The sequence below is a fragment of the Fomitopsis serialis genome (genome assembly GCF_022376445.1).
Source record: "Fomitopsis serialis strain Sig1Antser10 chromosome Unknown B0H18scaffold_141, whole genome shotgun sequence".
NCBI lineage: Eukaryota > Fungi > Basidiomycota > Agaricomycetes > Polyporales > Fomitopsidaceae > Fomitopsis > Fomitopsis serialis.
This window is the reverse complement of record NW_025955101.1, coordinates 1-110,072: the sequence shown is the minus strand read 5'-3', so window position 1 is coordinate 110,072 and position 110,072 is coordinate 1. Positions and strand designations below refer to the sequence as shown.

At 55.6% G+C, this 110,072-nt stretch overlaps 6 protein-coding genes across 6 annotated transcripts; 1 reads left to right on the top strand and 5 right to left on the bottom strand.

Annotated features, from left to right (window-relative positions):
* Positions 1-10,706: 10,706 nt before the first annotated feature.
* On the bottom strand, positions 10,707-12,098 carry B0H18DRAFT_1042493 (uncharacterized protein). Its single transcript, XM_048030624.1, has 3 exons — positions 11,728-12,098; positions 11,303-11,681; positions 10,707-11,225 (listed from the first exon to the last, which is right to left on the bottom strand). The coding sequence occupies exons 1-3, from the start codon at positions 11,970-11,972 to the stop codon at positions 11,082-11,084; spliced, it is 768 nt and encodes a 255-aa protein (XP_047886994.1). The 5' UTR covers positions 11,973-12,098; the 3' UTR covers positions 10,707-11,081.
* A 6,514-nt stretch (positions 12,099-18,612) lies between these two features.
* On the bottom strand, positions 18,613-20,920 carry B0H18DRAFT_1042454 (uncharacterized protein). Its single transcript, XM_048030623.1, has 4 exons — positions 19,899-20,920; positions 19,528-19,861; positions 19,366-19,465; positions 18,613-19,317 (listed from the first exon to the last, which is right to left on the bottom strand). The coding sequence occupies exons 1-4, from the start codon at positions 20,902-20,904 to the stop codon at positions 18,676-18,678; spliced, it is 2,082 nt and encodes a 693-aa protein (XP_047886993.1). The 5' UTR covers positions 20,905-20,920; the 3' UTR covers positions 18,613-18,675.
* Positions 20,921-22,758: 1,838 nt separating this feature from the next.
* B0H18DRAFT_886158 (P-loop containing nucleoside triphosphate hydrolase protein) lies at positions 22,759-25,082 on the top strand (the record flags this gene model as incomplete). The annotated part of the gene is made up of 5 exons (XM_048041113.1): positions 22,759-22,965; positions 23,023-23,109; positions 23,159-23,860; positions 23,923-24,385; positions 24,460-25,082. The coding sequence occupies 5 exons, from the start codon at positions 22,759-22,761 to the stop codon at positions 25,080-25,082; spliced, it is 2,082 nt and encodes a 693-aa protein (XP_047886992.1).
* A 31,928-nt stretch (positions 25,083-57,010) lies between these two features.
* On the bottom strand, positions 57,011-58,134 carry B0H18DRAFT_1142467 (uncharacterized protein; the record flags this gene model as incomplete). The annotated part of the gene is made up of 1 exon (XM_048035654.1): positions 57,011-58,134. The coding sequence occupies exon 1, from the start codon at positions 57,887-57,889 to the stop codon at positions 57,011-57,013; it is 879 nt and encodes a 292-aa protein (XP_047886991.1). The 5' UTR covers positions 57,890-58,134.
* Positions 58,135-59,062: 928 nt separating this feature from the next.
* B0H18DRAFT_1125047 (uncharacterized protein) lies at positions 59,063-60,405 on the bottom strand (the record flags this gene model as incomplete). Its single annotated transcript, XM_048034955.1, has 4 exons — positions 59,063-59,086; positions 59,160-59,709; positions 59,769-60,028; positions 60,097-60,405. The coding sequence occupies 4 exons, from the start codon at positions 60,403-60,405 to the stop codon at positions 59,063-59,065; spliced, it is 1,143 nt and encodes a 380-aa protein (XP_047886990.1).
* A 143-nt stretch (positions 60,406-60,548) lies between these two features.
* Positions 60,549-61,571, bottom strand: B0H18DRAFT_1142463 (uncharacterized protein; the record flags this gene model as incomplete). Its single annotated transcript, XM_048035653.1, has 1 exon — positions 60,549-61,571. The coding sequence occupies one exon, from the start codon at positions 61,569-61,571 to the stop codon at positions 60,690-60,692; it is 882 nt and encodes a 293-aa protein (XP_047886989.1). The 3' UTR covers positions 60,549-60,689.
* Positions 61,572-110,072: the final 48,501 nt, after the last annotated feature.

The following is a 110,072-nucleotide window of genomic DNA, read 5'->3' as shown; positions in this document are numbered from 1 at the left end:
TCGATACCCTGCTCCCAGTATGCCTCCCCCGCAGGCTAGTCCCGCAGACGTAGTGTTCCTCTGCGACGTGGCAGGACGACAGGGTCAACTGTGTATTATCAGTACGGTTGGGTACCGGGACTGGGTATGCTTGGTTCCAGGTGCCCTACTCTTCCCCGTCGCAGGCGTCTCTTGCGTCCGCTCGTTCGAATGGCACAGCAGGACCCTCGCGAAACGTCGCCGCAACACCCGCTATGTCTGGTGCGAACGCTAGGGGACGCTCGATCTACGAACAACCAATCATAGAAGATAACTCACGGGCAGAAGCTGGTCCATCCAGCCCTCGCGCGAATCGCGATCGCACACCATCTGGACGATCTGCACGCAGACAGGCTTCATCGACGGTGGTCGAATCAGAGCAGCCTGAACCGGCCCCCGCACCACATTCCCAGTCTAGCACCCTGTCCAACGCGAGCCTCCGCGGTATGGCGCTGCTGAACGTGCCGCCGCTTTCTTCAGGCACCGTTTCGAGTGCTGCAGATCGTCAAGATATCATGAACATTCTAGGTGTGAACACGCCGCAAGTGAACCACACGCAAGCCTCGCCTGCCACGACGTGGGGGACCGTCCACTCGTCGCAGGTCCCGTCGCGTTCGTCCAACAACCCGTCGCATAACCCGAGCATCAGCGACCTTGGCCTGTTAGGGCTGCCAGAGCCAACCGCCCTGCTTGGGTCGTCCGATGAGGACTCGCAGTCGGATAGCTCCGTGGGAGGCGACTCCGACTCCATCGATCATGACGACTTCATGACCCCGAGGAGCAGACCCTTATCGTATGGTCGCTCGGTAGCTTCGTCGGAGCATACCCAGCCAGCCCATACCACACAAGGCATGGGCATATTCTCGAAGCAGGCACCAGACAGCCCGTGCGCCAGACCATTCGAGGGCCGCAGGAGCTGGAGGTGGTGACGGAGTCGCTTATGCGACTGGTTGACGATGGTCAAGGCTCGCGGGGCCACCACCGTTCCGAGAGACACGCATCCACGCCCAATCCCCGAGACCCGCCCGAGGCAATTCTGGGTGCGAGGACAGGTGTCCCGCTGTACAGCTCTCGCCCCCAGTCAATCCGACCTGAGGTGGCTACTGGCTCGTCTCCACGGTCCCACAGCGGGTCGGCTCATCGTCTCGATCGGGAGTACATGAGTGACTCTGAGCATGCGCACAACCGTGCTACTCATGGCCAATACCATTCCCAGTCGCGCCACAGAACAAGCCGGCGACAATCTTCGTTGTCCGGTGAGGCAGTCATCCCCCCTCCACCAGCGACTGCGCCGAGCATCTACCAGCGCCAGCCGTCTGCTCCCTCTCGCGTCTCCGAGCGCGAGCCCCGGTCTGCTCATTTCGAGTCGCCTGTGTACGCGCCCCGCGAGCACCGGACCCACTCCTCGGCCCCTGCATCCGCGGTAGACGCGAATCCTTCCCTGTCGTCACTCCATGGATCTCAGGGAGGGCTTCTGCTGTCCTTCTCACCCATCGCTGGGGGCAGCTCGTCTGCCGTCAGCGTCACAGGCCAGGATTCCGCCATTCGCGCGCCTGCACCTCGACCGATCGGCAGGTCACAGAATGGTCTGCTGGGCGGACTCTGGAGCGCCAGGAGCGGCAGGTAACGAATGCTCGCAATGAATTTCTCATCTGTAATTGTATCTGACTCGCTCTGCTATGCATCTAATGATCTGCTCTCCTCTAGCTTGTTGTCTTTCGTATACGGATCCGGAAAGGAAAGAATTACCCTGGATACCGTTATGACTATACCTGTGCCCACGGTTCGATCTGTAGCCCTAAGTATCGCCTGCCCCATCTAGTTACGAACCTCCGAAGAATACACATTCCAAATGCATCCATTACAGTACTTCCGCAGTGACCCATGACCACCGTCCTACATAGAACCCATAGAATCTTATCTCTTTGATACATCAACCAACTGAGATGCGAACAGATGGGAAAGAGCGGAAGGATCATGCATCACGGTCCATGACGAGCGCAGAACTCAGAAGCAGGCCCCGAGCTGCCTCAGCCGGTGGAGAGCCGCTGCGGGAGAGTTCGAATCCAAACCGGTTGGATCTCGCGACGTGGACGATACGACATCGTCAAGTGAGGCGACGTGTGTCTCGAGATCAGCAAGGGCATCTGAGAGGGCATATGACGCCTCTCTGTGGGCTTCGAGGAGCGGCCGGATGAACGTCCATGATGGAGGCACGCGAGTTGGACGGGTCTTCTTCGAAGCCAGGAGGACAGGCGTTGGAGCTGCCTGAGCAGGACGACGCTTGATGAAAGGGTTGAGAGGTGGTTCCGGGGGCGATCCGTAGAGCTCCAGTTGCTCGAGGGTCAGATCAGAAGAGGGGGCCGAGCAGATGCCGCGGGCGAGCTTGAACGCAGTAGCGAGACGCTGAGTTCTGGGGTAGGTTGAGTAGGATGCAAGTGACAGGGAGCAACGAAACTCACTGTCTGAGGTTTGCTGCATAGGATGTGATTCAGAAAACTGCTCTGGCAATTGCGCTGGTACGCACCTCCAACAAGCGCGTTATGCCACCTCGACAGCACCTTCGCTGTCACATATACCGACCCAACCAACACCAAACCATCCCTCACTACACCCCCATGCCGTGCAAGCCAAACCCCTACACGCTGGACCACCTCCAACACCGCCTTAACACCACCATCCGAGCGACTAATTGCCCTGCTCACGGCCTCCAAGATGGGTAACCGCCCCACCATCCGCGCAAGTAGATACCCCAACACGCCATACACCCCACCCGCCCCAACCATCCCGAAGATGGCCTTGTACTGCGCGTGGGTCTCCTCATTTCGCGGACTAGCCAGCGCGCGCTCTGCTATGCCCGCGAGCGCGTATGCGGGCAAGTGCAGCAGGAAGGTAGGGACGAAGAGCAGAAGGCGCGGGTGGAGTGCGGTGGTGAAACATTGCCTGACCAAGAGCGAGATGGTGCGCGGGCATGTGGGCAGGGAAGCGTGGTGGGGGCTGGGGAGGAGTGCGGAGAGATGTGCGTGGGAGATGTTGCTGTAGTGGAGGAGGGAGTAGTAGTTCAGAAGAGACCGGCGGGCTCGAGGGAGCGAGGGTGGAGGATTCAGTGTTGAGAAGAGGTCGATCAATCTACGGCCGGTGGTTAATTATGGGTAGAATTGGAAATCGTCAGAGGAGACCGACGCACGCCTGAGAGACGTCCGTGAATTGTGACACGGCTATGTTTCGTTCGTCGTCCCATAACATGTCCCTCGCCATTCTCGCGACGTACAGTGTGTCCCTGCAATAGAATTGAGCAGCTTCCCGTACTGATTTAGCGGGCCACCGACCAGTCTGGCGCGTTGACCGTTAGCTCAACCATGCGCCGTTCAATCTCTTCGGTCAGCTTCCTGGCTGCGACACGCATGTCTTCGTCTGTCTGTACGTCTTGATCTCGCGCAAAGTCCGCCACGTCTATGGGGAGTCCCCATCTTTTACTGCATCAGCAAGCGCAAGCTATGCGATACCTCCGAGGACCTACCTAACCGCCATCTAATACGCGGACGACCGTACAAGTGTAACGTCAGTCAAATCCCTCGTCACACGACCCTGAGTGCACTCACCCGACTCTGGTATCTCGTCTTCGACGTATGCACGATCCCCACAGGTACGACCAACACCCTCCCGCCCACCTCCGACTCGCCTCCCCGCTGCCGCCAACGCAGGTACTCCAGCGCCGCCCACGCCGCGCCTTCCTTAACTTGTACGATCCCCGGCTGCGTGTAACTCGTACCCTCCGGGAAGACACCGACCGTGCCGCCTCTTCCTTCGTCCAGCGCACGGAATGTCTCCCGAAAGAGCGCCTGACGCGCCTCGCTCTCACTCTCTGTTGCACGGCGGTCGGCATTTGTAGGGTCCGCGGTGCTATTGGGATTGCGCCTGACTGGGATGCTCCCAGAGCTGAGGAGGATCGCGCGGGTAAGCGGGTTCCTGAACAGCGATGACTTCGCCCAGAAACAGAGTGGCCTCCTGTGCGGGATCGTTACCGCTGTGAAGCAACAGAGAGTCAGAGGAGTTGGCAAGATGTAGTACGCAAAAACCAACCGAGGGTGGCTATATCGAGTATCTCATTGTGGTGGCACGAGACCCTGGTGAAGGCGTACGCCGCGTATTAGGTCGCACTGGCGTAGACTCATACACGGACCTACACAATAAGTGGTCCATCTGCAGGTACGTTGTGTGCCCCTTCAACGTGTACTTCAGAGTAGAAATCAAGAGCCGAGTCTGAAAGCGCCCGAAGTATTCGATACACGAGTTTCAGTTCCATGGGTTATCCAAGCCAGCACAGTGGATGATGGCACGAAAACAGAGGTGCATAGCTGACAGCCACGTCAGCCTCGTCGACACCACAACCGTCAGTCCATATTCGGAGATCAAGACGGCTGCGAACGAGCAACATCAAGGCGTGATGCGCTCAATCGGGAATCTCATCAGCCATTCACTCACACTACGACTCACGACCGAATCTCATCAACCACACCTACACCAGTGAATGGATACCAGCATTGGGAGTATAGTCATATTGCAGTGGCGGATAGTCACATCACATAGGCACACATAGACAGGGAACGATGATGCATCGACCACGGGGCAGGCGAACCTGATGCGTGTCGAGCGGCGACCATTGATCATTGACAGTATGCAGTATACATGACGAACGACCAGAGAGCTTTTGCGATCTTTGCAGATCAGAGACGGCGACCACGGCGACCACCCTGGATGACACAGAATATTGCATGAGCAATGATTACGAAAAGAGAGAAGCTAGACAAACGTACCTTGCGCCTGGTCGAGTCGGTGGGGATGGGGGTCACGTCCTCAATGCGGCCAATGCCCATGCCCGCACGGGCGAGGGCACGGAGCGCGCTCTGCGCACCGGGGCCGGGGGTCTTGGTGCCCGTACCACCAGTCGCACGGAGCTTGACGTGCAGAGCGGTGATGCCGACCTCCTTGCAACGAGTAGCGACGTCCTGGGCGGCCAACATGGCGGCGTAAGGCGATGACTCGTCACGGTCTGCCTTTACCTTCATGCCACCTATAAGTCGACTACTCAGATTGCCATTTTCCCGGTAGAACTTCAGTAGACGTACCGGTGACACGGGAGATGGTCTCCTTGCCGGAGAGATCGGTGACATGGACGAACGTGTCGTTGAACGAGGCATAGATGTGAGCAACGCCGAACACAAGCTCGCCCTCAGCGACCTGGGGGCCGAGAGACACCTGGTTCTCTTCCTTGGGCGCCTTCGTCTTCTTGGGGGGCTGGAGACCGCATCCGCTCGTCAGCCATACCATCCATCGGGAACGACAACCGTCGCGTGCGCAGTTCGTGGTCGAATGCGAGGACTGCTGTCATGGAAGGCGTACTCACCATCTTGATGGGGCTTGGAGGTGTCTTGAGGGATGTAAAGGACGAGACGAACGGCGATCAACAGACTGAGACGTCGTGCAGAACGTTTTGGTGGGCGACGTGACTTGTCACAGGGTGACAAAACGTGACATGTCGCGTCGCGTGACTCACGCGAGGGCACGCGTTTTTCCACAGAGTCGTCGCGTCCTTCAAACCTTTGTCTTCTCCGACTTCTGCTTGTGTTACACCAGTGCGGTGGACCGCTTTCTTGCAATTCGTCGTCTACCGATGTCCACGTATACTGCATGAAAAACTCTGTGGTCAGCATGATCAAGATACTTGTGACGCCATTATAAGTCATTGCTCGGGAGTCGACGAGAAAACAAGATGTTTACTTCCGTACTATGCTGCAGCAGATATCTATGAGCGCGTTGCAATTCTTCGAGTTGCGTGACTGAAGTCGCTGGGTGATCACACTGGTAGTGTCTTCTGCTGGGTGTATCTGACGGACCTATCCTTGGCGTGCAAGGTCCTCTCGGCGGCGAATTCCTGTGCGCGAAGTCCGTGCCGCTGCCAGCATGGTACCGTCCTTGGATCCCGCATAGCAATCTCGACCTTTGCAACATCCGCATGAAGTACCTCCTCCTGTAACTAGCCGCGCGCTTACCCACTCATTGCTGTACCCCTACACTCCCGATGTAGGTTCCCCTGCTGTCGAGGCTCTGCTCAGTCTTGCTTCTCTGTCTGACCGCACCCTTGATGCACAGCACTTCACCCACATCCAGCATCTGTGGTACCCGGATATAAGTAGCCTTCCTCCAACAGTGCAGCAGCAGACGATAAGCGATGTTATCCAGGATCGGGTACCGGTCATCTGATTGACGGAAAGGCCCCCTCCCTTCAGACTCCAGCGTGGCTCTTATCCGGATTCCGCCCAGGCATCCGTATAAAGGTCCTCCCGGCGGACAAGCACGCCAGTTGCGCTCTCCCCGCATCCACCAACTGCATTTCCACCTCTCTTCTCATCTACACTACCGCCATGGCCCCGAACCCACAGTGCGCTGCCCTCGCCGCCGCGAAGGACAAGAAGGGTTCGTGTTCCCCACCGTTGCTTCTGCTCTCCGGGCGAGGAGTATTCGGGCACCATTGACGTCGACGTTAACCGCCCTTATGTTCTGTGCAGGCTTGTCCTACTCTCAGATCGCCCAGCAGATCGGCGTCTCGGAGCAGCGTGTCATCGACAGTACGTCTCCATCTCCATCTCTTACGACGATGAGCTGACGGCGCGCATTGTCACTGCTTTCCTCATGCACCATCAGTCTGCACGGGTGCGGCGGTCCCCACCACCGGCGAGTTCAACTCCCTCGCGGGCGCGCTCGACATCAAGTCCGCCGTGAGTATCTACCGCTTGTCTACATCTCTTCCTTGATCCCTGCACCTTCGATTTATGCCCTTTTCTACTGAGCGACCGGTCACTGACGGACGGTCATTGACAGCCCCCGGCCGACGCTGCGCACACTCGGGTCTAAGCGCGGAGATCGATGTCGATTGCACGAGTCTTGTACAATATCGCTGTATCCGGGTTCTGAGTGTATCAGTATGGTCGCAATCCGCATCAATGCATAACACAAACGCAATGTATCACGCTATTTGGATGTCATGCGTGGCATGTCGACTCACTTGAAGGCGAATTCGGTACTGACTTCGGATTGCTTGAGTGGCCACTGAGGTATCGGAGTGTTCTCATTGGACCTCGCGGTGCCCTGGTCCACTCGAGCAGGTTAAAAGTTACAGCATCTGCATCAGGGTCTGCCGCAAGTCTGCCGGGTGCCCTGTGGCGATCACCGAGGCACAGGCTCGAGGTGGACGATGAGAAACGTGCGGTGCACACGTCTGAGTCAGCTAAGTATAATACTTGCCCTGGGTCGAAGTCTTTCTGGTCGTAGCTTATGTTCATGTGCTTATGAACTCATTCGGTCATACAGCAGAACAGATTTATGAGTGGGAAGAGCGTCAAAAGTCCATTGGCATGTATAGGCATGTATCCTTTATCGAGAGTCGTAGCATATCCTCCATTTCCTCGCCTCAGACGTTCCACTTCCACTGCCTTCGTAGGTTACTCGTACAACACACGAAACCCACTCCTAGCGCAGGCCGCCCGCATGCCGAATGCGTTCACCACCTGCCTCCGAAGCCTCCGCCGAACGAAGAGTCCTGGACCGTCGTCTGGTCGGTCGTCTGCACATTCTGCTCGTCGAAGGTGCCGCCGCACGGCGTGCTCTCGAACGTGTTCGACGTGTCCGTCGTCTGCGTGTTCTGGTACGAGTCGTCGACGAACCCGCCGCCGAACCCGCCGCCCTCCACCACGTTGTCTGTGCATCAGAACAGTCAGCCTCGGGGGAGTAAGATGCAAGGAGGAAGACCTACCGGAGCTGTAGGTGGTGTCCTGGTAGCTGTTGTTGTCGAAGAAAGGCATGTCGTAGATGTTGTGAGAGGGTTGGGTGGGTAAGAGTGTCTCTGGGAAGTGTAGCTGTGCGTTGCTGAGCCCTTCCCCTCACCGAGCACCGGTTTTATACACCTCCAGCCCACCGATCCTCGCCGCCCGGAACAGCATGCAGGCGTCATCCACGGCCGCGCTCGAAGATGCGCGCGCACATGGGTGCGCAGAGCTCTTCGCAAGGCGTCATTATGACTTACAGTTCAATTCCCCATCTTCCTCCGTGCACTGCGGCAGGCCACTGTCGCTATATCCGTCCGGGCGGTGTATGCAATGCGGGCGTCAAAGGCTTCGTGAGGCGTAGAACCACCGCACCTGGACAGGAATAGCCTTCGGATTTGACCAGGCGGTACTGCGTGTACCATGAATCCTCGCAGTATACCTGGAATAGCGCAGGAGATCTCGCGTCGAGACTCTCGCATGACGCGTAGAAGTAGGAGGCGGGTTATTTCCATCGTAAGACCGGGGCCGGCACCCGTGCGCACTGCGAATTGGACGTGCCAAAGTATACTTTCTGTGCCAAAACGACAGTGCGATGCTATCCGAGTCGCTGCACATTTGGTTCTGAATAACGCAGCCGTATGATCAAATTCGCGACGGAGGGGCCGCGGACGCTGGCCTCCGAGACTCAAGTCAAAGGCATGCCCTCTCGTCGTCCTCATGCATGCGAACCCCATCATCATCGCCTCCGATGCGGCCGTAGCGGGGCGAATGTAGAGAATGCAGTGAACAGTGGCTCATGGCAAAAGGCTCCACACTGGGGTGGGCCACGTACGAGGCCGAGCCCCGCCCACCGTCCTTGCGCCGAATTATCTGGACGTTCACATTCACCCCCGAAAACTCACCTTAGTTCTGATAGCATCTTCAAGATCCAAGTCTTGCAGGCTGATGGATCCATCCAGCGCGCAAATCATGTCCACGCGCACTGTGAGTAGACGCAGCAGTGAAGTACTTCACCGATGTCCTCTATTATTCCACGTACCTCACATTTCTATGTCATACATCACTTCCAAAGCTGTCCTCTTCACTGTCAACGTCATCGCTGGCTTCTTCCTCGTGATCTTCAATGCTGTTCGCATCTACTTCACTGTCATCGAGATCGAGATTGCTCTCTTCGTCGTCAACATCGGGTTCGCTCTCTTCGTCATCCACATCTGGTTCGCTCTCCCTGTCGGTGACATCGGGATCACTCTCGTCGTCGTCGACATCGGGTTCGCTCTCCTCGGCGTCGACATCAGGTTCGCTCTCCTCGTCATCGATCTCAGGTTCGCTCTCCTCCTCGTCGACATCCAAATCACTCTCTTCGTCGTCGACATCAGGATCGCTCTCTTCGTCGCCGAAATCCAAGTCGCTCTCTTCAAGTATGCCGTCCTCTACGTCATCCTCCTCGGAACTGCTTTCCTCGTCATCCTCTTCGGAACTACTTGGCCCGTAATCCTCACCATCACTTCCACTTTCAGCATCCAATGCCTCCTGCGAAGCGGGAGCAAACGTCCAGACCACCTCGCGTAGGGAGGGCGGATGCGGCTCGGCTTTGTTTCTAGCTTCCCACTCTGGCGTGAAGTCCTCATCGGTGAGGAAAAGTGCAGTGCAGTCTCCGCACTCGCCTCGCCATGGCGTGCTCAGTTCCTGCAGGCAAACTTCCCCGTCAAGAGTATATGCCGCGCTCAGGCGTACTGTGCGCAGATGAGGTAGGGATGCCAAGTGGCGGTTGTACAGTTTCTAAGGGATGAGCATGAGCGGTCCTGAAGCGAATTCAAGAAACGCACAGAAACGCACCGGGAGTCCGTCGCCGTTGTTGTATGTCACGGATGATGGTGGAACTTGATCGAGATGCAATATATTACACGTGTCGCAAAGGCTACACCATGCCCGTTCTTGATGAAGGTCGAGTACTTGGAGATTAGGGAACACGTTTGGCATGTGAACGAGCTGGTCCGGACTCGGCCGCAAGTGATAGCGCAACTCGAATTCAAGCACCGTCGGAAGTACTGTCCCCAGCCTGAGCGTCCGGGTTGCGACATATGCATCCTCGTAGGGATGCGCGTCGAATTGTACTTTGCGGAGATGAGTAAACATGGTGAGATCCATCTCCGAATTAAAGAAGCCGTTCGCCACTCCGCCGATCATTTGGTAGGGAACGATACAATGCAGAATCCTGCATAGGTCAGTGGCGTAGGACGCAGACAGGAGGATCGTAGGTACCTTGTCCAAGATACCACGCCAGGGATGGTAGACAACCACTCTTCACTCAAGTGGAGTTTGGGGATATCCATTACGTAGGTCTGAAACCAAGCCTCCAAGACAATTTCGCGGAAGACCTTGGACACCAAAGTGAGAGGTTGGACTTCATGCCACTCTGGTTTTATTGCTACAACGGGGCGCCAAGGGTACCCATTATCGCGAGCCAGGCTGCTCGTTCTGCCTGGCGTGCGGCTGTTGACGAAGTAGAAGATGATGACATAAAGCAGCTCAACAGGGAGCATATCTGACATCACGGACACGTTCAGCAAAGACACTCGGTGGGGGTACTACATAGATATGGTTTCTGACCTGTGAATGGGCACGATATAGTGGAAGTCGCAAGTGAGGCTGTCAGAGAAGTGGCAGGATTTAAGACGCGCACCGCAGGATGGATATGCGCGCAACGTGATTCATGCACTGACTGTATGCGTGGGAAATCTCAGCCACACAGTCACACTAGACGCGGCAACCCTTAGCTTAGTGCCATATTGGCCATTTGGGGCGAGGCTCCTAAAACCAGCCGTCCACAGTTTCTCGTTCGTACATGTCGCTGGGGGATTTCGTGTTTCAAGTATCGGAATTTCATGCTTCATCCGAAAATAAGTTCTGGACGCTCACATGTATCTACTTACTATGTATGGAACCCCTAGCTGACTAAGAGCCCCGCGCGACGGACGGGCCGCCTTCAGTCGGGCGCTGGCCTCCGGCATTGACAGTGACTGTCAATGACACTCAGTCAAAGACTCGCCACCTCGGGGTCCTCATTCATTATGCCAGCCTCCTCGTTCCCCCCTTCTTCGCGGCTGTCAGAACCAGGGTGAGTGTTCGGGGATGAACGTCCAGATAACCTCGCGCAAGGAGGGCGGGCGAGGCTCGGTCTCGTACCTGGCCTCCCTCTCCGATGCGAAGCCTTCCACCACTGGCATGAGCCACTGTTCACTGCATTCTCCACATTCGCCCCGCCACGGCGTCTTCAAGCTTCAAGTCTTGCAGGCTGATGTTTCCGTCCAGTGTGCATTTCACCTCCATGCGCACTGTGCGTAGATGCAGCATTGAAGACAAAACACGGTTGTACGGTACCTGTCGGAATATACAATGAGTAATGAGCGCTGAGCATGGGCCCGGGGCTCCGAATAACTTGAAGTGGTAGGACTCACGGGGAGCCCGTCTCCACGAGCGAACGTGATGGAAGGTGGCGGTCTCGTATACAAATGTAGGACGTCGCTTGTCTCGCAGAGACTGCACCACCCTGTTGCTCGTCGCAGCTCGAGGACCTGTAGGTAAGGGAAGGTGTGCGCCATCGGAGCGAGATGCTTTGGAGATGGCCAAGTGTAGTAACACATCTCGAGCTCAAGGACAGTGGGCGGCACGTTTGTGAACGATTCGACAACGACAGTGGAGATGTCTTCCATGCACAAGTCGAATCGCAGTTTGCGCATCCGTGCGAAGTGCGTGAAGTCCCACGGAATGACATTGTGAATTCGCCAATTCCACCATGCATCCCAGAGGTCGGTAGGATTGATACAGTGTACTACTCTACGCGGATGAGTAACGCGTTGCGATTAAGTCCGATCCAGCTCACCTAGTCCACGACGGTACTTCAGGGAAGGTCCTCAGATCTTCAAGCTCTGAAGGATTATGCACCACGAATGTCTCGAACCAGGCTTCCAACGTCAACCTGCGCACAACACTGCATACTAAGGTGAGTGGGCACACCGTGTGCCATAGCGGCTTCGATCGATTGTTGGCCTCTGCATCGCAAACGGCAACTTTGTCCCTGATTGACCTCCTCCTATCCCACTGGATCCTCCTACGCCGCCTAAGCATGCAGATGCGGCGATGTAGCAGGAGATGATTTCACGCAGTAACTCGTTTGGAAGCATTGGATTCGATCAAGCTGCCGGCGTAAGTTAGATGGACGGGTTGTAGAGACTTGAGTAAGTTATCAATAAGCTGAGGCTCAGGTATGCAATAAGTAGTACTTGAGCGCTGTCATCGTCAAAGACGCCGGTGGGCGCTGTGACATACCGCGGACGCGGCTGATATGGACCTCGTCACCGTCGTTGTGAGTAAGTTCTGATAAGTACATACAGTGAACTTTGAGTGCATGGTTTCCCATCGTAGACCCTCAACACGACCTGAGTTGCTATTGACCCATACTTGCGAGAAATTCGTCATTGATATGCAGATGCACCGGATACAGTACGCGATAAATGACAGCGACTAGACAATACCTTGTCCTCCCGCATTTCATGCTTCATCTCGTGAGTCCCACATCGCTTCACCGCCGTCTCCTTGTACGATGCTTCCAGAGCCGGCCTCCCCTTCGCGGCCCTAATCGCTGTCCTCGTCCGTGTAGCCGTAGTCACTTTCCTCATCTGCTTCACTATTGCTTCCACTCTCAATGTCAAAATCCATCTCCGAGGGAGTGTACGCGAATGTCCAGACCACTTCACGCAAAGAGGGTGGATTTGGCTCAGCTTTGTTCTTGGCCTCCCACTCCGGCACGTATTCTTCATCGGCAAGAAAGAGCGCGCAACAATCTCCACATTCTCCCCGCCATCGCGTCTTCAAGCTCTGTAGGCTGATGTCCCCGGTCAGAGTGTACGCCACGCTCAGACGCACTGTGTGTAGATGGGGAAGGGGTGCCAAAAGACGTCTGTATAGTCTCTGCGGAAGTGACATGGACGACAGCGTCTTGACAGGATAGCGCGAAGTTGAGACGTACCGGAAGACCCTCGCCGTTGGTATAGGTTATAGACAGAGGCGGTGATTCCCTGAGATGCAGCACATCACATGTATTGCAGAGGCTACACCATGACACCTCTTGATGCATCTCAAAGGTTTGGAGATTGGGGAAAGTACGCGCCACCGGAACGAGCTGCTGCGGACTTGGCCAGGCGTGGTAGCGCATCTCGAGCTCAAGTATCGTAGGTGGCATCTCCCCGAGTAGCTCAAGCAAGACATACGTAGTGTCATTGGGATATGCATCGATGCGTAACTTGCGGAGACGAGTGAACAACGTGAAACCCCGTTGGGAAGGATGGCGGAGGGGCACCGCCAACTCAATGGTGCGCGGACTGATCAAGTGAACTGTCCTACACGCCAAGTGAGCAGCACGAAAAAGTACACAGGAGATTCACCGATACCTCGTCCAAGATGTAGTCTCGGGAATGACAGACGTCGACAAGCTCTCCAAGTCGGCGCGATAACGTATCACGAAGGTTCGAAACCAGGCTTCCAAGGTGACCTCGCGGAGGACCTTTGATACCACCACAAGCGGCTGGACAGCATGCCACTCCGGTTTCGAGGCATTGGCGCAGTACCAGAGGAAGGTATCCTCACGAGCTAGGCTGCTCGGCCTGCCAGGTGTGCAACTATCGATATAGCGAAAGATGATGTCGCGAATGAGCTCAACGGGGAGTGTACGTGACATCGCAGACACGTTCAACAACGGACTCTCGGCGAGGGTTTAAGATGTGATTTTTGACCCTTGGGTGGACACGGGAGCTCTGAGTGAGGCGGTCAAGAACTTACAGGAACGCGCATGACAGAAACAAGTTGTGCTGATCTTGTGTGATGACTGAAAGCGTGGGAATACTTTGGTCACAATCATGCAAGTCACAGCAGACGCAGCGACGTGGTGACTCGGACACACTGGTTTATTAGTTTGCAGACCTCATTCATTTCGAATGCATGGCACGACTCTACTGGGTTCTCAGGTGCTACCAACTCGCTCATGTATAGCCATCGCTGAGCGCTGAACCTTCGGTGTCGACACAATGGCGGAAATGCGTGCGCGATGTCTGCACTGACGTCGACTCGGCGGACGCCGAGCGTTGACTCTGGAGTCCAACTCACAAACAATCTGTCCAACTACGTGGTTTTCTGTAAGTGGTGAGTAACCGGGATGTGCGGCGTGCATGCTGATATATTAGATATGGCCGCAGAGACACTCAGTGGAACACATAGTGCTATTCATAGTAGCGCCGTATCCGCGCGCTCGGTGGCTCAGTTGAGGGCACCGCATTTGCTACGTCTGGCGCTTCAGTTCCGTGTTGACAGCGATCACCGTGAGTTGAGCTAGTCGGTGTACTTGCTTTGCCTCTGGGTGCCATATGAGCCCATCCCATCTACTATGAGTGGTTGCATCTGTCTCGCAAGCCAGATACAGTATCTGGTAGGTGGCCTAGGTCCGCACAGCTATGTTTGACAGCTATGCACAGACCCTCGATGCTGCTTGCATCCTATGTCGAGCCCCTTACATATCAGTCTAGGTCTTGCAGGCTCGCTCTGCCATCGCCCCACGTCCTGCCGAATGGGCACTCTCCCAGTCACCTCCAGTTCTCTGGCCGCTACGGTCGGCGCGTGCTATGTAGGCAAGTACTTATTCACGCTGGACGATGACTATACTCTTGACATATGGTTCATTTAGGCACTATTCTCGCTTCGATGTGAGTGGACTTCAGCAGGCCCCGGCAGCGGACACCGAGACTCAAAGCAGCCAGACTGTACGGGATAACGTCGATACAGACCCTCACGTTCTTCCGCTTTTACCCTGATGATCCACGATGGCTGAGAATTACGGTGCGTACGCTGAAATTTCCGGCGTCGATTCAATGTTGACGTTGTCACACAGGTTGGCTTTTTATGGTATGGCTCAGTTATCCAGAGTTTGGGTGTGCCTCAAAGTGCATCTTCAGGGTCCTGGACACGCTTCACCTCGCTTTCATCGGACACGCTGTCTATACATACGTCATTACCGACTTTGGTAACATGCAGGCCATTGACCAGCCTCTCTGGTAGGTTCATTTCGCGACCTGCACCCATCGCTCCCGTGCATTCAACTGAGTTGACACCTCTACTAGGAGCATGACGGCGAGTATGTCTGTATCATATGTTGTTTGGTTTGACTCAACCTGGAGCAGGCACATGTTCTGCTCTCCGTAAGTCGCAGCCTAGACAGATAAATGAAAACTGAGTTGTAGCCTTCGATCCAGAACCTCAGCGACTTCTTAGTGAGAGGGTATGTAGTCGCATCAGCTCGTCGGTAGTAGATGCTGATGTCGGTCGTTATCGAACAGCATCTTCTCGTACCGCATCTGGAAAGGTGAGCACGTATGTTATGCGAGTCGAAGGGGCAGCGCTCACCGTATCAGTGAGCGAACATTACCGGGTGTGGAGGGTAGCTACCATCGTAAGCTCCATCCGCAGTCGCATGATATCTCGGGCTCATGAACGCGTAGGCAGCGACCTCGCTTGTGGTCTTCGGTAAGCGATTCAGACTGCCTCGATTTGTATGAAATTGTAACATTGCACCCTCAGGGAGCGCTTGCGGTATGTCTCATTATGCTGAAGTCATCGATGTAGCACTGAGGAGCACTTGTGTGAAGCGTTCTCGGCTTGGGGGTAAGATGGCACTCCTCTATGCGATATATCCGTGCTCAACTCGGCCGTAGCTTAACGTCCTCGAAGTATGTGTTCGAGCAGCGAGAACTCTCCGTAAGCTGTTCCCGGCGTGAAACTCGGCTCAGTGGCGATAATCCATTAGCAGGTCTTCATATATACCAATCTGGCATCAAGTGTGCTCGCAGACGTACTCATTGCCGTCTTGCTTTGCTGGATCCTGCAACAACTCCGTACAGGCATGCCGACGTGGGTTTTCTAGCCTTGCACCATCGGCTTCGACTGACGGTCACAGTGGTTTCAGTACTGAGTATATCATAGATTCTTTGATGATCTATAGCATCAGCATAGGTCTCCTAACAAGGTAAATGCATTTGCTGTGTTGTCTCCGTCATGCTGCTGATTACGCTATAGCCTCTGCACGTTACTGTGTCTTCTCCTGGTATGTTTGGTTGGCTTCGTTCTTCGCAGACTCCTCCGCTTACGGTTCAATCGCTCCAGTACGCTCTGCTTCCCGTCCCGATGAAATTCGCCTTCGTCGCGATATACTTCATTCTCCCCAAACGTGAGTCACCTTGTTTCTGCGAAGCACGCATGTCCTAATTTGACACTATCGCAATCGCCTACGACAGTACTTCTGAACTCTCTGCTCGCTACGCTGAACGTCCGCAAGTGCACTTCGGCGACCGCACGGAGCGAGTGCGCTGCAACCACCACGACCCGTCGGGAACCACGCGCCGCCGATTCTCCGTTTACCGCGGGGCTTGGATGTCTGCACCGTCGTAGAAAGAGAGCAGGTTTCTCTGATGCCGTGAGTCGGTCGGAACGTGTCATTTGTATCACTGTCGAGAAACATGTGCAAGAGGACGGCGATTACCCTCTGCGGGACTTAGTACGTACGACTCGACGTTATGAGACTCGCACTCATTTGTCACCAGGAACAAACTGGCGAGCCAGGCACGTCAACGAGGACGAGCCTGGATGCGACACCGAAGATTCTCAAAGACACAGACCTGTGTTGAATCTTGGTTTGTGCGTGTCGGCACTGTTTCGTCTATGCGTTCTCTCGTCAATTGAGGTGGATTGGGTAATCATCATCATGGCACGGCCGGTAGTCTTCCGCAATATATAACATTGTTTCTTCATCCACAGTACATCGTGGGAGATGTGTACCATATACTATTTCCGATAGTCCGATCTTGTTTGATTTCTTTCTACTTTCAGGACTTTCTCATTGGCAAGGTCGAATTCGAGTCTTCGAGCATTGCGCCCTGCTTGTACAAGGAATCGGATCGCGCGCTTTGTATAAGTAAACAGCTAGACCTCATCGATATCGGAATCCGGCTGAGTAGGGGTGAGCTTGCGTCGACGCCTCGATCACCAGCTCACCCTTGACAGGCAGTCAACTTCGAAGACTCAATAAAGGTCTCCGAGCAAGATTTTGACGTACGTCACCTTCCTGATACTGCAGGGCACCTTCCTGATTTGTCGTTGGCTTTCGCTCCTCACCATTGTAACTCCGCCACGGCTTCTGAAGCGCTCCACTACTGACGACCGTATAAAATCTAGCGTACGCCTCTAGCTCTGATGCCTGCAAGAAAATCGTCTCCTCTTCTCAGATCTCAAGATCTCATCGCTGGCGCGAACGATGCGGCCAAAGGACGAGCGATGTGGGAATCGCACGTTCACCACAAGGTCCAAAAACTGGAGGCATGTCATACGGAAGGAGACACGTGGTGCGTGATGCATCTAGTCAATGAGCCTAAACGCCTGATTTCAACACACACAGAGCCACGATTTAGTGGTACGCCGGCTCGAAATCCCACTAGCTAGCTACCGGCCCTAGACATGGTATTTTGGGGTTTGTTCCCCGATGTCGCGATTTTTTTCTCTGTACAACTGCGCACTGTATGCGGTGTGACGTTGTGGCTCGAGTAGCGGTGAGTCCGTGTTTGACCTGCGTACATCGACGGCTCATAGAGAGACGGTCTCAAGTTGAAACGATTCATTACAGGACAGAGAATGTGTGCTGCAGCCTTGACATTCAACTTACCCGGGCGGACCTTGTCCTATGGGTGATAGGGCTGCTCGCCAGTTTTCTCGTCTCAGGTTCTCTCAGGCCCGTGCGAGAAATGACACAGCGATGCGCTCATCGGCAGGGTGTGACGACGGGCGCAATTGACTGGAAACTGCGTCTCGGTTCGATGCCACCGTGCCATCTTCCTGGCGGTGCGCTCCGCCCGACACGGAAGATCCGGCCAGGACAGATCATGCATGACGGGACAGAAGGATGGAGCGAGAAGTCGCCCGGGATGGTACGGGCCAAGTCTATTTTCCAATTCTGCACAGCTGACCTCGGATCTTGGAGCGGTGTGGACGAATTGGGCGAGAATTCCATCGCAGCTTCAGCCGGCTGGTTGGGTACACTATGTACACGACAGCTGAGCTGCGTCATTCACACATGACTTGTATGCGGGGACGAGGCCGAAGGACATCTTGTCCTTGTCTTGCCCACTGGCAGCTGGAATCTCAGGTGCGTCTTCGTAGTACATTGAGGCAGTACCACGGATAAGTCTCAGTCTGATTGCCAAAATGTCGTTGCGGGCTCTCCAGTCAATTCATTTTGCAAAGACATTGGATCACAGATTCTACATCGAAGTCGTCATGGTGCCGTCGCGTCAGGGCCAAGGGCACGTAAGGCGGATTCTACGGTCACTACAGGTCCTCATCCGCATGGGTGATGTACTGACCATTTCTAAAGCCTGTCAACCCTTTGCCCAAGCGCCTCAATGTAGTGGTGACACGGGCAGCGGGTGTGGCGCATACAGTAAAACGGCGACTCGAGTCTCACCAATCTAGGTCGCATCAGCCATCAATCACTGACACCGACACCTGTAGGCTAGGCTCGTACCCAGCCGTTCTGGCGTTAAGAAATTCAAAGTCCGTCGTGGCACTTGTCCTGTTCGCCAGAACGGCTGGGCGAATTGGCCGCCCTTTACCTTGGTCGATCCGTGGGAAATAGGACTTAGAGGAATCGCGCGATGGCTGCCTTCGCTGGTGCGTGGTCTGAGCCTCTCGAAGGACAATATCTCCATGGAACTCTGTCTCTGTACTGTATTACACGTTAGAAATCGAATACCAAGTCCTCTTGAATGTCCATGTCGAGTGCTACATCGCCCGCCGTCTCGAGAGACATGAAAGCTTGGGGCTCCAGGTCTTCAAGTTCATCTTCGTCTTCATTCGCGAAGTCTTCGTCGTCCGAGCCGGAATCGCCAGGGTCCGGTGCGTCGTCGGCAGGAGCGACCACTTTGCCAGTGATCCCGAGCGATGGCGGCGACTTATGAGGATCGACTGTCTCACGGCTCTCCGACTCGGAGTCGCCGCCGCCGAAGTTGGAATACCTCGCACCAAGCAAGGGGGCAGCCTTGCAGCGAGACTGAAGCTTGGCGAACGTCTTGTTGAATTCGTCCAGGGGCTCCGAGAGGCGCTGTAGTCCCCGAGTTAAGGAATCAGCCACTTGACCTGAGTTATCCGTGCCATCGTCGATTTCGCGGCCTGGCTGGAGCTCGTAGACGTTGAACCGGCGCAGCGAAGCCACAAGTTGACTTATGTCCTTGTCAAGACTCGGGCTCGTGTGACTCGTGCCCTGCTTCGCTCCGAGGAGCGTATGCATCTGGCTTGCGAGACGGCGGAGGATGTCAATACACGGGGCTATCATAGCCAACCAGTCCCAAGACGCGTTGCTGCCGTGAGCTTTGTAGATAGTCTGCATCACTGAGCATGGTAGAGTCACGAGGATATGAAAGTAACATACCTTGATCCAAAAATTGAAGTGCTCTTGAAGGAGATCTACTTCGACCCACGCGTTCGCCTTTCCAGTCGGATTCACGAGCCAATTGCTCATAATGATCTTCCTGCAGTGTCACGTGTGAGATCAGTGTGATTTGCGAAGGCACGAAGATAGGATTAAACGTACCTGAGTGGTTCGGGCCAGACGTGTTTGAGGTTGTGAACGAGGAATAGGACCTCCAAGGCATACTTGTTACGCCCACACCCTCGGTAGTACAGCGCTAGGACCTTGAGCACGAGCACGAGACGTCCAGAGTCTCCGCATTTGACAGCATCAGTGAGGAGCCTCATAATGAGGGCGTCACGCAGGAACAGAATTGCGTTCTCGAGGACCATGTCTCCTTGGGTTGGTTGGGGTGGGTGGGGCTCTTCATTGTCGGGACGATCTGCATCCGTAATCATAGACGCCGCAGACGTGTTCGCCGTGGCTGGTGTCGTGGCGAATGATGATGATGTGTGGCCTTTGAAAATCAGTTCGTGATACAACAGCTCAAGTACAAACATCCGGCTCACCATTAGGCTCGATATTGCTAGACTGACCCTCTGCCGCCAATGGCGTCCTCCCTACGTGTTCTCTCATCTCCGCAGTCCGGGCAGTGCGCAACTGATCGACGTACTTGCCGTCCGTGAAGCGGCGCACGATCTCGGCACAGTGGTCCCGGAGCTGCTCCAGGGTCGTGTTTTGGGCATACTCGTCAAGATCCTCGGAGCCACTGACGAGCTCGAGACAGCGCAAGACACGCGCATAGAGTGAGACGAAGATTAAGTCGCGGGATTCTCGGAATGAGGGAAGGGAAGTGAGGACAATGGGTTTGCGATCAAGGAGGTTGTTGTGGAATGCGAGAGAGCCAGGGTTGCCGGGGCTGGTGTTGCGGCCATAATGGAGCTCCATGAATCCGTGAGTCGCAGCCATCTTGTAATGAAAGATCCCGGGCATGACAACCGCCCAGAGGTAAGAGTTTGCGAAGCTATCATGACCAGCACGGTTCCTAGTGAGCGAGCGGATGCGTGCGATCGAGAGCTGATCACCCGCAATGAGCTTCACCGTGCGGGTGAACGAATCTGAGGCCATATCGAGTCCAACAGCGGAGAACATTGACCTGGTCACCTCTGCATTGCCTACAATGGTCGACTCATCGATCTCCATAGTCGGGAGAGGGAAGACCTCGGTTGTATGGACTGGTATCTTGGAGTCGACGGCGGTCTTCACAGCAGAGGAGTCGGCAGCACTTTTGAAACGTGCGAAAGCAGGGCCACCATAGTTGAGAACGATGGAGAGGACGGTATGTTGCATGAGCTCGGTGAACGCCGTATTCTCGGTCGGCGTGAGGAGGATGTCGCGAAGCGTGAGAGGTGAAGCGTGGGCAAAGGAAGAGATGTAGTCTGAGGTGAGCATGTCCTCTGGGTCCGCATCGTACAGAGCAAACGCAGTCGCACAGGTGCCGTTCTGCTGGGCGTCCTTGCCAGTGGATCCCATTCGAGCCTCTGCGATCCGGAAGAGCATGTTGATGTTGTCGTACACAAAGGCAAGGACACGGGTAGACGCGTTCGCACGTGCAGCGCGTTTACACGCGTCCGACAGGCGTTTGAGAAGCCCGATCACAACACGCCCTTTCGTCCGTGCATCGCCTTCAGCTGCGTCGTCTCTCTCGTGTTCCTCGACCACTGTACGCAGCTCTGTCAGCGTGTCGACCAACCGCGCAGACAGCGATCTGTCTTGATCGGTTCGTCCAGCATCGTCTTCGGCTTGCGACGCCACAGCCGCCTCAAACGATTCCCATAGGTCGTCTGAAGATCGTGCTTGCTCTGCTCGAGGCGGTGTATGGGGTTCTTCGGGTTCAGGGGATGGCAGGGTTTGTCCGATGGGCGGTGAGTCGCATACATTCTCATGCTCATTCTCGGTTGAGTCTGAGTCTGAGTCTGACTCAGAGTCCGAGCTCTTGCCATCGAGAACAGTGGTAGCACGGGCATGGCCTGGAGCGGTGAAGGTCTTGTCGCCTACATCTTCTGGTGGGTCGTTGGTGTGACCATTGTGGTCATCGTCATGAATAACCTCAGGTCTGGTCAGATCCGGCTCGCTGTCCTTGATATTTCCGGTGATGGTGCTGTAGCTGCTGCACACCCCGATATGCGACAAGAATTCGATCATCTGCCGCTGGGCTCCCGAGGCGTAGGCAAACAGCCCAAATACATGGCGGGTGTAGTTGTTTTTTTGGCTACGTGAGCTCAGCGCAATCAATGTACTGGCTGTAAGATACTGCATTCAGATATTCGAGTCACGAATCAGTTCAGCAGTGATGGATCAGAGGCAGAAGCTCACATTACAACGGCGAGCCTCCCATTGAGGAGTATGCTTCCGACGCTGTTTTGCTGTACAGCTGAATGAGTCTAGGATCCTCAGCATCGATGGACAGAGCTCTAGAAGCTGTTCATGTGTTGCGACCATGCTGAAGCCGAGCGCAAATTGCTCGTCGATGGCCCGTTTCTGCGTTTGGAGAAATTGATCCTTGGTGGCGGTACGTGCCTCTCGAGCGACGAGTCGACTGACATGCTCTATCGCCCAGTCTCGCACAGCTTCGCGCCCAGTTGTGCTGTTCTCTGAAGAGACCCAGAAATTTAGGATTCTTCGAACTCGGGCGGTGTCCACGAAGAGACCCCAGTATCTCTCTCGTCCTTGTTGGTAGGCTGGATCTGAAACAAACTCGAGAAGGTCGCCAAAAGGTACGTCGTTTTCACTGAGAATTGACATCACCAGCTGACATATCTCTTTTCGTTTTTCTGCCTTTGCTTGCCTTTCAGCCTCCTCGGCTGCCTCGCGTTCGCGTTCCCGGGCGACTCTAGCCTTCCGTCGGCGATCTGCCACGGTTCGAATTGGTGAAGTCCGTGGAATGGACCTCTCGGAGGGTATTGCATTGTCGCCTTGTGCGAGCGGATCATCGCTATTGGGCGTGATTTGATACAGACCCGCGGTGTCGAGAAGAGAGGGCAGTGGCAGGAGATCGTGAATGGACTGCCCGTTAGATGATAAACTTGTCAGAGAAGAAGGCTCCGACACGACAGGCGAAGACGGAGGGAGAGGACTGGACGGCATTAAAGCACACTTCAGAACCAAATGACAGAGGATGAGGTGAGGACGAGCTCTGTCGATCAAAGCTCACTGTCGTTCAAGTTGTCAGCGCTTCCACGTCTCACCGATCGTCAGCCACCCTTCTCTCGTACACTCACTGACAGCTGTCAGACAATGCGTGGCCCCGCAAAACATGCCTGGAAGCTTCGCCAGTCGAAGCAGAAGCCTTTGGCGGCTCCGGCTTGCCGGCCTGTGCTCACGGCGGCTCAGGTGGATGAGCTCTCCCTACTCATGAAGAACGCTTTCAAGTGGAGCGAGGGGCCACGTCAGTTCCAGCTCGAAGGTGTGAGGGCCCAGCTTGAAGGCACGGACACCATCATTCAAGCACCCACCGGCTCTGGGAAGACAGCGATTGCGGCAGGTCCGTATGTGTGGCCAGGAAATGCCGAGAAGACCACGATTATGGTCAGCCCGCTGTTGGCACTGGAGGAGGAGATGGTCAGTCCTAACAGTGTTTGTCTACGGTTCTGTTCTCTTAAGATGATAGCACTGTAGGTCGGTACATTCCAGACCGAGTTCGGGCTACCTGCAGTCGCAGTCAATAGTCAAAGTGATCCCCAAAAATTGCGAGAGATCATAAAAGTGCGTTCACTCGCTTTTTGTCTGTTTCTCGTTTTCTAACCCATTGTAGGGCATTTTGCAAGCCCAATACCGAATTATCCTCATCTCGCCTGAGATGCTACAATCCCGCATGTTCAAGGATCGCGTTCTCCGTAACCAGAAATTCACATCGCGGGTGCTGAGCATCGTGCTTGACGAAGCACACTGCCTCTCGCACTGGGGAGCAAACTTCCGGAAGCACTACAATAGCCTGGGCACAGTACGCGCCTTCCTCCCCCCTGGTACCCCCATCATCGCTGTCACAGCCACACTCACCGCACGCGTCCGGCGCGACCTGCACTCCAAGCTTCACTTCCCGAAGCTTGGCAGCAAGTTCATTAACATTGGTAATGATCGACCCAATGTCTCGATCGTAGTACGGGCATGCGAACATCCACAGAACACCTTCGCCGACCTCGACTTCGTCCTGCCCACTTCCATCAGTTCCCCACAGGACATCCCGAAGACGTACGTCTATGTCGAGAACATCGAGACCGGCAATGACATCATCGACCACCTCGAGGCGCTCCTCCAGACACGCAATCCATCGCTCGCCAACTCCGGCCTTATACGCCCCTTCAATGCGACGATGTCGCCGGAGTATCGGAACGCGGCCATGGCCGCATTTCGCGACAACTCCAACTTCAGTTCTAATAGTGACGAGGACATCGGACGCGAGCATCATCAAAACCAGCCAATACGCATTCTCGTGTGTACAGATGCGGCAGGAATGGTGTGTTTCCCTCGCCTACCACGACCCACGAACTTGAATACTCACTCACCATGTCATTTTAGGGCTGCAATGTCCCTGATATCGATCTTGTAGTTCAATGGAAGCTCCCCGCGAAACTCTCCAACTTCATACAACGAGCTGGCAGAGCAGCACGAGGCCGAGGGCGAACAGGGCTGGCGATCCTCCTCGTTGAACGCTCTGCATATTCGACTGATATACAGTCTTCAATTGACAGCCCACTGGAGGAGCCTCAGGCTCGGCAGAAGCCCGTCAGCCGTGTCGCCAAAAGCCGTGGGACACGAGGCCGGAACGTTAAGTCGACAAGCAAGAAGGCTGCCAAAGGGTACGCGGAGCTACATGGAGTGAATCGCGGGAATAGCACCGGCAATGCCGACGGACCGCTGAATCCTCGCGATCAGCCGCATCTTGATCGTGAGGGAGAAGACGAGGGCCTCTTAGCATTTGTACAGAGCACCCGATGCCGCCGAGGAGTATGGAGGGACATGTACGAGTGCCCGCCTCAGGGTATGTTCACTTAAACCCGATTTATGGCTGGTAGTAGCTCGGTGGTGTTTACTAATCTCGATACATTTATACAGTGCCCGTTTGCGATTCGACAACGCCCGGCTCGCAACGTACTGTGCCCTGCTGTGATCTCTGCGACCCCACGCTGTTTGCTCGTACTCGACCACCACGCCTCACACGACCTGCCAAAGCCGTGTCACAAACATACGGCTTATCTCACCCAAAGGCGCAGAGTGCACTCGAGCAGTGGCGCAGTACGACACTCGCACGAGATTATCCACAGGCCATCTTCGGGGCCAGCGCACTGCTTGACGATGCGATCATCGAAAAGCTGACTTCAGTGGGACCAGTAACACCCACACAAGCCAAAGAGATGCTCAAGGGGTGGCTCTGGCGAGATGACTACGAAGGCGAGCTCTCTGATCTTCTCTGTTCGTTGAATATCCCCTTCTACCCGAAGCCTAAACCACCCAAGAAACCTCGGGCTACACAAAAATCAGCCACTATGAAACCAGCAACAAAGCGGGCAGCTCCGGAAGTGAACACTGCCGTCGTCACGGGTGAATCCCCGCAGGCAGATTCGGACGCAAGACCGTTGAAGCGACAGCGTCCGGTTGCCAATGTAAGCCGTCACGAGTCTATCACTGGTGAACACACTGACCGTGATTCACATTTAGATTCCTGTAACCGAACGTGAGCCTCAAAGCAGCACGGGTCACGACGCCGCAACGGCCATGTATGCCGGCGATGCTCGACCACCGACAGTGACAGCGTCTCATGCTGATCTCGCCGCGGTAGCGGGGCCGAGTCCAGCTGTTGCGAATATCCCAGTGACTCCTACACGCCCGGTCATGCTAGCGACGCCTTACATGCACGCTTCTGCGTCCTCCCACACCCCTCTTCAAGTTCCGAATCCTGGTCCGCACCGCCTTGACATGACACCTGCACCACCTACCTCGACTCATTGGCAAGCGGCTGCTCGGCCATTTCACGCAGGACCAATCCAATATTATCACTATCCGGGTCACTCATACACCCATTCGCTGTCCCCACAAACCATTGCCACTCCGTTTGTTGCCTGGCCTCCGGCCCCTCCTCCACCTACAGCTGCACCTGGGCCAGGCATGTTCAGCCCGGCTCATGTGGCTACACCCTCACGGCAACCCATCTTTCGCACACAATTGACAGCGGATGATTTCATGGCCTCGACGTCGGGCTCTTCCAGAGGCGGACAGGCCGCAACGCGTGTTGGACGGGGACGAGGACGAGGGCGAGGACGAGGACGGGGCGGATGAGGACAATCCCGTTGTGTTTATGCATTCATTATTGTATGTTCTGGCTCTATTCTATGTCTCGATCGTATTTCTACTGGTGGAATTACTGCGGTGGGATTGCAATGGCATCCGGGACACTCGCGCGCGATCTTCCCTTGAGGAGACGCAACGCGATTTCTCTAAGTCTCGTTTCCCACGGGGCGACCAAGGTAAATGGGGGCCAATTCGCCCAGTCGTTAGAGGCGCTTCTCTTCTTTTCGCACTCCGGTTACCTTTCCTGGCTTCAAAAGTTACCAAACAGAGGAGTGTACAAAAGGAGAGAAGCGCCTCAACGACTGGCTTGCGAGTCTACCTGTAGGCCACTATCGTGCGTGTCGCATACTCTAGGTTCAATTTCTGATCGCACGCTCGCGGACTTGATCGTTACTAGATGCAAATGAGATGTCGTCGTACCACGCGACGTCCTCGAGCTCACGTTCGAAAGACCGGGCTCTAATGCTGAACGAAGCATTTGCAGTAAGCGGTACTTCGGGGGGCTTTGGCGAGCGCATGGAGGAGGTATGTGCGTCGGCTAGCATTCCAACGATGCAACACGCGTAGGTAAGTTACCGGACCACTGCGGCACGGGGGCAGGCTGTGGACTGACACAACCTTAGGCTACGGGCGTTCCGATCCCGATCGAGGCAGCCTGCCAGTCTGACAGACTGATGCGCCTCCTGTGATCCGCGTGTCGATCGCGAGAGCAGCGGATCAGCATGCGAGGCTGGAGTCGTAAGCGATGTCGTTATGCGTCTCGTACAGGAATTGACCAGGACTGACCCATGGAAGACACTACCTTCGCAGAATGTAAGGGCACACACGACTTATGCATCACCTCTCGCTGCTGGCGTACAGAAACGGGGAGTCCATGCACTAGTGCTGATAATGGTAAATGAAGCATGCTGTCTGGCAGAGGGCCCTACTGAAAGGTGAGATCAGACGTCAGCCGCCTGCATAGGAAGAATGCCATTTACTCAACAACGAATCTACACAGCCTACGCAGTCCAAAGATAATGCGCCTGCAGACTTACACGTGTACCTTATCACAGACCCTCACACCATATGCATCGCATGACGCGCAGTGCTCTCTCAGCCAGTCACGCTCGACATTGCAAAGCAAGCTGCGGCAGAGCTTGCACTCGGACGAGTCTGTGCGGGATCCAGACCGGGCTAGGGACGGATTATCGCCATCGCCATCGCCATACTCGCCTCACGTCGGCGAATAGGCCCGGGACGTTCGGCTCGACATCGCGTCGCTGCAGGCTAGAGTTGGCTATGTAGGATTGGACGTGCAGTTTCCAGTCGACGGAACGGGAACGGTCGACTGGGTTCGTGCCCCCGGGGTCTCGGACTGCGTCTCGGAGGGAGCCAACCGGCGCACTTCGCCGACGCGCGCGACCCGCTGCGTCGCGTCGCGTCGCATCTCGCCGCTCGTGCACGCGTCCGGTCCGCACAAGCTCGCGCTCGACGCATAGCTTATCGACTCCGCATCTCGCAAGCTGAGATGACACTCGATCGAGGGGTGCCTGAGATCCGGTGAGGCGGTCACGAGGATGGACTGAGTTCAGTAGTATTGAGCTGGGGTGTGGGGGGAGGGGGGTTGTGAAGTGATGGGTTCGAGGGTGAGTGATTCAATTGCGTCGCATCGTGTCCACGTCTGTTCCGGAGCATCGGCTTTGGATTGTGCCACCCGATCGTAGCATAGTTACTGCACTCGGACTGTGGCACGGGACAGTGGGTCCGCGCAATGGAAGATACTTACCGACGTGCTGAATAGGATTGGCCGGGGGCTTTCATGCCCACTTGGGATGATCATCGGTGCACAATGTATGTTCACCCGCGTCTGTCCAGGCTTCTGAGTCGTTGGCGCGAACGTGCTTCGTCCTTCAGATCCAGATCCGTGGTTGGGCGTTGGCCTCCGAACGTTCCTCAAGCCAACGTATGAAACTGCGTCATGGCAAGGCAGGGAGGGTAGGGGATCCGAGGCGATAACAGGATTAGGAACGGGTGTGCGAGAGCTAAAGTCTCGTTCGATTGTGAAGGTGCGTGAACGAGGGGAGACGTACACATAGGCTCTTGTCCGGACACTAGGAGCATCCGGGAGAAGACAGAAGAACGATGGGGTGTCAACAATGCATCGGCAGCTCACCTGCTTCGCCAGAGGCGATGTTCGAACCGAGACGTCAGATGTCCAGAAGGTGCCACCTATCGAGGATAATCCGGGTCATCCGTGGCAAGGCTGCGTTGTCCGGGCTGCGGCACGTTTCACAGCACATGAAGGCCACTCGGATGCCAGGAGGAGGGAATTGCGCCGTATTAGAGAAGTGAGTGAGAGTTGAATCGGCCGTTGGTCAACCGGCCGAGCGCTGTCAGAAAGGCTTTCATTTGCCGCCGCCCGCAAGTGAACCTCGATCGATTATGAAAGACACCGCGCTGTAGACGTCGATGTGAGATGAGAGGATCGATGTCGGCGAGGTGAAGGAGGGGCGGCCAAAGGTAAGCGGATCGGGCGATGCATATGGATCCCATCTTGAACTGTACGTCAGAACTTGCCGAAGATGTAAGGAACGCGTTCATGGAATCCTGATGGCACCACCGACCTGGTAATTGAGCGGGTCAGGAGGCTGCCATTAAACGTACGTGCGCTGTTGCCAACAGAAGTTCTTTTTTGCTGAACTTTTATATAAGAGGATGGGGAGACGAAGAGCGACCCACACTCGTCTCCCGCCACCTTCGCACGCTGCCAGACGCTGCCCTGATCGGTCAACCTCGGAGATCGGACGACGGAACGAAAGCGGAAGAGAAAGCTTACCTGACAAATCTCGGATCACCAATTTCTGTCGGATAAGCTAAGCGATCACCGAAATTACCAAGAACTGTACAGCTACGGATTGCCGGGCTGGAAAATTTGTGACTCGGCCACCTTCCTCCTTCATCTCACATTCCACCGCACACACTCCCTGTTACGCTCGGACCCTCTTGCTCTCTCATCCTCGGTTCAGGTGAGTAATCCGTGTGGCTGTGAAGGCACTGTCTGCGCTGCACTGGATCCGGAGCTGATTATTTTCACGCAGGAAATTTTATGCAGTTTAGCGCCAAGCTGCACCTGAGCGTGTCGAGCACAAAAAGAGAGGGTTACCGCAGCGCGACGGGGGCGGCGAGAGCGCGGATTTGCGTCTGAGTGGAGGCGTAGAATACAGTCCAGGTGAGTTTTCCGCCGTGCAACCGGGGCCTGGGACTCCGGGGAGCAGGGAGCGCGAGAAATGAACGCCGCATGTTTTTCGCCCGGGCAGAGGGCACGCCAGGAACCCGCACGCGGCGTCGTGATGTCTTGCCTATCTGGGCTGCCCAGGCTCTCGCGGCTACTTATAGTCCTGACTCACCTTTTTGATTCCGCTCATCTCAATGTTTGCCCTTTCCCTGCCCAGGTTTTGTCGCTGTAGAGAGGGTCGCCGCCATGATTTCCCTTAATCCCGGCTCTCTCTGTGATGTTTGCGCAGAGGAGTATGGCTCGCACAACTATCCTCACTCTATTCCGTGTGGTGAGTTCCCTTTCAACTTCCTCCGCCGAAAATTTCCTGACCACCGTCGCCATCGTCGTACAGGCCACATACTATGTCTGAACTGCTGCAACAACATACTGGAAAAGACATCGCCGCGACAGACTCCTTCCTGTCCTTTCTGTCGCGTGCCCTTCACTAGCGACACCATTCGTTTGATCCGCGTCGACTTCGGTGGCCACGGGAGCGGCTGGTCGACACCGCGGGCCACCGACACGCCCGACAACCACATCCTAGGTGGTGATGACGACGTGCTCTTGTTCACAGGCGACAAGGACCGGGACAAGACCCGCGTGCAGCTCGAGTCAAGGGTCGCGCGTGTCGCCGGCAAAAAGTGTTCCGTGGAGGAGGTCAAGCACCTGCACCAAGAGCTCCGGAAGTGGCTCTCCACGGATAGGAAGCGTGATGAGCAGGTAAGTGTCCTTCTCGTGTCCGAGGTCCTTCCCCGACTCCCCGTCGATATAAGCACCCGGCGTTCTTGCCTATTGTGAGTGAGGGTGTGTGACGCCCATGATGATGTGCGTGCGACTTCGACGATCGCTTCGATTGAGCATGACGACATGTGTGTTCGGTCTTCGTCCCGCCCGACTTGAGTTCTTACTCCGTCCATTGCTCATGCTGTCCGCTGCATGCTCATCTTTGTGCATTTGATTCACCGCCATGTCACTCACTTGCCACGGACGATCGGGAGTGGGGGAGGGATGCTCCCATCCCTGCATCATGTTATTGATGACATACGCAGACGGCTGCTCTTGAACTGAGCTCTGCGTTGCTGCATGCGATCCTTGTCAATCACGTAGCGCACAGGCACGCGGGCGACATGGCGAAGCAAGTCGAAAACAACCTCCGGGACAAGTTGGCAGAGGTACATGCGGAGAAAGAGGAGCTTGAGCAGGAGCTGCACAGGTGCGTCACTTGTTTCCTGTGATCGACGATCCTCACGCTGACGTCGATGTGTCTAGAATGGTTTGTCACTCGTCGCATCCTCGGATGAACCACGATTACTTACCGATTCTGTTACAGCGCACACAGGCCGCAGCCAAGTCTGCTGAGATTCAAACCCTCCGCGCGGAGCTGAGCCGCCACAAAATCAAGATGGCAGCGCCGGCGCTCGGCGTTCCGACTACGCCTCCTGCTGCGTCGCTCGCATCCGCGCAGAGTGGGCTCACCTCACCGCCGCGCCCGCACTCGACGACCGCTTTCACGACTCCACGATCCAGGGCTACGTCGCCGACGTCGCCCACGCCCTCCCCAGCTCGCGCCGCGTACGCGCCTGCGACTGCCTCGCCGCTCACACGCATCAGCTCTGCGTCTGCGGCGACGCACGGGCACACGCGTTCGGCCTCTGCGATCCCCATGCACCGTTCCATGACCCCCGCCGTGCGCCCCGCCTCTGCGATACCCTCCGCACACCCGATACCCCACCCCTCCGCGAAGCTGCGGCTCTCGAGCCCGCCGCCCGCACCCAAAATGAGTCGCTCGACGAGCTCTAGCTCGGACGAGAAGGAAAAAGAGAAGCAGCGCCACGCCCAGCGCGTGCAGCTCATGGAGCGCTGGATCCCGTCCATGGACGCCGCATCAACGAGCCCACCGACGGGCCCGCCCACCAAGTGGCCGCACTTCCCGGCGACCCAGGGCCATGCGCCGCATGCTTCGCTCGTGCCCCCGCCCCGGTACAAGACCCCGTTCTCGGTGCACTCGTCCTAGATGCGGCGCCCCGGTATATTATCGATTTGGATCACTTATTCTTCTTTCCCCTCGTCTCGTCTCGACTCGCATCGGCCGGAATCACCCTATCATACTAAACCGCTAGTCTCTCCGCCCTCCTGCCTCGTCTCTTCTCTCGCGCTCTCGACCGTCCTCTCGTCTCGCGCGTCTCCTGCCGCCTTCGGATTGAATTCGTCGCGCGCGGATGGGGCTCCACGTTTCTGCTCGTCTTTCGAAGGTGCATACTTACGCGCACTTTATTCGGTGTTCATGTTGGGTCCGGTTGCTTATTCCCTTCAGCTTCTACCTGCAGCTCGCTCGCGTGCGTGCGGCCGCGTATATCCCATTCGTTATTACCTACGTTTGCGCTATCTATGTGGAGCTCCCATCCTCTCATCTCTACCCTCTCCTAGTCCCCTAATCTCTCCGTCTCGTCTCTCGTACTCGATAGTCTTCCCTCGTCTCTCCTCTCGTCTCTCGTCTCATTTTCTTTTGTCCTCAGGAATTGTTCCTCGCTGAACTACCTACCCTGTAGCAAATTGCTCTCTCCTCTTCTCTCTTCCCGCTCCTGTCTCGCGCTCGTGCGCGTGCTCTCGGTTATGACTCTCACGGATCTATAGAACGTTACGATACCAGTACGATACCTCACGAACCATTAGGACTTTGTTACGACGATATATACAGGTGTCTTTGGCACATTTACCTTGGTGTGCGTCTGTCGGTACGCTCTCCACTCGTGCGAGTTCCCTGGGGAAGTGACAACAGTGTCCTAGCGGCGATTTGCATAACGGTGAGCAGAGTAGCTTGGTTGTTGTATCTCTATCGCCTGACGTTAGCTGTCTAGGTGTGATTCCATGCTCCAACTCACTCCCTCTGATGCACGCAGGACACGTCTCCCGGTGGACAACGCTCAGATTCTGACTTGAACTTGCGTCAAGGCTCGGAGGGCTACGTGTGCGAGGTTTCGAAGATTCAACGTTTCAACCATGGCCCTCAGCACCAACGGCCGTCGTTTCGCAGTAAGTGATTGTCCCAAATTGGCTTCATCCATGACTCGCTGACTGGTGGGACCTGCAGGCTTGGACAGCGCAATGCCCAACGATAGTCGATGTACTCTCTTGGTCTAGGATGACTTATTTCGACAAGGTGGCGTCGGGATATCCGGTTGATGTTCACTGCACAATGCGCCGCAGACCGGGTGAGCCTTGTATGACTCTGCTCGATCCTAGATATGACACGCACGACTCCGATGATGAAGCTTCCGATAGCCTTGTCCACTAACTTCACCTTAGCGACTTCCAGCTCTCGTAACTCACAAGACCCTGCTATGCGCGCCGTACCCTTCACACCGTCGTCTCACCGGGTCGGAGCTGGGCCCGCAGCACCTAATCCTGCTATCGGGTCTCATCCCCTGCCCTCTGTTCCTGCTTTGGCTCGCCATGACGCACCTGTGTACGTTACCCCGAAGAACGTTCGAACGTCTTTCCTTGTGCACCCTGGGCCGCCGTAGGCACGTTCGCGCCAACTTCAGCTCAGCTCATCGGGGAACGAAGACTGGACGCCTTGACCACCCGTGATCGTCCCGCGCCCGAGTTGGTGACATGAAGCCGACCAATGCTCTGGAGCGCGCGTACACGGCTGTTGTAGACTCCCTTCCCGGATTCTCATCCCACATATTCGCGGTAGGATGGTCCCAGCAAACGTGGTGGTGTCCTATGGTGTCCATGGTCCGAGGACATGGATCATTCTGACGTTGGGTGTACACTGGGCGTAGACGGCCCTCGGTGCCACTGACCTCAGAAGGCTCGTGACCGCGTCCATTCAACGGATCTCAGGTGCTATTCAATAGCGTGTGTGATGAATCTGCAAAGTATGGACTAGAGAAGGCTACCGTGCAAACACGGACGTAGACCGCAAGCAAACAATTGTAGCAAACGCGCGTGCCTCGGGCGTGTCGCGACGCGTCGGCCTGGTGAAGGCGCGGCCGTGACTGTGACGGATGGTGACGCGACGCGTTGCAGCCAGGCGGCTCGCGCGACCTCTGCTCTCCGCCTTCCACTCACCCACTTCGTTCCTTCTCTTATCCCACTCCCCTCTGCCCCTGCCTCATGGCTCTGTATTTCCCGAGACATACGTGCATTGACACCGATACACAGGAACATCGATATGTGGCCGAGGTCTCGACGTCGCTGTACCTGCCTGCGTGGATAATCTGCTGTAAGTCTCAGCCTACGCCTTGAGGAGAAACGAGGGCAGGCGACGCAAAAGCCCACTGATAAGGTACACGTGTATGACTGCAGGTTTATTGTGCCGTCTCAACAGGCTGGACCGACAATTGGAGGCCGTTGAATGATTATCGTCCATCTTGCGCGGGTGGATGACGTCTGACGCACTCGACCTGCACTCGACACCTCATATTGCATGGTCTTTGACATAGTGATGTGTCCCATACGACAGTATCTCTGGCCGTCGCCGTCCGCTTCGACAATCGACTCGAAGGACACAACACAAAGAAGGCACTCTACGTACCCTAGTTGCGAAGGTGCCCACGACGTCGGTGAGTCTCGTTGAGTCTTTCATCCAATAGCGCGAATGGCGGGCAGCGTATAACGGCATCGTATGTGGCTTCCATGGATGCCATTCCGCTCCTCGCGCGATCGCTGGCAGGACACGCGGATCAGAGGAGGCATCCGCCTATCGGGCACTCGACGAGTACCTTGCCAGAACCAATGATCGATGCTCGGAACCGCGACGGGTTGCGCCGTGCTCCCGCACGCACACTAATGGTGGCGCTGGCTCAATTACGTTACCGCACTGGTCGCTGGTATGAGCGACCAGTATGCTGGCCCGGGAGATGGGAAGGTAGTACCTGTCCATGGCTGGTCCGTAGCATATGCCCTTGAACCCATAGCGATGCTCAGATTATCTTCGGGCACTACGGGGCGCGATGATAGCACCCTAATAGCATGTATGTACCAGCGAGCAGCTTCCCTGTGTCCGTCTTGATGTTCGGAAGACCATTATCACCGATGATCACAGATCCGGAAGACCACGGTCTATGAAGTGCTCTATCGAGTCGACGTACTATGCTGTACGTTGCAGCTGGACCCTATTCCTACCACTGGAGCCGCGGTCTGGCCTGACCTGCCCTGCTCCGTATTGCATTCAACATAGACACCAATTCAGAACTTGTCAAGCCATGCATAAAGAAATAGGAATGTGCTACAGACCGGCGGAACTGTCCCAGTTCCGACGCTTGGCGCGACGTGCATATGTTCCGCGGCAATAGGTCAATGTACGCTGGCCTTCGACGCTGCACCTCGCTCGAGCGTCCCTGAGTTAACCCCACTTGGCCCACAGTAAGGTCGCTGGTTGTGAGCGGTCGACTACGAAGCAGTCGATCACATCTGAGGAGATACCACAAGTACGGTACCCTTGTGTGGTCAGCATCCACAGAGATTCGCACCCGCTGCAGGTCCGAGTCAGTACACACATGAGTGTTGTAAGGATCCGTCTCGAGACTTGCAGTGCCACTTTGGATCGCAGAGTGTTGAGTATAGATCGCCGTGTTCGCATTCAATATATCAGTGAGTTATCGCACTGCAATTCTGTTCGCGAGCTTACCTTTGAACACGATCTAGGTCTCGGTCGCAGCCTGCAGTTGGCAGGGGACAGGGCCCTATGTGGTCCTCGTATCAGAAGCTCTGCGTGTATGTTGCACGCTCGCAGGGCTGCGTATAGATACGAGAACGCAAGCAGCAGCAGTGATGCAGCTCGATATGGCATTGTGTATCAATTGTGCATCTCAACTCAGGCCTGCCAGTGACAAAAGGGCATCGGCCTCCGAGTCGACGGCGAACCCGGCCCTGCGTAACATCTTCTCGCCGACAGTCGGTCCTTCTCACTCCATATAAGCTCCGACGTTCTCGTCGGCTCTTCCGCTGCTAGTACTATCAGTGGCCCTGCAATGCAATCGCGACAGTAATGCAATTACTCAACTCCCATTTCATCCGTCCCGTTAAATATTCTGGGATTTTTGTACAATGTTCTTTACTTCGTACTCAATGTTTATGTGCACTTTGATGAATTGAATGTGTAGCGCATTTGAGGAGAAGAAATCGATGAATGCCTTCCGCGCCTCAATAATCGCACTGGTACAGTCTCGGCTGACCGCATCCCTTGGGCGCTTCGTCTGTGGGTCTCAAAAGTGCATTGAACTACCATATAATATGTTCCTCATATTTTTCCGAAGCCTTTCGTCTCTTGTTGCGACTTCTGAGCAGGAAAGACGTCTGAGCGGTGGTCAGAGCGTGACGGAAAGCCACCCAAGATCAGCAATCTCAACTCCGCTCCTTATCAGTTACCATATGCGGTTACGATCGCAGCAGTTGCACTACTGTTGCTCGCCCGCTGGACAAGGCATTGCACGCATTACTGGCCATGCCACCCTCCATTTGACACGCGGGGGAGCTACTAACTACTGGAGAAAGATAGAACTCGTGAAATGAGGGAGGACCGGTGTATAGTATCTCCTGAGTCGAAGTAGTCGACTCGTTATGGCTTTCAACATTATGACTTACTATACTGTAAGGGACTCGTGCCGGTCCTCTGAGTATCATTACAATAATATAGATACATCCACAGCCTCTCCAGCAACTGAAAAAGGTGTTTGGGATAGCACAAGGTGGCATGAACATGTTGGTTGCATTGCTGTATCGCCGTGCAGCCACAATAGCCACAGTCGGCAACACTCGGCAACACTCGGCAGTGTGACAGGAACTGTGACGAGCCTCGGAGAAGAGTTGCATTACTGTTCCAATCCTTGCTCCCTCTCGGCATCCCTCTCATACTCCCTGGACAAGGCCTGTAAAATCATACACCATATATTCAGACCTCAGGAATCCGTCAGTGCAAACTCCGAGAGCTTCCGGTGAGCGGTTCGTCCTGCAGAGAGGAAAAAGCGCGAAAATTGCACTTCTGGTACAGTGATAGTACCAGAAGTGCAATTTTCGCGCTTTTTCCTCTCTGCAGGACGAACCGCTCACCGGAAGCTCTCGGAGTTTGCACTGACGGATTCCTGAGGTCTGAATATATGGTGTATGATTTTACAGGCCTTGTCCAGGGAGTATGAGAGGGATGCCGAGAGGGAGCAAGGATTGGAACAGTAATGCAACTCTTCTCCGAGGCTCGTCACAGTTCCTGTCACACTGCCGAGTGTTGCCGAGTGTTGCCGACTGTGGCTATTGTGGCTGCACGGCGATACAGCAATGCAACCAACATGTTCATGCCACCTTGTGCTATCCCAAACACCTTTTTCAGTTGCTGGAGAGGCTGTGGATGTATCTATATTATTGTAATGATACTCAGAGGACCGGCACGAGTCCCTTACAGTATAGTAAGTCATAATGTTGAAAGCCATAACGAGTCGACTACTTCGACTCAGGAGATACTATACACCGGTCCTCCCTCATTTCACGAGTTCTATCTTTCTCCAGTAGTTAGTAGCTCCCCCGCGTGTCAAATGGAGGGTGGCATGGCCAGTAATGCGTGCAATGCCTTGTCCAGCGGGCGAGCAACAGTAGTGCAACTGCTGCGATCGTAACCGCATATGGTAACTGATAAGGAGCGGAGTTGAGATTGCTGATCTTGGGTGGCTTTCCGTCACGCTCTGACCACCGCTCAGACGTCTTTCCTGCTCAGAAGTCGCAACAAGAGACGAAAGGCTTCGGAAAAATATGAGGAACATATTATATGGTAGTTCAATGCACTTTTGAGACCCACAGACGAAGCGCCCAAGGGATGCGGTCAGCCGAGACTGTACCAGTGCGATTATTGAGGCGCGGAAGGCATTCATCGATTTCTTCTCCTCAAATGCGCTACACATTCAATTCATCAAAGTGCACATAAACATTGAGTACGAAGTAAAGAACATTGTACAAAAATCCCAGAATATTTAACGGGACGGATGAAATGGGAGTTGAGTAATTGCATTACTGTCGCGATTGCATTGCAGGGCCACTGATAGTACAGTGATAGTAACACTGGGAGGGTGTAAGGATGTCGAGGGTTAGGGTTCCCAAGGCAGATAGCTCGGACTTCGTAGCTTACATAAGACTAGTCGTTTTTCTTGTACCGTCACTACGCTGCGTCGTTTACCGCTATGGAACGGGATCTAACGCACTTGTGACGACCGACGACTCACCACCACCTCCAGCAACCTTACAGAGGGCGTTCGTCGTGCTGTGCCGCTGAATGGAAGCTCAGATGTAGTAACTCATTGGGCAGGTAAATAAGCTTGCATAGCTGATTGGCCCCCCGCCCGGGAACAGAGGGGCACGTAGCATGGGAAGACGGGCGAATGTATGGGAGCTACCACTTAGTGTCAGGCGAGAGCAACCCACACTGGCCAAGTGTGGGTGAAGAAGCTCCGGCCATGGTCTCGGCCAACGGAATCTGTTGACTTGGAAGATTGTCTATCTCGGAGACCAGTGAGTCGAGTACACAACACAATTGTCTGACCTACTGTATTCGCCAAGGCTTGCGTGATCTATCGCCCGTCTAAACTTGCCCTCTGGCCATGGGTATAATAATCGAATCTGTAGACACAGGCCGATTCGTCCGAGTCGGAGAACAGTGGAGGCCAGCCGCCAGCGTACAGTTAACCCTGCAGAGCTGCGACTGATTCGACTTGACGCGGAGCATTTTAGCAGTGCCATTAAACACAAGGCTTCATCGCATGCCTAAGTTCGTGTGCTCGCTGACGGTTCATCACCTCACTTGGTCAGTGGTCAGTACCGGTCAGTGGTCCAGATGTGTGAACCTACCGCCCTATTTCAATCCTTAATACAACCAGTTGCGGGTGATGTAGTCCATGGCCATGACATGCCCAATACCTTCTCGCCGGTTACATCAATAACTTACTACTCGAGATCACAACCGCGGGGAAACCGCACCCTCATATGTTCCCTGTGGTCAAGGTGGAGAGCCGGTAGGTAGTAGCTCCGCCGTCGTCTGACCGAACTGACTCAACAACAGTGTTTTTCGCTCGCAACGACTCTCTAGCGTTCAACGCGAATAACACAGAGCCGAGAATGACTAGTAAACATACGAGTCAGCATTGGCATGAGGGCTCATGACATATGGTGTGAAATGCGACTCACGGTAGGGGAGTGTCCAGAACACTGCCATGTACACAAGCGCATTAGGGAGCGTGGCGTACTACCGGACACAGAACATCAGACTGTCAGCCTACGGAATTGGTGGAAATGATCAACGCTTACGAGGAGCAATCCGATCAAAGATCCCACGCTAATTCATGTGCACTGAGGGCAAGTGTTTCGTACGGATAGAGAATGCGTACCTAGTCACTAAAGACGTCTCCGCGCTGTATAAGACAACCTTGCGCAACACCCGGTTAACGCTGCACGACAGCATCAATTTTATCCCACTCGGCGTTGTCAAAATGCAAGGAGAACGTACCTCGGGAACACTGAACGATGCTTCCAGATCACCACTCCAAGGATGACCGACATGAAAATATCGGAGGCAGCCAGCGCGCCCAGTGTCCCGTACGTGCACACCTGCATAGTCCTACGCGTAAGAGCCACTACACGCGGCGGAAATGATCGAACGTACCGGGTCTGGATGAGAATAGGGGGAAATGATCCTGACACATATAGGATATGAATTAGAACGACATTTGAGTTCGGACGGTACGTACAACCTGATCATCGTGACTGACACGCAGTGGCCATTAGTGTTAGAGGTTATACAGTCAACGCTGAGCTTGACTTACAAACCCCGAACGCTGAGTTAGGCGAGCGTGAGCATCGTCCAAGGGGCGAGTTCAAAGACAAGAGCTCATACCGAATGTCACAAGTGCGCCGGCCATCTTTCACGAAGGAAAGGAAAAATCATAATGAGCTTCCCCTTGCTTATGGCGTTCTCGAAGATATATATGCTCACAATGAGGACACCCAGATACCATTGTCGACTTACTACATGCGCGATGCATGAGTGCGTGGACAGTTATCGAGATGAGAGCACTAACACTTCCATACGCGGTATGAAAATATGCTATCACAATGCGGAATGAGATTGGATTTCTACTGGCACCTACGAAGGCAACACTGCAACTCACCCTTTTACTCCGAGATCGCCAATGACCTGTCGTGGTGTTTGAGACCGCTTTTTGGTCGCCTAAGCATTGCGTACTCACATTTCCTAGAATTATCACCTGGATATCATGATCAGCCAAGCACTTCTCCGAGTTTCACGATAACCGACCGATGCCATCCTGCATGGATTGAAGATGTAGTCAGCTTACAAGCTTCAGCCTTGCGGCGCGTTGTGCCACACACCAGGGTAGTTTGTCCAATGCCAATGGGTCACTGCGGCCACGCACGGTATATGTGTACACAGTATCAGTAACCAGGAAGGTGTGGAGGGCGTTCAATAGCCTATTACGCGGATTATAAGCAATGAACGCATAAGCTCAAGAGCATATCTCACCAGACGAGAAAAACCTGAAAATGAAGACAGTCAAGTATGCTATCAGGGATCCGTAATGCAATGCTTACGAGTGACTTCACAATGACTGGGTCCGACTGGCTTCTCACATAGTAGACGATTGTCTGGCAACTGGTGACCCCCTGGAGACTGGAATAATCATTGTGTTCAGGGGATAGAGGCCTTTACACATCGAGCGACTTACATGCCACCGACGATCGCACCTTCGAGGATCTAATGTCAGAGACTTCGCTGTAATTACGATAGAGGAAGTGCGTGCTTACTCAATAACAACGCTCCAATGGTCTCATTCAGTACGTGATTAGGTAGACTGAGCGTCGGCGTAACCATTGTTGGGGGCGGGTATCATCGAGGTGGACGTGCTGCCGCGACAGGCTGAAGTACACCACTGAATATATGCCAAATCGTTGGTGGCGCTGCTGCCGGCTTTAATGCGCACAGATTCTTGATGCGACCGGAGGTAGACACATATTGATGGACAGTGTCGTGTTTCGGATGGCCCGTATAAACCAATGAAGCTCCAAGCATACTTAGCATAGGGAGGACGAGTACTTGTATGACACCTTGTGGCTATCTTTGAACCTAGACGCATGTGCGTCGCAGTCGCGTTGGTATGATCTGGACTGCTTACGATGCGATCTGTACGCATGTCTTGAGGCAGCATTAGTCGACACTTTCCATAACAGTCGCAGGATCGACTGAAGGGGATGCACGGACGTATCAATCATAGGCGTGGATCGAAGGGCGATATTTACTCACGATCTGTTGTGCAGCGCACTACAACCCGTGTTGATCGCGCAAAGGGCTACAGGCCGGTACATGTGGTGCCCCATGCATCAGGAAACTAATAGGTGGTAGGCAACAGCAACGCCTCATACTTAGCCAAAAACAAGTCTAGGAAGTCGAAAGAGGAATCGATTGGGCAACCTGTACACCGCTCTCCATACGCAAGGAGGGACGTCGTATTTGAATGCGTACATCCCGGTAACTGGGGAGACGTCAAATTTTCGACTACAGCAGACGGCGTTAACACTGACATACCTGCAGTCTGACAGTCGTATCAGCTTCAATCTCTAGCGAAACTATTCCATTGGTACAGCATGCCGCTACGCTTGAATCTTGGCTAGTTCCTCAAACCAATGATTAGCTGGCGATATCAAGCACAGCTTGCTGAAGTGCGCTGTAGACATGCCGATGTGAGCGTATTGCTCCCTGACGGGGCATACTCCATCCATAGATGGAAACACCACTGGGGAAGACAATATCGACCTCCCAAACTACATGCCAGCGACACCCTAGCAGCCATCCAGTGCATGCGCAGTTCATCATCTTCTGATTGGATGGATTGTCGGTTTCTAGATTCTACACAAAGGGGACGGGAAAGAGACGGGCCAAGTAGTGATACAACACCCTGCGACACGGACATACGGGACAATATGATTGAGAATTGAGGTCATACCGGCTCATGAGCTTGACTCCTGTGTTTGTGCAGAATCGGAGCCTTGACATCTCGTTCGTTGAAGCGGAGACAACATGAAGGTGTTCCTTTATCTGAGCGTGTGTCTCGCATTCAGAGCAACGAGCAACGAGCTCAAGATGACTACGGCGCAGTAAAATGAGCCCCATTGAGTAGCTTGCACACGGGGACATGTACTCACGCTTGGGAAGAATCCAGAGTATCGCCATGAAGACCTGCGTGTTGGGCAGCACTGCGAACTGTTCCGACGCCAATGTTATCTGTCGTACAAGAGTGCGTGTTGATATGAACTGCTTACTGTCACAACGCCCGCTGTAGCTCCCAAACTGGTGAAACGTGAGCAATCGCGTGCACAAAGTACGTACGCATGGGAAACAATCGTTACCTGGTTACTAGTGACGTTTCCAGGCTGTATAGAATCACCATCCGCAGGACGCGGTTGACACTGTCGATGTCGTTCAGTGACATTACACTCAGATCCTAACGCAGGCCAAACGCACGTCGGGAATACAGAACGACGCTTCCAGAACACCATCGCCAGGATGACCGACATGATGATGTCGGAAATCGCGAGCGTGATGAGCGCACCAAACGTACCGACCTGCTAGACAGTAAGCGGGTCAGCCATCTGTGGAAGAGACATGCACCCACGGCATTGGGCATTACACTGGGTGACAGGATCCTGCACCAGGGTCAGTGTGGTCGCCGTACTTCGACACGAAGCGATGTAACGTACATTGTGATCGTCAGAACTGGAGTCAGCATTCGGATGTTCGTAAGCTCGTCACGGCCGTCTTGACAGTGAACATGGGACTTACAGAGACTGAATGCTGGTGAAGAGAGAGTATCAGCGATGTTTTAAGAGTTCAGCGGGCTGACTGTACAGAACGTGACGAGAGCGCCGGTCATCTTTGACATTCGTTAGCATTCAGGGCAATGCCTACGCAGAGAGCACTCACGATGGCGACACTCAGATACCACTGGCGGCTCACTGGCGCAAGTCAGAGCTTGAACAGGGGATGGCTATGTGAAACGAAAATACTGACGTCTCCACACACGATACGAAAATATGCTGTAGCGATGCGAGGATACGATTAAGCGGACAGTACGAGGCAGCGCGACCGTTACACACCTTTTGACTGCAAGGTCACCGATATCCTACGAATAGCATTTGAGCGTCGTGTATGACCTGAAAGAGGAACGCCACGCACGCTCACAAGAACGATAGCCTGTGAAATGTCAGCCCATTGTTGCGGAAAAGACGATGTACTCCTTACGATGTCACTCCTAGATATGACGGACGCCGTTAGATCACCTTTTGCTTGCCCGAAGTGAGACTTACCAGGCCAATTTCGAAACTGAAGAGGGGTCGCCGTGGCCGTTGACCGTGTATATGAATATCGCGTCGACAACCAAGAAATAATGCAGTATGTTCAGGAGCCTAAACGCGCATTAACGGACTGAAGGCCCGCAGTATGGAAACCAGTACCAGACGAATAACACCTGCCATGCTTGTGTTAGTCGTTGCACTTTATTGCTCTCCGTAAAGCTGGTGGCGTACCAGACACTTCATCACCAGAGGATCCGCCTTGTTGTGCTTGAAATAGTAGATAGCCTGGCCGCCGGTGACCCCTTGCAGCCTACAATTGATCAGCAGCGGGGAAAGGAGCAGTCGACGGGCAGTCGAGTCTCATTCACTCACGCTCCGCCAATGATCGCACCTTGAGAGAAGTCAGGACATAAACATCCGGTCCACCAAGCGTAACCGTGGACACTCACTCACAAACAGCGGACCTATGGTCTCGCTTAGCACGCGGCTGAAGCTTTCGAATGGCGGCGAATCCATGGAGCAAGAGCGACACCGTGTTCGAAGATTGTGCACGACATGACAGGGCGAAGCCGTCTATATAGGGGGGCAGGAGGCCGCAAGGATAGCTCCGGCTTCTGCACGCAATGCCTGACGAATGGTAACCGACTATGAAGCAGGAAGCAGATGGTCATCGGAAAGCGCAAGGTTCAATCGTGATGAGTGGTAATGGGAAGCGGCCTATAAGGAGAAGTAGAGCAGGAAACAGGTCATATTTTCACGACATCATGTCAATGAACACGGCCAGATGGAGATAGCGCCGGGAGTTCGTGATACCATGGTGTGGCCTTCGCCATCGCTTGATCGATGCAACGAGACGCTCTCACCATAGCTGTGACGGAACTGTCATACCCTGGATGAGCATTAGAGTCGGAAAACCGACACGTATAAATATGACTCACCTAATATCGCGTCGTCATCTGGCTAGGGTCGAGACGTACGAGCTGGAGGACAAGGCTGAGAGAACTCGTGCCTATCAATGGACGCCTTCGGGCATAGGCGCCCCTATGCTTCGAGCAGTAGAACTTGGAATGACCCGAACCACACGCACACGAAGAGAACACCAGAGTGCATAGCCAACAAAGAATGGGCACAGGCCCACTCCCATGTTAGGTGAACTTATGCCTGTACTACAACAAGCCCGGTACACGCTTCCACGGCTCAATTGACATAATGTGGTTTGCATGGGAACACATTCGTAGTCATCCACATAGAAATGGTCAGCAGGTGACTGGGAAGTGGACGCATATTAATACGACCTGGCTGTAGACTCGCAGCCGGTTCTCTAGATCAGCGGACACACGTTACGGCCTGCCACTTAGTAGAAGCCAACACAGAATTGCGATTTGAACTCACCTTGGCAGACTTGCATCTGGTGAGCATACACAGCAGTCTTCTTCAGAAGGCGAAGTGTACTAGAATATGATGTATCAGCGGGAGTTGTAGAGAGGAAGGCACCGTGGGTAGGCGGTGCATTGCTGCCATACGAGCACTCAACGAGCACTGCGAGGCAATACAGTCGGTTCCGAACTTTGTGTGTACGCTTGGGTTATCCTCCTGAATACACCACGACGTTGGCGTAGAAGGCAAGGCCGCGTCAATGAGTATATCGCTATGGTAGACAGGATGGATCCAGAGGCCGGGGCGATCAGCAGGAGGCTTCACCGAACAAGGCGTACGAGACTCCGAAGCTCACGGCAACGCATGCGAATGTTGAAAGACCAACTACTGGCCTGACATACAACACGATGAGCTGGGTCCTCCTCCAATGCAAACCCAATTATGCACAATACGGAGGTAAGGGCGACTTACCTACACGAGGACGTCGCGGGTGCACATACATCGTGAATATCACGATTGACAAAATGCATGCCTATGCTCCCTGTATGCGCTGAAGGCGTGGTATGATATGGTCCCAGTTCGGTGCGCACCGAATTCTCAGTTTTCACCGATGTATACCGCGGGTAGACTCCCGCAGCGAATAGCGTGTCGAAACCGACGCCACCTCGACGTCGCTCCCGGTTATGCGAAACTGTTTGTATGACTCGTCTCGCCAGACGTTGTCAAAATATGTTGGAACAGACCAGGGTTCAGCATGGTTAGAGTCGACTTGTGTACGCGGGTCAGGTACCAAACGGGTCCGTGCTGCCAGTCCGGGGTTGTTTGGTCGTGTTTGGCTGGTGGCACCGTGGCAGGACCCGGCTTGCCGTCAGCCGCGCCTCGCCGTTCGCGACGACCACCAACGACCGACGACGCAGTGCGACGCTCTAAACACCCTTGACATCGTTTGATACGGTGAGCACTCCTCTTGAGTCAAGGTGAACTGGATGCTCATTTGTACATGTCCGGTATCACAGATCCCCCCTTTAAAGCCATGTCAGTATCTCAACCTAGCATGACACGCGCATCCTCTAACCGCGCCTCCTCGCTCACTCACCGTGTCTTCGACGCGATGCGCATACAGGTCTGAACCATATGACCCCTACCTTCCCCGTGGCGGCTCTTCTTCGAACCCGTCCGGCGCGGGCGCAGGCAACGCCAAGACGGCTGCTATCCAGCAGCAGATTGACGACACCGTTGGTATCATGCGCGATAACATTACCAAGGTAGCGGAGCGGGGCGAGCGGTTGGACCAGCTACAGGACAAAACAGGTGCGTACTTGTCGTCGTCGTGGCCGCCGTGCGTCGGGTAGTCGGACCCGCGCGCTGCGGATGCGGGCTGTGCTGACCCGTGCACCATCACAGACAACCTCGCCGTGTCCGCACAAGGCTTCCGCAGGGGGGCCAACCGTGTTCGCAAGGTCCGTGTCCGTGTGATCTTACACTGAACGCCACGTTCACCTACTTTGATCCTCAGAATATGTGGTGGAAGGACATGAAGATGCGCATCATCATCGGCGTCGCCATTGCCATCATCATCATTATCATCGTCGTCTCCGTCGTGAAAGCGACGAAACACTGAGCGCCGGCCCTTCTCGTATCTTGCCCTCCTGGACACCGTTCTGTCACCTCCCGACTCGATGCTCCGTCTGTCTTGTTGTATACATGGTACTTATCTATGCACGTACTACTGTAATCCTGTTTCTTCTGGGTACGGCTGATGCGGACTACTTTTCTCCTTCTCGTTATCCGAGTGCCGATACACTTCAAGCGTCATGAGATGGCCGGCTACACCGGCATGGAACACCAGCGAGAGGGCGGTGACGTTGCATCCGCAGAGTCAACAAACCTATGTCGGCCGAGATCCGCCCAGACGCCATGTTATGTATGTAGTGCGGAGAGCGCACAAGCGCATGCATTGATGACCATAGCAAACATGATACGAGAGCCTATGCAGCAGTCGATAAACTGCCAAAAAGAAAGTCCCAGCCCACTAGTGGTAGTCTAGGCGCAGGCATGCATTCGGGGTAATACTCGACAACAAGAGGGGTATAGAAGCGAACGAAAGGGTACCGTACAGTATTGATTGTGAGATGTGGAAGTAGCTGCAATGCAGACCGCAGTGAGACAGAAGCAGCTGTCCGTCGACCGCGGCTAGGATGAGAATCCGACCCATAACTTACTGAGCATAACATCCATAACAATAGAGTCCTCGATCGACCGACGACCGGAAGCCGGAGGCCAGCGTCCTTACTCCTCTTCGCCCTCGTCATCCTCTTGAATCGTCGCGGGACCCGAGCGGCTTGCAGGCAACTGTCTCCGACCGCTGCGCTGCTGCTCCGCCTGCTCAAACGATGAGTCGGGCACGGGTGACGTGCGCCCCATCGGCGACCTCCCCGCCTTGCTCCGCGTCCGCGCGCTCGTACTCGGTATTGCAATCGCTACACCCCCGCGCTTCCCGCTCGCGCGCCCCGCATGGCCCCTCGGCGCTGGAGACAGCATCGGCACCTCAGGTGCACGGGGTGCGAACGGCGGCGCATACGCAGTCTGCGCACTCGCGCTCGTGCCCACGTTCGTGGGGATGGGCATCTGCCCCAGCCCGCCCGCGAAGCCTAGCCCGTCCTCGTCCTCATCGACCCAGTCGCTCTCGTCGCCGAGGGTCAGCGACGCGCGCCCGGAGAACACGTCCCGGATGCCTTGTGCGACCTCGACAGGCGGCGAGATCGCCAGCACCTCGATCGCGGAGTAGGACGCGCGGGTCTGCCAGCCCGGCGGCTCGTGCCCCCAGCTCTTCTTCCAGCTTGAGCGGCCGAGCGAGGAGAGGTACCCACCGCCGCTGCCACTGCTGCCGTTCGGGTGCCCAAAGGGTGTCTCACGCTTGCGCGCGACGAACGCGGTTTGCGCATGCGACCGACGCGGGGTCTGATTCTCCTCAAGCGAGCGCCGGCCGAGCGGGCGGTGCGGCGAGCTGTTCCGCCGGCTCTCGTTCTCACTGAACTCGTAGATCGAGCCCGGCCGAGAGGATGTCAGCGAGTGCGCTGAGGACGCGGAGTTCGAACGGAGGTGCCCTATGTGTGGGGGCGCGTGTACCTGTCTGACGACACGGGTCGATGAGCCTGAGCCTCCTCTCCGATGATACTTCGGCAATGGTGAAGCTGTACGTCCGGGATACATCGAACCTGCTGAGCTCGCGGACGGTGACTTCCGATGCCGGTGACCCATAAAGCTCTGCACAGACGACGGCCGCGAGACGTAGTCCTCCCGCTCCGAGTTCGGCGTATGGCTACCGAACGAACGTCGACTTGCGTCACTTCTCCGCCTGGAGACATTGGTGTACCCGGGCGAGTCAAATGACGGGAACTGTGCAGACTGAACAGAGGAGCGCTTCGAGTTGGCGCTGCTCGACCGCCGCGAGGACGCTGATATTCGTTTCGCGCGATTGTTCGCACTCCTCCCAGCAGAGAACTTGCCTCGGTTCCCACTGGCTCGCCGCTTGACGGTACCACGCCCACGGCCAGTTACCGGAGTGGAAGATCCGGGACTATTGAGCTGACGATTGTACGATACGCTTGGGGAGGCAAGCCCCGCCTGCTCCTTGCGCTTGCCTTTCGGGTCTTCCTTGAACCACATACGGAACGCCGATAGCAAGCTTGCACGATTTCGGTGGGCGCCGACGCCCTTGTTCCCCGTAATGTTTGGCAACGCAGAGAGCGTGTCTCTCGGTGAATCCGTGCCATTAGGAGGTGGGGAGGATCTGACGCCAGCCATGACCCACGGAGAGCCGGTTTCCGCCTGCACATTCACGCTACTCATAGACGGCGGAGGCGTAGTCGGCACCCCAGCGTCCTTGGGCTTCAGAGGCGGGCTCTTCAGCAGCCTGCTCGATGTGCTGGCGTGCGAAGCCCTGGGCTCCTCCCCAATGCCCGGTCGCTTGTCCCCACTATCTCGCACAGCCTCTGAGGACTTTTTCCGCACGAGCCCAGCTGCCTCGAGCGCGGTCGTCGCGCGTTGCATGATGCTCACACTGCCCGAGCGCGTCTTTCTGCCCTTCGACCCCTGATCCTTGTCCTTGTCCTTCATGCTACTTCCAGGAGTAGATGGGCCGGAACGGATGGAGATATCTGCCATAGACGGTGATGGCGACAGGAGGGCGTTGGTAGGCGACTTCGCTCGAGGGGGCGTCTTCGGACGAACTGCCGTAGCGGCAATAGGTGTCGGAGGTATGAGCTGCAGTTCGGGAGCGGACATTGCCTGGGTGAGTGCAGCTGGAATGGTGCCCCTCGTCGGTGTTTCGTGCGAGCGGCGCTCGATACTGTCCTTGTCTTTCGACCGGTCCTGTTTCCGTCGTTCCTCCTGCAGTCCAAGCTGTGTGTCGTCTTTGTGCTTTACCTCGTCTGGTGACTCAACAAGCTCCGGTTTCGTTCCCTCCTCGAGAACACGCCTTTCCGTCTTACGCTTCAGCATCCACCAAAGCGCACCCGTAGCATCGCACGCGTCACTCAAGACTGAGTGCACGATCTGGCCGGTGTCAAGTCCGAGGACACTCATCGAGTTGAGCAGGTCGCGCTCCAGGGGCGTCGAGAAGATGATAGGAGCGGGCGTGTTAAGCACAGAGGAGAAATCCTGTGGGAGGACAGGCGCGGACGATCTGTCAAACGTCGGCGTGGTTGGGTCGGACAGCGTTGATGACACCGAACGTCGTTTCGTGCGCGCCGGAGTGCGAGTAGGAAGGACTGGCGGTGTCTTGGAGGACCTCGACATGACGCTGGATCCATGTCTCCGCATATCAGGGCGGGACGGCGTCTGCTCCATGCTGTCGTCGAGGGATTGGTCGACATCTCGGACGTCAGCGCTCTTCCGAGGGGTCTCGGCATCCTGGGAGAACAGGTCAGTCGCCGAGTCATTTGGGGTCGTCGTAGGGAATTCCGAAGAGGCAGAGTGATAGGTGGACCCGGAAACAGTTGTGTTCAGCTGAGAGGGTGGTCGGACGAGGGGAGCAGATGCTGGCCGCGACGGGATGGCGAGGCTGACCTGCGAGGCCGCTGGATCGACAGCGACCTGCGTGAACCAGGAATGGGCGAGTATCTGGGCGATCGTCGGGCGCTTGTCGGGATCGGTCTGTAGGATCGACTGGAGCAAGTCGCGGGATTCTGTGCAGGGTGAGCACTATGTACTGCGGAACGTCCAGGGAGCGCACACGCACCTTCGGAAAGCCATTCCGGGTCCTCAAACTCCCCTCGAATAACCTTCTCTTTCATGATGTCCTCGCTATCGTCATCGAAGGGTAATGTGCCGGTCAGGAGGGTGTACAGTATCACACCTAGAGACCAGACGTCGACCTCCGGTCCGAGGTACTTCTTCGCCATGAGCATCTCCGGCGATGCATAGCCCGTTGTTCCGCAGAACGTCTCGAGCAGTACACCGCGCTCGAACTCGCGCGTAAAGCCAAAGTCCCCGAGCTTCACACGGCAGCGCTCGTCAAGTAGGACATTCTCCAGCTTGAGATCGCGATGTATGATGCCCTTCGAGTGCACGTAGGCCACCGCGAGACATAGCTGCCCGAATATAACGCGTGTCTCCTCCTCGTTGAGTCTCCCCTTCTCTGCGAGGTAATCGAATAGCTCGCCGCCGGAACAGAGCTCGGTGACGAGCCAGATGTTGGACTCGGTCGCAATGACTTCGTACAATTGTGTGATATGGGGGTGGTGAAGCTGGCGATGGTGGTGTATTTCCCTGGTCAAAGAGGCGGACATTGCTTTCGGGATCTGCTTGATGGCGACACGGATTCCGGTCAAGCGGTGCACTCCGAGGCGCACCTTACCGTACGTCCCTACGACTCGCGTGGGCACAGGTTTCATACGAGCGACACGCGGACTACGCACCTTCGCCGATGACCTTCCCTAGAGTGTAGTTCCCGACGACCCGTATCTTCTGAGACGAAAGCTCCTTTCCGAGTTCGTTATAGGCATTGGCGAGCTGGGCTTTGTAGTTCTGGGTTTGAGAGACCGAGGTCGAAGGACGATGGCCGTTTACAGCCATTGCGACATGTACAAGAAGCGAAGGTAAGGAGTGACGATGGTAAGAACGGTCAAAGCAATAATTTGGCGAGTAGACGTCGACGTCGTCCGAGAAGTCCTATGTACATACTTACTATTAGTACAACTCCTAACTAGTCGGACTACTATACGGGGTTATCAAGGTTTGTTATGATGACTTCTACTGTTTCTAAACGACAGATAGCGGGGTTTGAAATCTGAAGCCTCGGGTACAAATCATCTCCCGGTCACATACTTACCACCTGTAATATACCACTGACAAGATCAGTTGCCTAACAGTGCGCTGCATACGATCCTGGATGGCAATGCAGTGCTGATATTTTGCTTGAATGAGCACTGCTTGAGTAGTGGCTATGTACGGTATCGTATGGTGACACTGATGTTACTATTATAACAACGTCAGTAAGCACTCACCAAAGTACTAACCTCTAGCGCCTCGCCGGGCCTTCAGGCCTTCAAGCTTCAAGCTTCAGGCTCAGACTTGGGTGGCCTTCAGGTTTGTATGTCTGTTGTCACTGATTACCTGGTGCTTCTCTATATGCGACTCATCGAAAAAAGCTTTAGATGGACTTTCGTCGAGAGGTGTGTGCGCGCTCAAGGTAACGTTCAGTACTACTAGAGTGTGACCTCTTAGACGATTACTTATCCACAGGTCCGGGTAAATTGACTCCGTGCAGTCACGGTAGTTGCGTCTCAGGCTAGCTGAGGCTCACCTGCAGCGGGAGTAGTCTCCGAGTCAGGCGAGCCCTCTAACATGGCGTTGCTTCAAGTAACGCGCAAGATGTCGCAGTGGCGAAAAATTATGGCAAGGTATAAAGTAACAAGTATCTGTTCCGATGCATCCTTCACCAATGTGATTGACGCATGGTTCTCCACGTTACAGGACACCGAACATCTGCTCATTGTTTGAGGTCGCAGTGTGATATCGGTCACTTCATCCCCCATGGACATCCCTCACTGCTAGCGTCCATTGTCAGATTGGTCATGCACTAGAGACAAGCTCTGACTTTCTACGGCGGAGGTAAGTTTCCATGTCGCAACGGAGCCCATTACTACATTCTATGATCCATCTCTATAGTATTACTATATCATGATGATCCGAGATAGATCCTACACCAGTACTTCTGCAAGTTTGACAGTTGGCACCAAGATCATGGCCTCAGGCTGACCAACTCAATCCATCGAAGCTGCACCACATACGAACTCAGACAAGTATATGAGTCGTCGAGAGGAGCAGCTGGACCGCAATCTGGCGACCTTTCTCCCCGTGTAGTACCTGCTAAGACGGTCATGTCTACCCCCGTCGCTGATGATGTGCGAACCAACTTGGGCTCATTTCTCATAGGTGAGTGTTCGCCCATAATTGGAAGTATGTGACTGTTCATTGGCACTTATTTACTCAGGAAATATCGCGAATTCTATGTGAGAAATTCATCCGATGGTCGTGGCATTATCCTTATGCTACTCATCAGATTGTTCGGCGTGACCACAGTGCAGACATACAACTATTTGATGTCTCGCGGTTCGGATAGCATCGTGTTGGCTCTCTTGGTGAGTATACGCACTTGAGAACGCTCAGACCACTCAGCTCCCTGTTCATTCGCAGTTGTCGTTGTGCTGGTGAGTGGCGAGGCACCGTCGTCTTTGTGGATAGAACTTGGACTCACTGGATGAAAGGATCATTGATACTCTGCAACTCTCGTTCTTCAGTCATCTCACCTATAGCTACGCCGTCACGGATGTCGGCAACTTTGCGGCACTCGATGAAATCCTGTGGTGAGTAGATCGGTGGCTCTCAAGATGTATCTCATGCCAAATTCAGGTGTTTTCCCGTACGCTCCCATTTTGGCTCTTCTCGAAGGCGTGGATCGTGCTACTGACTATCTATTAGGCAATAATTTTCTTGACTGTGAGGTTTACTCATCTGTCCTCGTCAAACCGTTGATTGATAATTTACAGGGTTTGAGCGACTTCATTGTACGGAGGTAACGTATACGTGCATGAGGACTCGCGCGATTCATAACGTTGCCTTAATTCCAGCTTGTTTTGCCATCGTATCTGGAAGTGTGAGTACGCATACTTGCTATCCGCTACCACTCAATGTCGTTCACCATTGGATAGTGAGCGAGCGAAGCTCGGCTCTCGCCGTAGCACTAGTAAGCTTCAATGGCATCTCATGCTGCATATACTTCATCATCATAATGTCGTTAGTGCTTCAACAGCATCACAGTCTTTGGTACGTTCGTCATATTCACTACAGCTAGCGAGAGCTCATTCATCGTTATGATCAGCACTGAACTGCGGTACGTCCGTCACTGGGAATGCTCATCGTCTTGATGCTGATGTCCGTGCTAAATGTAACCCAGGCCTCATGGCTAAGACGTACTGTTACCTGCTACTTCGCAAGCACTATCTGTCTCTGACGTAAATGAGCAGTACCTCCGCCCAAACAATCGATGCATTCAGGAGCAAAACCTTATCGGTCAGCTCCTTTATCAATGGATGTACATTGTACTGAGCCAGCTCCGTCCGCAGGGCTTGATCTATGCAGGCCTCGTCGACTGTCTATGTGGAAATCTTTTGATAGCAGTGTCTTTGTACATCATCCTGAAGAAACATCTAAGGGCTGCTTCCAAGTATGCGCCGTTTACTGATTGTATTTGTGATTGACCCATCAAGTTGCTTCGCCAGCTCCAGGACTACTTTCGTTGTGCGCACGCTAATTGCTTATTGCGTCGAAACGGGTGCCACGACAAGGTCTGTAACGTTATTTCGATGTAGAGGCCGAACTCACAGCTCATTCGCATGCTAGCATATGCGCTCTGATCTGCCTTGTCACAGCAAGAAAACGTTCTTTTGTCAAACGCCAACCTGCTAACTATTCTGCATTCAGTACGCAGCCATGACGCACAACAGCGTCTATATTGCGCTGTATTCAGTCCTGTCTAAAGGTGGGCGATGATAAAGAGCGATGTGTTTTACTAAATCCTGCGATAGTTTCCTTGAACGCGCTTTTAGCGACTCTCAACGCCAGGCGCGGTCTCCGAGCTAATGACGAGCTTCGCGGAGAAGGGATCATTTCTGCAGCGGGAACAGTAGCTAAGTTCCTCAGCGGGAAGGTGAACACGGATAGAAGGTGTGGAAGGGTGAGCGACTTCGCATCGTCAGCACATCCTCACAGGATGGACTAGCTTCCATGACAGGACATTCAAGTCACCGTCCAGACGACTGTCGACCAGTTGGTCGATGAAGAACCTCTGCCGAAGACTTCAGTAGGACCAGATACACAAACCGCCTTGCTCCGTGCTAATTAAACTCGTCGATGCAGATGCTACAGTACCCAGGCGGCTCCTCGCTCACAGAAGCAGTCGAATGAGGATCTGACGATTACATTTTCGACGAGCGGAAAGAGTCCGAGTCCTCGCCGGACGCGCACTGTCAAACCACCCAGACAGTGCGCTCGCCACAAACGTTTGTGATCTGCATGGAAGCGCGTATTTATGCATGGATAACAGAAGACAAGGATCGAAAATAACATAGTTGGTTCAAGCAGCACCCCGCTTCGACTTCTTCTCTTTGCGCTTTCTACCGATTAGAGAGCCAATCTGTTTACCGGCCTTGGAGGCTTGATCCGCATCAGGCCCCTTCTCTTGTGTCCGCGACAAGTCCAACAGACGTCGCTTCTTGCTTGGTCGCTCCTGACTCTCTTCTGCCTTCACAGCTGGAACCGATGCTCTGCGTTGGGGCGGTTTCGAGGTGCCATGTTCCTAGACGAAGTGTGAACATCATGAGCTCCTCAGTAGGATGAACAACATACAGATTGCTTGTCGCGTTGCTGGGTGGCTCGTCGTTGAACGACCTGTACGTTCTCAATCGAGAACTCGACAATAAGGGACCCTCTGCTCTTGACAGGTGCACCCTTGTCCAATTCATCTCTCAACCGCTTCAATCGCGCTTCATCCTTCTGCGGCTTCTGCTTCTCGGTCTTGACTAGATCTTCCAGCTCGGCTTTCCACCACTCGTCGAACATCCGGCCGACTTTTGTATTGTTGTTCGCCCACCTGAGAACCCGTAGAGCATCTGCATGCTTCGCCATCTCCAAGAAGCCATAGCCTCGACTACGTCCTTTACCGGTTACGGGGTCGACACGGTCTGCCTGACGCACAATCTTGGCTTGCTTGACACCTGTATCGCGACCAGCCTTATGGTCCTTCCCCTTCCCCTTCCCTTTCGATGTATTCGTCTGCGCGACGCCATCGTCGTCTTCAGCCTTGATGGCCTCGTCCTCGTTCGTGGGTGTGACGGACTCGGCTAACTCGTCGGCAGTCAATGGTTCCCGCGCTCCCTCCTTGACCTCCTTCTCGAAAGCACGAACAGCGTGCACAGCGAGTCTCTTGAGCATGCGCTCGGTCGCGAAGAGGGGCAGTTGTCGGATGCTCAACCGCGTCTTCGACACGTAGAGAGATGGATTGGAGCGAAGGAGCGCCCTCCGGGCGTTGAATGACATAGTCCGTTTCTCCACTTCTGCTGGACCCATCGACTCGGCAGCGGGCGCATTGGGCAGGATGACTAGAATATCCATCAGGACTGCGAGTACAAGGCTGACTTGGTGTACTCACTTCCCTCCCGAAGGAGATAGAGGTTACGCTTGTCTGCCTTCTCTCGTTGTCTTTCGCCGGCCTCCTTGAGCTTGCCGGCCTCATCCCGCGTCACAGCGCGGATGACGTCCAGTGTCCGGCCTTGAAGTACTAGGTTCTGAGCTATCGAGGAAGAGGGATCCGGGGTGAGCAAGGAAGGTAATTTGAAAGGGTTCTTCTTCGGTTGCTAAACCAAAATACTCAGTCAAGTTGATGTAAGAAAATACTGGAACGCACTGTCGTGGCTTTGTCACTCTCTCCAAGCATCTCGGCACGCAGAATCTCACTCTGCTCGACGACCTTGTCCGCGTCCGCTTTGTTCCAGAAGCAGACGAAACCAGTTCCACGAGAGCGACCGATCTCGTGATCTACCGTTATGCGAGCGTAACGGAGTGGGCCGAAGGCACGGAATCTGTGGCTCGTGAGCAGCAATGCAAAGTGAATTCAGATAACACTTACAAAGTTCGAAGCTCATCCTCTGTTGCCTCGAATGGAACGTTGCGAACAAACAGGGTTGTGCCGCTTTCTGGAGGAGGCAGCGTAGGCTTTGTCCGGCCCTCATCTTGTTCGTCACCCTCGTCGCCCGTGAGGTCATCTTCATCACTACCACTCTCACTGCCCACATCACTCCCATCGTCCTCGTGCAATCCGATCTGCCCATCTTGACTTGCGGAGCCCTCGCCTTCACTACCATCCTCACCAGCCTCGCCACTCTCGTCACCCATCTGCACGTCTCCATCCGCGGCTTCCTGTTCCACCTTCGCCTTCTCCGCCTGCCACTTGTCTTTGCTCAGCGCCCAGTCTACTGCAATGACACGCTCTTTCCCCTGCGGCTCCGGTCCCTCATCATTCTCCTCTGCATCCTCTCCTTGACCCTTTGCTGCTTTCTCCGCCTTTTCCTCCTCCCTCCGCTGCTTCTTCTTTTTCTGCTTGTCCGTCACCAGCCGTGCCGCCATGCCCGCTTGGACCTTCATCCCGTTCGTTTCCTCCATCGCGCGCTCCGCATCTTTACGGCTCAGCATCCAGACGAAAGCGAAGCCCTTCGCACGCGGCTTGCCCTCGCCCTCATCGTCTTTCAGAGGGATGTCGACGGAGTAGATGGGTCCGTACGGGAGGAAGACTGCGCGGAGGTCTTGTTCCGTGATGTCGAACGGTAGATTGCGCACGATGAGCCGGCTCGCGCGGCTCGGTGCGCCGCCCTTCGCGCCTTGCTTCGGCGCATCGACCTTCTTGGCTTTGGGCGCTTTAGCCAGACCGTCAAGTCGTTTCTTCAATGTAGCTGATAGCAGGGAGCCTTTGAATACGTGCGCGTGTAGTTTATTGACTGCTTCCGAAGCGGCCGAAGGCGTGGCGAATAATGCGTGGGCTATACGTAGATGTAGGTCAGGCATTCGTAGATCAAGGGGACAGGTTTGCGCACCGATATCGCTGTCCTCATCACCACTACTTGTTTTGGCTGGCCACTCCACTTTTTCAGCGCCGTCGAGCTTGCGAATCTTCTTCCATAGCGTTTTGGAGTCTATTGATGAAGGTAGACCCGAGATGACTACTGTGCGTATAGCGAGAGGGTCTTTTAACGCAGGTTGCTGAGGCCGAGGTGCCGGGGATTTTGCCTCAGTTTTGACTGGTGATCGCGTCTGGTCCTTGTCCCTGCCCTGCGACTTGTCTTTGCTCTGAATAGGGAAACATCAGCATGACATGGCCGTTTCATATGTTCGCATGCCCACCTTCAACTCCGCCCACTGAACCCTCAACTGTCTCTTGTTCAGCGCGAGTCCCTCCTCCGCGATCTTGTCGGAAGCTAATTGCGCATCCTCTTTAATCGCGAAAGAAACGTAACCGACGCCTTTTGATACCCCTGAGCCGGGTTCAAGCACGACGAATGCAGACCGTACGGGTGCGAGATCAGAGAAAAGGGTCTTCAGATCCGTAGATGTCGCTGTGTACGGTAGATTTGACACGAAAAGAGTCGACCTACACGCTGGTAGGTTACCTCGGTGATAGATGACTTCGTATAAGAAAACATACCCATGTGAGATAGGAAAAGACCCATCTTCCTCCCTCTCCTTGCGCTTTCCGAGCGAGGATGTCATCACGATGGAACGAGTGTAGGCGGGAATTCAGGCAGCGGACACAAATGAAGCAAGCGATCTTCGGGGCGAAGGTAAGGCCAGAGCCTGACGGTGTAAGTCGAGTGTAAGTAAATACCAATGGCCTGCTTGTAGTGGGTCCTCTGGCGCCATTGTGAAAATGTCACAGTATTTAAACTCCGAAATGACGGTGGCAGCATAGATTAGATCCCACTTCAGTTTGATCATCAACAGTTTTCCGCCCACTCCCTCTATACTTTCCTGCTTGTGGTCTATACTTCTCCGAGAGATTGCGCTCCAGTCGGTATAGCCGACCTCTCGATATGTATACACCTGCTGCTGATCCCAGACAAGAAAACAGTGGATTGGAGCAGTGAAGTGAAGTGCGTAAAACTAGTGACGCCGTGCAGTCAGTGATGCTCATACTAGATGAGAAGTGCTGCTAGGTTATACAGGCTCTGTGCGAGCACAGATATTCAGACGAGCTACGTATATTGGTCATGGAAGAAGTCAACCGAAGAACCTGCGTTTCCTGGCCGGGCTGGCCCCGATTTGTAGGTTGAACTGGAGCTTGATCTCCAACCCAAAAATCACGATGCAGCATTCCGCGGTGGTGCTGGCTACGACGCTCCCGTCCTTGTTGACGCGCCCAAGCTCGTGTCCAGCTTCTCCGGCTACCAGCTGCAATATGGTATCCGCGCAAGTGAGCGCATACGCCGTGAAGCCAGCTTGGTCCGGTCGTTTCGTTACGAGGACACGTTTGAAGGGACTGCCGCACCCGGTGGCAAGGACGACGACGTCAGTCCAAAGCATGCCTCCATGCTCATTGACGACCATGTGTATGGCGCTATCGTCTGCGCAAACGTAGAAGACTTCGAGGGCGAGAGTATCGGGGTCGACGCGGATCGACAGGGGAGTTCCTCGGGCAGGCTTTTGAGCGCCCTCGATCTCCGTCGTAGTCCACGACTCCCCCTCGCCGGCTTCGTGCAGGCACATCAATCGGCCCGCGTTGTCCTGGAATGTGATGACGACTTCGCCAGCGGGGTCAAGCGACGCGGTGAGTTGGCCGTCAGCGTGGACCTCGCAACGCGGTAGGTTATCGGCATCGACCCATTCTTCCTCGTCCTCATCGAACTGCAGAACGGCGACGGCCGAAGAGTCAGTGATGTATGCAAGGATGCCGCCGTCGGGGGTGGGGATATACGCGGCTGTGGACCCCGGTCGGACGGACGAGGTGAGGAGCTCTTCGTTTCCGAAGCTGTCTCCCGTCCAATGTTTCAGGATCGCAGAGCCGTCATCCGTGTACAACACGTATGTGCCCTCGCCTTCGGGGTGCGGCGCATACCCAGAGGAGGTCAGGCAGCGAGCGAGGTCTTCGAGTTGAGACATTGATCACTCGGGTGTCGTGTGCGGCCGTTGTCGTGGTCGGATGTCGCTGCGGCCCCAGACATTGGACAATGACCATCTTATACTGCCACTCGCACTGCGGCAGTCTCCACAACCAGGACTATCGACGGCGTCCTGTTACTGCCAGCAAGCAGCCGGCTTCTCAAACGAGTCGTGGTGTCCCTCTGTGAGTGGCCCGAGGAATCCTTGGTTTCCTCCGTTGCAATAGGGCGTACACTCCGACCCGTACGACAGCGAGCGCTCCGATGTCTTCTCGCTCTCCGCGAACCATATCAACGCTTACACTTCCGTGGGAGGCCGAACCGTCTCTACGAGTTTGTTACTAAAGACTAGCGCGATCGTCCAGGCTCTCATTAGAAGAATGAAGGCGGAGCGCTGGCCTGCTGTCTTCGAGTGTCTTAACCTTACCCTCTTCCTATAGGCTTGGACCGAAACAAACGCAGAAGCGTGGCCCGCAGTTTCGTAACATCAGCGGAACACACAGTTGCGCGCCTTTTGTGGTACACAAAATGGGTCCGAGGAAGGCCGCCGAGCGTCGTTCACTCTATAGAGTAAGGGAAGGTTCTTTCCAAGGTGAGTGCTCGCCAGCAGGTTTGGGCCACAGTGCGAGAACAATGTGCCGTACAGTGGTCACAGACCTTAACATATGAATTCGTATCGCCTTTGGTTGCACGTAATGTTTACTCTGAAGTCGAGTGATACGGCACTGGGGTTTCTGTGAAGTTACTCACTTTTGCATTGGTCGATAGGACTGGTACCTGCGTATGAACGTTCCGAAGAGGTCTGATAGTCAGACACACGCATTGAAGTCGCTGGTGGGTCTGTGGGGTCGAGATAGCTGTATCATGCGCCAGAGCTAATTATTCGTACGCCAGCCCATCATTAAGTCAAGACATGCCGCAATAAGTATAAAGGCTGCCGGACCAGCCGTCAAGCTCATTGGTATGACGCAGTACGGTCAAGCCAAAGTGCAACAAGAACGTGAACCCTGCTTGCGTGCATCTCGATACGTCGAGAAGACAGGAAACAATGTACCAGACGTGTGGACGGGGATACAGGCCATGTGCATGGAACTCAATGCCCGCGATAGGCGGCTCGGGACTAACATGGCTAACATCATAACCCCGCACTACAGTAACTTCTTCCTGTCATCCCTCAGGCTTCGGCCGTACGAGCAGGCTCGAGTACAAAACGCACGTATTGATCAACCCCGTAAGTAGACATGATGCTGAACATAACATCATGCACTTACTACGTCCTTGCCCGGGTATTTGACCATCGAAACCTCGGAGCTCTCAGCGTCCTCGTCTTCAAAGTCGTCCTCAAGGTCCTTCAGCTTCTCTCCTCGCATGCGCAACTGCAACTTCCCATCGCCCCTCGCGATCACGATCTCAATCGCTGTCTCGTCCGAGCCCTTCTTCGTCTTATCATCTATGCTGAAGAGACATTCCTCCTGGACGTCCGCGCTTAACGTGATTTGCTGCTTCGGTGCGTTGAAGAGCGCCCATTGCCCCCGAACTGCCAATGCATGCAGTTTAGTTTTCTTGTTGACTTCTGCCGGAAGGATGTCCAGTGCCCCTCCCGGTCCAAGCCGCACTCTAGCGAAAGGGAACTCCTCCGGGAAGCTCATGTACAAGCCACGCTTGGGAAGCAGCTGGACCTGCTTAGGGGTCCCGTGGGCGCGAAGTCTAACGTTGTAGTGGCCGACTTGCGCGAAGCAGAGGACTTCGCGTAGCACAGCGACAGTGAGACGCGTCCCTCGGCTGCCGCCGTTTTTGCGCTTAGGGTCAGCGCTGGAATTACTGTGATATTCTTGAGTCAGACAGACCTTCATGTGGGACGCTTATTGGGTTTTACTCACTAAATAGCTATGACGGTAGGAGACCCTTGGTACTCCGTCCATACTACAGAGCCGCTGATGCCTTGCTCCGTCTTAGGGCGATACTCCAGCCAGTCTGCATAGGCTGCGACGAGTGGGCCAGACGACGTGATGGGGTGACCAGACGGCGTAGTGCCCTGGTAGCCACTGACGTATACAGTGCCCTTGATATGTTCCGCATGACCGAGGCGCAAGCTCCATCCGAATCCAAATCCAACATCCTTTTTGGCATCCTTCAACCGCTGGCGCGGATAGAGGATTGCGCCCCAGTCCACCGCCGGTTTGCCGTGAAAGCGTCAGAAATGTGGACATCGTCTTCCGGCATGACATACTTTGCCTCTGGCGCCTCGAGGACGGCGAGGTCTGTGGAACGTGCCCCGTCGGGACCGAGGAGGTTATGGCCAGCTGTAAGGATGACAGCTTTGGGGCAATCGGGGACGTTGATGAGGAATCCGCTGCCGTTCGCGACCTTGCCTCCGACGCGAAACTCGAGTTTGACGGTCCAGTTTCCGACGTCTAGATCGGCAAACTGGAGTCCGTTAGCCTGGATAGTGTCCGGGTGCTGACCGGTCCAGCCAGGATGCTGCATGTATTCAGGCATATAGATCTTCGAGGCCATGGCGGCAAACAGATGAGTGGAAGGTCGAGCAGATCCTTGTATCTGATGTGCCCCTCACGGAGAATCGACAGATCGTATATATATACCAGGACGCGCTCTCCTTGAAGCATGTGTAATTATATCACGAAGCGATCATTGGTCTGGGTCATAGTGGGTACGATCGATTCAAAAGTCAATACAGACACAGACGGACCGAGAAGCTAATCAATGGGAATGAGAAGATGCCGTGCTTGGTCATGTAAACAGCCTAGGTATGTACGCGGCATCGGACATGATTCCAGATCTCAGTACCAGCAGATTCTCTTCCTCCTCCTCTGCACGCTGACGTTCAAGCTGAACGACACCATGAAAAATCCGAGCACAGAGAAGCACTCGGCAGTGATGCTCGGCACCAACTTCCCATCTTTGTCAACCTTCCCCAACTCACGCCTGTCCCCTCCGTCGTCGACCTGCAGAATGACGCGTTCCGCGGTCAGGACGTAAGCCTCGAAGCTGCCTCCTTTCTCCTTGTTCGTCGACCCAACGATCCCGTGCAAGGAACCCCAAGTCTGATCGAACATCTCCTCGTCCGCCCACGCTGCACCTTCACGAAGGTGGTGGATACGTTGGTCTGCTGCGGAGACGTAGAAGACGTGAAGGCCTTTGTCATCGAAGACGGTAGAGATGGGCGTCCCATGGAGCGGATCGGACGCCTTCTTCAAGATCGTAGCTGCCCATGCAGCTCCTCTGTCCGCACTCCCGTCCGACTCGACCTCCGTTTCTTCGACACGCACGAGGGCGCCACTCGCGTTCTGGAAGACGATGCAAACGCGGTGATCGACGGTGTAGCATGCAGAGAGGTTACCCTTTCCATGTACGTCGTACTTGGAAAGAGCCTGATCTTGCAGCCACTCCTCCTCATCCTCATCGTACTGGAAGGCTGCAAGGGTGGAGGAGGGTGTGATAGCGAATATGAGGCTGTCCACAGGGTCGGGCAGGATGGCAGCCGCCGACTCAGGACGGACAGCCGTTGCGACGAGCTCCTCTCTGCCAAAGGAGTCACCCGTCCACTGCTTCAATACGAGAGTGCCGTCGTTGGTGTAGAGCAGGTACGTGCTTTGCCCATCGGGGTGCGCGGCGTAACCGGCGGCTAGGAGGCAGCGGGTGAGGTCTTGGAGTTGAGACATGATTCAGTAGGTGAGCGCGAATTTGGGCGGATGCTAGAGAATGTCAGGAGACCATTTCGATCTTTATAACTATGGGTGTTGATACCTCATTAATCACGACTCAATGAGTACTGCCGGCAGCATCCTGCTACAGACACTCTTCCCACCGCGCCCCGGTCGTACTATAATGTATGGTGAGTCCATGTGGAGCAGCGGAATTGCGTTCTGAGCCATCCCCGTTTTCCTTTGCGCTCACAGCTGCACATTAGCCGCGGGCCCATGAAACCATAGGAGGACTTCAATTTTCCGCTTTGGGCGACAACGACATTGATCCGTCGGTCTGGCGCTTACACATAGATTCAGTGAGTTGCGGGACCTTTCGACGGTTCTCAGTTTCCTCACTGGTTCCTGAGCGATGAGGCGTCCTCAAGTGGGCTACCGCCTCGAGGCGACTAGAAGATGTCGAGGAAGTTCACATCGCGCTATCAGTTTGCGGTACGGAGATCATCATTCATTGAGGACAACGTCTGTGTCCCGCTGTGTGTTGTATGCATCGTGGCGATACCGAACCATGTTTCAGGGCCCTCAGGTTCCCCGATGTAGCTTCAGCAAGACAAACATGGCAATGGTATGTGCGGGTCGCAGACTCAATTATCAATGCTGACTGACTGATTCACTGGTGCCAGTTGCAAGCCCCAATTAGTCACTCCGCTGGTGACACTGCCACCTCGAGGGTCGAGGGACACACAAAGGTGTTAATAGTGCTACGCCAATGATCAATCGGTGATTGAACTTTTGCGTGCACAGGATAGTGCCAGCTTCTAGCTAGTAGCAAGTCATCACCAGAGGTCGCGTCCAAATTTTCTGGTGGTCGTATTGAACTCGCAGTCTGAGCATTCACTTCTCACTAACAATGAATATAGGAACGGATTCTGAAGGAAAGCCAATCGGTTGATATGCTTCCATTTAGAGGTCGTTTAAGGGCTGAGGGCTGCATGCAAGACAATCGCAAGTGATCCGAGGAGCTAGGTGCCCAAACGTCCTGGACGGTATGATCCGTGCTTGAATTGTCGTAGTGTTCTCTTCCCTGACGTTGGAACAGCTCTCACACAAGCTATTCCCGTGTGGCCTGAGCCTCACCTTGAGTGTCTGCCAGCACGCCCCTACCACTCGGTGCGAGGCCGCGAAGACGTTGCATATTCATTCGTTCCATGACCGCTAACAGGACTGATTTAGTCCATTGCATCCTCCAGTGATACGGGTGGGTTTTAGCCTGCAGCAACTCACCCTACACGCATCCGATGGTAGGTTTGCGGCCTGCTAGGAATCCAACGCTCTGGGCATGCCTCATTGCGCGAGCTAAGTTGTCTGGATTGGCGAAGTGAAAGAGAGGCATCGTTGGAACCGCGACGCTTTTAAGTGCTCGATCCCGTGTCGTCCCGGTGGACTCAGTCCTCATCCTGCGACGTCGCATTCAACGATGGCCATCAACCTGCACGACCACGCTTACCACGGTACACTTACGGAGGACGTCCTCTAGCAGTATCTTGGTAGCGCGAATCCGTCGCCGATCAACTCCATCGGCGGAGAGAAGAAACTCACGCCATTGGCAGCAGCCTGTGTACGCGGGCACCTCGAGGTCGTCCGTCTTCTTTTGAAAAATGGCGCAAACTCGAACGCTGTGTCCACGAGAGAGCGTCCACCGCTCTTCTACGTCCCGCACGACGAAGAACAGGCTCGAGATCGCTCGGGCCCTTTTGGACGCGGGGGCGGATGTCGACAAACGCTTCCCGAAGGACGACAATGCGACGGCTCTCATGAATGCCCTCACCGAAGTGCGCGACAAGGAATTGGTCCACGAGCTCATCGACAGCGGCGCTTCGCTCGATACGGAGAACGCGAGCGGACAGTCAGTAAGGGAGCTTGCGAAGGACGTCGGCATGGAGCAGGAGTTGCTGAGCAAGGCTGAACGTAACGCGAAGCACGGCGCTATCATCGATCTCCTTGTCGCACTGGTCATGTTCGTGATCGCATATGTGAACAGCGGGCTCATCAAGGATGTCGCAGTCGGCACGATTAACAAGCTGTACCAAATCTCTGGTGCGAAGGATAAGGTTCATGTCCAGGTCCGTTACTCTCAAATCACTGTCTTCGCTAAGCTCAACTTGAAGTCGCTTTCTCCAGGACGTGGCCAAGGTATCGCAAACCCATATCTCAGATTGTTTTCAATGTATCTGATGTAACCGTTTGCCACAGAGCGTCCTTGGCAGCAAAGCCACGGAGAAATTTACAAGACGTTTGGACAACAACCCCAGTTCTGAAGTGGTATGCTGACCAGTCCTGGCTATGCTGCATGTCTAACTGTAGTGCAGGCCACAGGTACCGAGGATGCACAGGCTTCTGAGGCCAAGATAGTATCCCGAGCAAATACGTGACTCGAACCTCAACACCGCGACTAAGCCTGCCGTTGACACGGTATGTATGCTCTCGTATTCTATCTCAACATATTGATGGACGGCGATTTAGGCTGAGTATTGTATGGTGGAGACCCCAAAGCTAGAGACGAAACCAGCGGCGCTCGGAAAGATAACGAATCAACCGCAGGTATGTGCTGCTGCTCGCGGTCATGCATATCATGTTCATATGACGAATTTCTGTCTAGCCGGTCCAACGCGATCCTAAACCTGTGCAGAACCAGTCCAAACCTGCTCAGTCAGAACCCACGGAGCCGCTTCAACCAAAGCCAGAGGTACGACACCGCAGTAGTACCCTCAATTTCCATAGCAGTTGACTTGCTCTTACTTTCAAGACGGAGCCTGAACTTATTTCCGCCGCAGATTTCTCGGCTAGTCTTGGGAAATACGTCCAGGAGACAGGTCTCGAGAAGTTCTTCGCACCGAATGACCCTTTCATTCAAAACCTAGCAACGAACGCGGCTGCCCTCCGTCAGGACCACACCACGCTGCTGAGTAAACCCGAGAATATCAAGCGTCTGGTCACACTATCACTGTACCATCCGGTCATCTTTTGCGATGACAGCGGCTCCATGAACCTCGACAATCGCTTCTCGAAACAACGGGCTCTTGTTGCTTGCATGGCGAGAATCGCTACGAAGATCGTACCAGACGATCACGGCGTGGACCTCCGCTTCATCAATGCGAGGGTGACGGAGCAGAATCTCTCCATGGACGCGTTGGACAAGGTCCTGGTGAAGAGGCAGCCCCGCGGTGGGACCAGGATAGGCAGTACGCTTCGTCGCGACATTCTCATTCCCTTTGTATACAGCAAGATCGACTCCCGCTCGTCGTTCCAGCGGCCGCTCCTTGTATGCGCGATCACGGACGGAGACCCGAGTAGCGAGCCCGTCACCGCGTTCAAAGACGCGATTGTGGAATGCAGGAGGAAGCTCGTTGCCGCCGAATACGAGCCAACCTCCGTCATGTTCTGTATCAGCCAGATCGGAAACGACCCGAAGGCCGCGGCGTTCCTCGCGGGCTTGCGAGATGACGACGAAATTCGGGACGTCTTGTACTGCACGGCCGATCGATTGGACGGAGCGTTCGATGAAATGAAAGCAAACGAAGCGAGACTGGAGGAATGGCTTTTGAAGCTGTTAACGAAGCCGATCATGGAGAGGTACGAGGAATAATTTGCCATACAAGTTACGCCCTGTGGTACGCATTCTTGCGGTATTCTTTATGGTGTTCCAGTCGTTTGTATCTTCCTTTCTCCGTGTCTTCATACGTATGGTGTACGCCGTACCTTATCGCGAGGAGTACTGGAGACTCACAGTACTCGCCTACTCACGTATTACTTCATTGCTGTTATGCGACACAACGTGACCAAGAGGCTTCACTGGGTCAGGCCTTCGAGCTTCAAGCTTCAGGGGCTGGTCGATGGTGTTCTCCTCTATCATGCACCACACACCTTGCTTCTTGGGCTTCCTGAATATGACCGCGGACGCGAGAAGTAGAACTGAGGATGGTTAGATTTGCAGTCCATCTGCAGGAGATATTTGTCTTGTTCGGCTCGCACACGGTGATAGCGCTACATTGTGCTTTGCAGCTGCGAATCATTTTGAAGCTCGTCTTGGGAACCCAACGACATACGTAAGAAAGCTCCAAGACGCCGAGGACGGAAATGAGTTGCCAGTTCGTCAGCAGCTCGGGCAAGTCCATATATCCAGCCACCTTAGTACAGAACGCAGCCATCGAGTCCCACCTTCAGTACCAGGTATCATACACACCCACAGGCGTCACGAGGCTTGTTGTCCATTGATTCTCGCGTCGAAGAATGCACGAATATCCGCCTCCGTCACCACCTTGCCCTCCTGTGCGAACGGCCGGAGGTGATTCATTAGGTCGTCCCTGCCCCGCACACGCGTCAGATCGTATACAGCGTGACGGAAAGCGGTACGCACCGCATCTCGTTGAAGGCACGGATGCCGTCTATGGCACGTTCACGCGGGAGCCGCTGCAGCGCGCGCAGGCCGAGCTCCTCAAGGGTGAGGCCCGAGTCGGGGTCTTCCGGTGGCGAGTAGGTCTCATCTTCCTCGAGAAGGTATGGGCGTGCTTGCAGGGAGGGGAAACACTGCCGCGCATACTTACTTGAATAAAGGAATGAAAGAGGGGTGGAAGGACGCACCGACTGGCACTTACACCACCGCTCTCGCCAGCCCTCGGTGAGAAACACGTCGCCTGCGCCCAGCTTTCCTGGGCCAGGTGCATGGCTCTCGTCTGACTCCTTCGGACGCAGCGCAGACGTCAGGACCTTCTGTGCAACTGGATTCTCGGGTGGCGCGAGACACGGCGGGGACGCTGACGGCTCTGTTGACACGCGCGGTCGCTTCGCGCTGGGCACATCCTCGCCAGTCGATGACCGTGCGCGCTTCTCTCCTACGTCCGACTCCTCTATCTTCGTCACCTCCACGAGTGCGCTGCCGTCTGCGCCTTCTTCCCGCCCGATGACCTTCCAGGGCTGCTCAGGCGCGTCACGCACGACCATGAGCGCGCCTGGCGTGCCCGCGCATCGTCGGAGCGTCGGTATCTCGCATACACACGCGCCACACACGAAGCTGTCGTAGTCGTCCGCGGTGATCAAGCCGGGAGGCAACTCAGAAGACGCGTCCGACGCGCCGTCGTCTTCGTCGGCCTGCTCTTCGGGTGTGAGTTCGCGGAGTGGCGGGCGTTCTCTCAGGTTCAAACACGACTCGTGGAACCAGTCCTACGACACGACACGAATGAGCAAACGTGCGTAGCGATCCGAGCGAGCGCACCTCACACGCGACACACTGCACCATCGTCTCCCGCTCCCTCTTCGCGTCGTACGGCTGGCTACACCTGCAGAACACGCCCCGGAAGTTCTGCCCGTACGCGTTCCCCGCATTCTCCGGCTCGAGCGTGGAGTGCAGCGTGCATGCGTGCGGTAGGGCACGCGTCGGGCAGTCGCAGCGGAAGGCACGCTTTGGGAATAGCTCTAGCTGCTCGTGGTCCGTGTGGCAGGCGATGCTGCACGCAGAGCAGATACCTCTTGGTACTGCGCAGGTCAAGCAGAGGTAGACAGCTTGTCGGATGGGGCCCAGGGAGTAAGTGCACTGTGAGAACTGGTGTGGTAGAGCTTCGGCGGCCTCCTCGACCAGGGCGCGGTGCTGCTCGGCGAGCGCTGTCAATGACTGTGGTCCAGATAGAGATCCATAAGCCGACATGCTTGAGATAAACGTGCGAGTGAACGCAAAGTAGGATTCGACGAGCTGTTGTAGTGCGACTCGGAGCGTTCTCCTCCGTGGAAACTCGGTGGTCCTACCAACTGAACTCCACGGCCCGGAAACGCTAGCACAGCCACAGTCGGTACAAGTCAGCTTCAAGCTTCAATAGCAGATACAGACTGGATGAGCAGCTGCAAGCAACAAGGGGAAGAGCAAGAGGATAAGCAGGAACAGGGAATAAGAATTCGAAGCTATATTCTATTACGGTAAGCACCGCTTCCTTATCGGGCAACTTCACCCACCGCCTCAATATGGAAATTGACCACTTTGTAACGGTTGCGGCTCTCAGCGCTACTGTACAGTACTGTTTCAAAGGTAGTGAGTACGATGTTCGAAACTCGTACGCATGCCTGCTAAGAACCTTCTGCGCTACAGATATACCGCTATGGACTACTTTGCTTAGTGTCTCAATATCGAGCAAGGAGTTAAATTCCTTCGCCGTCAGTCGCCGGACTCGGAGGTCAGACTCTGACAATGCTCTGACAATGGATGTACAACATTGACAAAACGACGTACAACAGTGCCAACCGCTATCTCTTGTACGGGCTTGGACAGTACATATTCTTCAAAGTGACCATCCTAGATCGCTGGATCGTTCTCTCCAGCGGCGCACGGATGAACGACGAACTGCGCAACTTGCTCTCGGACGGCGTAATGTCGTTCCAGGAGGCTCTGAAAGAGGTATATTCCTCCAAACTCAGGGTTCTCCCGCTGTGCGCTAGTACACTGACATATGAGCGGAATAGGTCCAACCCATATACACAGCTGAATTACGCCGGATGCGCACAGGGATCAGATACACATAACGGTATATAGTAATACAGGAGCGACTACCGCGCAGCCTCTCCCGTATTTTCCCTGAAGCATTGGAACAAGTCGGACTGGCCCTCAACGACTTCACACAGGCGACCCCGGAAGGTACGTAGTACACCGTAGCATTTTTGAGCAGAATGGCTTCCCGTCAAGGTGTTCCCGACAGTTGCGCAGATTAGTATCTCACAGGCGAGCAATCGCGTGTTTGTTAGGACTTCGTCTTCGACTCATGTTGACGGCCGCACACGCCCATGTCGCAATGAAGAGTTCTTCAACATTGCTTGTAACCACACAAACAACGCCATGAAGGGAGCTGGGATGCTTCAACTTGTGGTATCCTCAAACCGTGCGTCCGGTGTATTTGAAAAAATAAAAGCAGAAGTATCATCTCAACGGCGGGGCGATAGGATTGTGGGACCATCATTGCCTTGGCCACATCGGGCTCCCCACCGTGCGCATCTATTCCTAACAACTATTATGGACGAGCGGCATACAAATCAGGGGAACGTAGTAAAGAATGGCTGGACAAGCTGTATGTCGCTGTTTTCATTGCAACTCTAGAAGCCGGCCCCACTGACTGCGACATTGGCACGGTTTACGCAGGACGACTTGCTCATGTGGATGATAGAAGACGTAGAACGCACCGGTTGAGAACGCCCGGAGGAATTGCTTCAAGCCGTCCTAGCGGCGAACTTCACCGCCGTCCATATGTCCACGATTGTATTTCTCCCTTCGTCTCGGACTTCACTCAACGTGCAAGCTAGACTTTCGCACACGCGCCGTGTCATCAATCTGTTTAGCCTGAATGCATTCAACCCCTGCGAGAACAGATCGAGTCCGTCATCAAAGAGGACGGCTGGACGAAGGTCTCTATCGGACGGATGTGGAAGCTCAACAGTTTTCGGAAAGGGCCTCAGCGATTGACCAACATGAGCAGACGTCAATGCCTTGAGTCCCCTTCCTATCTCTTCTAATGCTTGCTCAATGTCGTTCTATATCTATCACTGCACCTGGCAATGCAAGCCGTGATGCTCTCCGACAGAACCTTCATCGATGAGTGCACACTGTAAAATTGTATTGTACAGACAATTGTGCGTTGTCAATCATCGCATGCAGCTACGGCCAGGACAAAGAATGCAGATGAGCAGATCAGATATCGCCCTGGATAGAACTGTTGCTACAGTACGTTTCACGGACGCTCGGGTGTGCCATGGGTGTACTAAGTATCACCCAGATGTTGGTTATTGTCAGCGTAGCTAGGCTGGCACAGGTTTGCCAAAGCTGAGATGGTAGTAGGGGACTGCTCTGCTCCGTTGACAAGGCAGCCAACATCCAGTGTCGAGGACAAAAGACAAGCAAAAGACCAGACTTGCCATATTCGCGCGGGTGGCAGAGCGTCGTGCGAGTCACGGGGCTGCCACGAGGCACGTGCGGGGCCGTTGATCGTGAATAGGGTTCGAGCTCCCGCGCCCTGCTCACGCTCACTCCTCTCTCTTTATCCACCACCAGCGATCCCCCCACCATGCCACGCAAAGCCGCAGCCTCCGACGCGCCCGCTGAGCCCCGCCGCTCTGCCCGCATCAAAGACCAGCCCAGAGCCGAGTCTGCGCCCAAGAAAGCCCCTGCTAAGCCTCGCGTGAAGAAAGCCAAGGCGGAGGCCACCGAGGAGGACGGCGCTGCCGACGAAAAGAAGAAAGAGGAGAAACCGAAGGCTGCGCGTGGAAAGAAACGCACGGCCGACGAAGTCCAGGAGGAGGACGCTGCAGTCGCAAATGGCGCGTCCGCTGATGAGGACGCGCCGCCCCCGGCGAAACGGGTGCGTGCTCTCCGATAAGCGTGCTTTGCGTCTTGCTGAACGCGTCGTAGGCCAAACCCGCGTCTAAGGCCGCGTCGAAGCCGCCTTCAAAGGCTGCCGCGAAGCCTGCGTCCAAAGCTGCCTCTAAACCTCCATCCAAGGCTGCCTCCAAGCCCCCATCCAAGGCCGCAGGCACCTCCAGCAAGCCTGCGTCGAAGGCCTCGGCCAAGCCTGCGTCTCGCGCAGGCTCCGCTAAACCAGCCTCTACAGCGAAGAAGCCGGCGTCCCGCGCAGGGTCCCGTAAGCCCACGTCAAAGGTGCGCATCCCACATTGTGGCCCGTCTCGATCGCTGTCTGATATCCTCGGTCGAAGGTGGGTAACGAAGAGAAGGAAACCGTTGCTGCCGCTCCAGGTCAAGATAGCATCGCCGAAGAGCCTGAGGCTGAAGCTGAGGCCGAGGCTGCTGCCCAAGAAGCTCCTGTTGTGGCCGCCGAGGCTTGATAACGGTATGCTATCCGGTTCCATCGACAATGCAGTTGTGTGCTGATTCTATCCCAATCCAGCGTACACACGAATGCACCACGACCCATCTCCTCGACTTGCTCTCTCTCACCCTCCCTCTTCTCTTACATTATCGGCTGTATCCCAAGTCTATGACGTGGCTCGCGCGCAGCCTTCTCTTCTCTTATTTCTATTTCCGTCTCTTCTTCCCTTCTGCTCCTGGTTCCCCTTTTGCCTTTGTCTTCAGCTCTCTTCCTCACTCATATCCTCGCTTTGTGCCGCAACTCGAAGCACCGCTGTTGTGTCACTGTCATCGCTACCGTCATCTCAGGCACGCGTACTCGCACTGAACTGTTATACTAGTAGTCTGATGGGAATGGGTCGGCCGGGTGGGCGGGACGCTGTACAGAGCCTTTTCTCCTTGGTGGCGTAGGGACAGTACATCCGATGTGTGTATGTTCTATGTATATTGATGTTGTTTGAGTATCTCTCTCCCTGGACGGTGTGCATGTGGCCAATCGGCGACGCCACTCAGTCGGACTTGACAGCCATCCCGTATACCCGTCGAACAACATATTAACGGATCCATATGCTGGTATACGCAGCCTTACTTGATGTGCTCGCCGTCACTCATGCCAGCGGGATTCAATAGCCTGAGCACCGCAATCCAGAACGCAGGAAGCTGTACGAGACTATGTCCGTACATCCAATGTTCCGTACGTTCAGTGTTCTGGATACTGACGGTGCTGGTACGAGACCAGACGGTGCAGTCCCCGGGCAGTCTACCAGTAACCGATCCGTCTGATCTGCAACTTCTTTGTATTTACGATGCGGATCCGAGCTCTCCTACCCGTCATCCCCGTGCGCTCAGGTTAGTCGACATGTTGCCTTACACATCGCCCTGCCAGGCTGCCGTGCCGCTGTACTCCCAACTATTATAAGCTCAAAAGAGAACCTGCTTATTGCCAAGGACAACGAAATACTTCACGACCATTGATACTGGTGGCACGTAGGAACTCGGCTTTGCAGTTCTTGTCGTCATGATTCCAAGTCAGATGTGTTAAGCATATCCCTTTGAGACCCGATCACAATGGATCGAGCTGGAATCTAAGAACCGATGACCCGGCCACTGTGTGATAATATCATACGAGGCTACTTAGGCCCACAGTATCGTAACCCCTCTTGGATGCGAACCGATGATGTCGAGCCTAGGCATGGCGGATCCATAGGTGTATTTACGCTAAACGCGACTGACTGCCTAGGTGGGTCAAGGGCACGTCGATATCAAGCTGGCACACCCATCCATACCTTGCCTTCCTATCGGGAGGTGGGCATGCAGACGTCGCTCGGCGAATGTGAGATTCAGATGCTCCGATAACAGAAAAGCACACACACGACACAAAGAATATAAGTACGGCGGAAACGACTAGTCCATTCTGCCCTTGAGCGTACGCTTGATCACCTTGTCCTTCGTTCTACACAACAGCACGCCGCCAGTCAGCTCACATCCCCACAACGCACCGCACGCGGACTCGACACTCACATCACATGCACGACCGCGCCCCAACCCGAGTACGCATCCCGGTCCACCGCGTTCAGCAGCGTCTGGCTGATCGTCTCGAACAGGTCCTCCGGCTCCAAGTCCGGCTCCCACAAGCCCTCCGCGACACCGAAGAGCTTCTCGCTCGCAGTCCCCGCGACGACGAAGTCCTTCGCGAAGTTGATGCAGCCGATGAGGTCCGTGCTCGCGATGAACGGGCGGAACGCGCCCGCGGGCGTCTTCTGCAGGCCCGCGAGCACGGGCTCGATGAAGTACGGGCCCCAGCGCTTCTCGTAGAGCGTCGAGGAGATGAGGTGGATGAACGTCTCCGGCTCCATGGTGCGCTCTTCTTTGATGGTGTACATGTTGAGCCGGTAGCGGAGCTGTTCGTGGCTGGGGGAGGTGGGTGAGGATTTGGGGCGTTAGGAGGGACGGGGCACGCACAGGGTCAGTACGTCTGTTGCGAGTCCGGGCAGACCGACGTATGTTCGCTCTGTCATGGCGAAGATCTGCCGGGCGGTCAGACAGCCTCTTCCTTGGAGAGTCGACGATACTCACCTTTTCAAAATTTGACGAGATACCCTGAGCTTGGTTGCCTAACCGGAGGTCGCTCGCGATGGCGACACAGTCCTTCCCCACCATGGCTATGACGGAGCCACCGTTATATTGCATGATCGACTGTCGGCGCCGTGTGAGCGCTGCTCAAACACACAGCTGGTTCCAAGGGGCTTACCATGGCTGGCACACGTTGAGAGAGAGCTGGCGGAGACTGGGGGTCGAGGAGCGAGCGGTGTAAGTAGGGACGGTGGACGCGACGCGCGTTGGATGAGACGCGTAACGTGCACGTGGTACTGTATCGGGCCAGGATCTCAGCCACCCTAGGTAAGTAGGTGTCTGGGCGTCTATGGGTGCCCTCGTCACGAAAATACTATTCAATCAGGACATCCGTGTTGCAGTGATGCTCATAAAATCATCAAAAGCGATGCAGAACATACCTAGGATGTATCAAGATCTACTTACACATCAGCTTGGATAGTTATCTTGCTCTCGGACCGAGGGAAACCCGGGCCAGAAGTGCTATGGTGGCTGAGATCCCTGTTCGATACACTCGCGATAAGATTAGATGGACGCTCAGCGCTCAGCGCTCAATGTTCCAACTTGTGGTCCCTGGCGATACACACATCATTATGATTATATTCAGTGTGTGGTGCGGTTCGGGACAGAGATCTCTGAGGGTTCATATTCTTCCATATAGTCAGTCGGAATATCACACCATTCCAAGAGGAGGGTTCAGCGGTCGGTATCATACAGCGCTAGCATTGGCCACAGTGCGGATTGAGTCGGCAGCACAACATCCTACTCTCCCTCTCCCAGTCTATAGCACTCATGCAAGTACAAATATAAATACATCAACTTCCTGGAGTGTGGCAACGCCCAAATGAGCCTCAGCGCCGCTCATTCAGCTCTGCAGCCCTGGCCTTCAGCTCCTCGCGGCTCTACACACTTGAGTCAGCCAACCACTTCCCAATGGTCTCGTAAATCGATCGGTACGCACCCTAGGCTGCTCGACGCCCTGCATCACCTGCTGGCTGGGCTTGTACGGCCCGCGCGCGTGGAACGCCTGCTGCTCCGGATTGCTGTTCAGGCCCGCGCCGAGCTGGGGCGGTTCGAGGTCGCGCGGGTCGTTCGTCCTCTATACCGATGAACACGAACAATGTTAGTCATTCGCTGCGATAACGGAACTGGTGGGACGTACGGCGGGGTGCGGGAGGATGTTGAACGAGTTCTCGTTGCCGTTGTTCGTGGGCGGCATGGTGGTAGTAGATTCGGTGACTTTGAGTGGATAGGGGTATGAGATCGATGTGGATCGCGAATTCGTAGCGGGGTGAGTGAGTGAAGAAAGATTCGGATGGAGGCGGTTGCTCTTATAGGGTTCGTGCTGTGTAGGTTTGTTGTGAGCGCAGCGGCAGAGGAGAATGGAGTCGCTGCGGAGGCGGATGGAGTGGCCCCGCAGTGGCACTATACACGGATCTATGACGTCTCGGCCCGATCTCGGGCTTCCTCATTAGCGTCCCCGGTACCGCACCGTAAGGCACGGTATCGCAGAGGGTAATGGTGCACAAACGAGTCTTGGATGGCTCACGCGAGACATTCAGGACACGCGCAGAAGAGGCAGCTAGAGGTATATAGAGGGTTTCTGTCATTGCATTGTGGATGTACTACCATACCGCGGGGCTCGCAAATAGATAACGGAGAGGGACTAGTTGTACATGTCTTTACTTGGAGAGCATCATCTGCGGGACAGGTCAGCATGGTGGCAACGCGGATGACTAGGTGGCGAGCGTACCTTCACGAACTCTGCGCGGGCCAGGAGAATGGCACGGATGTTAGAGAAGCAACGGATCACTGAACGGCGAAGGCGCACCATCGTAGTTGATTTGACCGTCACCATCGACATCCGCCTCGCGGATCATCTCGTCGACCTCGTTGTCCGAGAGCTTTTCGCCTGCGCACCACCCGCACGATCAGCATCGCCGCCCTTCCACGCAGGGAGAAAAGGGCACTCACCAAGGTTGGTCATGACGTGCCTGAGCTCCGCGGCGGAGATGTAGCCGTTGCCGTCCTTGTCGAAGACCTTGAACGCCTCCTTGATCTCCTCCTCGCTGTCCGTGTCGCGCATCTTGCGCGCCATCATCGTGAGGAACTCGGGGAAGTCGATCGTGCCGTTCCCGTCCGCGTCGACCTCGTTGATCATGTCCTGTAGCTCCGCCTCCGTCGGGTTTTGCCCGAGCGAACGCATCACCGTGCCCAGCTCCTTCGTGGTGATCGTGCCGTCGCCATCTGCGTGGGTGAAGAGGGTAGGGGTAGGTGTCAGTGTCAGAGGGAGAGAGGACGGTGCGTGGAGCGTACCCTTGTCGAAGAGCGAGAAGGCCTCCTTGAACTCTGATCACGGCGCGTGTGACGGTCAGTGCCAGCTCTTCCCTTCCTCGCGCGTGGATACGTACCAGAGATCTGTTCTGTAAGCGCGGACGTGTCAGCATGCAGTCGTGTCGGCCAAGATACATGCACGTACCCTCAGACTACGCGGTGTACAATGCATGTCAGCGTGCAGCGTCGGCAGCAGGAGAGGGGATGGGGCGACTCACCAGTTGGTCGGCCATGGTGGGTGGGTGTAAGGAGTGCTTGGTGTGGTATTCGTGCGAGTAGCGTTGAGGACGTGGACGGTGGAGGGCGATAGAGAGGACGAGAGCAGGGCAAGGGTAGGGCTACTTTCCCCTTTCGCCCAGGCGCTGATGGATGGTAGGATCTCTCGGCAATCGCCAGTCTAATTTGGGCGCACCTTGTTTTACACAAGACATGTCTTGTCGGGGACTTATCCTGGACTTATCCGCCCCTATTTGGCGAACAATCGCCCGCTGACGTCGACATTTGGTCGACATCAAGCTCGAGCACACTGCGGCACAGCGTACGCTCACACCCGGCTCTTCTCCCACCACCACCACCGGGATGCCCGCCCAGTCCACGCTCTCCAGCGACGAAAAGTCCAAGGTCAAGGCCGCGATCCCCACCAGCAGCAACAAGATCCACACCGCCGCGCTCGCGCGCATCTACTACGCCTACCCGCAGCCGAGCGAGTGGTCGTACGCCGGGCTCCAGGGCGCGCTCGCGTTCGTCACAGACAAGGCTCGGAATGCGCTCATCATGAAGATGGTCGACCTCGCGGGCACGCGCGGCATCATCTGGGAGCACGAGCTCTATGAGGGCTTCGAGTATAACCAGGACCGCCCGTTCTTCCACTCCTTTCCTGGCGATGTGAGTGATGATTACGCGCATCGTCGATATGCTGACGGCTCGCTCAGGACTGCATGATCGGCGTGGTCTTCGCCGACGAAGGCGAAGCGAAGACGTTCTACAAGAAAGTGACCACCACGAAGCCGAGCACTGGTGCGTCTCCCGGTCACACCCACGCGCCACGCGCCACTCACCGCTGCTCGCAGAGAAAGAGAAGACCAAGTCCTCCAAGAAGAAGAAGGCCTCCAAGGGCGGCAAGATCGACAAGTCGATGATCTCGGGGCCGACGGCGGGCTCGTTCAAGCACGTCGCGCACATGGGGTACGATGCCGAGAAGGGATTCACGTCCACGAATGTCGACCCGTCGTGGACGTCCTTCCTCCAGCAGCTGGAGAGCCAGGGTATCGCGCGCGAGATGATCGACAGCAACATGGACTTCATCAAGGACTTCGTCCGCGACGCGCAGAAGGCCCCGCCGCCCGCACCCTCCGCGAAGAAGAAGCCACCCCCGCCGCCTGCCCCCCGCCGTGGCCCAACCGTTGCGCAGGACGCGCCCGCAGCACCCCCGACTCCGCCGCCAGCCCCACCTTCGCGTCCCCCGCCCTCTCGCGTCGTGCCCTCCCCGGCGCCCCCGGCACCCCCGAGCCGCAGCGTCCCCTCGCCAGCGCCCCCCTCGCGCGTAGTCCCTTCGCCCGCGCCTCCAACGCCTCCCTCGCGCCCGACAGCCGCGCCCCCAGCCCCACCGCCTCTCCCGCCCACACGTCCCTCTGCTGCGCCCCCCGCGCCCCCACCCGCGCCCCCAACACGCCCCAGCGCACCTCCGCCCGCACCTCCTCCGCCACCTCCCTCGGGCGGTGCCCCGCCTCCGCCCGCACCACCACCTCCGCCGCCTCCCTCCGGTGGTCCTCCACCCCCTCCTCCCCCACCGCCGCCACCACCACCCTCAGGCGGCGCGCCGCCTCCGCCTCCACCCCCGCCCCCAGGTGGGGGAGGCGCCTCCGGGGTCGCGAACCTCCCCGCGCCGCAGCCCGGCCGCGCGGACCTGCTCGCGTCCATCCAGGGTGCGGGCGTGCACTCGCTCAGGAAGACGGACGGCGCGCCGCCGCGCGCGATGTCGCCGCCTGCTGCCGAGGAGAGCGCGGGCGGGGGCTCGAGCGCGGGAGGGGGAGGGGACTTGACACAGGCGTTGGCGGCGGCGCTGTTGGAGAGGAATAAGAAGCTGGGGGATAGCGATGAGGAGGAGGATGAGGAGGATGAATGGGATTGAAGGGTGGTTTGTTGGAGTATTGAGTCGACGTCCGCGCTGTATGCTAAGTGGAAGTGGAAGTAGGAAGGGCTTGGATACCCCCCGTATAATGCGATCGTTCCGTCTTCCGTGGCTACTGTGTTTGCTTCAGGCTTGCGGGTTGGACTGAAGGCTGATCGCGCGGGCTTCAGGCAGGGGTCACCGAGCCTGGGTGGAGACGAGAACGTCGTTCGTCGACGGTTGTGATTATTGGTGGTAGTACATGCGTATATGCGTACAGAACACAGAACACAGCAAGAAAGCATCCGACATCTCACAGCTAAGTAGAGAGGTTGAAAGAGAAAGTCGCGCGAGCCGGCATCAGCTCGAGCCGTTCAGGCGTCTTCGATTCACACCTACGCGGCCGCCGCGACGCTCTTCACGTACTCCAGCGCGAGCTTCGGGCTGCCCGCGACGCCAAAAGACGGTCAGTCGTGAACGCGTGCACCCCAGTCGCGCGACGCACCTGTCCGCAGGCTTGACGGGGATCTTCTTCTCGACGAGCTTGCCGCCCTTCTCGAAGACGAAGTGGCTCCGCTTCGTCTTGCCGCCCTCGCCCGCGCCGAGCGCGGTGATCAGCACGCGCTGCGGGTCGGAGAGGAGCGGGTACGGGAGCTCCTTCTGCGTGCGTCGGGCGGGTCAGTGCTCGGCAGTGGCAGGGGGAAGGGGAGGCGGGGACGGGGACGGACCTTGTCTTGCCACTTGGTCTGGGCGCTGGGGCTGTCCGCGCTGAGGCAGTAGACGGCGAAATTGTGCGCGGTGAAGTCGGGGTAGACGTCGCGGAACCCGCAGGCCTGCGTTGTGCACCCGGCTGCGGGGTCGCGTTAGCCAGATGGGCGAGGAGGGGTGCGGGGCGGGCACTCACGCGTGTCGGCCTTGGGGACGAGGAAGAAGATGACGCCCTTGTCGGCAGCGAGCGTCGCGACGTCGACGTCCTCGCCTTTTTCGTTCTTGAGCGTGAGCGAGGGGAGCACGTCGCCGACGTCGATCGTGGCGAGCTTCGCAGCCTCTGGGGTCGCGGACTCGTCTCAGACTCGAGGAAAACTTGGAAAGAACTGGAGGAAGCTCACTTTCGTTCGATTCTTCGGTGTCGGGTGCCTCGGCGGCGGCCTCCTTCGCTTTGCTCTAGATGTGCAAAACCCGCATGAGCATTCCCACTCAGCACACCGTGGAACTGGATTTTTCTCAAGAAGAGAACAAGCTCTTTGTTCGTCTCCAACGCCGGAAACGCTGACACCACGCATTCAACACGTACTTTCTTCACTGCAGGGGTCTCGTCATCGCCTTCGTCTGCAGTCCGTTTCTTCGCCCTCGGCGCGGCCTTCTTCACCTCTGTCGCCGGCTCGCTTTTGGGCTGGGACGATATCCTAGTCGATCGCCTCGTCGGCTCGGACGCCTCTGCAGTGCTCTTTGCGCGTGGTGCCATCTCAATCCCAGTCGAGCGAGTCCGAGTTTCAGTCCGGGTTGACGTTGAACGTGAACGTTGAAGCTGGGGGGTTAAGAGTGGGCAGCGGGACGTTGTGCGTTACTGAGCCCGAGGAGGAAGTCCTTGACGGGGATCCGCCGCGCCTGGATCACTGGCAAGAGCAGCGTTAGGCTTTATTGGGAACGTCCGAAAGCTCTGACATTCGTGATCGCGCAATAGGGGACCACCAGTTGGTTATGCCATGTCTGTCGTGGTTTGTGCATGGGACAAACGCCGACGGACGATGGTGCGGCCCATTTGTTCTATTCTACCGAGTTCAAGTGTTTCCAGGGTTGGCAGCCATCCACGTTCGTGCTGCGCGTATCCTGGGCTAATATATCTGCAAGTGCGACGCACTATGGCATGGGGTGCATGCGTAGTACTGCTCAGAGGCAAGTAGCATCGCTCCAGTGCCGCAATGAAGTATTTAGAATCCCGAGTACTCATGCATCATGTTCAAGTTCACTTCGTGCAATGTCCTCCCGGCCTGGCTCGAAGCTGTTGGACTGCAACGAAGGTATGTTGCAGTACTATGGCACCGCAACAATGCTCAGGGAACAGTGATCATCAGCTTAGGTACATAAGTGTCTGGCAGAATTCCTGGATATCTTCTAGCTCAGGCGGCTGAGACCTAGTCTGGCTCAGACACGTCAAGACCCTGACTGCTTCACAAGTCGGCAAGGTACGAGTATGTTGGCCAAATATACCTAACCTGTACGCATAGGACATTGTCTGCCAACAAGCGGTGATACTGGCGGAGACGGCTGCCGTCGGCCACAACGGGTTTCGCCCTTTTATGCAGATGATACCCTGGTGGGCACTCGCAGTACAGCCTGTTCGAAGCCTGTAACTGTTCGCTGCTGTCACACAGAACGATCCTACTTGGTGAGTTCAACAGTACCCTCATACTATGAGCATGGTCACGGTCAACCAATCGTCTTGATAGCATGGTTGGCTGTTTAGAAATGGCGACGGCGTAGCGGGAAGTGCCATGAGCACAAGCAATCGAAACCTGGTAATGTCAGTGGCATAAGCATCTCTGTGCGCCATCGGTTGTTATGCGGCCTACCCTTTCCTGCACCACTACCATGGTCCATCATTCCCTCGACGTCCAAGCGGTTGGGACGCAGATCAAACTCAGTTGAATGAAATCCCTGTCACTTCGGCGCCCCTCGAAGTCAGCGGATATGCCCTGTATGTAAGACCAATTAGCGGTGATTAATACACCGGCGGCGACAATATAAAGCACTGCGTAGACATAAACGGGACGCAATACCTCAGCCCTTGTCCTGAGTAGCGATGCGGACACTCGCGCGCCCCTGATCGGAGTACACGGAGGTCCCGGCCTAGCACACGATTACTACTACCTTCTCCTCAGGCTAGTCCTTTCATTCGGTTCCTGGGAGTGAAAACTGATGGGAATATCACTATGTTCGCGCCGGACGGTGAACTCGGGTCGTCGATGATAATCGACAGGCTACACCTTGATCCAGGTGCCTACCCTCATCATCAACGGGAGGATGGATATCTCGCAGGGCTTTGTGATGTGTCCCTTCCTCGAGAGGATATGGAAGGTGAAGTGGCGTACCTTTGATGGAACGGTCAAGCCATACACCGATGTGGGAGGAGAGGGAGGAGTTCAAGCAAGAAATCTCGCATTCCTAGATATGAAGTTCTCATGAATATAGTGCATATGTCCCTGGTGTACGACGCTAGACGTAGTTTCAAACTCACCATGTATGTAAGTACATCTCCGTGGTACAGCATAGCTGTACAATGAGCCGGGGGACCGCGAAAGAAGAAATACTTTCATCAAGATGCAATCAAGACCTCTGGGATGGTGAATGCCCACCAACTTTGAGGGATGTCTGCAGCAGAGACAATCAATGGACCGTGCTATGAAGTTGGCATGATATCATATGATGACTCGATGTATAGGCTGTATACTACCGCCACCCGCTGGGAACCAGTTCTGCGCAAGTTCTGCGTAACGAGACAGGCCAGTCTCGCAGTACAACCCAAAAAAATTAATATTGGTTCCGTAGTGAATATGTAGATCGACCACTGCGTGCGCGTCCGCATCGACTTCGATACTAGATGCTGCGTGATAGTAGGATAGGATATACAGCGCGGTCAGTCGGAATAGCAGCCATGGTACCTGGAGAGGAGTGCTCCTGGGGCGAGAACGCGCCCGTACAGATCAACAGTTGCCGCTACTAGGCAGACAAAATGCTAGTGTCCAACGCCAGCAACAACTGCCTGCCGTAAGCTAGGGATATCCACGCGACCGGGAGCGATAAACACAATAAAAATGTGCCCCGTGTCTAGGCTGCAGCTGTTCGCACATGCTCAGTGGCGCGTTCGGTGATGAGAATGCTGACGGCAGAAACTCACCGGTCCGACACGACATGAGCCCTACTCCGAATCTTTCGAGGTTGTCGAGGCAGAGGATAATCTCCTGCTAAGGAAAGCCTTAATCTGCACGGAAGGCGACGTGGGAGTTGATGGCGAAGGACTGGCAGTTCGCAATGCATCAATCTTCTCTAGCGATGGTGGCTCCGGAGGCACGTCCGTCGTGCTGATCGTCGAGGACGACGAGCGCGAGCGGCGTATATATGGGCGCGGAGGAGGCTTCTCCGGCTGCGGCGACGTGGGAGTGACGGGTAGATCCGGTGCAATTTCAGCACCAAACTCGTCGAGAACAGCGCGCGGCGGCGGACGTTCGACCATCGCATCCAACAGCTGCGGTCACTTACATCGATCAGTCATCCAATCGCCGCGGCTGTGACACTGACGCTGACCTCTCTACGTAGTTCTTCGCTATCATAGTCGCCCTCCATCTCCTCCGGACTAAGCAGAACGGTTCCCTTGCGGAACACTTCGCCTTCCTCTTCCACCCAGCTCCGTGACCTGATATCATTGGCAGTGGTGGGAAGCACCTCCGTGTCAGGAATTCCGATATCACGTAGATTTCATTGACACTCACATGTCTGTCGTAGGGGAGACCATACCGTCTGGCTCAGCTGTGATGAGCTCGTCTCCGAGGTGTGCATCTTCGTCGTCTGAATCGCCCAGGTGGAACGCTGGTGGAGTGAGAACCTTCTCCGGTTCTACAGGCTCTGGCTCGGCGCGGCCCTTACCCTTGTCCACTCGCGGGGTGACCGGTTCATCGTCGCTCTCGTCGGACGGTAGATGCACAGCGTGGCCATTCCCGGACGGCAAGTCGCTTGCAGAGCCGTTCGCCTTGCCATTCTCGACGTGCAACCCGAGTCCATGCAAGAATAAGTTCGGCTTCTGCGGCACACACCGGCCGAGCAGCGCCGTCAGGTCATCGTTGAGCGCGAGCAGCTCCTGCAGGCGCTCCGGCTCTGGGGTCGACTCGATCACGGTCATCAACGACTTCTGCACCTCCTTCACGCTCGCGCTCTTCTCCGCCACCTCGTCCTGCACGGGCCTTGACGGTGCGGACGACGATGAGGACGGCGAGCGGGCGAGGGTGTCTTCGAGCTGAGTCTTGCACGCGCGCGCCCGTACGATGATTCCGGAGACGGTCTGTTGTTCCGCGGAAGGGACGTCAGTCGGGCTTGCAGACGCGAGGGAGGAAGTCTCAGAAAGGGGTGCAACCTTTTTCTGACCGTCCTGCCGGAAGGTCCTCGCGAGCTCGCTTTCCTCGATCATGTTCCAGACGCCTTTGCCCTGGCCTCGCCCGCTGGCCCCGTCAGGACTGGACGGATTGGCGGCCCTCTCTGCCTCCTCCGTGTTGCGGACACAGGTGTTGAGGATATCGCGGCACATACTATTGTCGGTACGTCAGCGAGTGCTGTGAGTAGAATTGGGATAATGGAGTACAGACCGAGCCATCTCTTCGTCCGCTGGAGGGATGTTCAGATCGAGGCACCGCATGGTATGATTGGCTTTCAGCCCTGAGTTAAGCGCCATGACGCCAGCGAGGTCGAGGTTGTTCATGGTCAGGTCTAGATGGAGGAGCGACTTCGATTCGGGGAGGAACTCTGCAAGCGCTATCGCGCCAGAAGATGTCATGCCTGTAGAAGACAAGAACAATCGCTTGAGCGCGTCGTTGAGAGTGAACGCTGTCCGTAGTGACTGGATCTATCCGGAACAGCCATTATTTAGCGGAGGTAATCCGAGAGCTGTTGGAAGACATACCCCTTCCAGGCCTGGACCACAGCATGGGTTTTTCGATAGGTCCAGCGTCTCTAGGCACGAATTGTATTTCTAACGAAGACGTCAGAACACGGTCCACCAACGAGTCGTCAGACCACTTACCAGTGCCTCCGCGACAGCCACCAATCCTTGGACATCAAGCTTGTTCTCGCTCAAGTTGAGCACCTTCAGCGTGCGATTGCGCTTCAGCACCTGGGAGATGTACGTGATCCCGGTCTGTAAACGGGTTGAATCAGCATTCAGTCTCGTTCTCGTAAGACTACAACACTCACCCGTATATCATTGCCCTTCAGATCCAGCGTCCGCAGCGCACCCAGCCGCGGCAAGTTGTCCAGCGCGCGTACCTTGTCCAGTAACGCCGCACTCGGGCCTTGGTCATACCTTTGCGTCCCGTGCGCATGTCCCAGAGCTGACTGACTCGCTCCGTGAGTCACCGGTGGCATTGGATGTCTCGCAGTGATCCCTCCCTGCGCTGACGACGTGATGATCGGGACGGGCTGCCCGTTCGACGACAGCGGATTCGTATTCGCTGCAGCCGCAGTGCTGTTGCCACCAGCAGCGGCTGCTACACGACGAGCACGGGGGATATATGGGGTGTATGTAGTATGTGGCACGGAGTTAGGGTGTCGTGGTGGAGGCGGGAGAGGGCCCGTGCGTGGTGGGGGAGGTGTCGCTATGGAGTCGGTGCGCGGGAGGGAGAATGCAGGCATCTGTGGTGTGGGCGGCGGGGTGGACTCGGGACTGATGATGGACGGTGAGAGTGGGGAGGAGGGCCCGGCGTTGGGGAAGCGGTCGGGGTAGTCTTTGATCATTAGTGCGATGGCGACCGCACCAGCGGCGCTGATGCGGTTCAGCCGTAGGGATATGTTGCGCAAGGAGGACTTGCGGACGACGTTGGCTGCTCTGGATTGAGCTCATCGTCAAAACGAAAACGAAAATCTGTATAACTACCTAGGGCGTCTAGGGCGGTGGGTTTGAGCGAACAGTCGTCTAACCGGAGGGATACGAGACCCGACTTCGGTGTTTCAGGTAGTGCGCTGGCAATGTATTCAATTGACTTCTTGTCAAGCGAGTTCTGCGCGAGGTCTAGGAATTGCAGACTGTTTGTCTGCTGGGATTACTATCTGCGATGATTCACTCGAGAGTCATACACACCTTGGACAAATAGGCGCCAAGTAGTCGGAAAGCAGCGGGCTTTAGTCGTCGATTAGACGCAACGGACAGGAAGGTGAGGCTGTCTGGTATCAACAATGAGTGAAGTATTGGCTTGAGTATCTGCGTGCGAGGAGTCAGGCCTTCGACGGTCAGATAGAGGTCGCGAAACGTACATGTTCGTCCAAATCACACTCCTTGAATACAAGCTTCCGCAGACCCCACTCGATGGTGAAGACATCCGAGAGCACCGATGCAGATCCAATTGTCAACTGTATACCCGAGAGATCGACAGTGCGAGGGTTCGAGCCTGCAGCGCGCTGTGCAGAGACGTCAGCAAGGTACGAACGCAAGCAAGACAGTAGCAGGTGCATGTCACTATGGAAATGCTCTGCTATGTGGGATGAAATATAAAGGTCAAGCAGATCTTTGGCATCTGGTGTGCGAGACGAGCACGTCGAAAGACAGTTTGGTCTACGAAGTGCCAAAGGAGGAATCTCCCCCTAAGGATTTAATACTCGCTGTACGAGCATGTAATGTAGCTCGCGCGCAGACGTAGGAGGACATTTCGCACATGTCTCAACTCTCTGAATGTAGAACCGACTCGGGACTGCTCACCTTGAAGGCAAGGGACACGCCTGGATCTGGAACCTCCTCTCGACCCACGCAACATTCTCTGTAGAACGACTCGACCTGGTCAAGATTCCACCACGTCTCGTCGCCGTCGACGCTCGCCGTGCTCGATCCGCCTCTCAGTATGCGCCGTCTCCTCTCCAGCTCCCGCTCCTCGATCGACTTCTTCTCTTCCTTCATGTTCGGCATGGACGGTGGATTAGCCGCAGATATTGGGTATACAACCGTCATCTCCGGAAGGATAAAATGCGCTCGTTTGAGCGTCGAGGCCTCATCCTGGTTCGCGTTCGCCTGTTGAGTTGGCAGGAGCTTCGAGAGGCGAGCCAAGGAGAAGAACGACTGCTGTGGTGGCGGTGGTCGCTTGAGGATGGACTTTCCGGGAGTTGGTATAGTCACAGCAGACGATGAGGCCGAAGATAGCATCTCTGCAGCATTTCGCGCTGTCCCAGCAGCAGTAGGTCAGGAATATAAGTTGTCGGCCAACAACTCGCGGTGCAGTCGTTTCGCCCGCTGACGCTGTAGGTGATCACGTGACTGTATACTGAACGCCTTCGGCCCCTCAGGCTATTATGTAAGGCTTCAACTTGAACTCGTTCTTCCAAGAATCCAAAGTCTCTTTGACCCCTCAGGTCTACTTCTGAGTTCTATCATCTCCATGCTTTCATAGAGCCCGATTCTTGTTACATATGTTTAATTTTGCCTTTAACTCGAACTGCGCGCAGCGTTCCAGGAAGTCTGACATACAGCTCACATTCTCGACATGCATCAGGGCCTGATAGCCTTCAAATGTGTCATTGGAATCAAACAGCACACCGTACAACTAGGTCATATAGGTGAGTGTACATGCGGAACCGTAAATTCCAGTGGCTTATATCAGAACCTCATGTTTAGGACAGCGAGCACCTTCTGCCAGTCAGTGAGTGATGCCGCCCTCTCCTCCACAACGGTGTCTGTACCGCAAAGTCCTGCGACATTTCTATGCCCCCGTTGATGACGAGGGCAGACACCCGGATCAGATGCAACCTGTCGATGATCGTCCAAGACGCGAGTTTCCATCCGGCGCAAACCTAGTTCCCTCCTCAGTATTTCAATTCCTGAAAATGAATTAAGGGACAATGTACATTGCCGCCGGCGTAATCAACCAGTTCCCATCCGTGAAAGCGGTTCTCAAGTTCGCTCGCAAACCCCGGTCGGCGAGGATCCATGGGACACGTCCCATGCTTCCGATGCAGCTCCTTGAACGCCGGGCATTCAAATAAAAATCTGACAGTTTTTTCCTGCAGAGCGCCAGCCAGAGACTACCCAAGGCCGAATATATCGCATACTCGTCGCATACATACTTATCCTTCACGAGCTCGTGCGATCTTCAAGCTTCAAGCTTCAGCTTCATTCGCTACTAATACTATTCGCCGCGTATAGATAGACCTGCTTACTTAGTATCAGCAACGTATTCATTTCACTTATCAATCTCTATTGAGAAGATCGGCGGAGTCTCAACTTTTAGCCTTTGTCAATATCTCGACCCTGCTGTACCTCCCAAGGGTCTCTTCCCTTTCTTCCTGACCCTCACAGTCAATGGCCACCGTTTCATGATATAGTCGTACTCTTTGCGCGGAGGCTTTGCCGCTACCCAGTGTTTAATTTTTCTTGTACCGACTTCGCTGGCTTTGTTCCGGATACAGGGAGGCTACGTGGCCGAGACATGAGCGCGACGACTGCAGCACCACCTGTGCGTCCAAACTGACTCGGTCGACTTACTTGCTGACGTACGTATCTCAGCAGGGTGGCTTGGACGGCCTGCTTTCGCTGTCTATGGCGGCGGAGAGTGCGGTGCCCGTCCCGGTACAGCGGGACACTGCGCAAGAGGTCGCCCCTATACCGAGCAGCTACAGCGGCCGCAGCTTCAGCAGCACCGGGCCTAGCAGCCTGGGTGCTGGGGCGAAGGTCCACGCACCCCACAAGCACCGCCGGCTGTCGTCCAGCGGACATGCGCGAAGGAGACTGAGCGACGCGCGCGAGGCAGCGAGCCGGCCTTCGTGCGTTACACGTATCCTCTAAGCCCGCCTTAAACATATGCCCTTCTTTGCAGGCCGGTCACTATCTCCACTGCTGCAGCTGCGCTCACTTCTCTTGCGAAACTCTCGCTATCTGGGACACCTCCGCCGCAGGCGCTCACCACCTATGTCTCTGCGGCGGGCGAGATCGAGCCCGCGTCCGCAGCCCTAAAAGAGGCGGCGCGGGAGGAGGCGGACCTCGGGGGTGGGATCAGCGTCGCAGCGGGGAAAGGCACTGGGAAGAAGAAGGGCGCCATCTTCAAGTGCGAGAGCTGCTCGAAGGTCTACCGGCACCCGTCATGCCTCATCAAGCATCGCTGGGAGCACTCGCCGCACTGGCGCGAGGCGTCCAAGTTCCTTCTGAGCAAGCACCAGCAGGTGCAGCTCCTCGAGGTGCGCCCTTTGTCGTCTCATTCCCACGAGCGCTTAAATCCTAATAAGCACCGCTTCGACAGGCAGCTGCCATTCTCTCGCACATCGCCCCGTCGGCGACTGGGGGAACGTCCCTTCCCGACGACCGTGCGCTGTGGCCATCCTACTTGTCAGGTGGCATAGTTCCTCCGCCAAGTGCCGAGAACACCGCAGGCATGGGTGCTCCCACCAAGCCAGGCCCGGCCGCGTTCTCGCTCGAGCAACCTGCGCCGTTTGCCGTCTCTAGCTCTGTGCCAGCCTTATCTGCACTATCGACTGCGCGCTCCGGCCCACGTCTGCATGATTACGCTGTCCCTGTGGCGGGCGGCGTGACGCAGCTGCGCCCCGGCGTGCTCGCCGTGCCCACTGGCTCCGAGAGCCCGCAGCCGCCACCTCAACCCACGAACAGTCAGGCGTACACGACTGAGCGGTCTGCGGCGGTGCCGATAACGGTGCCGGCACAGAGCGTGTACCGCGACCGTGACCCGCTTGGCTACAGCTTCGTGAGCCGCGCGTCCGCGTCAGCCTCAGACGCGTGGAGCTCACCCGTGTCGCTGTCAACCGGCTTCGCGCAGTCGTCGTTCCGCTCTTCGTCCGCGTCTGCTTCTGCGCTCGGCCAGTCGTACGAGTATCCGGACGGCACGGGCGGGTGGTCGCTCCCGCGCTCGTCGGTCCGCTCTGGCTCACGCTCGCGCAGTGGGTCTGCGTCTGAGAGCGACTACGTGGACGTGGAGAGCATGGACGGAGACTACGTGTACGGCTTCTCGGCGAGGAGCATAAAGCGGGAGTCGAGCGTCCGTGCGATGAGCGTCGGGGAGAAGATAGAAGAGGAGTGGGACGGGATGGAGATGGAGATGGAGCTGTGATGAGTGAACAAGGAAGTAGATCCAGGGTGTTCGTGTAAGACAGGGTGTTTTCAAGCTAACGGTTTGTTGTGCGCATGTAACATGTATTATCTGTATCGTGTTCTATCTATCCACCGCGCTCTGCCTGCTCTTGTGTATTGACCTGCATTGGCATATATACGGGCCTCGAGAGTATGTCCATCGTGATGCATGATGCATGATGGCCGATCCAAGTAGTACATGTAGCTGATCGTTTGAGTTGTGCGCCCACAATGTTGGATCAACCTCCGGTCTTTTCACGGCCATCCCGAAAAGGCTCTCCTCCGAATCTCGGACCAATCTCCGAGCTCTCATTGGCCCTTTGTCAGTCAAATTGGCCTGCCGAATTTGATGAGGGACTGGCTAGGGCCAGCTCCGAGCCTACGTCGCGTCGCCATTTACCCGTTGCCTGCGGATAACATAGCTGAGTTACCCAAGAGTTACCTGTTGCGGGCAATGTTGCAACGCGTTCCCAAGTATGACACCGTCTCACAGACGGGTAGTGGACTCCGGTGAAGGTGAGGCAATATGACCGCGTGGCACCGCGGCACAGAAAGGCTGCAGAGGTGCGAGTCACGCTGGCGTACAATCGCGACAGCCTCCTGAGAACGCGCATGTGCACTGCGCAGTGGGAATGGGACCACCGCGCTTGCGTGGCTTTCGGCGCCGTGGCTCGCCTGTTTGAGTCAGGACCGATACATAATGGCAACGCCGATGATAGCTGAACATGTACTGACCCAGATTCGTCCTGCCGCTTGCTCTTGACGGCCATGAGGAATCCGTTGCATCCGACCCCTGCGCCTCCGGGATTTGGCGGCGGTAAGGTCGCTCCCATAGTACGATCATCGTAAGTTATCATGTCCAGGAACTATGTGTCGCGTGCAGAGCAATCTCGGGTTCCAACGACACGGGATTGCGCTGTATGCGTGTAGTCGTTGACGAATGATGATGCTGAGTGTTGTTCGAATTCGGAGCAGCTGGATCTCGAAACTCCTGTTCGGATGGCTTGACCCTTTCCTCCAAGTCGGATTCTCTCGCCCCCTGGAAAAGGAAGGTGAGATATATCATCGGCATCGTCGTTGAATACATCTTCACGAAGAACATTTGCTAGACCTGTGGGAGCTCCCAGCAGAGAGGCTCACGGACCCATTGACGGAAGAGCTCGAGCGTAACTTCTATAAACGTTGCCCTCCAGAGAAACGGCCGCGCTCTTGGCAAGAAACCGGGTCTGACCACCAAGAGAGACCGTCCTCGGTGGCATCTACTCCGAGTGTTACGGTCGAGAACGAAAAACGACCCGCGAATGACAAGGATGACCTCGACGAGAAACACGCCACTGACGACAAGAATGACATAGACATAGAGGGCGTTGCCGGCTCCGAAGCACTCCCCGTCAGTGGTGACAAACGGGCCAGAAAGGGAAAGAAACGCTCAGCGTCGAAATCGGCTAAGGCAAAGAAGCCCAAGCACGACGAGTCGTTGTTGAAGGCACTGAATCAAGCTTACTTTTGGCTTTGGTGGACGGCCGGTCTCCTAACTCTCCTTGGCAGTGCGTAACAACGTGCTTCCTCAATGCGTTTCTCGCTCACCTCATATGTTCTCTCCGTTAGGCCTCTTGCAAACGACCACTCCACTGGTGAACCAGCGCCTCCTGAACTGGCTGGAGGAGCGATACTACTACTGGCAAGCACCGGTCGCAGATCGCGCCCTCATCTCACAGCCCCAAGGCATTGGCTACGGCATCGGCCTGGCGTTCGCGATCTTCGTCATGCAAGAGGCGTCGAGTCTCATGACATGCCACTACACGCTCATGTCAATGGAGGTCGGCCTGCTCGTCCGCACGAGCGTCGTCGGCGCGATCTACCGCAAGTCCCTCCGGCTCAGCGCGCGCTCGCGGCTCGAGCACAGCGTCGGGAAGATCACGACGATGATCTCCGCGGACGCGACGCGCCTCGAGCGCAACACGTACTACGCGCACAACCTCTGGGTCGCCCCCCTCCAGATCGTCATCTGCCTCGCGCTGCTGATCAAGACGCTGGGCTACTCCGCTCTGGTCGGGGTGGGCGTGTTCGTCGTTGGCTTCCCGGTACAGGTCGCCTGTGCGATTATCATGTTCCAGCAGCGCACCAAGGGCGTAGTGTTAACGGACCAGCGGGTGCGCTCGGTGACGGAGATCCTTCAGGGAATACGCCTCATCAAGTTCTTTGCTTGGGAGGACTTCTTCGAGCACGAAGTCGGCAAGATTCGGAAACAGGAGGTCAGTCGGGTCAGGAAGATAGGGTCAGTCAACCGACAATGAATCGGGTACGGTCGTTCGTGTTCGCTCATTCTGATCTCGCGCAGACTGGCCGTGGCGAACCTGATCAGTGTAGTCACCATTCTGCCCGTTCTGGCTGCCGTGCTTTCCTTCGTGAGTGGCGACCTTCTTCTGGACTCGGTCAGCAAAGTAATCCGTATCGTAGATCACCTATGGGCTCAGCGGCCATAACCTCAACGTGTCCATCATCTTCACTGCGCTGCAGTACTTCAACGTACGCAGGCTCTCTCTCTACACCTTCGCATACCGTCTTCAGACTGAGCCGACCGTCCTACCAGATTATCCGCCAGCCCTTGATGTTCTTCCCCATGGTCGTCGCCTCGTGCACCGACTCCATCGTCGCGCTCGGGCGCATCGGCCAGTTCCTCACATCCGAGGAGCTCGACGAGCCGTACACCATCCAGCCCGAGGGCAAGTTCGCTATCGACGCGGAGGGCGACTTCACGTGGGAGACCGCGCACAAGCCGCCCGCGGAGGAGCTTCCCGACTTCAGCGCGCAGGATAATAAACATGGCGCTAGGGGCAGGGCCGCAAACACGTCGGCGAAGAAGGGCGAGAAGGATAAGAAGAAGGTGGAGGGCAAACGAGGCAGCGGTTGGTTCGGCAAGAAGGGTAAGAAGGACGAGCCAGTGCTTCCGATCGAGGCATCTAAGGAGAAGGAGGAGGTGAAGGAGGAGAAGCCGTTTGAATTGAAGGACTTGAGCTTCAAGGTCCCGAGTGGAGCTTTCGCCGTAGTCCTCGGACCCATTGGTTCCGGCAAGGTGAGCCTCACCGTGCACTCAAACCGTTTCAATGTTAAGCCAGCTGCGGCAGAGTTCCCTGATGCAAGCTCTCATCGGCGAGATGCGTAGAACGAAGGGACATGTGGGTGACTCCAGGTTCCGCAGCCTATCTTGTTGACCACCACCCATTGCTTCTCGAACAGACCGTTCTGTCCTCGTCTATTGCGTACGTGCCGCAGAACGCCTGGATCATGAATGCCACTCTCCGAGAGAACATCGTCTTTGGCCGTGAAGATAAGGAAGAGAAGTTCGTATTTATGCTGAGATTCCCGACCAGGATAGCTAACAGAAGATGGGTAGGTTCCGTGCTGTCGTAAAGGCCTGCTGCCTCGAACGTGATCTCGAGATGTTGCCGTACGGCGAAAAGACTGAGATTGGAGAGAAAGGCATCAACCTGAGCGGTGGGTCTTCATAACTTCCTTCTGAGTGTCGTGATTGGAGACTGATCACGGCACAAACCACAGGTGGCCAGAAGGTGAATCCATCTTGTTATCGTCTTCTACTCATGGCATGTTTAATGCCATTGATCTAGGCTCGCGTTTCACTTGCCCGCGCTGCATATTCGGAAGCCGATATCATCCTCATGGATGACTCGTTGAGTGCCATCGACGCCCACACGGGCAAGATGATCTTGGACAACCTCTTCTTGCACGGACCACTCGCCGGCAAGACCCGTGTCCTTGTCACCCATGCTCTCCACGTCCTGGATAGAGCCGACTGCATCTTCGTCATGAAAGACGGGGCTATCGTCGATCGTGGTTCATTCGACGTGAGATCGCCTCTCTTCTACTTGTGAACGGATTGCTCAAGTCGGGTATGTAGGATTTGATGCGGAACAGCGTCACGTTCTCGCGCATGATCGAAGAATATGGCAACATGGAGAAGGAGAAGGCGAAGGAGGAAGCACAAGCCGTCGAGAAGGTCGACGAGTCCACCGCACTCGGCGCAAGCAAGGAGCCCGAGGACGCGCAACCTGAGCTGATGCAGGAAGAGGAACGGCTCACGGGATCGGTGACATGGAAGACATACGGTACTTTCTACCGCTACGCCGGGGGCCTAGTGTGGGCCCCGGTGCTCCTGTTGTTGGTAGCTCTCATGCAGGGCGCTCAAGGTCTGTCCCTCTGTGCGCGAGTGTAGAGTTATTGATGACCCCGCCTGCAGTCGCCAACAATCTGTTCCTTGGCTACTGGACTGCGGAGAGCATCAAGGGCTTCAACCAAGCTGATTATATGGGGACATATGCTGCCCTCGGGATAGCCAGTGCTCTCTTCTCCTTCGGAGTTAGCTATGCCTTGACGTGAGGAATATCCACTGTTCACCATGAAGGCTTATGGCTGATGCAACATAACTCACTAGTACCTCGAGTCTCAGAGCGGGATATAGCATGTTCCAGAAGGCTTTTGCACATGTGATGCACTCGTCGGTGACATTCTTTGACACAACGCCTATCGGTAGGGGCAATTCGAGAACATTGAGATCAAGGCTAAATGTCATTTCAGGCCGCATCATTTCCCGGCTTGCAAGGGATCAGGATACCATCGACGCAGAAATCTCGATGACACTGTTCGTGGTACGTGTCATGGTCAGTTAACAACTGATGGAGGGTGTCACTCACATACAGGGCCGTGTAGTTGTTGTCAACCCTTAGGTACGTTACATCCGTTTTAGCAGGTGCCTCACTTCAGCTCACGCGTCGTTCCCAGTTCGGTGGTCGGAACCATCTTCCTCGTTTTCTATACATTCCCCTACCTGGGTATCATCTTCGTCCCCTTGGGCGCCTTCTACGCGTTCGCGGCCGTCTACTATCGCCGTAGCTCGGTCGAGACAAAGCGCCTGGACTCCATCTTACGTTCAAAGTTGTACTCTGCCTACGCTGGTACGCCGCACTGTTATCTCCGCTGTTCCCTCGCTCACAAATGATATACATAGAATCGCTCACTGGCATTAGCACTGTCCGCGCCTACGGAGAAGAAGTGAGTATCGCATCGCACGACGCAGTCGTACGCAGGGACTTATGCCCGTACAGGACAGGTTCATCCGGAAGACGGAGCACGGTCTCGATGTGGAGAACAGGGCCTACTACATGGTCATCGCGATCCAGCAGTGGCTGAGCACGCGGCTCGACCTACTTGGCAACATCCTCGTCCTCGGCATCGCGCTCTTCGCGGCCGGGTTCAGTAAGACGATTAGCCCGAGCAAGGTCGGCGTCGTCCTGTCGTACACTTTGAGCAGTATGTTACCCTTCTTGTTGCGTGATCGCTGATTGCCCACCGAGGCGTCCAGTCACGCAGGTCTTCTGTGAGTATCCTGCGTGTGGTACATATGAGCCGGAACTTGAGGACTGAGACAGATTAATGTAGCCCAGGTCGTCCAGACGTATGCGCAGAACGAGCAGAACTTCAACGCGGTGGAGCGGATCTTGTACTACATCGAGTTGCCGTCCGAGGGCGACTACACGAAGCCGGACGACCCGCCTGCCTCATGGCCAGAAAAGGGGGAGGTCCACTTCAAGGACGTGGATCTGGCGTACCGTGAAGGTCTCCCGCTCGTCCTGAAGCAAGTGAGCTTCGCCGTGCGCCCGGGAGAGAAGGTACGGTCTATGTTCCGATGGTCCCTTCGTTCGTGCTCATACCGTCGGCTAGATCGGCATCGTAGGTCGCACAGGCGCAGGAAAGAGTTCGCTCATGCAGGCGCTGTTCCGGTACGCTGCCCTTTGCGCGACGCGCTTCCTCATATTGACGTTTGCCCCAATGCAGCACGGTGAACATCTCCGGTGGGGTCGTCGAGATCGACGGCGTGGACACGCGCGACATCGGGCTGAAGACACTGCGCAGCCGCCTAGCTCTCGTCCCGCAGGACAACGTGCTCTTCAAGGGAACGCTGCGCCAGAACCTGTACGTCCGCCGTCTACTTGACCGTTTGACGATGTCTGACAGTATCCGCCTGCAGAGACCCGGAGGGCACCCGCACGGACGCGGAGCTGATCTCCGCCCTCCAACGGACGTGGCTGTTGCCGAAGGACGGGGCGCACGACGCCGCGGCAGAGGCGAAGTTCAGCCTGGACTCGCTCGTCGGCGACGAGGGGAGCAATTACTCCGCCGGCGAGAAGCAGATGTTGGCGCTCTGTCGCGCGTTGGCGAAGAACAGCCGCATCATCGTCCTCGTCAGTCTCGGTCTCGCTGTGCTATAGGTGTTTGAGTGCTGATGATGACGATTCTAGGATGAGGCAACGAGCAACGTTGACCTGCAGATGGATGCGAAGCTGCAGCGGACAATCCAGACGGAGTTCGCGGCGTCTACCCTTCTGTGCATCGCACATCGTCTGAACACCATCGGTGAGCGCCATGTTCTCGGCTCGGTGAAGTCGGTGTCGTGCTGACCGCTGCGTGCCAGTGTACTACGACCGCGTGCTGTTGATGGACGCGGGTCGGGTGGCAGAGTTCGACACGCCGCTCAACCTGTTCGACAAGGAGGATTCTATATTCCGCTCGCTCTGCGACCAAGCTGGGTTGTCGAGACAAGACATCCTGCGCATCCGGTCTAACGTCCCGGGCGCTTCGACGTCTGATTCATGACAATGATGTGGACATGCTCCCGTAGAGGCAACCAGTTATTTGCTGGTATGATAGATGACGATACGAGGACTATGTAGGCTAGGAGCACCCCAGCTCATACATTAGATTGCATGTTAGCATGACACGCACGGATTGTACTACTTACGCTATACTGTCTTCTGCTCAGGAACCCCACTGTGCAGCCAGGCACTATTGCATCGTGGCCATACTGTCTGACTGAAGTGTCCGATACCTCTGCACGACTTGAGCCATTCTACATCTGACCTACTTCACGCCCTCCAAGCTCATGCCAACGCCGAGGGCCAACAGGAACTCCTGCTTCTTGAAACCCCGAAATTCTGGTGATTCTAGGTACTTCAGCCGAACGACGAGGAGTGGGCCACAACTACAGTATGTCTACTACTCATCCATTACCAGCCCGTGTCATCGAATCGATGTACCGACTCGGCCCTCAGGACGGCTTGCTCTTCGCGCAACCGCAGCCAAACCGCAGCCTCAATCATTCTCGACCGCCCGAGGTTTTGCACGACTTTGCACCAGGAGAGCTACTTCGTCCTCCGCGCGTACCATCCTCCGTCACAGTACTCCCACAGAATCAAGTCGCCGCTCTCAGAGGACCTCACCATCAGGGCGTGCGAAAGTTGGGACGGCCTCGTCCACTCCTCCTGGTCGCCGAACCAGCCCATATGAGACCGTCCTCCCCCACTCAAAGAGGTCTCGTTTAGAGTCTGCCTACGGGAGACTAGAACCAGCCCGTGTATCCGCGGCGCACCGGCCCAGTGAGGACGACGCGGATGAGCTCTACTATTACACCACGGTCTTTGCCGTTGGCCGCTCACCGCTGTACATCCCTGAGGATTTTCCTTGCGAACCTGAACGACATCCAAGTCGCAGGGCAGCTGCGCGAGCATGCACGAACCACGCAGTTAGCACCCGGTACTGGAGACGGAGGAGCGCCAGACGGGTGAGGTGTCTGAGGCTGCGGCGAAGCTGCACCTGTCCTGTGCTCCCGCGGCCCCAGGGATTGAGGTGCGGCGAGACCGGTGGTAGCGTCGCGAAGCTTTTCTGCACGAGGAGAACTCGACGCGAGGGCTGTAGCTTTGCGTCTCGCTCGGGGAGGTCGCCCATGTGGGCGGGCATAGGCGAGTCGCCGTTCGCGGTTTGCCTTACGCTCTTCTGACACTTGCATGTGCTAGGTGGGCTGCACACGTACTCGGCTCCCCATCCAGACTGGCCAATGCACGTTGCATTCTCCCCCATATTAGCCGCCAAGTTGCAGGCCAGGCTGGGCAGAGTAACTCCGGAGGACGTACCGCAGGTTCTCGACGAATTATGACGAGCTAGACTCGGCCAGTTAGTTCTCAGGTTCGCACAGAGCACCAGCCCCGCGGCTGTGCCCACCAAGTGCTCACTCTGCTTGTGCGGTCGGATGGGGCTGGACAAGTACGCCCAGGTTGAGCTTGCCGCCCGTAGTTGAATTCGATGCGAAGACCCGGACGCCCGAGAGTCCGCAGGCGTCGACAGGCATGCTTCGAGCTCAAGCTTCAAAGCTTCACGTCCAACTCGGTGCGCGCGCGTACGGTCTCAAAGCCTATCAACCTGTCAATGATCCTCGCTACGTGGTGGCGTCTTTTCGCGACGTGGGCCTTAGATCGCTGCGAACGCATACCGAGTTTTGTGAACACCGTTGATCTAGGCGTCTCGCCACAACTCTGTATCATTTGTACTGACTGCACCCGACCCTTACGAGAGAGCCAGCGTCAAGGTGCGCTTACTCGGCCACACTTCCTGTTGTCGGAAGCTGACGGTCCACCTGCTGCTGCAATGAGTGCACTCTAGACCATTCTGCAGTACGTGATTGACGTGACTGCCGGGGGCAGCGTACTCCGAGTATAGTCGACGATGATATCTCCATGTCCTCCGAATCCTCATCACGGTCCAGGCTCAGCTGGAGTCGAAGTACGGGCCTCTGAGTCGTTCAAGTTGTCTCGAAAATCGGCTCTCTGTGCGTCACTCAGCGCTCAGCGCCTGCCCAGAGCAGGACGGCAGCCGACGAGGTACTTTTATTTTCAACACACTTGCCGGCTTTTCAGGCCTGCAATGGAAATTGGATTCAGAAGTGCGTGGTTCGTGGACGACGGACGTTCCAGACTGCTGCGCACGGCCGGCGTCGCAAAAGCTGCGGCTGCTCCGAGTCGACTTGGAGTGAGTTACTACTACTAGTAGATCATGTATGGGCGACCTCATGTACGCAACCGAGATTTGGAGTGCGCTCGTCGCCGCCATGAGGAGGCTGTCCGGAGCACTCTGAGCGCGCGAGGATCCGAGACATGATTGAGTTGAGATGCCAGTGAGGTAGACATGCCAATGCTACTCGTGTCGCGCGACTCATGGCTAGCTGTGCCCCGAGTGCGCGTGAAATACATACATCTTTGGTCTAGTTGACATCAAGCGTGAGTTAGTGAATGGCGATCTCCTGGTTTCGCTGAGGGCAGTACCCGTGTTTGACACTTTCGCCACTTGATTCACTGTGCATGTACCCATACTCTGAGTTAGGATGTCATCCCCGATTCTGCTTCCGTGGCTTGAATGGTTTAGAGTACAGGTCGTGGCGCGGCACCTCTCAATGACCGCCGCTTGTCACGCACCTTAGCCAGAGAGGCTCGCCTGGAGAATTTGAAGGACCTCACACCATCACTGATGAGAAATCGAATTGAAAAGATGCAGCAAATACCCAATGCAGTTCGAGGAGTAGGATGTGTAAAGCAAGTGACCCGTAAATAACTATTACTACAGTACGTACTTTCAGTCTGCCAGCGACCACACAAACGGCGAGAATGCCGAATTCAGGCCGAACCTTCCGTGACCTGACGGATGATCTTGAGCGACTGCTCCGATCTCGGGCGGATGTCGACCTTGAACGGCGCGGGTGTCCTGTTTCCTACCGTGTCAATAGCAGGCTCAGTTCCGCGTACTAACGACGCTCACCTGAACACGGAGTTGTCGAAAGTGATCTTGGGTTCGATGACGTTTCCGTTATCGTCAATCGCCTTCGAGATATCGAGCGTCGCGACCATGCATGCCATGACAATCCACAGGGACTGCTCAATGAGGTGCAGGCCCGGGCACCGTCTCCGCCCGAAGCCAAACACGAAGTTGCGCGGGTCACGACGCTTCGCGGTGAGCTCGTCCGCAGGCTCCAAGAAGCGTTCGGGGCGGAACGCCTCGGGCTCAGGGTATACCTCAGGGTTGCGGACCATGTTCCTGGGAACACACGTTCAGGCGCGTTCACACGTGAGCGGACCGCTGTGGACACTCACCACACGTTTCCGAACACGATGGTGCCCTTGGGAATGTGGTAGCCGTTGTAGAAGTCGTCCTCCATCAGACGGTGTGGAAGCGCCAGGGGCACGGGGACGCCCCAGCGGAGCGTCTCGCTCATGACACATTCGAGGAAGGGCAGAGATGCACGGTCGCTGAAGGTTGGAAGACGTCCGGAACCGACGACGGCGTCCATCTCCTCTTGCACTTTCGCGAGGACTTCGGGATGGAGCATCATCGCGAGGATGAAATGGGAGACAGTGGTCATAGTCTGGGAGAACGTCAGGATATCGCGCGGCTGCGGAGAAGACGGAACTTACGCTGTCGATGCTGGCGGAATACATCGAGTTCGCGGTCCACCGGATGTCAAAGTCACGCTGGGGGTCAATCTGCTCAGCCTCTTTCTTCTCTACGCCGCAGCGCTCGTGCAGCTCCTCAAGCAATGTCGTGCAGAAGCACGGAAGGGCGCTCCCATCTCGCTGCGAAAACCGATCAGCTCGCTCCATCTGTCATGCACAAACAGAACTGACCATCCGCTCCTTGACGTACGCGTACGGCTTTTCGACAAACTCTTCCATCTTAGCCTTCCATACGGCCGCCTTGCGCTTGAAGCCTGCGCCGGGCGCCCAGTCAGGCAGGTTTTGAACTGAAACGATGGCATGTCAGCATAGTTCACTCGCTCCCCAGTGTGAAATAGAACGTACGCGCAGGGAACACGTCAACAGGCCAGATGCCACCACCAGACGCAATCTCGTTGGACAGGATATCGACGCACTCGTCTGCGAGACGCAGGAACTCGTCGTCGTTCGATCGCGCCTGGTAGCCATACACCGCCGACAGCGTCAGGCCACCGGCATACCTAGACACAACCGTCCCGAGCAAGTGAGCTTTCCGTGATAATCATACGTAAGGACGAGAACGGACCGCTTCAAGTTGCCGACGTAGTCGGCTGGGTTCTGGAGGAGTCGCCTGAGGAGGTCGTGCGCCTCGCTCTCGAGTAGAGGGTTGTATTGCTTCACACTGTTGACGCCGAGCGCCATATTCATCAGCTTGCGCTGGCGGCGCGACTTGTCGCCATAACGGGTAAACGCAACCTGTATATCGGCTCGGGTCAGATCGACGGTCCCGCCTGTCAGTCCGATCAGGTCGCTGGACGTACCATGTTCTCGCAGCCGCATCTACGATCGTTGACTTAATGTAAGCTAACTTCATTTCGCTTGAATGGACCCGGAGATGGTACGCACAGATCTCCGGCCATGACGAGCCCAGGCTTGTCGGAGTAGATCGCGCCCCTCTTCTCCAGCAGCTCGACGGCGACTTCATATTTGTTGATGAAAACGAGGCCTTGGCCGAACACATGCAGGTAGGTGATGTCACCTGGAGGATACCCGTGTTAGGTGAGTCCCCGTGAAGTCAGATTCAAGGCAGGTTTGAAATGCGTCAGCCTCCTGGCAGCATGCAGTGCGTACTGCGCACTGAGCATCCACTCGGTTAGAAGGGTGAGACGCCGATACGAAACCTGCACCTCCCGAAGTCTGCCGTCACCGCATTATGCAACGAACTCGGGTATGTCGGCCACGCCTCCTCAAGTCTGAGACTGCGCAAGGCGATGGCAACCATGCAGGAAACAAGCTTTGCTCACCATATTCATGTGCCCACTCCTTGGCGCGCAACCAGAGTTCATGCGCGGTGAGATTGGTGATGTTCCCGACGAGTGGGAGAGGCCTGGGACCAGGCGGAAGTGCGCGCCGAGGCTTGTTCAAGTGTGACCAGACGAAATAGATCGCTGCCAGCACGAGAGCAAAGGTGATAACGCCCATGGTTAGATAGTTAAGTTATCGAAGGAGTGTGGTCTGGGGAAGAAGACGAGCAGACGAGGGGCCGGAGTATATATGCGTCAGGTCGACGAATGAGATCTCAGGCGGCCGATGAGGAGGGCCGGACGCACTTATCCCAGGTGGGTATGGGGCGTGAACGAATGTGTGGGTATTTCGATCTGATACGTGCAGCTGAGAATCAGAGCTTCCAGTAGACACCAATACAGACTTACATGGGGGATGGGAGATGCCGCAGAAAGAAGGCCGGATATGTTATAGGACGAGCGGCAAGGCGTACGGTGCTTTATACTAGCCCGGGCGTCCAGACCTCCGGGATTGGGTCGCGTTGTACGTCTTCGGCAACGGCTTAAATTTCTGTAGATTGGGCGTCAACGCTACCCATTTAATGAAACGCGCTGGCATGGCGTACCTCGACCGCCACGCCACGGCAGCGCTCCGGAGGCGAGCGTGCGGCGAGCGTCATGACAACTCGCGCGAATCCCGCTGCAGCAGAGACGGGATGCATCCGGCCTTGACAGTGCAGATTTGGGAGAGAACCTGCGAGAGAAACCGGTGAGAGAATTGGCTCATGCAGATGCATCGCGGACGCATTCTCCTGACAGCGAAGTCCAAGAAGGTCGGCGGAGTTGACATCAGCATCATCCCCGGCACGTGTGCCAGAGTTTAACTTGAAAGGAACATCCCAATCAAGAAGGTACCTTCTTGCGCAATGCAGCATAGTCCAGGGGGGAGAACAACGTTGGCATAACGAGCAGGGACCCTTTCTGCTCGTCATACCACTGCACACGACTGCTGGTAGATCGCACCTCACGTCACGTCGATTATTGCATCCCACGCCGCGGTTTAATGTGACCCGGCGGGCCGCCACCAAAGTGTTCCGAGATCATACAACTCGTAATCGGGAAGCAAGCGAGCCTCGGTAGGAGCGGACGTGTCGCGGACATGAGAGCAATCTTGACGTCCCTGGCTTGATGCTTCCTAGGCGGAGGGCCGACGTCGGCGCGTTCAAATTTCAGGCGCATTGAAGCCTAAATGCAACGTCCTTCGTTGCGAACCCGAAAGGCATGCTGATCTACGGGCGTAGCTGTCCGTGGTACAGTCAGTCATGCATTCTCCTTAGAATACAAATCACAAATGCTTCTCAGAGATCTCGACGGAATCCTCGTCAGCGACGTCCTCCTTGAACCAACGCTCCTCTTCGGTAATCGGCACGTCGTTTCCGCTCATCTGACGCTTGCGCATTAGTCCGGCATCATTGTACGTCCAGTCCTAACATTGCATGAGTTAGCTCGGATATTGACAGAAGCATGGCGCCGACTCATGCAGCTAGCTTACCTCCAAGCCGTAGCATCGGTACCACTGCTTCGAGCTATCCTGCTTGAGCTCGAACCATTCGTAGAAGAACTGCCATGGCGAAGTCATTAGCAAGCATTCGTCGTGGGCGCATCTCAATCCGGCTATACACCCACCTGCACTGCGATCTTGTTATCCTTGAATGCGAACAACTCCTTCCTCAGTCGGTACCCATTCTCCTTCTCCCATTTCTTGGTGAGGAACTGGACCACCTCGTCCCTTCCCTTCATGAATTGGTCGCGGTTCCTCCAAATCGTATCCGGCTTCATCGATGGACCGATTAGTCACACATATTCCGCTGCAGGAAGCTCGACCGACCGTATACGCCTGCGAGACGCGCTGGGGGTCACGGGTGTTCCAAAGGCGTTGCGCGACCTTGACCTTCTGAAGGGCCGTCTCCGCGGTGAAGGGAGGCTTGATGGCGAACATGATCGTCTTATGAAAAGCTAGGTCGTCTCTGCATCCAGAGAACGTTTCAGCAGCATTATATAGACCTTCGACGAGTCATGTATTAGAAATACATCGCGAACTCACGTTCGGGCAGCCGACTAGCAGCGCAAGAATCACCGTGAATCAAGGGGATTTGCATCAATTAGGCGGCTGCCGGAGGGTAATTCGAGAAACCAGTGCGCCTCGAGTCATCGGAAGGCGAGGATATCGATTTCAACGGGTCGAAACCGGGGACCCTGGGTATGTTGTTTATTGGCACACGCAGATGGGCCCGACGTGGCTGCGATGAGCGCGTCAAAGGGCTAGTGCAAGGCTGGTGATCAGTCCTTGGGTGCTTGAAGCCCTGGCCAACAGCGGGTACGGTGAGAGACAGGGACCTGCTATTTAGGGCACTTTCAGCCTCTGGACCGCGTTGGAGCGCCGGTCGGTGTGTAGTATTTCATTCCGTCGCAGCAAGAGCGATGGCGAGCGGTGCGCCGTAGCCACACCTAGTCATCAGATGCGCTATGTGAGCGACCCACATCGATATGCGGTCCACACGTCCGCGACGCTGTCGTAGGCAATACATGCACCGCGTCAACCGGAGCGCCTTGCTACGCCCGAGCTGAAAGGTGACTATATGCGCCCCAGAACACGTCATGGGCACTGAAGGCGTCCAAGGCGAGGCTTGAGTAAGATTGATGAGAAAGAGTATCTATCAATTAAGAGCTCGCAATTGATCTTGCGAGACGTATTTCGAGTCTCGACGTCGGACGCGCAGCTAGTCATGCTTAAAATTCGATCACTGTCTCTACAGTGGACGTAAGAAGATGCACACCGTTATATCTATAACACCGTTGAACGGAAAGTATAAGCCTTCACATGGGATGTTGGAGGATGGAAGAGAGTTGAGGACCGGAAGAGGACGACGATCGGACAAGGACAACCGGGCCTCTCGGCTATTGCCGCCGGAACACGATCACGTGCAACACGCGCACACGCTTCAGTCCAGCTGAAGCACACTTGTTGCTAATTGCAGCACGATATGTACGTTTTCCTCTATGTCTAACATGCTTCCAATGGAAGCGGCTCTACAGATTTATACAGTGCGAAGGTAAGTGTCATAATAAAGTAATACACTCCGTATCCTCATCATCATCCATGCAATTCATGCGTCGGGCGTCGTCTGTGTGGGGTGCTTGAATTTCCCGCTTCCTCTCAGGAAGATATCCTGCAAGGCATGATCAACACCAGCGGAGAGTGCAAATCGCAACACTGCTAACCTTCGTCATCCCCTTGACGATCAAACCCATAGCTGCACGCGACTCGTAGAGCGGATATAGCACGACAGAGATGGCGGAGCAGAATGTCCAGATCATCCCGATGACGACCCACGCTGTGAGGCCGCGCACGCCGTAGATCGTCTGCGCAAAGAAGAGGGGCAGCGGAATGATGATCAGCATAATCAGCGTCTGCGGGAGGAATGATCAGCATCGCCGAAAGGAAGATAGACAAGTAGTAAAGCCACGTACCAAAGCGATCGAGGACCGCGCGGCAAGCTTGTACGCCTTCTTGAGGGCAACGGGGTCAAGCTCATGCGCCTCTTCCACCATTGCCGCCTCCGTCGAGTTCACGACAGGCTCGGTCGACACCTCGCTGGCAACGCGCTTCTTCTCATCGATGTACTCCTCTGGCTCATGGTCGACGCTGTCCTTCTCCGTCTGGGAGAGCGAAGGCGTGTTGATCGCGCGCGTGGCGTCGAAGTTGAAGTCGTCTGGCCAGATGAGGGACGTCGTCACAGCAATGATACCGCCCATCCCGATCGAGGCCAGGTTACCCGCCAACATCTCGTAGTTCCCAAAAGTCGTCTGCGGATCAAGAGTCAATAAATAGCATCGCTGGAGGGCAACGGAGGGTGACTGACCGTGGCGTTGATAACTCCGTCGTTGAGCGTCGAAGTCGTGACGAGCCACGCGATGACACCACACCAGAAGCCAATGAGCGCACCGGCAATGCAGCCCCACTTGTTCGCCTTGCGCCAAGTGATGCAGCATGCAATCGGGACGACGGCAGCGCCGAGGACTACGCCCATGAAGTCGTACAGCCAGCCCATGGAAATCCCGATGTAATAAAAGATCAAGCCAAGGATTCCCATAACGATGGCGAAGAGGACAACCTGCATGCATCCATCAGCGCTGCTCAGGGAGACGATACCGAGCAAGACGGCTTACCATCCCATGCGAGACGCGCAGGATCTGCGCCTCAGTCGCCTGCGGGTTGATATACCTTTTGTAGACGTCGTACGTCAAGAGTGCAGAGACGGCGATGAGCTCAGCGGAGGTCGCAGACGTGACGGCCAAGAAAAGCACAATGAGCAGCGCCGCGGCACCCGACTTGCCCAAGAGTGCAGCCGCCGCCGCAGAAGCGGGTAGACCCGCACCAATGTCTGCTGCGGACAGAGGTATCATGGCCGGGTCGCCCTTGAGCGCAACGGCGGAGAGACCGAGCGTCGTGGAGAACATGAAAGGAATGGCGAACCTGCGAGATGTCTAGTAAGCACCAGGAGCGCTCGTTCTGGAGGAACAGACTGACCAAGCGAGACCGCCGAGCAAGTATGCCTTAACGCAAGTCGCCGGTCGGCTCGCGATCGCACGCTGCCAGTATGCCTGGTCCTGGAAGACCGTCGCGAAGTTACCAATGACGTTGATCACACCGAAGATCAGCCCGTCCTTGCTGCGCATCGTCAGGTATGACCCATGCGCGTTGCCTGAGACCGGTGCCTCCACGGCGGCCTTCGCCAGGAGAGCGTGCATGGTGGAGAAGGAGCCAATTTTGTCTGAGGTCGCGTAGACGGTGAAGACGAAGACGAAGATGATGGCAAAGAGCACGGAGGTGTGCGTGTAGTCGCAGAGGAGCGTGGCACGCATGCCGCCGACCACGACGTAGATGGCAACGCCGACTGGGATTAGGAAACAGGCCTTGAGGGTGTTCAATCAGCGGGCAAGGTGGGTGGAACACATAGCGGAGGACTTACCGCAAGCGTGTTCATCCCAGTGAGCGATGTCACGGTAGCTGACCCACCCAGGATAAGCATGGACGAGACGATGACGTTTGTCGCCAGGCCGAAAAACATGAAGACGAGGTGCGCAGTGGTGCCCCAGCGAGCGTAGACAATCTCGAGCCATGTGTGCGCGTGTGGCGCGTTAAGTTTCAGCTTCGCTGCGAGCTTGATGCAGCCGTCAGAACCACTCAAGTAAGTGTAGACTTGTCACACGACCTACCTGGGCAAAGAGTAGAATTTGGACCGTAGCACCTGCGCCGTACCACCATGGACCGGATATACCGTACTGGTAGGCAACAGCACTCGATTGCAACTGAGAATTTCGATCCGTTCAATCATTGATTAAGGCAGCATGAGGATCGTTCGTACCAATGTCGCCGCCCATGTCCAGGCAGATACGATACCAGATGCGATCAAACCAGGTTTGACGCTCCTAGAGGCGCTGTTGAACTCTTCAGAGTTCTTCGGCGAGAATCCCGTGTATCGCGCTTGGATGGCTGTCAAACCAACCATGAAGACGCTGAAGAACAGGCCGATTCCGACCACTGTACGGCGTATCAGAACGCGTTCTCGTCAACAAGACATAAGTCTACCACTCACCGACACCGTAGCCCGCGCCTTGCGGGAGTACTGGGCTGGACGACATGGCTGTGTTAACAAAGATGGAAGCTAGCACGTCTCTAGAGTCGAACAGGGCAGCTCAGGTGCTGATACTCTCGTGACTTCAGCAAAGAAGTCGATGCGGGGCTGGCGAGAAGCGTCAAGCAAGTTGACGTCTGTACGAGAATTTATAGCAGAGCTTCCGAGCCATCAGCACTCCAGCGCCTTCCGGTGTTCAGGGCCCTCCTCGCCCTATCGGAAGCCCGCGTCCCCACGTCCATTGGCTATGGCGCTGACTTATCTCGAGGACACGGAGGAGGTTGATAAGGACATGGTTCATCCTACGGGTAACGGCTGCAATGATGAGTAGGTGGCGGTGTCTCCGAAGAAACATAGCGACCCAAGGGTAGTAGAGGGAGGAACAGTGGGCCATACCGAATCCAAGCTGTTCACTGAACTGAGAGCAGCGGGCGTAAAGCGGCCACATCCGAGGTGGTGTGGGGGAAGGCGCCCCGCAAGCGCTTCCTGATCAGGGAAAGCGGGGGCGCGATCCGCACGATCGATCTCCAAATCTCTTAACCGTTCTCCCGCTCAGTGGCGTTGTAAATTTTCCTCCCCCGAGAGGAGTCGCTCGCTGGGAGAACGCTGCCCTATCGCTGCAGAGGCTTGTAAAGCAGGTACTGGCAGGCCAAGTCTGAGCCAAGTGGCCACCGGCACAGATAACAGTTGTAACCGGACTGCACACTGAGGCCTCCAGCTGTAACCTACCTGGTTGTACTGGAGAATCGTCGGCAACAGGAGCACTGTGAAAAGGCCGGAAAGGCGCGAACCTGGGCACAAACCAGGGAGAATCTTTTCACTTTGGGGACATCATGTAACCAGACACGGTCGATGCCGCATTCAGCAAAAGTGCCGGATGATGATCTTACAAGCATTTAGTTGTCAATAGTGCTCACCTCCGTCAGACTCTGGACTCGGTATTCGCTCCAGAGATAACAAAAGAGAGTGAGAAGACTGCAAGAAGTGAGATTGTATGTACCTGCGGAGTTGCCATTTTGGATCTCGACAACGTACCAGAATTATCAAGACATGCGCAGAGAATTGATCCTCTTGGCGTCGCTTTGAAGATGATGTTTCTAGAGACCACTCGGGGAAGTTACAGGCACTTACGCAGTGCGGGCAGGCTCAGAGCGGTGCCTGCGACGAGGCTCAAGCCCTCGCCGGCCGCGCGCAAGCGTCGCTGGCGAGCGGAGCACACGCCCGGACTTATATGCTCTGCTTTTGGTTGCAGCGCGTCTCATTGACTTGGGAGATACAATCTTGCATGACATTGTTCCGTGGCATCGTACAGTTGCAACTAGTACTGCAAGTACGATCAATACAAATGACCTCGCGGTGGGAAACAGCTCAACATACCGCTACTCGGTACCGCGGGTGTTTCACTGCCCGACCCAGGAAACAGCGGATTTGCGGCTACAGGCTTTGAGTGAAAGGTTGTGTTCTTCGTGCACCGCTTTCTGTGGACTTTGAGTGCTTTGACACTCTTGAGCTCGCCCTTTCAGCCTAAAGAGTGACCCGTGAACGAGGACGTGGAGACGGTGGTAGACCCGCATGGCAGGCCGCAGGCGTAAGTAACGGCAGCGAAGCCTCCAAGTCCACTCAGCCACCGACGCGACTGCACACAGTCACGTGGGCGCATATAGCCAGTCAGTGAAGTGAACACCCGTCAGCCGCCTTTCAGCTCGTCGTAGGTGCGCCAGCACAGTGGCCATCATAGCAAGAGGAATCTGTAAGTTCTCCACAGCGTGTACTGTATCAGCAAGAAGAACATCACTGCATCCAGGTGAACGACATGACAGGCTCGAGCGCGCCTACTAACGTCTTTCCGAGACTTCGCATCGCGTTCGATTGTACAATTGCGCTGCCCCACGATACAATGATAGCTGCCGCCTCCGCCCTAACTACGGGCAGCGAGCTCGAGTTGGCCCTCCTTGTCCAGTCCCATCCGACCGCGCCAGAAGAGCGGGCACAGCGGCAATGCTGGTGCTCTAGGCGAACCGGAGGACTGACCAGTCGAAAGCTCCGTTTGCCGCGCAAGCAATTCACTAAGAATCTGCGGAACGTCTCCCGGCTGTACCGTACCGAACCTGGCATGAACTGCTTAACGGCTGGTTGAGGAGAATATGCAGCGTGCACTTACCAGTCTCCGAATGGAAAGGCGAGCACATTTGCAGCATACCTAGTTCATGTACGTGTCAGCAGGGGGGCGAGGCAGGCTGTGACGGGCGACTCACTTGTGTCCGCCCACATGGGCGACCTCCCCGAGCGAGACGCGATCCCACAACTCCCGATTCGAGATCTCCTCGCGTAAAGCCTTCGCAACGTCGCCGCCAGTGTCGCCGCACCTGCAATCCCTGGGGCCGTGGGTGCATACGTACAGGTGCAGCTTCGCCGCAGCCTCAGATGCCTCGTCCATCTGGCCCTCCTCCGTCTCCGGTGCGAGCTGGGAGGTCCGTGCGTGCTCGCTCAGTTGACCAGCGACGTCGTCCAGGTTCGCGAGGGATACCTCCGGGATGTACAGCGGTGCACGGTCGACGGCGAACGCCGTGGCGTAGTAGAGCTCCTCTGTACTGTCTTCGCCGAGCCCAGCGTACCGCGGATGCACGGGCTGGTCCGGCGACCAGGAGAAGTTAACGAGGCCGCCCCAACCGCGCGCCTCGAGGGTGAGCCTCCTCCAGAGCGGCGACTTGGACTTTGGAGGGTACTGGGACGGCGGCTGGTGTGTGTGGAGGAATGTGTAGCTTTCGTGGTACGGAACGGTACCTGCTAGCGTCGCGCGGGGCTGGGTGGTCGAGAATGACCGCGCTTCAGCGCGAAGGGCAAGACGTCCGGTCGGCCGAGTCAAGACATTCAGGACTAGAGTATAGCGCGACATCTTCAACGTCAGCTGTATCTATGGTGGTGGGTGACGAGGAGGAGGTAGGATGTTATGGACATGGCTGTGAGCTGGAGACTTGGGAGAGATGACGATGAGCAGTCGCTCCGGCAGCGGCACCGTGACGCCCAAGCGCTCAAGCACTCACGATCATCGTTCGGTAGTTCAAGTTTTTGTGAAGGCCATATTCAAACCGTCATTGGGATCGGCTGAAACGTTCTCAGGAAGATCAGCGTCGCACGGACTCGGGAAATATGCACTGAGCTGTGAGCATCTTGGCTTCCAAGCTTAAAGGTAAAGTAAGTAAGTACTTACTTGCTGTTCGAACACGCTGACCACATCCATTGGTCGGACTTTCCAAAACAGGAGCGATGTTGTCCGCGTTTCATCCTTCGCTACCTCATAATATCACTACAACCCTCTACATTGATTACATATCTCACACACTTGTGACTCCCGTGGCTCTGCGGAGGTGTGCATACGACCGCTGCGCATCCGCCTGGCAGTCTGTTGTATAGCCAACCTTACGACGAAGCAACGGTGTGTACTTCGAACGTGATATCACGTCACAGGGATGATGATATCGACTCGGAATAATTCCTCAGGACGAGTCAGTACTTCAGTATAACTTTAGTCCCCTGCACTCACTCCCTCCGTCAAAGAGGTCTTCTTTAGAGTCTGCCAAGGGGAGACTACGTTGGTACTGATTCAGTTTGTTTTCCTCATTATGATTCGGCTGCGATGTGATTCACAACCATATCATCATCGTCAGACCCTCAACTTACACTCATACAGACTAGGATTGGCATCTATCATGACATCTACTACTTCGCCCATCCGCATCGCGCTCTTCCTCTGCGATAAGCCCATCGCCACCGTTCAAGCAACCGATGGAGACTACACCTCGATCTTCGGCACACTCCTCCGCAAGTCTCTTCCGGCATCGGAGGTAGATGTGGAATACTCGCTTGACCCGTATGACGTCCGCGAGGCCCTGCAATACCCGGAGAACATCGACGACTATCGCGCGATCATCCTGACGGTTCTGCGGCGTCTGCGTACGAGAATCTCGAGTGGATCAATCGACTTGTGATTATGTCCGCGATGTCGCCACGAACAAGCCGCACATAAAGTTGATCGGTACGTCGCTCGTTCTCGGAGTGTGGTACGTGTTAGGATGCTCGGTGGTCGCTCAGGTGGTACCATCGATCTCCTGCAGCGCGTTGTGGGTCAAACCAGCGGCTGGTAAGTGGTCGTATGAAGTCCTTGGCTGACCATGGTTTATGAGGTCACCAGCAGCTATGGCCCACCCGGCCACGGTGCATCCATTGCCATGGAGATCTATGAGTAGCTATACCCTCGAGCGACGACCAGACCCTGACGAGCGGACACCCTGCGCAAATCCATCTAATCTTCGAGAATAATGCACGCGACCGATCTGAATTTGCTATATTATTCCAGGTATTTGTTTCGGCCACCAAATCATAGCGCGCGCACTAGGGGCGAATGCGTTCCCACTGGCAATTGGGAATCAGCATCACAGAACTACAGCTCACTGATATCGGCAAGAAGCTCTTCGGTGCGGCTAGCCTGGTACGTCCCCATCCAGTGGCTTCTGCTTGTCAACCACCAATTCACACTCCGCGCCGCACAGAACATCCACCAGATGCACCGTGACACGTACCCACCGTCCCGCCTTCATTCCACCTCCTCGGCTCGACCAGCATCACGCCCAACCAGGGCATGGTCGTCTGCGTGACTCCGCCAACCCGGACGACTTCAAGCCAGAGGACGTGCAGATATTCACGGTCCAGGGCACCCCGAGTTCACGGAGCGATCGTGACGAAGATCATCGACGCGCGGCAGGGTACGGGTGTGATCGGCGGGACATCGCGGAGACGGAAGAGGCGGTCGTGCTCAGGAATGCGGCGTGGATGTTGTCGGGAATGTCATCTGGCGAGTGATAGGAGTAGGTTCCGAGGGCACTGGCAGCTAGCGGGTAATACTTACAGTGGTCAGTCAGTGGTCAGTTCGGT

Coding starts and splice junctions, on each gene's coding strand:
- B0H18DRAFT_1042493 (XM_048030624.1), bottom strand. CDS start 11,972: ATGCTTAGGCGGCGTAGGAGGATCCAGTGGGATAGGAGGAGGTCAATC. Junction 11,682..11,727: donor GAAGTACCGTCGTGGACTAG/GTGAGCTGGATC, acceptor TCATCCGCGTAG/AGTAGTACACTGTATCAATC. Junction 11,226..11,302: donor CTCGTGGAGACGGGCTCCCC/GTGAGTCCTACC, acceptor ATATTCCGACAG/GTACCGTACAACCGTGTTTT.
- B0H18DRAFT_1042454 (XM_048030623.1), bottom strand. CDS start 20,904: ATGCTCTTCCGGATCGCAGAGGCTCGAATGGGATCCACTGGCAAGGAC. Junction 19,862..19,898: donor TAATGGTGAGCCGGATGTTT/GTACTTGAGCTG, acceptor TGATTTTCAAAG/GCCACACATCATCATCATTC. Junction 19,318..19,365: donor ACTTCAATTTTTGGATCAAG/GTATGTTACTTT, acceptor TCAGTGATGCAG/ACTATCTACAAAGCTCACGG.